This window comes from Cupressus sempervirens, chromosome 9 (assembly GCF_028749045.1).
Source record: "Cupressus sempervirens isolate cs-2001-9-10 chromosome 9, ASM2874904v1, whole genome shotgun sequence".
Taxonomy (NCBI): domain Eukaryota; kingdom Viridiplantae; phylum Streptophyta; class Pinopsida; order Cupressales; family Cupressaceae; genus Cupressus; species Cupressus sempervirens.
The window spans coordinates 296,680,986-296,825,164 of record NC_143126.1 but is presented as its reverse complement, the minus strand read 5'-3'; the positions used below and the strand labels follow the sequence as shown (position 1 = coordinate 296,825,164).

Here is a 144,179-nt window from a genome sequence, read left to right as displayed (position 1 = left end):
GTATCCATTTATAAAATCAACTTTTTAAAAAATTCCTTTGTTGAAGATTTGAAAGTAAGCATGAGCTTGATAAATGGAATCTTAGGGTGTGAGAGGTCAACTATTTTTCATTCCTTTGATGTATTGGTGATAATTCATAGCCATTTCCTAGAGCTACTCGTGTTTCTAGCACGAGAGCTATGTAGACATTGTTGTTGATTGACGATGATGAATCAATGCCTTTGAAATGTCCTAAGATTCTAGGTACTTTAAGTAATAATTTTTTATATTGTAATAAGGATTTTCTTGCAAGACATAAATATGATAGAAGTGGTGAATGCAAGGGCTTTTGATGTGGAGTGATGCCTCATGACCTTCTTTAGTATGTCATATTGTGCAAGTTGTTTAATTATTTTGGAATTCCTTTTTATTAGGGGTTTGGTAGGATCATCTGAATTATCAACGACCTTTTGTCTATACCAGTAATTCTCTAGTTTAGTAATTTGGTACATTGCAATTTCATGCTTTCAGTAGAAGATACTAACCAATTTTTCTGTAGAGAACCAAAAGTGGGAGTCTTCTTTCATAATCAATGTTCAGTTTTCAATGATTTCCCACATCATTGCTATTGCCTGTTAGAGTTTTAGAGTGCTCACTTTCAGCTTCACTGTCTATTTTAGCAATATTTGTTTTCCATAATATCTCAGGTATGATCAGTGACAACATCAATTAAGAATGACAAAAAATGAAGGTCATGGCAAGTTATATGTATTATGAACTATATTTTTTTTCAAGGTATACTAATAAATATAGTCATAGTACATTTTTTAGTTTCAGAACATCAGCAACAGAACTCTGGTAGAGTTTAACTGGTTTTAGACATTTTAAATTTTTTTCCAAACCTCTTTTTTTGTTAATTTTGGTCAAGTTGATCCTCCAACCCTGAAATAGATCACTAAAAAGATGAAATGTGTCTCGTTTTATGTATTTTTTATTCACTATGAAAAGTATTCTTTGCATGATTCATTTTAATGGTTCTTACTATTAATTATACCATGAAATTTTTTGCACAAAATGATACATTTTATAGGAGGCTTTATGACCTCATGATATGAAGATTCGGGCCCACTGTATGTAAAAGGTGGAACATCATAACTGACCTAATTTTATCCCACTTTTTTTTCATATCATTAATTAGGGCAACATTTTTCCTTTCATTCAGGTCTTTTTTTATACTAGCTATATCTAACAATTTTGTGTTTTTTATTAAAAGGTGGAACTACCAAGATAAAAAATTAAAAGATGAGCTCATCAAAGATATACAGCATGAGTTTGGTTGTAATATTTTAGATCATAAGAAATCATTACAAAAAGCTTCCAGACATCTTAAGGTTGTGAGGGACACATATAGAAAGAGTCTCATCCTAAACCTGAAGTAAGAGCATCCTCCCTTTATTTCAGTGAGGGACTAGAACGAGTTCATTTTGGATGCAAAGGAGAAAGGGGAACGTCCAAAAGAAAGTACACTAGCAAATCCAAAAAGGTATGCAATAGTATTAACTACTAGTACATTAATGAGCAAATTTAGGGTTCAACTTCAGTATCAACAATTTCAACTAGCTCAATTTAATCTATCTATTAATGAAAGGTATGTAATTCATATGTTGACACAATTTCTTTCACCCTATTATGAATGCTCTCTAAAATTTGGGCATCTAATAAACTGTGGTGGTTGATTGGACATAGAATGCTCGTATACAACTGTATATATCTCAATTTGGGCATAAATCCTACATAAGATATAAATAGTGTGTTTATAACTTCACATATAGCTATATTATGTCTTGAAAATATAGTAATGCTCAACTACATGTACCATAGTTGTATGTGTTAGTAGTATAGGTGATAAATGATATTCAGTCAGTGTAATGACAAGTACAATTTTTTTGAAAAACTTTGCAAGAATTTTACTAATGGTCACTCTCCTAAAAGTAATAAGCATCACGTTCAATGCCAGAAACACAAGTTAATGAAAATTGAGCACTTCCCTAACAATATGGTGTAGTTAAGTTATAGGATGCTAAATTGGTATTGTAACTGTAGGTGTCTAAGATGTATTTTGTCCGGCTACACTGGTACTTGATATCTACTAAGATGCATACTATCTGATTGATGGTCTACCAATCATATAGTTATGTGCAAAAAAGATAAATAATGGGTGAGAGTTAATATCGAATTCATGAAGTTTCCACAGTCCTTATGATTTCAAGATTTTTTTCCCTTTTGTATTAGACCATCTAGATTTTTTGTTGCCTACATTTTCTATGATTCATCATCAGGGCAGATGGCAAGAGAAGAACTAACATTGTTTGTAATCCATATGGTGGCAAAAATGCTATCAAAAAATAACTGAATATGATTTTGGGATGAATGTTTTGGTTCACTTTTTGTGATCTATCAGATTCATTATCAAGATGAGAAATGATATGTAGATGGTAGTTGTTAATTTTCTATTTATATGTTTGTTTTGTTTTGTTTATGTTCTCATAAACCATACTATAAAAACCCTTTGATGAATATTCCTTAATTCAATCAAAATATGTTTTACTCCCCAAACTGTTAGCCCAATTATTTCTTGGAAAAATGTACCACATACAAACATCTGCATGTGGCACTAGCATCTCACAAAAAATCCACAACTGGGTTGAATGTTGAAACATTCCATTTTCAAGTGTTTTGGCAGTGTAACACCTCTGTCAACCCTCCCAGGCATCACAAACGAATCCAAACCTGCTATATTGATGGTAAAACCTCTATTTTTTTGCTATTTAATCATTGATTGAGACTCTTTGAAGCTCCTTCACAATTTCTCTAGCATTTATCTACATTTTTGTTCCTCTCCCACATGTAGCAGCATATCAAAATTCTTATTGCCACATTGAGATTATTGTTGAAGTTTTGAGATCACCCTTTCTTTCTTGCAACATTTCTATGAAGGAAACTCTGTCCTTGGACACTTGGTTTTCCTCTTCTAGAGGATTAGTAATTTTCACATTTGAAGCTTTCTTAGGTGATAATACCTTGCCTTTTATTTGGTATCTCCATCTATCCTCGTTGTCCATGGAGGTGAGAACACCAAAGTGGTGATTTGACTATGGAAATATCCTATTCAATCATCACAATACAAATAGAAACCTCCAATACTTCCTAAATTAAACCAAAATCTTATAATTAATTGAAATCCAACGATTGTGTTTCTAAGTGTATTGTAGGATTTGAGCTCTCAAAAGATACTTATCCTTTGTAGTGGTTCACTTCCCACAATCTACAAGTCATGCAATTGCAAGAGATTGGATCAATTTTTTTAATTTGTTTATTATAGATTGTTCCAAAAATTATCCCCTATACATCACAAACTCGATCTTTCATGACCATACCACTTTTTTTGTCCAATATCTATATTGTAGATAAATAGTGTTACATACATGGGAGATGCTATCCACTCATTGAATATCTCACTCAAAACTAAACAAGCTCCAACAAAAAGCAACTTCAATTTTCTAAACATAGATAACCATACTCTCATGCATTACAAAATGTTATTTAGTTATAGAATGACTCATTCTCTCTAACTAAATAAACTAAACTAAATGTGTAAAATAATACTCCCGATCCAATTGAATATATTTTAAAATCTAGAATAAAACTATGAACATTCCAATATTTTCACAACTTAATAATAAATGTACTATAATAAAAAAAGTAACTCTAATATTTTAAGACTTAAAGCTTAATATAGTAATGTTTTATCTAATTTATATAATAATATTATTAAGATCTTTTTAACTTTTTAAATTGACAACTATGAATAAATATTTTATTAATTTTTTTTAAAAAATGAATAGATCCAAAATCACACCCTAAAGTCAAACCCCATCAATCCAACCCCCAACATTACACCCTAAACTAAAATCCCATTAATCCAACCCCAATTCAAACAAGAATTGGGAATAAGGGACCATTTGTGATCTAAATTTCAGCGTTATTATTCACTTTTCCATGTTTTCTTTTCTGTGAAAATTTGGGAGGATAAGAGTCCAAGCCCAGCCTCTTAGAAAGCCATTCTGCTAGTGATTGAAGAGGAGAAGAAGAGCCATCTTGAACAAACCCACAATGAGAGTAGTGAAGATTTATCATTACTTGCCATCCCTTCTGAGTAGGATGGTACCAATCAAAAAAGAAAAATTCTTCTTGAGACTTGCACAGATGAAAAAGAGCTCTTCCTTGTTCATCATAATCAGCACACCCAACAATGGAGCTCCTCATGTTTCCATCTCTACAATAGCATGATCTACTAATCTCATGGATTCCTACTCAATACACAATACAGAAATAAGTCAGTTAGTATCCTCATGTATTTATGTAATCCTATAATTATGGCTCTTAAATAGATACACTATTTAGAAGGAAAACCTAAAAAAGATAATCTTGAAATGCTTAACTACACTATAATCAATGTCTTTACCATATGCAAATGGGTTGAAGATAATATGAGAGAAGGCTGCAAAGAAATCAAGGATGAGGAATTTGGCATCTTCAAGCTCCCTCAGCTCTAAAATGGCTTGTGATAAATATTTGTTGTGGGTGGAAACTAAGTCCATTGTTGTGTTCAAACATACTACTCCAGACTATAAGTAACCTGATTGGTAGTCAAATGGCATGTTATTTGATACCAAAAAATTCCTTAGCCCAAGATTATATAGCTCTATGAGTTGCAGTTTCATCTCTACTACAACACTCTTCACAAACTTCTCTATTCCCTATAAACATAACCCTCAGTCACATATTTTTTAAAATCACATTTGAATCATTCTAGTATAACATGACAATTAATAATATTAGCTTTTCACAATCTATTTCAAAAAAATCTTTTTGTTTCTGGATTTGATTGTGTAAGTTTTTTTAGTATCAATGGATCACACTATATGATCCATCATCAAAATGAGAAAAGGATGTAAGATATGATCCATCGTCAGAATGAGAGAAGGATGTAAGATAATTATTTCATCCTGATGATAGATCATAGAGTGGATCCAAAACATTGATACTTAAAAAACTTCCACAATAAAATCTAGAAACAAAAAAATCATTAGAACATAGCAAGTTTGGTGATATTTATTCTTACCACTGTGGTAACATTTGTAGTAGCATAATCATTTCCATTCAGAATGAGAAGTGCTATTGAGTGCTTCAGATGATGAGAACCATATTTTTGAGATATAATGGAATCCTTGAAATTCCCAACTTGGACACTCAAATTTGGAACTCCAAAAGTATCAAATACCCCATTGTATGCTACTACAAAGTTTATGCATTTCCTTGCTTGTATATGATGGCTTGAAATTTTCAGAATCCTATAGGTCACTGGAAATGGAAGACCTAAGATTTGGGCTACATAAATTTAATAAAAAACACAAACTCTGGTAAATGCATTCACTTGTATATTTAAAACCATGGCAATATAATCATAAAGAAAAGAAGTATTTTAATCAATGAGAACAAATTTTTACAATCTATGACAATTATTTGCAAGAGCTTCTGGATTTGATTTTGTATAGTATTTTTAGCATCGACATTTTGAACCATCATTAGGATGAAATCAAGCATAAGAGAGATGAAACCAAGCATAAGAGGCCACAAGAAAAAAGATACACAATCATAGAGCATAAATTTTGATTTGAAACATCCATGCTTAAAAAACTATACACAATCAAATCTAGAAGCTCTTGTAGATAAGCATTTTAATGTTAATAGATTAAGGAAATAGGATTGTTCTGGTCCATGGCTCAGAGTATACAAGAGAAGCACCACTGGAGAGAACTTGTCATAGTTATCAAGACTTTAAAATTGAAAATTGCTTGTTCAATTTTAATATAATTGTATCCTGAAGAGGGCATCAATTATGAGGAGTTATATGGATGGATTGAAAAAGGATTTCCAAAGGATCCTATAGTACAATCCTAAAGGGTCACAGTTTTTCTATTTCATATGATTACTTTGAAAATTTTTGGCTTGCCTTCCAAATGCAATTTCAATAAGATTTTTTTGATAGGATTTTTATATCTTATAAAATTTGGGGGAATTTCTAGGTTCACAGTACAAAATATAAATATACAAAATTGCAGATGAAACCCTTAAGCATTATTATACTTAGAAAATCTGAAGTCAATACGATGATCTATAATCATTATATAATTAGAGAGAAGTCAAACATATACCTATATTAGCTGATGGTGTAAAACACTTGGAAACCCTAGTACATAGCAATGGAAAAGTTTGAGGCAAATTGACTTCTATTTATATTGCCTATCCAAATATTTTGGGCTAAAATATGCAACAACAATTCCTGATATGAACAACAATTTCTGATATGGACCTTTGAGATCATTAGAAATTGATTTTGAGAAAGATTACCTAAATAATCAATAAGAATTCTGCCAGATGATACCCTGCCTGATGGTGCCCAGACCATGTGATACCATATGTATATTTCCATGCTGAAACAATGCTATTTTTCATACCAGGATAGTAATTTCTAGTGTCTTAATATGATAAGCAATTCTTAGTCATTGCCAATTACAAAGAGTACCAAGAATATTGATGACATGTGGGCAACCATATTTGATGACCTTCTAGATCTATCATGGATAAATAGCATGATTACACATGTCAATTAAAGGTATGATGCTATAATTTCTTCCCTTTTTTCATATTTTTGGTGGAACATGCTACTTTATGCTTAAACCTTCATACCAATATATAATAATTGACTAATTAGTACTGATCTTTATATCTATATCATCTAACATATTTCAAACTTTTCATAGGTTGTAAGACACATCAAAGGCAACAAAGGCGAGGCTGGAAAAGGTTGGGCAGCAGAGACTTGGCTCTGAAGGATATACGAAAATCAAAGCACGCATTGTAAGTAGCAATAAATGAATTGCAAATAAATATTATTTATAAAATGAAAATAATTTTTTTAATTAATAAAAAAATGTAGGGCCCTAATTTTAATTTGGAGGCCATGGAAGAACACAAAAAAATTGCCTTCAAGCAAGGCTATGCAGCAGTGGCTGAATGCCTACGGCAAGCTTCCATTGCCCCAACCAAACAGTCTTTTTCATCATAGGTAAATATGCCAAAAAAAATTAGAAATTGAATACTTGAGCAAAAATTTATTTGATAATAATGTGCATGACATTGCAATGCAGCCTGTTAATCGTGACACAGATCATACACAACATCATGAAGCCCCTGATGTGCATCGTACTATCGATGGAGGTGCTCATTTGTTATTTAAAACTAATTATGTAATTATTAATACAATTTAACATCTTTAATTGAACTTGGTGTAACCTTTTTGTGTTGAGGATATAGAATCATGTCATGTTGAATGAGTGCCAGAGGATGTTTAGACTGATCAATAGGTAGATAATGTCGCACATTCAGGTAAAGAAAATCTATTTTTTGTTCTTTTAAATTAATTTTTTGATTTATAGTTCTTTTACTTAAATAAAAACTCATAATTCACTAATATAAAATGGTGTGAATTTAACTCATGAAGTACTTGTTATTGTAGCAGACCCCCCTTTGGTGCAGCGGCCTTATGATGTTCCTGAATGGATGAGAAGGAGACATGTATTAGAACTAGTAGAGGAGGGGGATGATGAGGACATTAATATTCCTCTTAGAAATTTTATGAAAAAAAGAAAAGGCAAGAAACCAAAAAAGATATGATTATTCATGAATGACTTACTCTTGAATATTGTTAATGAATATTATTCATTAATGTTGGGTGCTAATGAATATTGTGTTAATGAATTATTCATGAATGACTTACTCTTGAATTTTGCGTGTTAATGAATTTTGTGTTAATGAATTATTCATGAATGTTGTCTGTTTATGAATTTTATGTGTTAATGAATTTTATCATGTGATTATAATGATTGAATGTTATATTTAAAAAATAGATGAATTGAATGTTATTAAATGTTAATGGGGAATTTAGAGTGATGTTGGTGGGGGGGGGGGGGGGGGAAGGGGCCAAATGAGCTTCCACCTTCACATGTTTGGCCCTGCTAAGTAGAGAATATTTAACTATTCTCAAAACCATGTGAAGCTCAAACTTTAAAGATAAGCTTATAGTTAATAGTGACAACCAATTAGCAAGTTGAAATGAAGTTCTTCATTACAGGTACCTTTTTAGTTTTTAAAGCACGATGTCATGTTTTAATATTGTATAGTTTTTCTTCTTAAGTTAAAGTATTCTTTTACTATAACAACATAATTTATGACCATTTTAGTAACTATTCTAAGATCACTTTAAGACAAATCTTGTTTTGGCAAAGATGGCAATAAGTGGTGATGTTTATTCCTTGGGAGATTGGATTGCACAGGTTTGTATCTCAACATCATTTGCATGTGGTAAAAATGCATACTTACAACCATTCCATTCTACATTTAAAAACATTGATGATAATATTGCTTGTTTTAATTTATATTTTTGTCTATAGTCATTATAAACGCGGCAACCTTAGTCAGCTTTTATAGGCTATGAAGAACATAGTTGAATACTACAATAATTTTGTGGATAGGCAATGATAGTGATTCTTCTAAGCCAAAAGATGAGGCAACTATGTTTCATCTTAAGATGGCAGCAGAATTATTCATGTATGATTCCTTTCTTTGATGGTGATTTGGATGTTTGACTAGTTCTAAATATGTTGCTATAGTGCCTATTCAACCTTGTCTATGTATACTAATTTTTTGTAGTGTAAAGTATATAATCAACATCTTTTTGTAGCTCAAATGTTTAGACAAGTTGTGAAATACTCTATCCACATGCATATTCCATAGTAGACTACCTTAGCTTGTCTTTAGTAACCTTGGTTTCTTGGGCTTTTTGCTTTGGTCACGATCCTTCAAACTATTTGGTTATAAAAATATCTTGTGCCAAGATAAGTATTGCAAATCTGAAGGTAGTTTGACAATAACTCATAGCCATTGTTTTTGAATAGGATTATTTGATTTTGATTTTAACTAAATAAATAACCATCTCTAGCAGTTTTGGTCTGAAGCATGCTAACGGTTGTTTCTTTTATGTCCTATATTTTTAGTTTAGAAATGCTTGTTGGTCCTGATGGTGAGCTTCTTGATAAGCTGCATAATTTGGAACCACGTCTGATAGAGCATGTTAGCAATGAGATAATGGACTAGGATCCAAATGTTTGGTGGAATGATATTGGTAAATTTAATATGGCTAAATGAATTGATGATAATATTATTCATGTTTATTTCTATGTACCCATTAACATTAATATTTATTTTTCCAAAATTATACTGAAGCTGGGCTAGAGCATGCCAAAAAGTATGTGATGGAAATGGTCATATGGCCTCTATTATGACCTGACTTCTTTCAAGGCTATCACTCTCTAGGCAAAGGGCTCCTCTTATTTGGCCCTCCTATAAGTCAGTCTGATTTATTCTCTATTCTTTATATGTTGGAAATTCATTTTTGTTTACAATAAAGTACATTTAATTTGCTCTTAGGGTACTGGGAAAATGATGATTGGATAAGCTGTGGCAGGAGAAGCCAAAGCTACTTTCTTTTATATTTTTTCCAGTTCATTGATGAGTAAGTGGCTAAGTTCATAATAAAATCATGCTTTGAAGTTCTTTTATTTTTTTGATTCTTGAATGCAGAAAGCCTTGTATAATTGTTTTTCTAGGGAAGCACTTGTGCTTAACGGAAGTCTTACATAATAAAGATAACATCAAAAAATATAACAACTGGTTTCTATTTGTGAGAAATTAGACACATATGAGGATTGCATGTGCAGGTGCAATTTCTAAAGCATATACCATGGCAGGAGTTAATGACCAACAAATTTCAATAACAAAAAAAACATTTTCCTATGATTGATTGCTGGAATTAAATATTGATTTAAGGGAAGAGTGCAAATTGAAAGAGGGTATTGGGCATCTATTATCATTTTCTTTTCTATTTTCGGTGACAATACAATACTGTTAGATTAGGGTATTGGGCATCTATTATCATCGTATTAGAACATGGAAAATAGTGTGAAATTGCACTTTCCTTAGTCATGGTTGCATACCTACTGCACTCTTTTGTTTGAAAAATGAATAGAAATACCATATCTATAAGTAGCTTCTCTATGTTGTATTCATTTATTGGTAATGATTCAACGTCATGCCATTTGATGGTAGCTTCTAGAGTTTCATTTAGTTGTAAGGTGTGTCTTATCTTTTCAAGTTTGTATACTCCATTTGGTAGTTTGGTATTAATTGATGATGTCTGGGATCTTCTACCATCATTGTAGTCTTCATCATCATCCAACTTCTTGTTTGGTATTTTCCATGTTATCCTCTATTTCCATGGTCTTCATCATTGTTGTGTATTTTATCTATCTAGTTCAAAGACTCTATGCACCTAAGGTGGAAGCCATTTAGAACTAACAATTGGAGAGATCATGTTTCCCCCCATAAAACTAGAAAATGTCATGATTTTAAGGTCACGAAAGAAGAAGTCATAACATTTTGAGTACAAAATTATGCTTAAAGATACATATTTAGTTGATTCTTTGGTGAAGTTTCTTATTTCAATTCAATTGATTTTGGTTGTCAACCAAATTCCTAACTCCAATGTATATTGTATTTTAGTGCTACATTTTCATAGGGATCTAAGTAAAATGATAGTTGACTACTTTAGTTTTATTGATGCAGCTGAACTACGAGTGTCTTTTGTGTTCTTGACAAATCGTAAGCTTTCAACTTTTGTGAAGCCATTACGAATGCGAATGAACAACTGGTGAGGTGTTAATTTTAAGGCAATTTTTTGTTTCTATAATGTACAGTTCAATTGCTAGAAATATTTCATCTAGATTGTTAATTGATAGATTGTTAACTTTTCATGTCATTTACTACTTTGGTTGGGTAGTTCTCCTTGCATTTGTAAATCGTAAATCTTGTTGCAGTCTTTAGCCTAATGACAGTTTAGTATTACATCTAGGGCGATAACATAGTTGACTTAAAACTTTGCATTAATGAAAACATCAAGGGATAATATTTAAATTGTGGATATTTGTAAATTATGTTGGTTTTAGACATAGTTATAGTTATAGTTATATATGCGCTCTTATGATGATGTGATTGGGACTATAATTTTTTTTGTCACATTTATTTGTTTGAAAAATAGATGAAATTATTGGCTTTCATTCCTGATAAATAATTCTTTCCTAATTTTATTCTTCCCTGCAGGAACCAAATTTTAGACGTGCTATGCCAATTATTGCAAAGGCTTTGCTCTCATAGAAGCCTTTTAAACTGCACAAAATTTGAGTTGTAAAGCATAATTGCTCAGTGGAGACTAAGGATATCATGCACATTTCTTCCTCCTTCCCATTGTTTTGTATGAAATAAATCATGTGATGAACGAAACAATGGTGTGGAGGTAAAAATGTGCATGATACCCTGACTCTCATGCACTGGGCAATTACGCTTTAGAATCAAGTTTTGTGCAGTTTAGAAGGCTCCTATGAGAGCAAAGCTTTTACAATAATTGGGATAGCTCGTCAAAATTTCTACATATCTTGTTCTCAATTTCAACGCAAATGCGTAGAAAGGGAAGGTGTTTTGGTCACAATTTTGACACCAAATTGGTCACCTTTGACGTCACTTGTATGGCACCGGCATAGAAAAGTAAGGGGTTTTCATTGCAATTTAGATGCCAAATTGGTGTAGGTTTACGTCAAAATTTTGACCAGTGGCATCCGCAAATGAGGAAATAATAGTTTAGGTTGGACTAGGGAAGTCGACAAAATTTGCATCGGTGAGTCCACCTTTATGAAGTCAGAATTTTGACACAGAATGTATGTGGTGAAAAATTGACCAAAAAAGATCGACAGCAAGCTTGGTCACCTTATCGACCTACTCTTGTCAAAATTTTGACCTTTTCGCATCAAAATTTAGGCCTAAATTTACTAGTGCAACCATCAACATACTCAACTGGAAACACTAACTGAGCTAGTGGCATAACCACGCTTGCCTACTCTCACAAGAGAGAAAAGGATACAGAAATGGGCCAAAGTCAACATCCAAAAGGGAGAATCTAGACTCATAAAAGAATTGAGTCACTCCCAAATGACAAAGCAACATCAACCTTGAGCAAGGCATACTTACAGGCTACACTACACCTCACAAAGGTGGATCAGTGCAATAGGAAGCATACAAACCCAAGCACAAACCCCAAAAAGTACCTAGTAGATTATGAAGACTAGATAACTCTTCCATTAAGAATAACATGAAGAGTTAAACTTCTCCAATGGCCATAAATATGATAAGTCAGGATAGAATTGGCCTATACTTGATAAAAGGGTACTCGAAACATCGATCAACAACTCTAGAAGTGCAAAGAGATGCTTGTTGTTCCCCAGGTGAAACTTTGCATTAGCACAGTCTCAGGCAAGTTGCTTAGCCAACCAGGTGAGAAAATGCAATGAACCATGCAAGAAAGTGCATGACCACTAGATTCTCATGTAAAAATTTCAAATCAGCACAAAAATTGCCTTCACTCCAAAGACCATAACTTTGACGTCTAGGCTTGGATAGACTCCAATTGAAAAATGTCAGAAAGATAACGATGAGGACTACAATATGATAGATCTTAGAGAGTACTAAGATCTAATATTTTGAGTCACCACTCAAGACAAAACCACATAGGCACAAATAATAGTCTTGACAACCAAGACAAGCAATAGATAAAACGTCCAATACCACTCAAGAACACACATGCCCAAAACAACATAAGACATGGAATGCAAGGTAGTTCACACACTAAAGCCATCATTACTTATCTTTCACACTTTCATTAGTGAAATATAATATAAGCACTAATGCAAAATGAAACTGAAAGGTTTTCAAAGCAAGGGTTCAAGAGTCACCATAAACAAGTACATATCTTTCAATTTCTTTAAAGAATAACACTACGTTTACGCATGTTTTAAGCCATCCAATTACATTAACAACTTTAAATCTATCAAAGACACACTAGCATGTTCTCCATGATATTATCCCTTATACGTACCACCAGAGGTTCGAGATGAACATGGTAGAGTCACAATACACAACTAGGCAGTAGTTAAAACACATTTTGAATAGTCATCATGAACCAAAACAAAAATCCCAAATGGGGAATTGTCAATTCCAAAAATAAATCACAAAAGAGCTCATTTCAACAATAATTCAAGTGTGACAATAGCCACAAAAGAGAGTGATAAAAAAAATTTCATGACTACTTCAAGAGAAGAAAATACTGAAAACCAATGCTAGCCCAACAACATGAGGAAAATACCTCCAGCCAAATAAAATAAGGCATCAATCAAATCACATTATAGGTGATGACTGAGGATAGTCACATAAGAGGGATAAATCATCGCACAATGCTAAGGAATACATCATCCTAGCAATGTTAGAGAACATGCTCACACACATCAAGCAATATACCATCAATAACCTCATGGATGTGCAAACAACAATAATTTCCATGCAATACAACATTTAGATATCCATCAAACTAATACAATTTTCCACAAGCTTATGAAGCAATCAAATTGGGGACTTAAGTCATTAACCCAAGGATATAATGCAAACCTACTTCTTTGCAATGATTCATAATAACACTCATTTCTCAATGAAAAGAACCATTTCATTAGTATAATGACATAACACAGAATCACAAATAAGATTCATCTATTTACTTACAATAAGGAGAAAACAAGAAAACAATGCACCTTTCTCCACAAGGAGAAACAAAGAGGCACTCAAAGCAAACACATGGACACCAATCAGTGGTTCCATCCAAAAAAGTCACACACGCAACCAACCAAACAAAGGCACACTGATACCATCAATAGAACTAGGAAGACTCACTTCCTTCTCCTCACACTGATCTAGTTGTGTCTATTGGACAAGCAAGTCCATCATAAGGAGATACCAAAGCAACAAATATCACAAGCTCTTCACCAAGACATCACACTCACACAATGCAACACCTACCATATGGGCAACATATACAAAGAGATCCCAATGTTTGAACATGGGCTCTAATACCAAATGTAATGCCCCACCTAGAGATCCTTGGAACAAGGATGAAATACAAGCCAAGATATATATTTTTTACAAGTATGAATGCATATGAAAACATCATACAGGGATCACAAAGATCACAATGGAAGACTTTACCACAATCCCAACAACCAACAAACCTCTGAATGCCAGTACCAAACTAACACACACAAACAGAGCCAATAATGACCATGCACATAATGAGGGCTTGAAGAAATGACAACTTATCAAAAAAACACCAAGTTGTGGTAAAATACAAAATCCTAAAATTTGGGTAAGTCTAAAATTCTGAAGCCCTGAAAATTGGCTAAGTCTAGATTTCTGAAGCCTTGAAATTTCTTAGAATCTTTATCTTATCTCAGAGAGGTTTGAAACCTATCTCAAAAGATTCGTCACATATATTAAAATATATCTTAAGTATAATTAAAATTATACTTAAAAAATATATTTTAAACCCCCTAGAAAGACTATTTTGAACTAGAAAGGTGCAAAATCCAAAAGGGTGTTCAAAACCAACTTTCAAAATTTCTTCGGCCAAGCCTAACTGCCCCCTATTTCTTGCACGAGAAAGTGCATTGGTCTCAGGTTTCATGTGATACCTTGCATCACTTTGCATGAGGAAGTGCATGGCTCCGCACAAAGATTTACTGCACATGGTGCGAGGACTTGCATCCCTATGTGAAGAAATACATTCTCGCATGAAGGAATACATTCTCGCTCAAGGAAGTACATTCTCGTTCGAGGAACAATCTTTCCAAGTAAGAAAACACATCAGTACGACAGTAGAACAAGACTAAAAATCATAAAAACATAAAAATCTCCACATCGGGAGTACTAGATGCACGTAAATTGAGGAATGAACACTCGAGTGCATAAACAACAAGGAAAGAGGAACATCTATGCATCTAAACCATAGTAGTAAGAACATATTGAATGCAACATCATAGTGAACAGAAGTAACATCACAATGTACAAAAATAACATCACAATAACTAAACAACTAGACTAAGTACATGATTCCTCCCAACCGTCAATAGCATCATAAGACCATCGTGGGTCCTAGCCATCCCCCATGCATAACATCCCAAGCCACTGATCAAATCATCGGTACTATTGTAATAGGGATGTCACTACTAAAACATGCTACAATATAAGCATAAGAAAATCTAACATGCTAGCAATAAAGCATAAGTTAATCCTTCAAGTAGATAACATCACCTATCACATGCTAAACATCGTAATAAGGAAATCTAACATCCTAACCAATAAGCAATAGATAATCCAATACAGCAATTTACATCATCTAGTCATATGCTAAACATCATAATATGAGAATGCATCAAATAAACTAACATCATCTAAAAATGATATCCAAGCATTCCAATGAAAGCATAAATCGCAAGAAAGCATACTCTGGAACCCGAAGCATCAAGTGAAAATATTTAGCAATGGTCCCACTAGAACAAAGACCGTTGCTATACACCGGTCCCTACCAGTGGTATAGGTAGCTGCACCTCCCAACCATGTCACACCCGTAGGTCCACACCCACCATGCTAATGGAGATAATGATCCAACCACAAACACACAAAACAATATCCATGGCTAACACTCACACCAGACAGTATGATGGCTATAACCAAGAACCTAAGACAATGTATGGAGTACAGGTCCTAGTTAGACACTCAATAGGCTACTAAGTAGGGGTTGACATCATGGATAGTCACTTGGCATCAAAAATCCCAAGCTTGGATCATGTGTCCTCAAACTTAAACGGGTGCGCACACATTGTGTCCTCGAACTTAATCGGGTGCTCACACATTTTATTATGTTAAATTTTATTACCATTCACACATTTTATTTAGTTATCACTTATATAAAGCTCCCTCTGCCAAACCATGGTGCCATGATCATTGAGCTGTGAGACAGAAGCCCCCTCCATATGGTACCCTACCCTACCCATGCTCATCCTACGAAAAGTGCTCGTGGGCATGCATACTCCCATCCCAACCCCAGTGATCATAACTTCTGGAAGTACCATGAAAGATCGGGCCTTGCAAGTCACTCGACAAATGTATGTGCACATACTCATGTGTGGCACACCACCATCACAAAGATCAAAACACAACAATAGGATGAGAACATAATGCAAAACAAAACACCCAACTGAAAGCAACTCGGGAAGATGGATTCTACACGAATCCCAAAGCCAAATAAAATCATACATCATGAAATCACTCTACCGGCCTCAATCTGGGAGTATGGATTCTACATGAATCCCAATGATGCAACAAGACCAAAAATCATGAACTCACTCAACCAGACTCAATCTGAGAGTATGGATTCTACATGAATCCTAGTGTCCACAAAACAATAACAAAGGTCCAAAAGAAACCATAACAATAGGTATAAAATCACTCAACTGAACACAACATTGGGAGTACAAATGCAACATGCATCCCAATGCAACATAAAAGTGCAATAGTGGTTTGACTGATATCCAAATAGATCATTCAAGTCCATGACCCACCTTGTGCCAAGAAAACTCGAGAAAATAGGGCGGCACGTAAAATGAGATAAAAACCCCAAATTTTGGAAAAGCTTTGAAATTAAAACCCATTTGGCCTTTGGGTACAAAAAATCCAAAAATCCAAAAATAAACAAGTTTGAACACTGTATGCAAAAATGGTCAGCATAAGGGTGCAAAACCCTAAACCCTCATCCTGAAAAATAGGGAAATGTTCATACCCGACCAACTAGGCAGAACCAACTAACAAAAATGGAGGGGAACATTAGTTCTTAGCCTCCTAACAAATGGCTACCAAAAAAAGAAGCTGAAATGAAGCTGAAAACATAAAATAGGAAAGCCCTACCTCACAACCAAAAGGGCAAAATGGGAATTTGAACCATAAAATAAATAGCCCATAGAAGTAGCTGAAAATTGCGGCAATCCAAGTTTTCCTCAAGCTAGATCCAATGAGCTCAACTTCATGATGATCCCACACCCGTAGCTCCCACAAGGAACAAAACAGTAAATCCTCATGAAGAGGATTTTGATTTTTACTCCCCAACTTTCTAATTCAAAAGTGAGAAGTGAGGAATTAAATTTCTTTTCGGATATTTATTCACTTTTCGAGTGAATAATCGATTAGGGAAAATAACTAGCTAACCTAGTTAAACCCAAAATTGATCCAAACAAAAATAGGCTATTCCTATAAATAGGAATTCATCTATGGAAAAGCTAGAAAAAATTAAAATAAATCAATTAAAAAGCTCGAAAACCCAAAAACACAAAAATTTCCTTAACAACTTTCATGACAATGTGAAACTCTAAATGCATAGACACACCCACTGGTCTAATCACATAATGCAAATGAGTTCGGATTTAATAATCACCGACAGGTTTAATTAAAGAATTAAAATAAGGATATGTCGACCATATAGGGACGACATTAGTAAAATATGAATAGCTGAATCACTAACTCCATGTGCCACTACTAGGGATATAAATCTTGTACACTAAACAACGCAATCAAGTGAAATTGCATATAATAATATAGCTGAAACAATAAATGCATTAAATCACCTAATTTAATCATTTATTTAATTGTATTGAAATAATCTATTTACATCACTCACATTCACATAAGGCATAACAATACAGGAATGAAGTAAATAACCATAGCATTAAATCCATCACATAACATAATTAGAGGTATGTCCAAATACCAGATAACCAGATATCATCATAAAACACACTATCATCTCAAAATGGCATCATCATGCAAAATGATCAATTAAACAACATAGTAGTCTAAAATCTATGATACTGAAATCAAAGTATAACATCTGACCCTTAGGTCCTCTCAAATGTAAAATATAACATAAGTAACACATATCTCTCAGATCAAGATATAACAAGGTAAATGTCCATAGGACAAAACCAATGAATCCAACATGGACAATCCATTTCTAATCATTTAAGCATTTAATAAAGGTTGATTAAAGAACAAAAAAAAGGCACTTAAAACACATAAGAAAACATAGTCATAAACATGACTAACCATTGCTACAGAAACCTAGTTCAGTGTAGTATGGTAATAGTGCATAGTGCAATCTCTGCACACATCTCAAGATAATCATGGAACAACCTCATGATACCACATCGATCCTAGTAACCATTGGTAAAAACCTCAGTGAACCATAAATCAAATCATAATCTCATAAATCAGTCAAAGCATAATCAAAGCAACTAATATAGAAACATACATCAAATCACCTCTACGGTGTAGACCACTCATGGTCACAATCATGATCCCATCTCAAGGAGAGATCAACAAGGTTGCATCCATTAGGATGACTCATAGAAGTCAAATGGGAGGGGCACTACAAGTTGCTATGGAACAGAGGGAGGAACATGAAAGACAAAAACAACTAGCTAGGGATACAGCTGAGGCCCTAATACAAATAAAGGATTTGGGAGAAGAGGAGGCATCATAACCAACAAGAATGAGCATTGATGCTCTATCTACTCAGCAAGGAGGTGATATAAGGATAGTTGTCCTTAGGAATATGATGAGCCACAGGATTGAAGTGTTGAAGAACTTGTCATAGCAGGCTCACATTTTTTATGTTACTTTACAAAGTGTTGAGCAATTTTGCAATGAGGCACTTTCATGGCTATCACTCACATTTAATCTTTGGGGGCCATATATTCAATTTTTGGAGAGGCTAATTGTACTAATGGCTAAAAAGCCATATTTTCCTAATAAAATAATTACAGTGAAGGAAGGCCTAGAAATAGTTAAAGAATTGATGGGTTTCTTCACTGAAAGATTGCAAACTATACAAGGGAAGTTGAAGGTTCTATCTCAGGGAATATGACCTTGCATACCATCAATTTTGGATGATGCTAGTATAGTGATAGACTAGCAAGAATGATCTACTTCTTTTGATAATATTTTGACTCAGGAGGCTATAGTATCAATTTTTGAAGACACTTTTGATATCCTATATAATAAACTAATTGATTTCATATTTAAGGCATAAATAGATTTAAATAAGTTTATTGTTGAATGAAAAATAGCCATGGATGCGAGGTGGACCAAAGCCACTCAGGATTTGCAAGAAGTAAAAATTATAGAGTGGCCCACCAAAAGGGAAATTTATGTCTGGGAGGCAGTAGGAGAGATTAAAGCTTTGTCAATAGGAAGTAGTTGAGATATTTTGCATACAGGTCAGTGAAGGACAAGGAGAAGAAAAATCAAAGGTCCGATATAAATGTTCTCTTACTATTTCAACTACTTATCCTTTTTCTGATCGATATTTTGGAAGAATGTTATGTATACCTTTTTGTTCCCATCTTCCAAATTTTTGTATCCATTGATATTTTGACATGTGTCCTCCTCTCATCTGTAGCTTGTTGCAATCCTATTTATGAATTTTCCAGATGAATAGTAGAGGTCAGTTGTCTATATAATTTTCTCATGTGTCATGTATTATTTTGTAGTCCATCCATTTCTTTTGTATTTATATGAATGAGTTTGGTTATTTGCATACTTGAATACAAAGAGGTGAACGTTTGGTACCTATGTTTTGTCTCTGTGTTATATCATGAGTTTCTATTAGTAGTATTAAGATCAGAATAAGAAGGTTTTTTTTCTTAATTATCATTATCTTTGAGTTTTGTCTCCTTTCTCATATATCCATAATCTTGGGACTGAATGAACAAGTTTTGTTCAATTTAATGCAATTTAAATAGTTGTATATCTCTTATTGATTGCTGCTAATTTAAAGAATTAGGTAATTGCTTTCTATAATCGATAAGGTTTAGGGTTTGTGAAAAGGATGAAGAATCAAAATGAAACTTAAAGTTTAATGTTGACATATTTAATCACAAGTTGATTAAAAGGTCCAAACCTACTAATTTTTGACTCTATATCCCATTGGATAAGATATTGATCCATTTAAAAGTTCAAGAATGCATTGATGATTCACTTAATTGCTAAACATTCACAACAAAAAATCAATTTACCATTTAATGTATCAAGAACTTAAGTGTTGGTCATCACCTATTTGTATCTACTTTTTGGTTATAGTTAACTACTATGCTCAAAGAGTTTATCAGAAAATTATAGAAGAATATTGACCATTTTTGTTGTAGGGAATAATCTTATTAGTAGTATTATGCTTCTTTTGTTGGACATTGCTAATAGTATTGGTTTTGTTAGCCTTCTTCTTAGTTTCTTCTTTATGGATCATGTTAGACTTAAGGGCTTCAACCCTGTTGGTTGTGATAACACTTTATTAAAAAAAATCTCATAGATACTTTATGTTATTTTTGATAGATGATTATTTTTTCTATACTGAAAATAGCAGTATTACGATCATGTTAAATGCTGATGTAAATATTCTCTTGATATTTTTTATTGATTCTAAGTAGTGTACATTTTGGGAGATTTTGACTGCAATAGCCCGAAACCAAGGTTCTAGTGATGTTTCATTGTATTTGATATATTATGAGATCAAGGATCATTCACTACTTAATATTAAAAAAAGTAGATTTCAAGGTTCTACTAGATGATGATGATGATGATGATGATGATGATGATGCCAAAATTACAATGTTAAATAGTTTGATTACAAAATACAATAATGATATCTTTACATTTAGTCACACAATTTCTCAAAACACACAAAATATGTTTTCAACTCTTTGAGAAGAAAAATAGATAACAAATGAAAGTTAGATATGGAATTTGATTCTCAACATGAGAATGTATTGTACAAGCATAAATAAATAATAGAAGATGTGATTAAATAATGTGGAGAAATTAGATTCTATTATTGTAAGAAAAATGGACATATAATTTGAACTTATAGAACTTTATTTAAGTACATTCTTAAATAAAACATTGAGGATGAAGATCTAATAAGATCATATTTTTGTTGATAATTACTCTCCTGAAGATAAATACTTAATTTGATAAGCTACAATGGTTTACATCATCTCAATCTAGCATTTCACTTAGAGATGCCACTTTCTTATAGGATCACATGACTTAGGCTTAAATAGAACTTGAGCTAATTATATTCTTAAATGTAATTTCAAAAATAAATCAAATGAAGTTAACTTAGTTTGTATTGAGGATAAGGATCCAGTAGATGATATTTTTGCTGAAAATTATTCTTGTGAAGGAAAGTGGATGCATACTTATTTTAAGAGGCTAGTGACATTAAATTTTGAAAGGTTTGCCCCATCTCAAGCCAATTTTTTACTCAGAGATGATGCTTTCTCATAGGTTCACACTACTTGGACTTATAGAAATTGAGTGAATTATGATCTAAAGAAAAATAAAATGAAATTAACTTAGTTTGTATTGAGACCAAGGATCTATTATATGACATATTTAGGCTAGTGACATTTAATGTCAACCCACCAATGCCTCTATTCTACCTCCACCAATTATATTTCCTAGAACTTGTTAGGGTTTTCATAATCTCAATTCAATTTTTTTCTTAGAGATTCAATGGTTTTGTACATGGTCACACAACTTGGATTTAAAGAACTTGATTCAATTATGTTCTTAAAAAAAAAGTTTAAAAATGAATCACATGAATCTAACTTAGTTTCTATTGAGGATAAGGATCCAAGGGTAAAAGCACAAACCTCTGTCACCCTTTTGTAGATGAAAAGGCTAACAAAAGTATAACTATTCACCTTCAATGACATAAATATGGTATTATTATTTAGAATTTGAAAATGAAGTAAACTAATGAAATGTGTAGAAATAGATGAAGTTTAAGATTATAATTTTTAATAATTATTTGGAATAAGAATTGATATATTTTCCTAAATGTTATAGATAATTTTTTAGTTGTTGAAAAATGCTGAAAATTAGGGGTCTAGTTCCCACCAAAAAAATATCAAAATAAACTTATTTCTCTTTGAACTCATACTATGTTATAGATAACATATATAGCTAGAACAATAAAAAAACAAAATTTGGCTTTCGACCTATATTTTCTCTTTTATAATGATTCAAATTTTAACTCACCTAAAATTGATAGTTTTCATCTCCCACCACATTGTTCAAAACAAATCTATTCTAACTAGAATAAAAATTATACATTCTAGAAGAGGACTCTCTCCTCAAGAACATCATATAATTTTTTTTGATATGACTTAATATTTTTTTCCTTTTCAAAATCGACATCTTTTTTACTGTTAAAACATGTTCTTGTAGAATTTATGAATTATAATATACTATCTAATTAAAACACTATAAACTATATACGAGAATATTGTTGAGTTTGAACTCTATAAAATAATGCTTATATGTTATTAAAAAAATATCATAAAAAATATTAAGAGTTATTGAAACATCAATTTTTTGAAATAATTTTATTTCTTTAGTAATTGGATACGAACTAGTATAAAACATATGCATTTAATAGACATTTTTAATTGGAAAAATGTGAGACCATATATATCTTATCTAGAATGAATCTATAAAGATCATATGTTTGAAAAAAAAAAAAAATAGATAGAAATACTCAAATTTAGGTCAGATAAGTCATCTTGAAAGGTGACACAACATTTTACTTTTACCGCCAATAGATGATATTTTTGTTGAAAATTATTGTTTGAAATACATTAGGGATGTATTCTTATTTTGGTCTAGGTTAGTAGCATTGAATTTTGAATTTTGAAGGGTTTTCCATATCTCAAGCTGGTTTTTGACTTAGAGATGATGCTTTCTCAAGGGATCACACAACTTATATTTATAACTTTTGAGTTAATTAAGTTCTTAAGGAAAGAAAATAAATTGAATGAGGTTAACTTAGTTTTTATTGAGGATGATGGTCTAATATATGTGTGTGTGTGTGTGTGTGTGTGTGTGTGTGTGTGTGTGTGTGTGTGTGTGTGTGTGTGTGTGTGTTCAAAATTATTGTTATGAAGTCATTGGGGATCTATACTTATTTTGAGAGGCAAGTGGCATTGAATGTTGAAAGGTTTTGATAATCTAAAGACAACATTTTATTTAGAAATAATGGTTTCTAATAGGCTCACATGACTTGGACTTATAGAGCTTGAGTTAATTATATTCTTAGAGAAAATGTAACACCCTGCTTGGGAACCCAAGAGAAATAAACCTAATATGTTACAATGTTTATTGTACTATTTTTTTTTTTTTAAAGTTTAAACAACAGCAAGATAACATTAATGCGGAAGCAACATGAACATACACATCAAATACACATAATCAATTACAGATATAGTTTCAATTCCTCAAGGGTTCCTTTACGTTGAGTCACATTTAATAATTTTAAATTAATTAGTTTAAGTTTCAAGTACAACACCTCATGATCGTAAAGAAATAACAGATACATAATCGCATAAGCAAGCATAAGTAAAACTAATACAATGAAAGTACATCCAATTAATAACATCCACTGCACATGTCGTAGGGTATGTGAAAATAGATACAATACATCAGAATACATGCTAACATATATACATCATCTAAAAAGAAGTCTCTAAGATAAGAAATAAGAATGATAAAGGTACATCTTCTGCAACGAACATCCAATAGTGAGCAATGTGAGGGGACCCAAATGGTAAGAAGACACTACCTCTCGACCGCGTGGTTACCTAGTCAGGCTTCCACTCCCACCGTGCAGGGAAGATAATGAATGATCTCCATATGGCTAATCAAACATAAAACATTCCTAGGCATGGAATTTCTAATAGCCACAACTACCTCAAAGGTAACACATGCTACTCAAGAAGATAAGATAATACAAAAAGAAAGAATACTCAATCCAATACCAACAACACATAACCAAACATCATACACAAACCAAGTATAAATTGAATACCAAGATCATAAGATAAAGTCAACAAAAGATATCCACCTCAAGTCAAGAACCACATGTCTAAAGTACATCATCCATGAATCATCAATCATCATTAATGAAAGTAATAACCACAATAAACACATCCAATAATAAGTACACCGCCAGAGGTACACAAAATCTATAGAGGAGACTCAAGCTACATACTAGGGAGTGTCATCACATGACTGCTTGAGTTACCCTGGACTGGTCTCTCAATAGACCCTGAACCCTCAAGCATTGAGTTACCCTGGACTGGTTACTCTGAACCTCGGACCCTCAACTCTCTAACTTTATCTTTTTAGTGTGTTTTCCCTCCAAAATATTTATTACTAAATTATCACTTATTACATAACTTGCATTAGGTTACCCTGGCACTGACCACTTTGGGTCCCGGACCCCTATTGCAAGCCACTCCCAAAGATATGTACCTAGACAACCTCTCCTAAGAACATAAAACACAGTTGTGTCCCATACCACAACACCCATAATGATCAAACTCGGTTCCTTAACAAGCAACCTGAAAACAAGTTGGTTCTCCAAACCCAAGTACACATAAATGCTCCATAAAGTAAACCTTATAAATATAATTTCCAATCTGAATCACAAGACATATCATGACATCCAACCACAAAATAGTATCAAAGAAATTCCATAAAACCTTTGGTGTATGTCCTAGACTGGTCAACATCTAATCAACACCAAAATCCCAAAGCATAGACAGTGCATAGAAAACATAATAGTCTAATAGTTGGTTTGATTTGGAAATACAAAGTCAAGTAGAACAATAAAGTTTAAGTTTTAATTTGTGTTTCAATGTATAAATTTTAAGTAAATAAGTCTCAAAGATCACCCATACAAATTATCTTGTTATTATTTTGAATTTTACGCTTATTGATTTTTAGTTAGTTCCTTACAAATAATTCAAGGGTAATTATCTAAATGATAAAATAATACTTGTTGTCTTCCAAAGAAAATAATTTATGATTTCATAAAAAAAAAATCAATATTACAATAATTAGATGAAACTATAACTTAATTAAACTACTTTCATTATTAATTAATTCTAATTAAATTATATTTAATTAAATTAATTAATATATAAAATATGCACATCAATTCTAATTTTGTCACTAATTAAATTAAGACTTAAATTAAATATTATCATAATTTAAATCAATTGATTAAATTAATTAATAATTTATTAAAACATAATAATAATAATAATAATTTCATTTAAAACATAATTTAAATTATTAAATATAATAATTCATTATTATTTTATAAATTAAAACTGAATATTTAATGCATAACATATAATATTTATTAAATAATAAATATTAATTAAAATCTAATAATAATACTTCATAACACTAAAACTTTAATATATATAGAAAAACACAAATTAAATTGTTTGAGCTATTTAAAAATCACTAGAGGGCTTTGAAAGCTACCAGCCATAAATACAGAGTCGTGTGGCTGCCTGAGCGACTGCAGGCTTGGCTGCTGCCGCCGGCAGTAGTATTAACTGCTGCCACGTGTAGCAGTCAGCCTACGCACACACGATAGACAGGTGAGGTGGTAGGGTGGTCAAACCACCCCCCCCCCCCCACATATTATTATTATTATTATAATTTTTTATTTTAATATATCGTTTTAAATAAAATTCATTTTTTTTTAATATAAAACAAATATACCCAAGACCCCCCCTCCAATAAATTCCAAATATATTTAATTTTATATTTTTACACAACACCCCCTTCCATGATCACATTATATATATATATATATATATATATATATATATATATATATATATATATATATATGATTGGAATTTTAGTCTAATAAGAAAAATAAGTTGAACCAATCGGATTTTCATTTCCAAAATCAAACTCTTTCCAATTTTAAAAATTTCACTTCCATTTTAATTCAAACCCAAACCTTGATTTAATACTAATTACTTTCAAATGTAGGATGAGGTTTTCTAAATGGTTGTTTCAATCCAGATTCACAGATGAAATCTAATAGAAAAAGATCCAGAACGAAGGGTGGCAAGATTCATACAACAAAATTTGAGAAACAATTTTCAACAAGCATGAAGAAAACAGAGATCCAAAAGTATATTTTTTTACAATGTTTCACAAACCCTACCTTGATCTGATGCTAACAATTTGGTGAAACCCTTGCTAATCCAAACCCTTCAAACCTTCCAAAGATTTCTTTGCTCCCCTTCCAAAAGTGTGTTCCCTAAAACCTGTGTGTGCAATAATGACCCTAAAACGCTCTAATCTAAACTTTAATTACCTTTTAGGGTTTCTCTCTCCACAACTCTAAAATTATAATTATTTTATTTAATTAATTCTTTCATGCACAATTAATTTTCTTTTAATTAATTTATTAACTTTAATCTCATGTGCAATTTATTAAAATATCCTTATTAAGTTCACATATTTTATCTTTTTAATTAATTTCCTATATTTTAATCCCATACACGCATCATGCGAAATTAAATCTTTTTCATAAATTAATATCTTTTCACTTGTTAATTTATTTTTGAACGTTTAATTTGATAAATATTTATTAACTTAAATAACAATAATATTTAGCATTTATTTAAAAATGAACTTTAAATATATATTATTATTAAATTAAATAAATATTATCACTTTCTAAATTTATTCTTATAACTTTTATCTTTGAATTCAATTCTTTTTATTTACTTAATTTTTCAATTAATTAAATATAATTAAATATTAAAATGTCATAATAATTTTTCATTAAATTAAATCATTAAGTTAATCCTTTAATTAGACTTAAATTAATAGAAAATTCATCAAAGACTCACAAAACAACATACGCACAAAAGACTCATAGGTTTTGAAAAGTGTAGATAGTATGTTACGAGTCCTCCTTGTAGGACAAGTATTATAGGCTATGGCTAGGATTGGACCTAATCATTATCTTCCCATTCTCACCATTTGAATATATTTAATTGGGCATGCTCATCCTGGCAATTTAGGGAAGTCGATGCTCGGTACCTGCATCCTGCATAAAAGACGAGGATGTACATGTATATAATATATATCTAAACTAAATAGGCAATGGCGGGGAGTGGTTCATTGTGTAGATCCTAACTAGCAGGTGACTACGACTCCCTCCCTTAACCACATCAAACATGTCAGACAGAAAGATAAAACAAACACGCACACCATACACATGTGAGTATGGGGTAAGTATCATAAAAATCACAAGTCAACATCAAATGCTCAGGTATGATAATGCATCTCTATCAATACAAAAATAATCATCATTAAAGACATCACGTTACATTGTTACGAAAGGAACCACATTTACTAACTAGGAATCATCAAAACATCATTAACAATGTGTGAAATGAAATCAACTAAGCAATTATAACTGATATATTTGTAATCCAAGTCATGAAATAATATCATAATAGTGTAAATCTAGTATCTCTAAACTAATCAATGCATATAATCGACCTAAAAGAATTTGACAATGATAACATAAATGCGATCTAGGGGCAGGCACTACAAGAAAAATAAAATGAAGTTAATGTAGTTTTTATTAAGAGTGAGAATCCAGTTTATTATGTTTTTGTTGAAGATTATTGCTTTGAAGATACTAGGGATGTATACTTATTTGAGATGCTAGTGGCATTGAATTTGTTGAAAGTTTTTCATCATCTCAAGTCAACATTTCACTTAGACATAAGAATTTGTTGTAGGGCCACACAACTTGGACTCAAATAGCTTGAGCCAATTACATGATATTAAAGGAAACATTCAAGCACTAATTTAGTTTCGATTGAGGATGAGGATCATGTATGATATTTTTGTTGAAAATTATTGTTTTGAAGACACTAGATATACATACTTCTTTTAAGAGGCCAGTGACAACAGATGTTGAAAGATTTTCATTATCTCAAGGCAACATTTCACTTAGATATGATGCTCTCTCATAGGGTCACACAACATGGACTTTTAAAACTTTAGTCAATTATGTACTTAAGGGAAATTAAAAAAAGAAAGATTATATGAGGTTTTAAGTTTAGTTTGTATTGAGGATGAGGATTTAATAGATGATGATTTTGTTGAAACTTGTTTCTCTCAAGAAACTAGGGACATATACTTGTTTTGAGATGCTAGTGGCTTTGAATGTTGAAGATTATTCATCATCAAAAGTCAACATTTCACTTAGAAAGGATACTTTCTCATAAGGTCACACAAGTTGAACTTATAGAACTTGAGTCAACTATGAACTTAGAGGAAATATCAAAAACAGATTAAATAAAATTAACTTAGTTTGTATTGACGATGTGGATCCAATACATGATGTTTGTTTTGAAAATTCTAACTCCAAAGACACTAGGGATGTATTCATAATTTGAGATATTATTGGCATTGAATATTGAAGTATTTTGATCATCTCAAGATAACATTTCACGTAGAGATGATGATTTCCAATAGGGCCACACAACTTGGAATTATATAAATTGAGTCAATTAAGTTTTTAAAGGAAATATCAAGAACAAATCGCATGAAGTTTGCTTAGTGTGGATCAAAGATGAGAATTTTGAAGATGAGAATTAAGTTTAATAGGATTCGACTGCATAATTTTTGAGTCAAACTCATTGATCTATGGATGTTTTGCTAAAAAAAAATATTTTGAAGATAGAAGAAATTATTTAGTATTATTAGCTAGTTGCTTTAAATGTTAAAGAGCTTTTGTCATTTGAAAGCAACATTTCACTTTTTTTTAAAATGAATATGACTTGTAGGTAGTTGTTCATTTGTTGACTAAGCAACACTTTGAGTATCTAGTTGACAGTTGCTTTTGATTGTCAACAAAATTTTCAATTAAGTGCTTCCCTGTTTCCTTCACTCATATCCCTAGGCAATGGAATGAAGTTGCTGAATGTTTTGTCGAATGAACTTCCAATCAAATGCAAATTAGAACATTGTGAATAGGTGAAAATTACATTTGGATTTGTCTCAACAATAAAACGAATTAGTAAATCTTGACATAGTTGTTTGATACCAGTATTTTGTTTTTCTTCTTGCTTTAAAATATTCCAACCCTTCTTTTGTTCAAATTTGAAAATTTATTTTTAAAGTTAAGAAGTTAACATGAATTGTTATCTAGACAATTTCAAGGATCCATAGGTCTAACTCTTCCAAAAACCAAATGAAACAAAAAATATTGTTGTCAAATAATCCGAAAGATGTATGATTGTAACAGTATGGTTGCATATATATTTCATATCTAAACAATAAAATAAGAAAGCCCAGAAGAGTGCTCACTTGGGCGTTATGGGCAGACTTAAAAACTGTGTGAAATATGGTACGAGAGAATATATATCCCATAATGATAAACTATTTCACCAACTTTTGAAACTATTTTGTTTGATAGATTGTCCACACTAACTTGGTCAGTCATGTTTAAATTTATGTTTGTTCCTCACTTGTTTTAATGCCTGTTTGTACATGATCGCTTGTTTTCAAAACTTTGATGTCAAAATGGAATTACAAAGATGTTTTAGTTCTGCTTTCACCTCTGCAAATAATGTATCACGTGCGTTACTTCATAATTTCCTTTGTTTCTTTCTCTGAATTGGCAAATATAACAAAGAATTGCTTTTAATTGTGTAAGCTTTTTGTATATAATTTTATCATAATATAATATAATAATAATACTAACAAGAGTCAAATAGTGACTTAGTACCTGTCTTTACCTTTTATATAAATCAAGATTTAATTTAATAAATTTATTATAATGTATAATATATTTTAATTAATAAAAGTATTATCTAGTTATAATTTTCTATAATGACAATTGTAGTAAAAAAGAGTTTATTATTATAATTATATAAATAATTACTACTTGTTAATTATAAAGTATAATGAATTGAAATTTTATTTATAAATATAATGACTGATATATGTTCTCTTGCATATATATCATGTTATACTATTATATTGTAAATAAATTATAAGATGAATTTTTTAAATTTTTTTTTAACAATTAAAATGAATGACAAAAATTATATTAGAAAATAATACAATATTAAAATTATAAAAATCTAAACCAATGATTAGTAAAAAATATTTTTTTTAAAGTATTAGTTTTACACTCATGAAATCCTCCTGCCAATATAAGACCTAAATGGATTCATCCAATTAAATCATAGAAAAATATTTTCTAAAAATTAAAGAGTTAAAAATCGTTAGATGCATGAGTATTAATTTGATAATAAAAATTAAAAATGTTAATTCTAACTCGTAGAAATAAGAAGTTTTAATCGCTCGTTAAAGTGTGAAATCCAAAAATCATCACAATAGTACTTAGCCTACCAAGTACTAATAAAAGTGTAATGGGTATGTAAAAGAGATGTGAAAGTGTAATTATACAATAAATTAGTTCATTTATAAGAATCTAATTTCACAACTCCCTAATGTAATCAATAGTACTCAAAATGACTTTGTCAAAGGAAGATATATTTTAGAGAATCTTATAACTTGCTAGGAGGCCATGAATTGGGCAAAGATGTCAGGTCAAAAGAGTGCTATACTCCTTATAGATTATGGAAAGGCATATGACAGAATTGAGTGGGGATTCGTCATGATGATGTTGGAGGCCCTTGGATTCCCACCCCACTATTGTAAAATGGTTTCAATACTGATGTTTGGGGCCATGGCTATTGTGGAAATAAATGGGGTTAGATCTGAATTTTTTAGTCTTTCCAGATCTATCAGATAGGGATGCTCATTGGCCCCATCCCTATTTTTGATTGCTCGTGACTCCCTCCACTATCTCCTTAGACATAACTTTCTTTCTCCTTGTGTTAGGGGAATCCTTCTTCCTAACAATCAAGAAGTTGCCAATGTACAATTTGCAAATGATACATCCATTTTTCTTCATTTGGAAGAAACTAATATGACCCACCTTATGGACAAGCTTGACACATTTTGCCTAACCTCTGGAAGTAAAGTATCCATCTCTAAATCTATCATGCTGGGTTGGGATAAACGCCCACCTGATTGGTGGAATAACTTTGATTTTGCATGGGGGGGACCTGATCACCTTGTCAGATACTTGGGCATTCCTTTCTCTATGGATCCCAATCTCAATTTGATGTGGAATTGGGTGTTTGAAATAATTAGTAGAAAAATAGAAAAATGGAATAGAAATCTGCTTTCTTTCCCTGACATATTTCAAGTCTATCAGAAGATCCTTTCCTCCTATCCCATTTATTTCTCCTCTATGTGGCTCTTCAACCAAATGCAGATTAACTTTGTTCAGAAGATAATTAGAAATTTTTTTTGGTCAGATGGTAGAGGGGTGAAAAAAATGCATTCTTTTTCTTGGGAGTGATGCACTAGGATCAAGGCTTGGGGTGGATTGGGTCTCAAGAACCTCAAATATCAAGGAGTGGCCCTGGCTATCAAATGGATAGCTACATCAGGAGAAGGAGAGGAGCCCTAGAAGGTGTTAATTAGGGATAATATGAGGTTGTCTCATTGTAGTAGGCCTAAGGGTGGAAGTACTTTTGTTTCACAGACTCTCTTACATTGATGCTCCCCTAGTAGTTCAAGGCTCCAATGTTTTTAGAAGTATTTGGAAGGCTTGAAAAATTGTTAAAAATTTTCTAATCAATAATGTTCTAGTTCAAAAATCTGGTCTCTTATGCAGGAAAAAATCTATTTGGTGGAATTTGAGTCATGGGGGAAAAAAGCTTGCCCTCCTCCAAGGGTGCTTAGCAAAGAAATGGTCTGAACTAGGTATTTTTGTGTTTTGCGATATCATTCTGGAGGATAGTATTGTGGAGTCAGAATGGCTAGAAGATAAATATAATTTTCCCAAATCCCAGTGGAGAACATAATCTATCCTTAGAAGAGCCTTGCTAAATCTTGGTCCTATTAAAGGCTATTGTGATGTCTCATGTTGTAGCTTTCAATTGCTTTGGCCTAATAATACCCCCCTGTACCTTGGGAAGTCTAAATACCTATATCTGTTGTTAACTAATAAAAATGATATTTTTGTTCATGAAAACTATAAATGGGGAGTAGAAATTGAAAATTTGGAATGGATGAAGTATTTTACCCAGTTGTGGACAAGACATGTAGAACCCAAAGTCTCTTGTTTTCTGTGGAAACTTTTTTGGCACAAACTCCCATTCAAAAATCCTAGGGGGAACCTAATATTTGCACTGTGTGTAAACAAACAGAATCTGTTATCCATGTTTTCTTTTAATGCTTATTTTCCTCTAAAATATGGAATATATTTGGTATATCATTCAAAACACATTTTAATGTCATAAATATAATCTCTAGAACTATCAATAGCAGAAAATTTTGCAACTCTTTCTGGTCTTTGCTTTCTTCTATCATTTTATGGTTCATCTAGAAATATCAGAATAATGATGTACTTTTAGGGAAGAACATAAATATTATTGAGTCTCATAAAAGGTTCATATATTTTGATATTGCTATGTAGGTCACAGTGATCTTGAAGGTGAAGTAAAGCAATTTTTTGCAGGTCCTAAGGGATGGGAGATATACCATGGATAGATCAAAAATTGCTTATGGGTACACAACAATGAAGGCAAAGGATGAATTTGAATACACCCTAAAAGGGTTCATCCAACAGATCAAACTTGATAACATATAGAAAGAGCTAAGGAAAAATGTTGAATATGATTACAGGGTTCTGGGCTATAATTTTGTTTCTCCTGATACTAATGATGAAGAAGAAGAAGAGGAGGATGATCCTCCTTTAAGCATTTATTATATACTTTGTTATCATTTTTTGATATAGCCGAGCTACTGTTTTGGTTTTAGTTAGTTGATACTCTTACTTTGTAATGCTGTATTTTGTGTTACTATAAACATTGATCTAATACTGTGATGTAGTTGTTTATGATTACTTGATATGCAATAGAAAACAAATCTAATTTCACAATAAAGATAGGAAGAGATGTAGATAGAAAATAACACAATAAAAATTGTGTGTGTTTGTGATAGACAGAGAGAGAGAGCTCTTTCACGCACACAACATTTTGGTTTATCTTTTTATGTTCCTTTCACTAATATTATAAAAAAATTATTCCAAAAAGACCTAAAATTTCCATATTTAATAATAAGAAGATTCATAAAAAACTATTGTATATAGACAATCCCAATTTCATAATATTATGATGAAACATTTTCTCAAAATAATTCTATATGATCATATCATTACTAGTGGACATTTATGCACATTTAGATATCTAATTGAACATAATAAATAGTATATTCATTTATACTTTGGTTTGCATGAACTTACCTCTCCAAGTGGTGTTCACAAAGGTTGATACCATGTTTCAAATCTACCTAAAAGTTGTGGATGTTATTTGAAAGATATTAACTTGAACACCTAAGTATGTTCATTTTTTGGTTTATCAATGTATAAAATATATTCATGCTCAAAATAAAATTATATTTGAGTGTGTGGATAACTTTCATTACATATGAAGAATCTGAAAGTAAGTTGCAAAACTAAAAGTAGAACAAATGAATCATTCTTAATGGCCTCCTAAAATATCTAAAGAAAAGGAAACAAGTTACAATCTGTGTCCACTACAAGAAAGAAACAAACAAAATGTTTCTCATCTTCCATATGCACTAAAGGAGGGAAAATTTCATCTCTATCCACCCAAAAAGGATAAGAATGCAAGTTTTGCTAATTATATCATTTCAGCTTCCAAAGATACTTTCTCTATATGAACTCTAAAGATAAGAAATACAAATATTATCATTCACTAATAGATTATGACACATAAATATAAATTATAGATTGAAAAAGGTATCACACCAATTTCTTTTGTCATAAAAAAATTTATTTCCTTGAAAATAATTATTATCTATAAAATTGAAATGAATTTGATTTTATTCTCCCTTTCAAATATGTAATAGTTCCTTTTGGGCTCTACCATTTCTCCTACTCGTGACATTTTCCAGACCCACATCCCATTTGAATATGGTCATTTAATATTTTCAAAAATTATTTAAATTTTTTTTCTAATAATATAACTATTATTATCAAAATTTTAGAGGGAAAATTACATGAAACTTAGGTGAGTGATGTAGTGCAAAATCCATCTGATGTTTTCTTGAGGTCTTAAAATGACACTTTTTATGATTATCTACAATAATGTTGACTTTACACAAATTCTCAATTTTAATGACTTCTATCTTAATAAATTAGATATTTATATTTTTTATTTCATTTCAATTGTCATGTTTGATATATTGCATATGAAGATTCTTACCAAAATTTAAATCATCTCTAATTTGTGTCATAGTCAAGGCATCATTGACAAAGAACAAGAACAAATTAGTCCTCATATTGAAGTCGATACTAGTATTATACATAGAAGTACCAAAGAAGAAGGGAAAAAGAAAAAAAATCATTTCTAGATTATGTTATAAGTTCAGTAAAAAAATTATGTGAAGTGCCTTAAAAAGTAATGAGCTAAACAGGTTTACTCTATTAAAAAAATGTTTAATGGTTATAAAAATAGGCAATCTAGGGACTATACTAACAAAATAGTATTTGACAGGATAGCAACATTGGGATGCATTTCCTCATAGTGATGTAAGAGAAAAACCAATCAACCCTACATCCATTGATTGAAAACAATCTTGAAATGGGAAAATAAAGGTAGAAATAATGAACATACTAGATCTATTATATCATCTTTCCATTACATACGAGCACAAGAATACAAGTTCAAATTCACTCTAATATTAAAAAAAACAACACAATGATTAACATTTTATATTATTATTTTTAATTTATAGTCACTTTCAATTAGAATGTGTCATTTTGTTATGTTTCTTGTTTCAACAAATTCACTACATTATCTTATTTATCACTTATGTAGTCCGAATTTCAATGTTTTGTATTTAGATTTTTTGAAACAAGAACATGAAATTCAGTTATCACAAGGTTGTAGAGTATGGATGTGGGCCAAAAACATTGTTAGTTTTGCAGAGGAGGGTTGAAGAAGGATTTCTTTAGTTGCTACTTAAACATTGGTAAACTCTTTCATCATATATATATATATAGATGTAGGTCATCCACAAAGATGTTTAAGGTACCCAATACGAGCCCATGTGTGCCTGAAACCTCTTCAGCTAAGAGCCAAGGACTGAGGAGCATCCACGCTGCCAAATTCGCCTGGGGCACCATCCCGACCTCATCCCTTTTTGATGTCTTTGGACCTTGCACTTAGCAAGACTTGATCCCAAGTGGGCTCTTTGTGAGCCATTCAACTTCATCAAACCAAGGGCCCACTAGGGCTCTTATTTTGTGTAATGGCCGGCCTAGAGATCCTTGGAACAAGGATAAATATAAGCCAAGATAATAAAAAATTTAAACAAGTATGGATGCACACAACATACAACATATTAGGATTACAAAGATTGCAATGGAAGACTAACAAACATCAAAACACCAACAGATCTCCAAATGTGACTACTAACCAAAATGACTAACCACGAAAGGATATAAATAATTTTGAATCTAAAACATTATGAAATAAAACTCAGGAGGATGGATGTGACACACATCCCATGCAATAGAAAAGTGCAACAATGATCTAACAAGCATCCCAACAGTGATCCAAGTCCATGATCAACATCATGCCAAGATAACCCAAGAAAATTAGGTGGCATACAAATTGAGGTTAAACACCCAAAATTGGAAAACTTCAAAATTAAAACCCATTTGATCTTATGGCACAAAAGCCTTAAAAACTTAATAAATTTGGGTTCGGACACCATATGTAAAAATAACCAGCATAATAGTGTGAAACCCCAAACCCTCATCCCAAAAATTGGGAAAACGTTCATACCCAACCAATCGGGCAGAACCAACAAACAGAAACTAAGAGGAACACTAGTTCTTAGCCTCCAAACAAATAGCTACTAGAAACAAAGTTGAAGCATGAAAATAGGAAAACCCTACCTGACAGCTAAAAGGACTAAAATAGAAAATAACTAGGTAAAATAAATAATTCATAGATATAACCAAAAATGACAACAAAGCAAGGTCTCCCTGAGTTGGATCCAATGAGTCTATCCTCACGAAGATCCCACACCTGTAGCTCTCACAACGAACAAAAATGTGATCCTTCAAAAAAGGATTTCACAAAATGCTCTCAATTTTCCAAATTTTAAAAGTGAGAAGTGAGGAAATAAATTTCTCTTTCAATGTTTATGCACTTTTTGAGTGAATAATTGATTAGGGTAAATAGCTAGTTAGACCAGCTCTAAACTTTGAATCGATGCAAACGAAAATAGGTTATTCCTAGTAATAGGAATTCTTCAATGGCAAAGTTGCCAAAAATTAAAAATCAATTAAATAAAGCCCAAAAAATTTGAAACCAAAATTAGAGAAGGCCTTAACCACTTCATGACAATGTGAAACTCTTAATGCACTGGTCTAATCACATAATACAAATGAGTCTGGATTTACAAAATCACCAGAGGGTTTAATTTAGTATTTAAAAGATATGTTGATCATATAGGGATGACATTGGTAAATATGAATAGTTGAATCACTAAGTCCATATGCCACTACCAAGGATATAATTTCTACACACTAAAACACATGATCAAGTGAAATTGCATATAATATCATAGTTGAAGCATGAATGTATTAAATACCTAATTTAGCCATTTACTCAATTATATTGATATAATCCATTTACATCACTCATGTTCGCATAAAGCATAATGAAACAAGAATGAAGTAAATCACCATAGCATAAATCTACATATATAATCATATCAAAGATATGTCCAAAATACTAGATAGCTAGATATCATCATAAAACATACTATCACCTCAAAATGGCATCAACATGCAAATATGATAAACTGAACAAAAATAGTAGTATAGCACCTATGATGCTAAGATCAAAGTATAACATCTGACCCTCATGTTATCTCAAATGAAACATAATAAGAGTATCAAGTATCTCTTGGATCAAAATAAACAAGGTACATACTAAAAAAATGAGAGGCGCTACATCCTCCCCCACTAGGTATAGGATTACTCCTAGAAGTCGACAAATAGATCAGGGTAAAATCCTCTCAATCATTAGCATATTCCCATGTTACAGAGGTCTCACTGCTCGGGTCCCACTAGACCCTTACCTTCTCTATGTCCCAACCTTTGATATTGAATAATATGTATGGGCTCTAAAGAGAGTTTCTCGTCTGCTACCTACAAAGCATCCCAATCAAGAACATGGGTCACATTAGGAATATACAGTCTCAAGACATAAACATGGAAAACATCATGGATGCACGATAGGCTAGGTGGCAATTCTAGTTGATGAGAAATGAGACCAATCCTCTTGAGGATCTCAAATAGTCTAACAAAATTTTGCACCAACTTAGATCCTTTCCCATTATAGATGGGGCTTTTCCTTGGACGCACCCTCAAAAAAACCCTATAACCAACAAAAAATTGATGATCCAACCTATGGGCATCTACATACTTCTTCTGTCTATCCTGTGCATTAACCAAATTCTCTCTATTATGAACAACTTTTTGCTCCATATCCTGAAGCATCTTTGGACCTAAAAGAACAAGATCCTCTAGACAATCCCAGCTCAAAGAGTAATGACACAGTCTACAGTACAAAGTCTAAAAAGGTGACATGCCAAGAGAGCTATGCTACTCATTGTTGTATGCAAACTCAACAAGGTACAAATAATCCTCCCACTTCACCCACCTATCCATAACATACATGTGAAGCATATCTTGCAAAGCCTGACTCACTCTCTCAATCTGACCATTGGTCTCTGTGTGATAAGTCAAACTAAAATTAAATTGCATTTCAAATGCATGCTGGAGAGATGCCCATAGTGCTCATGTAAACACTGGATCTCTATCCAAAATAATCTAAGGAGGGATCCCATTCAAACATAAAATATCCTCCAAGAAAACATGCGTTATAAAAGAAGTTGTGTAGGATGCTCTCATGGGTGAAAAATGTGCTACCTTGGATAGCTTGTCCACTGTCACCATGATACAATCATGTCATTATGATGACATAGGAAACCATATGATAAAGTCAATATATATCATATTCTATTTCCATTCTAGAATGGCATGCATGTAAAAGACCTATCAGATGTTGATGCTCTGTCTTCACTCTCTAGCACTCAAGACATCAAGTAACAAAATCAGCAACATTGTGCCTCATCCCTACCCAAAAGTACAATTATTTAATATCGCCATGCATCTTCTTGACATTAGGATGTGCAGAATATGGTGCATGATGCGCGTTTGACAAAACCAAGGTACAAAGATCACCATACACAGGTATATAGATATGCCCCAAGTGTCGTAGTAGTCCATCTAACTCAAGTACATAGCTTGAGAACTTCCCTTCAAAGGTCCATCTAGACTCAATCTCTGCACTCACCTCCTAATACCAAGTGTCAATAGGAAAAGCCTCCAAGATACGGCCTCTCAAATCTACTCCCAATGATAGCACTGATATCTCATGTTGCCTCCTACTCAAAGCATTAGCGAAAACATTATCCTTCCCTTTAATATAGTGAACATCAAAGTCATATTCACACAGGAATTCCATCCAAAAATACTATCATGCATTTAGGTTTGGCTAAGTAAAGATATACTACAAGCTCCTATGATTGCTATGCAACTCAAACCTGTATCACAAAAGGAAATGTCTCCAACAAACAAGAGCATGGACTATAGCCACAAGTTCCAAATCATGAGTGGAGTAGTTAACCTCATGGTCCTTGAGTTTCCTAGACTCATATGCAATGACTCAACCATCTTGCATCAACACCACACTCACACCTTCTAATAAAGTATATGTGCAAACCATGGAATCACCTATAGGATTAGGTACTACAAGGGCTAGTACAATGGTCAAACACTCCTTAAGAGAATTAAATATTTCCTCACACTAGTTTGACCAAACACACTTCTTCCCTTTCCACTGAATAGAAGTGATGGGATGAGCTGCACATCAGAAATCCTTCATGAAGCAATCGTAGTAGCTCACCAATCCCATGAAACTACGAACCTCTAAGACATTAGTGGGTACTGACCAATTCATGATAGCACAATTTTTTTCTAGATCCACTGCAATACCATCATCGGTGATGATATGCCCCAAATACTTTACCTCTGACTAGAAGAATTCATATTTACTCCAGTTTCCATACAACTGATGGTCTCTCAAGCACTACAACACTTGACGTAAATGGACCTCATGTTCCTCAACAATCTTCAAATAAATCAATAAGTCATCCAAAAATATAATGACACATTGATCAAGGTAAGTATGAAATACTCCATTGCACAAACTCATAAACACTGATAGGGAATTGGTTAACCCAAAGGGTACAACCATGAACTTATGATGCCCATATCATGTGTGAAAAGTGGTTCAATTAATGTCAGCCTCCTAGATCTGAAGTTGATGGTATCCCAGCTTAAGATATATCTCTAAGAACACTTGTTCTCCCTTCATCTAATTGAACAAGTCATATATCCTCAAAAAAGGATACTAGTTCTTCACTGTCACCTTGTTCAACTATCGGTAGTTAATGCACAAACTTAGTGATCCATCTTTCTTCTTCATGAAGATGACTAGTACACCCTATGATGATACACTAGGATGAATATAGCCCTTGGTCATCAATTCCTCCAACTGCAATCTGAGCTTTCTCAACTCTTGAGTACTCATGCGGTAATCAATTCATAAAATCAGCTCTACTCCTAGTACAAGATCAATCTAAAAATCAATGTCATGCTATGGTGGCATATAGGGTATCTCATCAAAAAATAGATTTGCATACTCACAAAGGAGTGGGTGATCATCAAGTGTCACCGTATGGCTCCTGACTTCTTCAAGATCACTAAGAGAAAGAAAAACCATCTGACAACCTTTCTACACACTCCACTTCAACTGATTAGCTAAGATCATTTGAAGTGGGACTAGTCTCTAAACCCCTAAAAGTTCCACCTACCCACCTATGTCATCAACACACCATACCAAGTTATAGTGGTAATCTATATTTTCCTAATGGGAGGCTAACCAATCCATGCCCAACATAATGGTGTACGATCCTAGAGGTAGGTTACAAAGATCCACTGTGGTGGTTAACATACCCAAGTTCAAGCTACAACCTCTGACCAAGGAGTCTACAACCACTTTGGATCTTGTGGCTAACTCAACCTACCACCTATCAACCTTACATATTACCACTAGCCCACATCATTGAACAAGAGATGGTGAAATAAAGGAATTTGAGGCATTGATTCAAATACTACTGAAGATGAAATACCATGCAACCTACATGTAGCCTCAACTATTGTACCTTGGTGCTTAACTTGACGATTATCAACTGCTAAAAAGACTTGACGACTCCTGCCCACATCTCCTACAGTAGGCTCTAATCTAGTTGTACCTCTACCAGATTCTACAGATGGTTTAATAGGGCATCACAAAGCCTTATGACTGAGCTGGCCACAAGAATAATAGTTTCCCCCAAAGTTAGAACCAGTTCCAAGATCACCTTGAGAAGTACTGGAATATGGTGCACTACCCTTGCTAGAATTCTACTAACTACTCTAAGGAGGCCAATCCTATTGAGAATTATGTCCTTAGCTCTGGTCATCTCCCTTCTTCCCTAAGGTACAAGGATTTTTTCCACCCCTATCCTACTGATAATGACCCTATTGCTTCTGGTCACCTTGACCCCCTTGTGAGGGTGTTGACTGAGTTTGGCTCTTTCCTAAGGACTAACTAAATTGGGCATCTTGTCTTGAATTATATGCACTATGGTTTTAAGAACCTATTTTACCACTAAACACTCTAGCTATATTATTGTCTACAATTTGTGCCCTCTCTATAGCATGGATAAGAGTCATGGGTTGATGCATAGGAACCTCTCCAATAAGTGCATCCTTAAGGCCTCAGATAAAATGGTGAGTCAGGAGTAGCTCATCATGATTGTAGCATGAGTACTACCTAAGCTCAAAGAATTTGATCTCATACTGGTCCACTAGCATATCTCCTTATCTAGTCTCGTGAAACTCATCAGCATGAGCCTCCCTAAACTGAGGAGATAAGAATCTCTCTTAGAACCTCTCCTCAAAGATCTCCTAAGTGAGATCTTCGATGTTGATCTGATGTTTCTACATATTGATATTCCACCAAATGGATGCATTGTCCCTTAGTTTCATAATTGCACAATGATCCTTCAAATTGGTTTCATATGGAAACATGGTGAAACAATGCTCCATGTCCAACAACCAAGTCTCTTCCCTGAGGCCACCTCCCTTGCCATCATAGAATGGAAGTTTGAATTGCTGAAGAGATTTCATGATATCCAAATAGATGGAATCTTCACTATCATAGTCTCTACCACCCCAATGGTGCCTTTGGCCACCTGGTGGTGTACAAGAACATTCATGCTCCTCCTCTCTATGCTTAGACATGTGAGAATCTCCATGATGAGATCCCTCTTTTTGGCCATTGTTGTGTTGGTTTTCCTCAGCACAAGGTCCCAACCAAGCTAGAATCTCTTGTAGCACCAACATTAATTCCCTAATGCCAACCTATTCATTATTACTCTATTCTCCATCCCCATCCTCCTAACATTCCTCTTCATGGTGCTCTTCTTCTTCAACAACTCATTGGTTAGCTCCCCAACCACCAGGTCTACATGCAGGAGGCATCACTATGGAAGCAACAAGATAAGGTTAGAACATACAAGTCACAAGCATAACAGCAAAAGAAAGATATCAAAATAATAACCAGTAAGATAAAAATACATATACATAAGCAATAATAGAGTGGAAGCATAATACAAATATCCCAATGTTGCAACATGGGTTTTGATACTAGATGTAATGCCCAAACCAGAGATCCTTTGAACAAGGATAAATATAAGCCAAGATAATTTTTTTTTTTTTAAACAAGTATGGATGCACATGACATACTACATACTAGGATCACAAAGATCGCAATAGAAGACTAAAAAATATTGAAACACCAATGGATCTCCAAACACCACTCCTAACCAAAATGACTAACCATAGAAGGATGCAAATGATTTCAAATCTGAAACATTTTGAAATCAAAATGGAATTTCAAAGTATTCAAGAACACCATAGAGGGTAGCCAAAACACCTCCCAAAAACATCAAATCAAACTAAAAAGTTCTTGTTGTCTACCCAGATACGTTTTTCCAAGATCCAAATGATACTTTAGTTTAGCACTATACAATACTTATAGTATTGTATGACCTTTCTAAAGAAGATGTGTGATACTTTCAGGGTTTGGGTGACCCTTTTCCTAAAGTCATGCGATACTTCATAAGTATTGTACAACCTTTCTTCAATAAGTGTGTGATACTTTAAAGTGTCACGTGATAGTTTTCCTATGGGCATGTGATACTTTCCAGTATCACACGATTCTTCTTCTTTTGGCATGTGATACTTTAAAGTATTGCCCAATGTTGACACATGGTCACCTAGGAAAAGAAAGAAATGTTCCAAGGACAAATAAAGGGATTAAAGAAGAAGTCATAATCTCCAAACCAGGGAGTATTAGATCCACAGTTGAGGCATAGACACTTGAACAATAACTATGAGAAGGAAACTGCACTTAACCATCTAACATATCAATTAAGGGAAAGAACTAAAAGCAACATCACAATGTACTAAAATAACAAGTTAAGTATGTGGTTCTTCCCAACCATAATAGCATCATGAAACCTTGAACGTCCTAGCCATCCCCCATGCATAACATCCCAAACTGCGAACTAGATAGTTAGAGTTATCTTAAAGGATGTCATTACTAAAGCATAATAACATCATAAGAACAGGAAATCTAACATGCTAAACCAAAAGCAATAGATACTCCAACTAAGAAAATAACATCATCTAATCGTATGTGAAACATCATAATAAGGGAATGCATCAATTAAACTAACATTATCAAACATGATAACCAAGCATTCTAATGAAAGCATAAATCACAAGTGTGAGGCCTCGCCCCGACCCATCGTAGCATAGTGATACATTACTATTATTTTGATACTCATGACTCGAGATGCCGAGACATTATCTGATGCTTTGAACATACCATATTATTTCATGTTGTGTGATGTTATTTTCAGATATTTGATGTTTTTCATTTAATGTTTTATGTATATGTATGTTGATGAATTAAGTAAAAGGTAGGATTAACATTTTGGTTTAAGAGATTTTAAATGGTTAAGAATTAAGTAGGATGAAAGAAACCCTAATTGATGTATGTTTCAATTTCTGTGAATTTCTAATACGTATATACATATGTACATGTGATTTTATGGGACTACTGATGTGTGCAATGAGTGTGCAAGATATTTTAGCCGAGAAACCCGACGGAGGAACAGAACTGATCCCTATGTGCTAATTGTGGAAACCTTGTTGTTTGTAATCAAATTTATTGTGAGATGTATGTATGTATCTTTCTATGATCAGTAAATGTTAATGTTTGTAACTATGTTCTTTTAGTGTCGCTTGACACTCGTGAATTATTTGTGATCTTCAGTGTGCTTATTAGGGTCAGCTGTGTAACCTTTGGACCTAAGTTGGATTAAGTTAGTTTCTTTTTTCTAATTTGGTTCTTAATCAAGTTTAGTCACCCTTAATCTAGATTAGTGCTTAACCTGCATTTTTAGATTGTTAGATGGTCCTAATTAATTCCTAGCTTTTGTTTGGTTCCAAACCTATTCCTAAGGCTTTAAAATATGAAATATTTATGCCCAAAGGGTATGGGTATGGGTTGGGGGTCTTTTCCAACCCCTAAGCCCCTTTTATTGACTTTTGAGATCACTCAAAAAGTATCTTTTTTCCTTTGTGCGAAAATTTACTATGGCTACCATGAGTTGCATCACCTGAACTCCAATTAGTGGTTAACCATAGTATGGGTTGAGTTAGGAACTTCTAGATTAGTAGGTGGGTGGGAGAAGTTATTGATCTTTTTGGTGGTTGAGTTGAGGCTTATTTAAAGGCCCTTCTTGGAGTAGTTTAGGTTGTTACCCAATCTCTACATTTAGAGAGGAGTCTTGGAAGAGTGAGAGAAGGAAGGGAAAAGCTCTACTCAAATTTGTTCATTTGCCATTACCTCCTTGTGAAGGTAGGAGTTTTCATCCCCCTTGTTCTTTTTTTCATGCTTGCTTCATGCTTATGCTATGGTGTTGTTATTTGGATGCTTGTATGTATGTTGGGTATGTTGGGAAGGATTGTGACCATGTTTTTTTTTAATGTTTTCCTTTCATGTTTATGTTTGAATTTTGATTTTTTTTGTATGGGTGTTTTGGTATTACTCACCCTTGGAGAGGGCAAAAGTGACCAATTTTGGGAAAGGTCTTTTTAGTTGGACTCCAACAAGTGTAGAGTCTCTTCTCAGGATGAGAAGAGGGAGAGAGGGTAGGGTGTTATGGGCCCCTACCTGTCAACACAAACCTCGTATGAGTTTGGTATGTTAAAATGGAAGAACGAAAGTTCTTGGTTTATAGCCCCGATTGGGCATCTATTTTGGTATTGTGTCTAACTTCTCCTATTGGAAGAATCCACCTTTCCCTAGTTTTGATTCATTGTGAATCCTATTGTGAAAACCTTGTATGAATATGCATGTTTGATTTGTCTCTTGGTCATGCTTGTTGACACCTGATCAGATTATGTTCCCTCCACGGTTCTTAGAAATGTGTTGCAAATATTGTTATGGAACCCTTGATGAGGGTCATGAAGGAAATTCAATTAAATTGTTGTAATTCAAGATTGAAATCCCTATGTAATTTATGTTTCAAACTTTGTTGTAATGGCAATGACGTTGGGTTTTCTTCCTGGTTCTCTCCCAACTGAGCCTTTGAATCAGGTTTGCCAATAAAATGGTGATTGAGTATAATTTCTTATCATGTGATTTAATCATAATTTTCAATTATATGGATGCACATCAAAAATAGGATGAAATGATGATGGTTTAAATAAGTAAAATTTTCAAGTTTCCTTACATGTTGAAAATGAAAATTATGTTAAGGAAAGAAAAAAAAAAGGATATGGTTGATATATTTCAATTTGAGTTATTTTAGGAGATCAAATAAATCTGGTGTTAATGTGACACAAACTATTGAATCTATGTTTTAAATCCATTCAAAAATATACACCTTGAAAAAAAATACATTGCTTTGTAAATCTATACTTAGAAAATAAAGACAAAAAAAGAAAAAGTTCCAAGAGAGTAAAAACTCTCTAGTTTTTGTATGGAGAGAAAATTTAATTCCCCTCATAACAACAGAGAATCTTTAAAAGATTCTTTTTTATATTTTGATTGAAAAATATAAATTTCAATTAATCAAATTATAAATAAATATATCAATGCAAAATAAACTTTTAACATTTTAAACTATCCTAATATCTTTCCTAACTCCCTTATCCTTCTACTCACCAAGAAAAATTTTTAAACTTTATGTCTCCCCCTCCTTCCTAGGCATTGATGGACAAGGTGTTAGCATGATGTGATGACATCATCCTGCCATATCCCTCACACTGGTCGATGCATGTGTTTAGCCAAGTGGTTGTTTCAACTTTGCTTTATGTCTTTACTCCTCATTTACCTTTTTCCTTGCAAGGAGGTGCTAGTTTTTTCTTGGGCTTGTCTTAGTACTACCCACGTACCTTGACCAAGTCTAATGGGACTGCATTTTGCAGACCTTGGACTACGTGGGACAGTTTAGGAATCCACCTAGGCTTGTTTGGGAAGGAAGTTTAGGGGGTGGGTGGATTTTGTAGGTGGGAAAGGAAACCCACTTGTCAAGTGGGCTAGGTTAGTAATGATGTTAGGTTAGTTTTAGATTACGGTAAAAGCAAGTTTTGAAGGGACCCCGAAACCCTTTTACAAAAAGTAGAAAGATAAAGCAATAAAGTCCAACCAGGTAATAGAAACCTTCAAAAAACTGAAGCACAGAATCAAAATCAAGTTTTACAGGGACCTAAAACCACAAGAAAATTCCAAGAACAAACTAACTAGGTTTTATAGGGACCTAGAACCACAAACAGTCAAAATGAAAGAAACCAAAAACTAGGACCAGAGACCCCAACCAGCAACCAGAATAGACAAAAACTAAACTAGGGAACCCGACCCAAAGCCACTATTGTAGCTCCAAGATCATTTTAGCAGCTTCCTTACCAATTGCAGCAATCTCTTGAATGGTGTTAGTAGTCAAAGCAGCAACAACTTTCATTGCACTCTTCCTCGAGCTCTGCCTTGTTCTTTTGCTTAGACCCTCAGCCGAAGTGATATCTTCATTAACCCTTTTGCCCAGGCTTGTAGCGGCCGCACAAATACTCGAGGTGACCTGTTCCATCTTAGTGCCACTCTCCTTGATTAGCATTCAGAGGTTTTGCTCATAGTTGTTAAGTTTATTAAGGATGTCTCCCATCTACCCTTCTAGTTGGCTAAGTTTGACATTGATAGTATCCAGGTTATGTTGAAGACTTTCAAGGTTTTTCTTCAAACCCATCATTTCATTGTAGATCCAAGAATCTACTTTGAGCATGGTATCAGCTTTATCCTTCACAGAATGTAGGAAGGAGAACATGGTATCCCTCTGCAATGAGTCACTATCATCTTCAGCAGTCCCTTGTGGGGGGGAACGAGCATTGTCATTATTTTCCTCCATTTCGATTTGATCCTCCTTAAGAACCCCGTCAAAGTCTTCTATGTGAGTAGAGTCCTTCTTTTTTTCTTCCTCTATCCCCTTGACAGGAGAAACAGTCTTAGCTGTATGGTCCTCCTTACTCTTCTCTACAGGGTTCTCAATAGTATTATCTTCCTCTTTATCACCCCCACTAGAAATAGTCTGGTTACCCTCATTAACAGAATTACTCTATTAAGAATTACCATCACTATTGGCTTCCTCTTTCCCTTTTTCATTATTACCTTCAGTCTCCAAGTACCCGTCCAGATTAGAGCTTAAATCCTCGACGTCAGTATCTTCGTGAACCTCAGGGTTAATATTCTCACAGCTTTCTAATTTCTCAATCTCAGACTCGTCATCCTCATGTTTTTGAGAAGCCAAGGGTTTCAAATTCAGGGCTTTATCTTTACCCTTAACAAAGTCACCCTTCTTACTCTTAATGGAGTCCTTCTCATTGTCCTTAGAGGGAGTGGAGGCTAAGTGTTTATTTTTACAATACCTCTCGATAAGAAGGATCAACCCTTCATGTAAAATGGGTCTGGACTCCTTCTTCTTATGAGCTTCTAAACTATGAAGTAAAGAAAACCTCAAAAAGAAGGGGAAAGATATTCTATCTTTATGTCTGAAATGATTTAAAAAAACAAAGTGGAATTTATGAACTCTTTTACTTCTTCCATCAAGTATGAAATACTCATGGATACAGCAAAGAACATCCCTCCAAATCTCCTTTATCTGATGCACATTGAAGAAATCACCACTCTTTTCCAATTGCTTCTCCTCGTCTTCCATTTTCAAAAAAATTTTGTAGGCTACATTTGAAATACTGGTTTTCTTGGTGAATTTTATGCTTGCTGTGGAGAGCCCCGTGATCTCTACTATAAAATCCTACGTGAGTTTCATAGTAACACCATGGAGAGTAACTTTTTCATTAGACCAGTTCTTAAAGAAAGTCATAGTGATGTGTGGCTTAAAACCATTAAGTCACTCCAAATAATAGGTCACATTTCCTTTCTGCAAAATTTTCCATACATTCTCACAAGCCTTCCAAGCATCATAGTTCTTTGGTTCCTGCTTGCGCAGTTCACCCCCCATCTACTTGAGAATGCACTCACACTAGAGTAGCCAGACGCAGAGAGAGAAAGGGTTAAAATGAAAACTATTTTTTGTCCCATCAAAAGAGACTCCCTTTTTCAGAGATACGTGCGAAACCCACATCGCATTCATTTGAGTGTACTTCCTTGGGGAAGAAAATCTGGCAATAATATGCTCACTCCATGAAATCATTAACTTTCTAATCTTCACAAATCTTTCCCACTTGCGCATGGATGACTTCATAATGAATAATTTCTTTGAGATCAACTTGGTTAGTTAACACATCAGTCCACCTCACCTTTTGCCCCGATAGGACAGTGTAGTTGGCAATCCAATCAGTAACATCGTTGGCCTCTCGAAAGGTATGGGATATGACAACTTTTTCAAATTTTTGAATAAGCTATTTGATCTCCTTGATTGTGGCCTCTATCGACCATGAGATAGCACTTTTATTATTTAGGATATTCACAATATTTAGAGAGTCACCTTCCAACCATAAATTCAGACATCCCAAATCCACGACAATTTTCATAGTATAAAGGGCAGCCGTTGCTTCAAAAATGTGACTATTAGTCCTACCTATGGGGATTGCTATAGCATCTTTAACATTTCCTATATGATCTCTCAACACACCCCCACAACCCGCACTACTCGGGTTGCCCTTAGCAGCACCATCAAAATTTTCTTTAATCCAACCATAAGGGGGGGAGCTCCAAGTGATGGTCAATCTTGGGTTATCAGTTTGAAGTTAAGGATTTTTGGAATGCACTGGATTGTCAACAAGAAAGGTTTTATCAAGGTTCTTCAAAGATCTGAAATTCTCCTTCAAAGCTCTAATAATATTCTGACCAAGCACCCATTTAGGAACCTCTCTATTTCTAAAAATTATATTATTTCTTTCTTTCCAAATACCCCACCAGAGATGAGGAAGAGTAATTTTCCATAGGAATTGAAAATCAAGATTCTTAGAAGGGCATTGCTAGCTTTTAAAAGAAGATTCCACATTGTTATGATGAACCCAGGTCAAATTCCAATACATAAGGATCTTAGTCCAGACTTGCTAGGTATAAGAGCAATTCAAAAATAGGTGGTCTCTATCTTCAAATCCATTCTTGCATAAAATACACCTATTCACCAAATTTATACCTCTTTTTTGCAAATTATCAAGGGTCAGAATTTTATTTTGAAGCAAGACCCAAAAAAAGATGTTAATTTTAGGAATGAGACCCTTAGTCCAAGCCTATGCCCAAAAGGGAAGATTTTCTTTCTCCTTAGAAACAAAGAAAGAAGAAACTTTGAATTGCCCAGTAGGATTAGCATACCAAATAATCTCATCCTCAAAAGAAGGATGGAGAGAAACAACATTGAGAGAAACTTGGATGTGATTGAAGCATTGATCAATGTCCTTCAAGTTCACCCAAGAGTCATTCTACCAGTAATGACTAACAAAAGTGTCATATCTCTACTTGCATAAGTCAACATGTGTCATATCTTGAACATCTTCAATTAGGGGGTGATCCTTAAGCTAGACATCTTCCCAAAATCTCACCCTAATCCCATTACCAATTTTCCAAGAGCACCCTTCTCCAAGAATTTTCTTTGTTCCCTGCACAGCTCCCCAAATGGAGGAAGGATGAGCAACATCAGAAGAAGAGAAGAAATTAGGGAGAGAAATAGAATTACAAAGGTACTTGTGTTTCCAAATGGTACTCCACTCTTTGTTTTCATGAAAGACACACCATCCTTGTTTAGCTAGAAGAGCTTTATTCATGCTTCTGATCTTCCTGATACCCAATCCTCCTTCCCTGACCGGTTTACAAACTTGGTCCCAAGTAATTAAAGGCATTCTCTTTTTTTCCTCTACACCAGTATATAAAAAATTCCTTTGAATTTTGTCAATAGCCTCAGCAAATTTAGTGGGAATTTTAAAAAGACTTAAAGCATAAGTAGGTATACTTTGGAGAGAAGCTTTAAGAAGAGTTAATTTTCCAGCCTGGCTTAAAAGGTTCCCTTTCCAACCAGCCAACTTCTTGCTGAATTTGTTAATAAGGTCTTCCCAAAAGGAATCCAAAGCCTTCAAGTCTAAAGGAAGACCCAAATAGGAAGAAGGTAAAGACCCTATAGAACAACCAAGGATTTTGGCAATTTTATGTTGTCTAAGAATAGGGGTATTGAGAAAAAACACAACACTTTTATTCTAGTTAACCAGTTGGCTTGAGGCAGAAGAATAAAGATTAATTGCTTGCTTCAAATTTCTAGCTTCCCTAACTTCAAATTACCCCAAAAATATGGTATCATCAACAAATTGGCCATGAGAACATATAAGAGGATGGGAAGAGGGTTGTAATCCCTTAATAACTCCTTTATGCACCAGATCCCCAATGTACCTCCCCAAACAATCAGCCATAATAACAAAGAGGATGGGGGATAAAGGGTCCCCTTGTCTCAATCTCCGAGAGGGATTAAAAAAATGAGAGGAACTACCATTAACCAGAACAACAATAGAAGAAGTAGAGATCAACAGATGAATTAGTCCCACAACCTTGTTGTCAAAGTCAAAGGTAAGAAAAATGTTTGAGAGAAAAGACCAATCAACTCTATCATAAGCCTTAGCAACATCCACTTTCATTACAAAACTTTGATTGTTAGAACAAGATAAGGAATGAATATTCTCATGAGCAGAAATCACAGAATTGAGGATTTGTCTACCTAGAGTGAAGCCATTTTTTTGGTCAGCAATGATCAATGGGGTCATCAGAAGCAATCTAGAAGTAAGCACTTTGGATATAATTTTATAGAAAGAATTATAAAGGCTGATCAGCCTGAACTGATCAGGTGAATCAGCTCCAATTTTCTTAGGAATCAGGCAGAGGAAGGTGGAATTGACTTCCTTAAGCATTTTTTTTGCACCAAAGAATTCCTTTACCGCATCACAAACATCTTTTCCAACAAGTTTCCAAAGTTTCTGAAAGAAAAACATGGGAAAGCAATTAGGACCAGGGGCTTTTTCTCCTCCTAGAGAGCTAACAACTTTGAAAATTTTATCATTCTTAGGAATTGAGCTTAACAATTTGTTCTGATCCTTTGAAACCAGAGTGGGGATCACTCTAAGGAATTCTGCCTGGTGTTCCATATTGATGTTGGGGTCCGCTATCATAAGACCAAAGAAAAAAGTCACCATCTCATCCATGATGTCCTTATCCTCCTCAATCTTCAAATCTCCCTTAGTAAGATGTGAAATATGAGATTTGGCTCTATGCTTCAGAGTGGATAGATGGAAAAATTTGGTATTTTTATCTCCTTCAATCAGCCATATCAATCTTGATCTTCTCCTCCAGTAGATCTCTTCTTTAGTAATGATGTCATGGTATTGAGTCAGCTTTTCATTTTCTTCTAAAAGAAGGTCTGGGGAATATCCCTCCTTCTGAATTATATCCTGAATTTTTTGGATATCCTCTTTCAAAATAGATTTATCCTCAAAAATGTTTCCAAAGCATCTTTTGTTCCAAATTTTGACTTTCTTTTTGACATTTTTAAGTTTAGAGGTCACTCTGAAGAGAGCAGTACCATCAATTTTGATGTTCCACCATTCTTCCATTTTTCTTTCAAACTGAGGGTGCTGCATCCACATCTTCTCAAATCTAAAAAGAAAATTCATCTTAGGACTAATCTTATTAGCAGTGAAAATAAGAGGAAAGTGATCAGAACCAATTTTCTAGTGGGCTTCCAACTTGCAGATGAAATATTTTGTCCAATCAGGAGAGATAAGAGCACGATCAAGCCTTGCCTGAATACAATCATTACCAACTCTCTTATTACTCCAAGTGAACTGAATTCCTTGAAGATCCATGTCCATTAGGCCCTCTTTGTTTATAAACTCCCTAAGGTCCATTCTTCCTTCGAGCTAGGTTGCATTACCTCCCATTTTTTCATGGTCATAAAGAGGGACATTGAAGTCTCCCATGATAATCCACCTACCAGAGTAATCCATACTTTTAAAATTGGATATAGAGTCCCAAACCTTCTTCCTTTTGCTTTTCATGTTGGGAGCATATATATTCACAATATACCAGTCCTCTTTTTTATCAGCACTAGTAATTTTAGCAATCATAAAGTATTTACTAGCCCTCAAAATAGTCCCAGCAAAGCAATTTTTTTCCATAGCATTAGGGTTCCCCCTGAAGCACCTTCTGAACTACTAGCATTAATAGAATAATTTTTAAAAGCTTTTATCTGCTCTGCTTTCTCTTTGTTCATCTTAGTTTCCTAAAGCAGAAGAAAATTAGGTTTCTGTTCTCTAACAAAATTCCTAACAACATCTAGTTTATGGTAAGTATTCAACCCCCTAATATTCTAGGTGATCATTTTCATTTCCATGTTTTAGGGGTATAATCTAGAATAGTTGCTCGACAACCATCAGCAATATTCTACAAGCTTTCTAACTCCCTAGTTTTCTTAGAAGATTTCCTTCCACGTCCATGCGGAGACCCAACATCTGGTTTCACCTTGGACTGCTAATCTATTTTTCTCCCAGGTTTTACCGAGGTTGAAGCTTTGGGATTCACTTTAGTATGCAATTCTAATTTACTGCTTCGAGTCTCGACCCCCTTTATGTTATTCTTATTTTCAGACCTTTTCCTTGAATTTAATTTAAGCTTTGAGATTACTCCATCTTCTTTGACAGCTTCTAGGACAGGAGGGTCCTTAAAAAGGGCATCCTGGGAAAGTAAAGGTGCAAAAACCTCCATCTCCCTGGGCTGAGTTACATCATCCTCTCTATGAGCTCCATATTCAGCCAAGACTTCTCCTTCCTCAAGCTCTATCATCTCATCAAGATTACTCCATTTATCCTCCATCTTTTGATAAAGAATTTTTTGCTTTGATAAATCCGGCAGGTTATCTATACCTCGTTCAGGTAAGATGGGATCAAGTTGAGATCCATTCACTTATTTTTCAGAGTTTATGTTCTCTGTCTCAAGCATGAGCCTAGCCCCATCCTTGAGAAGAAGCTCAAAGACAATATCCATAACAGCTGGTGGAGCTATTGAGTTCTCAATCTCTTTCTTCTCTTTGAGATGAACGTCTTTAGGTTTCCAAACCTTCTTTTGCTGAACCTTAGTCTTTTTCACTTCCTTCTCACTACTCAAGTGGGTTTTACTCTTGGAGGGGTAGTTTTTAACCAAATGACCCTATTTCTTACAAGCATAACAAGCATTAGGAAGATCTTCAAAAATGATTACTTGAGTTTTCTTACCAAGCTTAGAGATTAAATCCACCTTTTCAAGGAGATGATTTAGATCTGCCACCTTCACATTCAGTCTAGCACTATGGAGTTTGGATCTGGTCACAGTAGCATTATCCAAAGCCACCAGTTCACCAAAGGAACTAGATATACCCTTAAAAATATCCTCATGCCAGAATTCAAGAGGGAGTCTAAGAAGTCTGGCCCAAATCGGGGTAGAAAGGAAAAAGGAATCTGATAAAACCATATTAGGCTCCCATTTTTTGATTGTAAGAGAACATTTTCCAAAAGACCAGGGACCTCCACAGAGAACCAGATTCATATCTTCCTTAAAGTTAAAAATAAACAGAAAGAAACCATTCAGCATGGGAGCAATGTCCACCTCCCTGCGAATAGCCCATTTCCTCTTAACCATTTTCCTTAGAGAATCAAGATCTGGTCTTGGCCCCAAAAATTTACCCACTAGCATGAAATCCATGGAGGAAATAGAGAAATCCACTAAGGGGTCAGGGATAAAGACCTGGAACTAACCTTTCTCCCAACTAGTCCTAGAAGTCACTGGCGGGAAAGAAGATTTGCCAGTTGGTTTCCTACCAAAAAGTGAAGACCAGGTCTTCTGTTCTAAGGACCCTACCTTTTCTCCAATAGAGGAATTAACTTTATTAGATTCTACATAATCTTTCTTTTCCTCTTTGTCTTGACCCAACACACAAGAAGCAAAGGCGAAATCCAAGGGCGGGTCACAGACCCCACAAAAAGTGTCTGAAACATGTCTAGACTTACCATTATCCCCAACCTCCATGAAACTCAATCCAACATTCTTCCTAGGTCCCCCCATAGTTCCTCCAGGGTCTGTACCTCCTGCCAGGTTCTCCCCAACCAGTTTCCCACCTGCAAGTGAGCTTGCTAATTCAAAAATTGTTAGAGCGCCCATCTTTTTTATGTTAGGTTAGTTTTTTATTAGTGATTAGTTTAATTTATTAAAGTTTTAAGTTAGTTATTCATTATGTTTTTTAATAGTTATTTGTTTTAAATGTTAATGTATATTTAGTAGTATTAGTTTTTTTTTTAGCATGTTTTAGATTTAGTTAGTTTTAAATTAAATTAGTTAGTTGTTAGTTAATTAAATTTATGTCTAGTTTAAGTTTCACATTAATAACATTTAATTTAAATATTGGTATTAGTGTTTTATTTTTAATTATTATAATTGTTTTAGTTCATCCTAAATTAAATAAAGTATGGAAAGGTTAATTAAATTTTGTTATTAGTGCTTAGATTGTAAGAGGAAGTTAGAGATTAGTTCTATTTTAGTAGAATCTTTTTATCAATTTATTTAGATAATGTTAGTTAGTTTTGTTTAGTTAAAATCTAAGTGCAGGTTGCATTGGCAATCAATTAATCTCTATATATTGTGATAATTTTAATCTAATAACTATTGTTGATGTCAATTTAATAACGAGCATATTAATTTAACAAAAAAAAACTTTCCCCCTCAAGATATGTAACTTAAGTTGACATGTAGAGAAACTCTTCTTTAAATTTGGTCGCAAACTTATCAAACTTAGAGCATTTTAATTATTAATTTCAAAAAAAAAAATTGTGTGTTTTTCCCTCGCATGACAACAAGAAAGCATACTCTGAAACCTAAAATATCAAGTGAAAATATCCAGCAATAGTCGCATGAGAATAATAGACCATATCTATACACTAGTCCCCAACAATTGTATACATAAGTATGCCTCCCAACCACATGAAACCCATAGGTCTACTCCTGTCATGTTGATGGAGATAATGATCCAACCATAAACACACATAAAAAAAACATCCATGGCTATCACTCATACCAGACAGTAATGATGAATGAAACAAAGAACATTAGACAATGCAAGTACAATAAGTCCTAGTCAAACACTCTATGGGTAACTATGTAGGACTCACTTGGAGGGGAAATAACATGGCATCAAGAAGCCCAAGCTAGTGGGGTGCTAATCTCTCTTCCTAATAGAAAGCTCATGCATTGTGTCCTCAAACTTAATCGGGTACTCACACATTTTAATTATTTTAAGTTTTATTCTACCATTATTTTATTTAGTTATCACTAATTAAGCCTTCTACCTATTAACCTAGGAAAGTTCACCAATTTTGTGGTAGAAGCCCCTCCATGAAGCTACCCGAGCCTACCCATACTCATCCAACAATGAGCACCCATTGACATACATTTTCCCAACCCAACCCAAAAGATATAATGTGTGACATTACCATGAAGAGTTTGGGCCTCATAAGTCACCCAAAAAATGCACACACATGTGCTCGTGAGTGGGCACACCATGATCACAAATATCAAAGTACAAGGGTTTGATAAGAATACAAGTAATAAAATACTTGACTAAAAATAGACTCAGGAGGACAGATGTGGCATACATCCCAATGTAATAGAAAAATGAAACAATGATCTAACTGGCATCCCAAACAATGATTGAGGTCCATGATCAACATCATACAAATAAATACATAAATCGAGGTAAAAATCCCAAAATTGGAAAAGTTCAAAATTAAAACCCATTTGATCTTAGGGCACAAAAGCCTCAAAAATCCAATAAAATTTTGGTTTGGACATCATATGCAAAAATGACCAACATAATGGTACAAAAACCCAAACCCTCATCCTAAAAACTAGGAAAACATTCATACTTGACCAACCAAGCAGAACTAACAAACATAAACATAGGGGAACACTAGTTCTCAGCCCCCAAAATAAATAGCTATCAGAAACGAAGCTGAAATATGAAAATGGGAAAGTCCTACCTGAGAGCCAAAATGGCCAAAATGGAAAACAACCAGGTAAAATAAATAATCCACAGATACAACCAAAAATCATAGCAAAGCAAGGTCTCCCCAAGATGGATCCAATGAGTCCATCCTCGCAAAGATTCCATGCCCGTAACTCTCACAACGAACAAAAATGTGATCTTTCATAAAAGGATTTTAGAAAAATCTCTCAATTTTCCAAATTGCAAAAGTGAGAAGTGAGGAATTAAACTTCTCTTTCAATACTTATTTACTTTTTGAGTGAATAATTGACTAGGGTAAATAGCCAATTAAACTAGCTAGACTCTGAATTGACCCAATTGAAAATAAGTTATTCCAAGTAATAGGAATTCATCTATGGAAAAGCTACCAAAAATTCAAAATCAATTAAATAAAATCAAAAAACCTTGAAACCAAAATCACAAAAGGCCTTAACAACTTTGCAACAATCTAAAAATCTAAATGCACAAACACACTCACTGGTCTAATCAAATAATGCAAATGAGTCTAGATTTAACAAATCACTAGAGGGTTTAATTTATCATTTAAAAGATACGTCCACCATACATGGACAACATTGGTAAATATGAATAATTGAATCACTAACTCCATGTGCCACTGCTAGGGATATAAATTCTGCACACTAAAACACATGATCAAGTGCAACTACATATAATATCATAGCCGAAGCAATAAATGCATTAAATACCTAATTTAGCTATTTACTCAATTAGACTAATATAATCCATTTACATCACTCATGTTTGCATAAAGCATAATTAAAAAAGAATGAATTAAATTACCATAGCATAAGTCCACATATAACCAAATAAGAGATATGTCCAAAATGCCAGACAACTAGATATCATCATAAAACATACTATCATCTTAAAATGGCACCAACATGCAAATATGATAAACAGAACAACATACTAGTATAGCATCAATGATATTGAAATCAAAGTATAACATCTAACCCTCAAGTCATCTCAAATGAAACATTACAAGAGTATCAAGTATCTCTCAGATCAAAATAAACAAGTTATAGACTACAAACATGAGGGGCACTACATCCTCCCCTACTAGGCACAAGCTTAATCCTAGAAGCCAACAAATAGATAGGGGTATAATCCTCTCAATTGTGTAGCATCTTCTCAAGTCATAGAGGTCTCATCACATGGGTCCCATTGAACCCTTACCTACTTTATGTCCTGACCTCTCAAAATAAACCTCCAATGCTGAAGGACATGTGGGATCTAAAGAAAGTTGTATGTCCACTACCTACAAAGCATCCCAATTAAGAACATAGGTCACATTGGAGATATACTGTATCAAAATAGAAACATGGTAAATATCATGGATTCGCAATAGGCTAGGTGGCAATGCTAGTCAATAAGAAACATGACCAATCCTCTTGAGGATCTCAAATGATTTCACAAAATGTGGCACCAACTTAGAACCTTTCTGATGTAGGAGCATCCTGGGTGTAAGAGCAATCTTGCATCACCCCAAAAATATTTGTACTTTAGTCTTTTCTATTTTAATAAGGACTAGTAGGCAAGGTTGTTACTATTTATGGGAATTTACTAATTTTAGTAAGTTTTTCATATGAGCTCAAAATGTTCTCATTTTATACAAGAAGGTTTGTTTTAGAGTTGTAAGCCTACCATAAAAATCTCATTGCTCAAGCATAAGTATCAGATAAGTTATTGCAAGTTTTTCGTAGAAATATTTGAAAAAAAATCTCCAGACTCACCGTTGGAGGCCTTAGAGTGCCAAAATGAGGTCCAAAAACTTGACGAAAAGGTGCTAGCACAATTTCAAGTCTATAGATTAGGCACTGATATTTATGAAAAGTGGTTATAATAGCCAATCAGAGCAATGGTTCATGAGTTGTGGCTTTTCAAAGTTGGGCTACTTGAAATATCTAAAATAATTGTCATTGATGTATTTGGTCAACTCTATATGTATTATTTGGGTCTATCAGCTCTAGGTATTAAGTTTTAATGTCTAGAACCTTCCTTGGTTGTGTAAAATTGCCTATTTAAGAAAGGCTCAAACATTGTCTAGGACAGCTCTGGGTGATAGTTGTATGCATGAATATGTGGCCTCTACTAACACACACACTTCAACATGGTCATTGTATGCGGATTCATCTCGGAATGAACATTGGATTGTTCATCCGAAAATTAGCCGGCAAAGCGACATGTTGCCTTATATCTAAAGGGAATTGCTTGTCAGATTTCCTCAAATTTGAGGTGTTTAAGCAACCAGACCCTATAAGAATGAAGGATTTAAGAAATGAAATTAATCTATATGATTATGCAGATTAATCTAGAATGAGAAATGCATTCTAATCTAAGAACAAGTAAAGGAAAATAGATTAATCATATGAATATTATGCTAAATGAAATTAAGCTAGAAAATGAATATGAAAGTAGGGAGCTCAAATGAATGCACAATCTAGCAGCAATTCGATGCAAATTCTCATTCAACCTACTCTCAAAATGAAGAGATGAGCGTCTCTTAAATAGACTTTTCTGGAATCCATCAATGGTTGAGATCGATTTAAATCAACGGTCAGGATTAAAGGTGAAGTTCAATCATAAAGGAAGATTTCCAAATTAAAGGGAGTTAACTAATTTAATTTGAGTAAAATAAGGAGTTAACTGATTCAATTTGAGTAGAAAAAGGAGTTAACTGATTTAGCTCATTTTTTATCAATAGTGAACTGGAAATTTCCCTTTTTGAACTGAAGAGAGATTTTGGTGAAATATTTAATTTAATAAAATGAGATATGCTCTCATAATTACCTTTTCTATTTAATTAAATAATCTTTTAATTAATTAGAGATACTTTTCTTATTTAATTAAATAACTTTGTTTAATTAATTAGAAGTAAGTACTCCATTTAATTAAATAATCTCGTTTAATTAATTAAAAATGCCTTTCCTATTTAATTAAATAATTACATTTAATTAATCAAGATAGGCGTATTTATTAAATTAAATAAATTTAATTTCATAGTACATTAGCCTTAGGATATAATTTAATTTAATTAAAGTATAAATACTTAATAATTAAATTATAATTAAATCAAGTAGGTTTAATGCGACTAATATGAGTACGTACTATAGGAATTAAATAACAAATATGATGAATGCAGATTAGGGTTTTTTGCATCTGACATTTAAGTCAAGTAGCAAGTAGCAGAATGAGAATTGCCTATTAGAATAGGTCTTAGGATTGATCAAAAATAGACCAGAATTGGTATCATGGCAATGAGCCAATTTTGGGGTATTACATTTTGCCCCTTTTTGAATGAATGTGCGAGCAGCGTGTTCAATTCAAAGAAAATCAGAAAGCATTATGTAAAGATGAGATTGGTTCCAAAGTTGATGACACGAAGACCAATTGATAAGCTTTTAAGGACTATCTCTAGAACAGAGCTTAATCCTAAGGAATCCAAGTAGAGCACTTAGATACCTAAGATTGATAGCATTTAAAAGATTATCTCCAGAATGAAGCATAATCTTTAAGGATCTAGACAGAACATCTAGATACCTGAAATTGATAGCATTTAGAAGATTATCTCCAGAATAGAGGTTAACCTTCAAGGATCCAAATAGAACACCTAGATACCTAAGATCGATAGCATTTAGAAGACTATCTCCAGAACGGAGCTTAACCTTCAAGGATCCAGATAGAACACCTAGATACCTAAAATTGATAAAAGATAACAGGTCCAATCATGAGTCATAGAATCATCCCCAGAACAAGGCTTGATCCTCAGGAGTCAGGGTTTAGACTATCCCAATACCTATCTATCAAACTCTGAGAAGAGTTGTTATAAGGTTGATCAATTGATGAAAAGATAAGATAGATGGCAAAGATGCCAGATAGAAGGGAACAAAATGCCCCAAGTGATAAGGACATAAGATGGGAACCAGATGCCCCAAGCAATAGGTCTTCAATGATGTAATCATCCTGCCCCCTCGGGAGTGAAATCGAAAGATGACACACCAAAAATAAACGTGAAGCAATATAGCAATAGATATAGAAGAGATCTAAGATTCAACGGAATGTAGAAGAGATCAAAATGATCTAAACAATAAAGAAGAGATCATAACGATCAGAAGAAATATGAAGAGATCAGAATGATCTGAAGAAATATGAAGAGATCAAAATGATCTGAAGAAATATGAAGAGATCAGAATGATCTGAAGAAATATGAAGAGATCAAAATGATCGAGTTTAAGTTGAAAAGATTCCAAGAATTGCAAAGTATCAGAAAGATTTGGATTGCACAAAAAATATATATATATTTAAAATGCATTTTGAGCCACTTAAGTGTGTTAGATTTCGAATTCGATCCTGAAAAATGGGTTCAGAGAAACCAAAGTAGCCAAGAGGGTGATTAATCAATCATTGCGTAGTTCATGAAAGAACATGATACTTTGAAGAGATCAGCAATCCCTCATTAGAGAAGGTGAAAGTAGATTTGCAATTTAATTGCATGCTTATGCAAGTGAAGTATGTAATGCAAGACTATGTTAAATGCAACCCTAGGTCTGGTTACCAAGCCTTGATGATTTATCATCATTGGATATAAAATAAAGCTCGTTTGTTATACAATTCCCACTGACATTGCAATCATGAAAATATGAATATAAAATACATTATTGGGGTGTCAGGATTAAATGTAAGCATTTGAGGTACAAGAAGCTAGAATGACTAGAACATTTGTCCCGTTTAATGTAGCAAGTTAACATAAGCATCAAAGTATAAACGCTAGGATGACCTGAATGTTGCTTTCATGACAGGCACACCAAACACACGAGAGATTCCTCTTATGCTAAGTATTCAGTATTCCTTCTATCCACAATGACCCTTGCGTTTGTAACCTAAGACAGAAGTGTGCTAGATATACTCGCAGTGACCTGTACGCTCACTTAATAGGACAAGTATCAGTACGTACTATAGCATGAAGATTTCACTCCAACAAACAAGGAGAAGAACCAATGTCATTGACATATCTGTATAAAAGGAGTCGAGGTACACACGGCCATCCAATACAAGATGGAGGCTCTTATAGTGGACACCCCTCTTATAGGAATATATCAACTTATTGGAACTAAACTGCAAACAGAAAGCAAAGAAAAAGATCGTGCCCCCAATCATTACTTCTCTAGTCAAAGATGACATCATCGACTTGCTCGAGGAGATATGATAATGCAAAACAAAGCAAACAAAAAAAATGCTCAGCATATCCAAACAAGTATATCATTTTTTTTTTGAGTTCAATGTTTAAGGGATTGATGTCAAGTGCTAATGTCCAAAACATGTAAGAAATAAATCTCTTTAGTAGGGTGACAACAGTAGGCAGACGCAGTCAGAACAACTAGTGACTGAGGTCAAAGAGGAATCTTGACGATGAAGAACCTAAGAAGGACTAAGAAACAGTAGACAGACACAGCCAGGATGACTGGTGACTGACACAAAAGAGATCTTCCATAAAGGAATCTTGAGACATGACCCAAGCAACAGTAGGCAGACACAGTGGAAACAACTGGTGACCGTTGTGAAAGAGATTCTATGAGGAGAATCTCGAAAAGAGTGACACTAGTGACAATAGGCAGACATAGTCAGAACGATTGGTGACTAACGCAAAAGAGATCTTCCATAAAGGAATCTTGAGACATGACTCGAGAAATGGTAGGCAGACACAGTGGAAACAACTGGTGACTATTGCGAAAGAGATTCTATGAGGAGAATCTCGAAAAGAGTGACACTAGCGATAGTAGGCAGATGCAGTCAGAACGAATGGTGATTGTCGTGAAGGAGATTCTATGATGAAAATCTCAAAAAGAGAGTGACACTGGCGACAGTAGGCAGACACAGTGAGGACCACTGGTGACTATCGCGTAGGAGATTCTATGAGGAGAATCTCAAAAAGAGTGACACTGGCGACAGTAGGCAGACGCAGTTAGAATGACTGGTGACTGTCGTATAGAAGATTCTATGAGGAGAATCTCGAAAAGAGTGACACTGGCGACAGTAGGCAGATATAGTCAGAACGATTGGTGACTGTCGCATAGGAGATTCTATGAGGAGAATCTCGAAAATAGTGACACTAAGGGGGAATGCCCCCGAGCTGTGACAAGACTCAATCCATGGATACATGAGCAAAAAGCAAGAAAAGCAGGAAAGAGAAAGCATGAAAGCCACTATACAGAATAGCCAGAAGATGCGTTGCAAGATGGAGCATTGGGATCAAAAGGCACCTGTTTACCAAGTTTTCACCTTCTTGGAAAGATTCTCTTTTTTTGCTACCATGATGCCTATTTCTAGGTTTTCACCAATGGCACTATTTTTGTTTTTTCAATTTTTTTGCATTTTTTTCATTTTTTATTTTTTTGGCATTTTTTGGAATTTTCAACTTTTTTGGTGTTACCAAGGAGCCTTTTGCTAGGTTTTCACTAGGGTAACAATTTTTTTAGAACTTTTTTTAATTTTTAGGATTTTTTTCAAAGATTACTAGCTCGCAAGAAGGATCACCTTGATTTTGTTCCAGTGTCTAGCAACGTGTAGGATGAGATGTAGTAGCAAGCAAGTGAATAAGTAGAGATGGAAAGACAAGGAGTATGAAGCAGTGAATGTTACCCTCAAGGAAAGTCTTCATAAGATTACCCAAGCTAGGGAAAAAGATATAACAATATAAGCTCATGGTGTAATGAAGGGTATCGTGTAAGTAATCCAAGAAAATGACCATGTCAAGAGATTGCTAAGAATTGATTTTTCTTCTTTCTTTCATCGATCAAAACCAAAGGGTTAACTGAATAGGACATCAAAGTTTGTTATGGAGGTTATGAGTGAATGACTTCAAGAATGAGGACATTTGAAGGATAAGCAAGATCATGATAGGATGTCATGGATGGAAGAATTATGCATGACGCCTGTTTACCAGGTTTTCATCATGGTACTTATCCAAGGTGCCACAAGAAGTGGTTTTCACCATAGGACAGATTTATTTATCTTTACTTTTGCTACCAAGGTGCTTGTTTATGGGTTTTCACCGAGGCACATTTTTTTTTCTTTTTTTCTTTTTTTTCTTTTTTTTTGAATTTTTAGAGTTTTTGGAAAGAATTCAAGCCTTTCTCAAGTTATATAGCATGCCTATAAGAAAGATAAGTTATGATAAGCCAAGGCCATAGCAAGGTACACTCAAAGATTTTGATAAGGTAATGGAAAGGAGATAGGAAAATGAGAGGTAGATGGAGGATAAGGTTATTGGTTTTGAAAGACTAAAACAAGCAAGGATGGAAAGTAGGCATAAGATTTAGACGATCTCATGAGGGTGGATGAGATATTAGGCAAGATCAACATTGATACACACCTTGACAGGTAGTGGAATGATGGAGGAAATATGGATGAAATAGATTGAGGCTTAGATATATGAGGTAGAAAAGCCATTTTGGAGAGGGGTGGAGTAGAAGGTTTTGAAACCTTTTTAGGAAGTTGTTGGGAAGAAGATGGAGTGGAAGCCTTTGGAAGCTTGAATGTCAACTTTGATTTGTTTTCAACATCCAAGTCCTTCAAAAGAGACTTGGGAATCCATATAGCTTTTGATTTTTCATTAGATGCTTTGGAATGCATTTCTTCAATAACAAATTTAAGAACCCATACTTTATTTGGTTGAGCTCTTTGAATAGTGGACCTTTGTGGTCTCTTTTGTGTATTTTCCTTGTTAACATTCACATGTCGATTAGAGGAGACATAGTGAACTTTTGAGGATGGATTCATGCACTTGTGTTTGAGTTGATCATCCAAATTTCTTCCAAAGGACTTGGGACTTGTGGATGAATGAGGCCAATATGACTGGTTTAGATGGAAAGGTGAATGTGAAGAGTTCAAGTATGTGCATCTTTGTTGATCTTGGGGTAGGGTAGGAGGAATGTATAATGAGCTAAGAGTGGAAGTAGGAGATAGAGGAACATAAGGTCCCAATATGGATGGAAGACTTGAAGGTTCTAGCTTAGATGGGTAGGGACCAAGGATAGATTTAGAATATGTGAACGGACCATGAGTATGGATATCAGCATCTTTAGAGTGAGCAATATGACCAAAGTCATCAATAGATTTATGGGTAACTATTATAGGAGCAATACCTTTGATAGGAGTATTTAAAGCTTGAGCATAGTTTGGAAGTGAATGTAGCAAGGTAGAATAAGAGAGCGAGGGAACACTTTTCTCTTCAAAAGGAAATTTGGGTAACATAGGAAAAGTATCCTTCTCTTGATCTTTTGTAATCTCCTTAAGGATGGTGGAAGGAATATCTTGATCTTGCTTAGTAGAGGTGCATGACATGGGAGATGGAGGACTATGTGGCTCTTGAGATGGAGGCACGAGATCTTGGAAGATTTGAAAGGGGACGAATGAATCTTGGTCTTGATCAACACTTGTTTCTTCATCATTTAAGTGGTCCTCTTGACATGAAACCAAATCCAAGGATGAGGAAGTATCTGAATCTATATTCAAATATATTCCTAGAGTCTCCATAACAGGCTCTTAAAGGAACAATGGAGGAATAGTTGGATTAGGGATAATAGGAGGAGAAACACATGGAGGTTTTGGATCTTTGCTTTGTGTAGTATGGGAGAGGTTTGCAGCTAAGTCAATATTAGCTTGAGTTTCTTTTAAAGGTAGTCCTTGAGGGTACACATAGTCAATTGGGAGAGTAGTGAGTTCTTTTGGTGAATATGTGTTGGAAAGATGGGACAATTTAGAAGGTGGATGTATGTTGGAAGAAGTAGAAGTTGCATTTGAACCATTGCTAGACATGGTTTCGTGATGTTGATCCTTCTTGAGAGTAGAACCTTTAGTAGCTGAGAGCTTAGATCTTTGAATTATGCCTTTGTCAAAGAGATCTTGGATCTTGTTTTTCAGCTCCTTACAATGTGAAGTTTTATGTAAATTATGTCTGTGATAGGCACAATAGTTACTCATAAAGGAAACTCCCGCAAAAGTGACCTTAGGTAACACAATGAGTTTCTTTTGAAGAAGTTCTTCCAAAGTTGATTCATAAGATCTTCCCAAAGGGGTGAAATTATGCTTTGGTTTAGGTTCCCAAGGTTTTTCTTCAAAAATATTTCTAGATTTCTTGGGTATTTGCATAATGTTTTGAGATGGCTTGGACTCAACATTATAGGAAGGTAAATAATCTCGCAAGGAGAATTTGTTCGATGATGTGTCATCTTCCTCTTTTAGTCTTTGAAGTTGAGTGCTCATTGATTGAATTTGTTGCTTCATGTTTGCAATAAGTAGCTTTTCTTCCTCACTAGGAATATTGGATTTAGCACATTTGTTGTTAGCCATTTTGATGTACTATGTTTCAAGTAGTGACAGCCAAGTTTTAGAACATAAGTCAAGTTGCCATAGTCATAGACCATGACAAAAAGCAGTAGCTTAGACAAGGACCACACTAGAACGTAGTCTCAGAAGAGCAAGATAAGGGTGCAGTATACTAAGGTATGAATAGTCTAATTTGAAGGCTAGAACAGCCAAAGATTATGACTATCATGACACAGAGTACAACAAGCACTAAAGGACAAGAGCAAGATAACTGAGAGACAAGACTAGTTAAAGTATGGATTGCAAGTCATTAGCTAAGCAGGATGCCACTGTTTGAGGAATGTTTGCAAATAGAAAGTGACAAACAGACGCAGAAAAGGGCAGCGTGCAGATCGTAGATAGCTAGATCAAACCAAAAGTGGAAATGCTGACGCAAGATCTCGTGCAAGAAACTTTTATGGGTCGCGCGAAGAAGTTTTTGTCTCATGTGAAGTTCAGTGAAAATTTTTAATTTTGCACGAGAAAGATCTCAAGCCACGCGAAGACTCATGACAGAATTTTAATTTTGCGCGAGGACAAAATGATTTTGCGCGAGGACCAAATAATTTCGCGCGAGACTAAAAAAGTTTTCATGCAAGAAAGTAGATCAGTTTCAGAACAGTGACTAATTTTGGCAAGATTTCTTGACTTTTTAGATTGTTTTAGTAAGCAAGCAGATAAACAGGCATGTAGAACAGCAAGTAGGTGATATCAAGCATATCTGAAAATAATGAGCAAGGGCAAAAGCAACCTTGCGCATGAACAATCAAGTGACTTAGTTTTGTGCTAATCCCTAGGAGAGCTATTTGTGTACGTTTTCAAAGAGTTTTGCAATCACGCATACATCTCTAGAAAATAAAAGTTGGCCTCTCTAAGGTATTTAGTAATGGTTTGACTCTGCAACTCTTATGACTCACAGGGGTGACCTCCAATCCTGATGCACCGAGGTTTTGACACAGTCTGAGAACTTAATCTTCAAGAGCTGCTAGAGAGATCTGACAACCCACAATGAACCACACCCGTGGAGATTTCTTCCACAAGGACATTTATATAGCGATTGTCACTACCATGGTGAAAATGGCTATTACCGCTTGAGGTTTCATCAACATAGTTTTCCCTGTAGAGGGATTGTCTGCTACGGTTAACCCTCTCTAAAGGTGACTGACTCACAACAGTGTACCACAAGGGGACTTAATTTCCAGATTCAAGGTTTTGACACCTTTTCACCTTTAGCCCAATCAAAACTGATAGATTAATTCGACATGCTAAACTAAGATTATCTCTTAAAGATCTATGATATCATCTCCCAGTGATCTATCAACCTCTCCAAAGAAAGGATGCCTCAATCAACAAGTTGAAGATTCATCTATCTATGAGATGCTCAAAGTATCCTCCCCACCTACAAAGAATTTGTCTTAGAGAGGAGTTTCACTAGGAACCCACTCCCTCAAGATCCACGAATAGTGTTCATGGGGGCCTAACTACTATGTGTGTACAGATGTTAATTTCCAAAAGAAAATCTATCCAAAAGAAATCAAAAAGCACAAGGTGGTACATTTAACGCTTTAACTAATGCGAGGTGAGTCCAAAGATGTGGAACATTTAACCCCTCACATAAGCCAAAATGAGTCCACAACTCAGAAACTAGTGAGTTCTAGAAAGCACAAAAGGGTTGCCTCGTAGAGAATTTAATGCTTCTTTCCTATAGACCCCTCCCCTTTAACGTGGTGTTGATCTTGCAACCACAGGGTGGAACGAGGGGCCGGCAGATTAGTGAGTCCAATAACCCAAGATAGCTAATTAGATCTATCACTAGTAACTAAGCCTACTAGATGAAAACTAATGGAGATCACAACCTGTTATCAAATTATGTATGTGTTGTAAAATGAGAACATGGAAGGAAACACACACAAGCTTGACATGAGAGATGTTCGTTTTAGATCCAAATGAAGTGTTATCAATCAAAGAGAATTACCTGGTAATCCTTGCAACGCACTTAATAGATGTTTTACCTGTTTTTAGCAACTTTATCATGCTTTTCCAATTTTCCTACAAACCGCTATTATGCTGCAAAAAAATCAAAAAAATAGAAATAAAGATGCTTAGGAGAAAACATGTTAGTGAAAACTGAAGCTTAACTATGGGAAAATAAAATTTAACTTTTTTTGTTCATTTTTATACCCATAAAAAAGCTTTAAAAATGCTAAAACCTATGAAAATATAAAACATGAAAAAACCAGAAACAAAAAACATGAAAAAACCAGAAACAGTGAGCAGTTAGCAGAAAACCAGAAACCACGAAAATCAATGCAAAAATAGCAGAGTTTCGTGCAAAATTTCTGATAGAGCCGCACAAAGTTATTTCTATCTCGTGCGAAATTGTTTGAAGCTTGCGTGAAGAAACAAGTGTCGTGAAAAATTTTTGACAGAGCCGTGGGAAGTTATTTATGTCTCGCACGAAATTGTTTAGAGCCTGCGTGAAACTGTTTTTGGCCTGCGCGAAGAAACAAGTGCCATGCAAGATATCGCGCACTCAGGAACTTTCTCGCAAACCCGGAGAGAATCTTTGCGCGAAGATTTTGGATCTTTGAGTGAAAATGAACAGTCTCGCGCGAAGATTCCCAAATCTGTATGGAACAGTATGGACAGAGAACAAAAAATGATAAAAAAATAAAGAAAGAGGCCAGAAAAATTGATTTTCATGCCCCACAGTGGGCACCAAAAATGTATGCATGAATATGTGGCCTCTGCTAGCACACACACTTCAACATGGTCATTATATGCGGATTCATCCCGAAATGAACATTGGATTGTTCATCCGAAAATCAGCTGGCAAAGAGACCTATTGCCTTCTATCTAAAGGGATTTTGCCTGTTAATATCCTCAGAATCAAGGTGCAGGCAACCAGACCTTGTAAGAACGAAAGATTTGAATGCAATTTAAGCTATATGAATGTGCAAGTAATCTAAATGAAGTATAAGCAATTAATCTAAGAAATAAAAGACATTAAACTAAAAATGTATGCATTATTAAGCTAGATGAATCTAAACTAAGAATGCAAGATGTATGTCAAAATATGAGCAAATGTGAGTATGAATTCCAGCAGCGATTCGATGCAAATTCTCCAAATTCATCCTCTAAAATGAAGAGATGAGGGTCTCTTAAATAGACTTTCTTGAAATCCATCAACGGTTGAGATCGATTTAAATCAATGGTCAGGATTAAAGGTGAAGTTCAGTCATAAAGGAAGATTCCCAAATTAAAGGGAGTTAACTGATTTAATTTGAGTAAAATAAGGAGTTAACTGATTCAATTTGAGTAGAAAAAGGAGTTAACTGATTTAACTCATTTTTTATCAATAGTGAACTAGAAATTTCCTTTTTTGAACTGAAGAGAGATTTTGGTGAAATATTTAATTTAATAAAATGAGATATGCTCTCATAATTACCTTTTCTATTTAATTAAATAATCTTTTAATTAATTAGAGATACTTTTCTTATTTAATTAAATAACTTTATTTAATTAATTAGGAATGGCTTCCCATTTAATTAAATAACTTTGTTTAATTAATTAGAAGTAAGTACTCCATTTAATTAAATAATTTCATTTAATTAATTAGAAATACCTTTTCCATTTAATTATTCAAGATAGGCGTATTTATTAAATTAAATAAATTTAATTCCATAGTACATTAGCCTTAGGATATAATTTAATTTAATTAAAGTATAAATACTTAATAGTTAAATTATAATTAAATCAAGTAGGTTTAATGCGACTAATATGAGTACATACTATAGGAATTAAATAAGAAATATGATGAATGCAGATTAGGGTTTTCTGCATCTGACATTTAAGTCAAGAAGCGAGTAGCAGAATGAGAATTGCCTATTAGAATAGGTCTTAGGATTGATCAGAAATAGACCAGAATTGGTATCATGGCAATGAGCCAATTTTGGGGTATTACAATAGTTCACAACTTGTCTTGCAGATAATTGTAATGAAGGTGCTCATGTGGGTTAACATATTGTTCTTGACAATTTTATAATTCCATATTTGCGGCACAAATAAGAAGTCCATATTTTGTTATCACATTGGTTATTGTTTCTTTGTTTTTGTTATGAGTTTATGGTTTTAAGGGGAACACCCTTTATCAAGTGCTTTTAGAGCTAGAGTTCTTGAGTGTGGGATAGATTACCGATTGTGAGGTAGTTTACACTAGGATTGTGGTTTGGGATGAGTGTGTAGATAGATCGACAATTGTGAGGTAATTTGCGCTAGGGTTTCAGTGCAAGCACAAAAATGCCTCCTCAAAGAGAGCATGGTAGAAGAGCTATAGATGTTACACCTGAGGGTTTCTAAGCCATCTAAAGGTAATTGCAAGCATTGGAAGAACAAATGTGAAGAGGAATAAATCTTCCTATGAGAGATGAAAGTGAGGATGAGGATGAAGTAGAAGAAAATGTTGGAGCAGAGCCAGTTCTAAATCCAAAGGAAGAGAGGCTTTTTAGGGCCATCTCCAAGATTGGAAAAAGACCTAAATTTGAGGTTCCCACATTTTTAGGAAATCTTAACCCAAAAAAGTTGATCGTTTGGATCAATGAACTAGAGGAGTATTTTGAATATGTAGATATTGAGGATCTAGATAGGGTCAAGTTTGCAAAAGCAAAACTGAAGGGACATGCAAAGATCTAGTGGCAAGAGGTTCAATTGGAGAGAAATATAAAGGGAAAGAACAAAATCACCAGATGGGGTCAGGTGATAGCTAAAATAAAGAGACAATTTATTCCTATGGATTATGAGATTGATCTATTGAAGAAGATGCAAGGAATGAAGTAAGTGGGAAAATCTGTTCAAGAGTATATCGAAGAGTTCTACCAAGTTCTCATTAGAACCAAAAATGCAAAAGTTGATAAGGAGAAAGTCGCCTGTTATCTTAATGGGTTAAGGCCAAGTATTCAAGATGAGCTGAGTCTGGTTTGAATGAATATTATTAAGGAGTCATACTAGTTTACCCTAAGAGTTGAGGAGAAACTAAGAAAGAAGTTTGACAATAAGAATAGTGGAAGAGGTTATGGTGGAAGACCTGGCAAACGATCTTATGGAGGCTGTAATGATGATCAAAAGAACAAGGATGAGGCTAGAAGTAGCAATTAGAATCAAAGGGGAAACAATTTCAATCATTTCCATGATTAGAATAATAGAGATTAGAGAGGAAGAGGTAGAGGACAAGGATCTAGAAGAGGAGCTTCTATAGAAAATCTTTTCACTTCGGAGAAGAAGGGGATAGAGGATTTGAATGTACTTAGCACCAAGGAAGGATGGATCAAAGAACCAAAGGCCTAACTAGAGTTGCACATGTTGATGAAGATGCCAGATCCTCACATTCTAAAGATGTTGAATGATGAGAATTCGTAGTTAACAACAGAGTCATGCTGAGTGGTGAGAATGAACCTGATCAAAGAAGGAGTTCATTTTGCACAAGGTGCAGATGTGAAGATAAATGTTGTGATGTGATCATTGATGGTTGAAGTACTAATAATCTAGTGTTAGAAACAATGGTCACCAAGTTGAAGTTGAAGTGATAGAAACACCTGCATCCATACTGTATTACTTAGGTGCAAGATGACCACAAGGTTATGGTCAATGAGTAGTGCTTAGTGAAGTTCAAGATTGGAAGCTACTAGGATGAGGTACTATGTGATATCATACCTATGGACATATGTCATATATTTCTGGGTAGGTTGTGGTACTTTGATAGGCATGTTGTACATGATGGGTTAGCAAATACCTACACTCTAACCAAGGATGGAGTGAAACATAAGTTGAAACCATTGAAGGATAAAGAAGAAATGGTATGCAGTTCTGCCAAAATATATTTTGTTGATGGAAAAAAGTTTCTCAAAGGTATGAAGCGTGAGCATGTGTGTTTTGCTATAATTCTAAAAGATAGTAAAGAAGAAGTAGATGAGGTACCTATAGAAGTTGCAGATATGTTGGGAGAATTTTCTAATATTGTATCAGATAATGTACCTGATGGATTACCCCCAATGAGGAAGATTAGTCACTAGATGGATTTGGTTCCAGGAGCTAGTTTTCCAAACAAAGCAATGCACAGAACGACACCAGCAGAAAGTAAAGAGTTGAACAAACAAGTTCATGAGTTGTTGCAAAAGGGGTTGATTTGAGAGAGTCTAAGTCCATCTGTTGTACCAGCAATATTGGCACCAAAAAAAATGGAGAATGGAGGATGTGCACAAATTCTTGTGCTATCAACAAGATCACAATCAAGTATAGATTTCCTTTGCCAAGGATGGATGATATTATGGATTGTTTGAGTGGAGCTAAGTATTTCACAAAGATAGATCTGAAGAGTGGATACCATCAAATTCATATCAAAGAAGGTGATGAGTGGAAGACTACTTTCAGGACAAGGGAAGGATTATATGAGTGGTTACTCATGCCTTTTGGCTAACCAATGCACCGAGCACTTTCATGAGGCTCATGAATGAGGTACTAAAGGAATTTTTGGGTATGTTTGTCATTATTTACCTAGATGATATATTGATATTTAGTAAGACATTGGAGGAGCATTTGATCCATATTCACAAGGTGTTTGATAAGTTGAGGGAAGAAAAGTTGCTAATAAACCTGAACAAGTGTATTTTTGTAAAGAAGGAGTTGGTGTACCTGGGATTTGTTGTCTTAGCAGAAGGTTTGAAAATGGATTTAGAGAAAGTGAAGGCTATCCTTGAATGGCTTACTCCAAGAAGTGCGATAGAGGTAAGATATTTTCATGGACTGGCTACATTTTACAAAAAGTTCATAAGAAGTTTTAGCAGTATTTGTGGACCCTTGACTGAAACAATGAGAGGGGATAGGAAAGAGTTTAAGTGCACTATAGGAGCAAATAAGAGTTTTAATCTATTGAAACAAAAAGTTACTGAGTAACCTATTTTAGCACTTCCTAATTTTAACAAGGTGTTTCAAGTAGACTATGATGCTATTGGTATTGTAATAGGAGCTATTTTGAGCTGAGAAGGTAGGCCTATTGCTTATTTCAGTGAGAAGTTGAATGATGCAAAAAGAAAATATTTTGTTTATAATCAAGAATTTTATGCTATAGTTCAAGCATTGAAGAAGTGGTGACACTATCTTCTTCCTAAGGAGTTTGTTTTATATACTGATCGTCAAGATTTGTAATATTTGAATACTTAAGAAAAATTGAACCAAAGGCATTTAAAGTGGGTTGATTTTTTGGAGAGTTATACATTTAATTTGAAACACATAAGTGGTAAGTCTAACAAAGTTGTAGATGCTCTTAATAGAAGACAACTTTTGCTGACAAAAATGCAGATAGAGGTGGTTGGGTTCAAGGAACTCAGAACTTTGTATCTAGATGATCTTGATTTTGGTGAAGCATGGAAGGCTTATACAAAACCTGTTACACTTGATAGGACAAGGTGGTTGGATTTCATGATCCAAGATAGTATGTTGTTTAAAGGAAGCCAATTGTGCATTCCTAGAAGTTCAATGAGAGAGAATCTCATCAAGGAGAAGCATAGTGAAGGATTGGCTGGACATTTTGGTAGGGATAAAACCATAGCTTTGGTTGCTAAGAATTATTACTGGCCACAGTTGCAACAAGATGTGAAGAAGTTTTTACAGTGTTGTAGAGTATGTCAAATGACAAAAGGAGTGAAGTAGAATACATGACTATTTTAGACATTATCTATACTAGAGAAGTCATTGGAGGATGTCAACATGAATTTTGTTCTTGGATTACTCAGGACTAGGCATGGGCATGATTCTATTTTTGTGGTGGTTGACAGGTTTTCAAAGATGGCACATTGTATTCCTTGCAAGAAGACTAGTGATGTTGTTCATGTAGTAGAATTGTTTTTCAAAGAAGTGGTGTGAGTACATGGCCTGCCAAAGAGTATAGTTTTAGATTGAGATACCAAATTTGTTGGGTATTTTTGTCATACATTGTGGAAGAAGTTGAAGACATATTTGAAGTTTAGTTCATCACATCATCAACAGATTGATGGACAGACAGAAGTTGTGAATCACAGTTTGGGAAACTTGCTGAGATGTTTGGTTGGAGACAAGCCAAAAGGATAGGGTCTAATTTAACCATAGGCAAAATTTGCATATAATAATTATATCAACAGGAAAATGGTAAATCACTATTCTATATTGTATATGGGATTAGTTCCAAAAATTCTTCCAAATTGAGGCAGTTGGATAAAGGAGAGATAAGTAGGGCTGAAGTAGAACATTTTGCTAGACATTTGAAGAAAATCCATGAGGAGGTGAAGAAGCACATCATAAAGATGAATACATCTTATAAGGGTAAGGCAGATGTGAAAAGGAGGTATATAGAATTTTAGATTGGAGATGAAGTCATGGTTCATTTGAGGAAGGAACATTTTCCAGTGGGTACATATAATAAACTGAAGATGAAGAAGTTTGGCCCATGCAAGATAGTGAAGATGCATGATTCTGGAAATGCTTATGAAGTGGAGTTGCTTGCTGAATTGAATATTTCACTAGCATTTAATATTTTAGATTTGATAGATTACTATGAAGGAGGTGATGAAGATGAAGTTGCACAAGTGCAGTCGAGTATTCCATTAACTAATTTGGCTACAAAGGAGATCAAGGAGATACTAGACAATCATGTTAGAAAAAGTACAAGGGATAAAACTTATGAATAATTCTTGGTCAAATGGAAAAGGAGGCTAGTAGAGTATTCATCATGGCTAGCAAAGGAGGAGGTTAACCATCTTGGTTTTCCTCTTAACACTTGAGATGTTATGGAGTCACTTCTCAAATTATTCTAGGTGTCTGATGCACCAGCATCCTAGGTGTAAGAGCAATCTTGCATCACCCCAAAAACATTTGTGTTTTAGTCTTTTCTATTTTAATAAGGACTAGTAGACATGGTGGTTACTATTTATGGGAACTTTCTATTTTTAGTAAGTTTGTCAAATGAGCCTGGAATGTTCTCATTTTCTATAGTCAAGATCATTTTAGAGTTGTAAGCCTACCATAAAAATCTCATTGCTCAAGCATAAGTATCAGAGAAGTTATTGCAAATTTTTGGTGGAAAAATCTACAAAAAAATCTTCAGGCTCATCATTGGAGGCCTTAGAGTGCCTAGATGAGGTCTGAAAACTCAATGGAAGGGTGCTAGCGCAATTCCAAGCCTATAGATCAAGAGCTAGCATTTTCAAAAAGTGGTTATAATAGCCAATCAAAGTAACAGTTTGTGAGTTATGGCCTTTCAAAATTGGGATACCCAAAATATCTAAAATAATTTTCAAAGATGTATTTGGTTGACTCTATATGTATTGTTAGGGTTTTTTGGCCGTAGATATTAAGTTTCAATGTCTAGAACCTTCTCGGGTAGCATAAAATTGCCTATTTAAGAAAGGCACCAACATTGTCTAGGACAGTGCTGGGTGATAGTTTGTAGCTTGTCTTGCAGATTATTGTAATGAAGGCACCCATGTGGGTTAGCATATTGTACTTGAAAATTATGTAATTCCACATTTGTGGCTCAAATAAGAAGTCCATATTTTGTTCTCGTGTTGGTTGTTCTTTCTTTGTTTCTATTATGAGTTTATGGTTTTAAGGGGAGCACCCTTTATCACTTTCCCATAATGGATGGGGCTCTTCCTCGGATGCACCCTCAAAAACACCCTATCACCAATAGAAAAGTGATGATCCAACCTATGGGCATCTGCATACTTGTTCTACTTGTCTTGAGCATTAACCAAATGACCTCTAATATGAACAAATTGTTGCTCCATATCTTGAAGCATCTCTGGACCTAAAAGAACAAGGTCCTCCAAATGATCCCAACTCAAAGGGGTACGACATGGTCTATTGTACAACACTTGAAAAGGTGACATTCCAAGAGAACTATGATACCCATTTTTGTATGCAAACTCAACAAGGTATAAATAATCCTCCCACTTCACCTACCTATCCATAACATACATGTAAAGCATATCTTTCATAACCTGATTCAATATCTTAGTCTAACCATCAGTCTCTAGGTGATAAGCCAAACTAAAATTGAGCTATGCACCCAACTCATGCTAGAGAGACATCCATAATGCTAAAGTAAACATTGGATCTCTATCTAAAATAATCTAATGAGGGATCCCATGCAAACACACTATATCCTCCAAGAAAACATGTGCTACAAAAGAAGTTGTGTAGGATGCTCTCATGGGTGAAAAATGTGCTACCTTGGACAACTTATCCACTGTCACCATGATACAATCATGTCATCATGATGACATAGGCAACACTATGATAAAGTCAATATATATTGTATCCCATTTCTATCCTAGAATGGCATGCAATTGCAAAAGACATGGAAGATGTTGATGCTTTGCCTTCTCTATCTAGAACTTGAGACATCAAGCAACAAAATAAAAAACATTATGCCTCATCTCTACCCAAAAGTACAATTGTTTAAGATCGGCATGCATCTTCTTGACATTGCAATGTATGGCATATGGTGCACGATGTGCTTTTTACAAAACTAAGGTATGAAGATCACCAGAAAAAGGTACATAGATACCTCCCAAGTGTCATAGTAGTCCATTGGACTCAAGTAGGTAGCCTAAAAACCTCCCCTCAAGGGTAGGTCTAGACTTGATCTCCACATGAGGAAAATCCTCCAAGATACGGCCTCATAAATCCACTCCAAATGACAACACTGATATCTCATGTCACCTTCTGCTTAAAGCATCAGTGATAACTTTCTCCTTCCCTTTAATGTAGTGAACATTAGATTTATATTCACATAGGAATTCCATCTAGTGACACTGTTGTGCATTCAAGTTTGGCTGAGTAAAGATATATTGCAAGCTCCTATGATCGCTATGCCACTCGAACCTATTTCCCAAAAGGAAATGTCTCCAATGAATAAGAGTATGCACTAGGGCTGCAAGTTCCAAATCATGAGTGGGGTGGTTAAGCTCATGGTCCTTGAGTTTCCTAGACTCGTGAAATCACTCAACCATCTTGCATCAACACCGCACCCACGCCTTCCAACAAAGCATTTGTGCAAACCATGAAATCACCTACAGGATTAGGCACTGCAAGGACTGGTGCACTAATCAAAAACTCCTTAAGAGCATTAAATGCTACCTTATACTAGTTTGACTAAACATGTTTGTTCCCTTTTCACTGAAGAGAATTGATGGGATGAGCTACATGTGAGAAATCCTTCACAGAGCAACAATAGTAGCCTGCCAATCTCATGAAACTATGAAACTTCGAGACATTAGTGGATACTGGCCAATCCATGATAGCATGAGTTTTCTCTAGATCCACTACAATACCATTGTTGGTGATGATATGCCCCAAATACTTTACCTCTAACTAGAAGAATCCATATTTTCTCAAGTTTCCATACAACTAATGGTCTCTCAAGCACTGTAACACTTGATATAAATAAACCTCATGTTCCTCAACTATCTTTGAATAGATCAATATGTCATCAAAGAATACAATGACACATTGATGGAGGTAAGTGTGAAATATTCCATTCATCAAAATCATAAATACTGATGGCACATTGGTTAACCCAAAGGGTACAACCATGAAATCATAATGCCCATATCATGTATAAAAATTTGTTTGATGAATGTCAACCTCCTGGATCCAAAATTGATGGTATCCCAACTTAAGATCAATCTTTGAGAACACTCATTCTTCCTTCATCTGATCAAATAAATCATCTATCCTTGGCAAAGAATACTGGTTCTTCACCATCACCTTATTCTACTATCGATAGTCAATGCACAAATGCAATGATCCATCTTTCTTCTTCATGAAGATGACTAGTGCACCTCATGGGGATATACTATGATGAATATGGCCCTTGGCCAATAGTTCCTCCAACTATAATTTGAGCTCACTCAATTCCTAAGTAGTCATCTGGTAAGGCACTTGTGAAATTGGCTCTGCTCTTGGTACAGGATCAAACCAAAAATCAATGTCACGTTGTCATGGAATATCGGGTATCTCATCAGGAAACATATCTGAATACTCACGAAGGAGTGAGCGATCATCAAGTGTCACCAAATGGCTCTCAACTTCCTCAAGAGCACTAACAGAAACAAGAACCATTTGAAAACCTTTCGTACACTCCACTTCATCTGATTAGTTAAGATCATCTAAAGTGAGACTAGTCTCTGAGCCCCTAAAAGTTCCACTTTCCCACCTATGTCATCAACATATTGTATTGACTTATAGTGGCAATCTATATTTGTCTAATGAGTAGCTAACCAATCCATTCCCAACACAATGTTGTATGATCCTAGAGGTAGGATACTAAGATCCACTATGGTGGTGAAGGTACCAAAGTTTAAACTATAACCTCTGACCAAGGAGTCTACAATCACTTTGTGTCCCATGGCTAACTCAACCTACCACCTCTCAACCTAACATGCTACCACTAGCCCATTTTGTTGAACAAAAGATGATGAAATAAAGGAATATGAGGCACCTAGGTCAAATAATACTGAAGAGGAAATACCATACAACATACTTGTAGCCTTGAATATTGTACCTTGGTGCTTAGCTTGATAGTTATCAAATGCTACAAATACTCAATGAATCCTTCCTCCATCTCCCACAATAGGTTCTAATCTGGCTACACCTCTACTAGATCCTATAGATGGTTTAATAGGATATCCCAAAGCCTTATGATTGGGTTGGCCAAAAGAATAACAATTTCTCCCAAAGTTAGAACCAGTTTCATAGCCATTCACAGAAGTATTGGAATATGGTACACTACCCTTGCTAGAATTCTGTTGACTACTCTAAGGAGAGAGATCTTGTTGAGAATTATGTCCTTGACTCTAGTGATCTCCTTTCTTCTCTAAGGTACAAGAATTTTTTCCTCCCTCATCCCACCGATAATGACCCTATCTCTTCTAGTTTCCCTTACCACCTTGTGAGGGTGCTAACTAAGTCTGGCCTTTTCCTAAGGATTGAATAAATTGGGCATCTTGTCCTAAATTATGTGCACTATGGTTCTAAGAACCTATTTTACCACTGAACCCTCTAGCCAAATTATTCTATGCAATTTGTTCCTTCTCTATAGTATGGATAAGAGTCATGGGTTGATGCATATGAACCTCTCCAATAAGGGCATCCTTAAGGCCTTAAATAAAATGATGAGTCGAGAGTAGCTCATTATGATTGTAACATGAGTACTACCTAAGCTCAAAGAATTTGATATCATACTAGTCCACTGACATACTGCCTTGTGTAATCTTATGGAACTCATTAGCATGAGCCTCCCTAAACTGAGGAGATAATAATCTCTTTTGAAACCTCTCCTCAAAGATCTCCCAGGTGAGATCTACGATGTTGATCTAAAGTTTTTGCACCTCAATATTCCACCAAATGGATGTGCGGTCCCTTAGTTGCATAATTGTACGATGAGCCTTCATATTGCTTGCATATGGATACATGGTGAAACAACACTCCATGTTTAATAACCAAGTCTCCGCCCTGAGGCCACCTCCCTTTCCATCATAGAATGGTAGTAATTTGGATTGCTAAAGAGATTTTATGATATCCAAATGGATGGAATTTCACTATCACAATCCCTACCACCCTAATGGTGCCTTCAGCCGCTTGATGGTGTATGGGAATGCTAACAACCCTCCTCTCTATGCTCGGACATGTGGGAATCTCTGTGATGAGATCCCTCTTCCTGACCATTGTCATTTTGGTTTTCCTTAGCATAAGGTCCCAACCGAGCTAGAATCTCTTGTAGCACCTACATCAATGTTGCAATGCCAAACTGTTCATTTTTACCCTATTCTCCCTCCCCCTCCAGATGTTCCACTTCATGATGCTCTTCTTCTTGAATAATTCATCGATTATCATGCTGACCACTAGGTCTATGTATAGGAGGCATCACTATAGAAGCAACAAGATAAGGTTAGAACATACGAGTCATGAGCATTATAGTCAAATCTAGCTATCAAAATAATAACCAGTAATATAATAATAAGCATACATAACCAATAACATAGTAGAAGCATAACACAGAGACCCCAATATTGCAACATGGGCTCTGATACTAGATGTAATGCCCCACCTGGAGATCCTTGGAACAAGGATAAATATAAGCCAAGATTAAAAAAAATTTAAACGAGTATGGATTCACATGACATACAACATACTAGGATCACACAAATCCCAATGGAAGACTAACAAACATCAAAACACCAACGGGTCTCCAAACACCACTTCTAACCAAAATGACTAACCATGGAAGGATGGAAATAATTTCAAATCTAAAACATTTTGAAGTCAAAATGCAATTCCAAGATATTCAAGAACACCATAGAGGTAGCCAAAACACCTCCCAAAAACTTTTCGTCAAACTAAAAAGTGTCTATTGTCCACCTAGATAAGTTTTTTCAAGATCCAGATGATACTTTAGTTTAGCACCATGTGATAATTTCTACTATCGTATGACATTTCTAAAGAAGGTGTGCAATACTTTCAGGGCATGGACGACACTTCTCCTGAAGCTGTGCAATACTTCATAAGTATTGTATGACCTTTATTCAATGCACTAGTACAAAAACAACAATATATTACTAAATAAACTATTAAGAATTGTAGATATGTGACTAATTTTGATCATGTGACCAATGGTAGTTAATTGCCAAACATTTATCTCCCAACCAAATTTATGACTAAACTATTTTAATCATTGATTAGGTCATTGATTTAGTCATTTATTGTTGTTATTTGGTAGTTTATATGATAGTTTATTTGGTAGTTTTTTGGGTAGTATATTTGGTAGTTTTTTGGGTAGTATATTTGGTAGTTTATTTGGTATTATATTTGGTAGTATATATGGTAGTATATTTGGTAATATTTGGTAGTTTATTTGCTAGTTTATTTAATTATTAATTTAGTCATATTAGGGCATGATGGAATTGAACCACCATCCTCCTACTTATAAAGCAGGTGCTCTTCCATTGAGCTAGTACCCTTTAAAGAATCAATACAAAAGTTTGACAAAGTTGTCTTCCCAAGATTAGATCTACCATGACCATGGTTATTGTAACACGATATACTCTTCTCAAAAAACACAAATTTTAGTTATTATGGAAAATAATAATCTAATTTGGATCACTTTGTCCACACACAAGTGTTATTTCTTGTGTTAATTTCTCAAAAAAATGCAAATGATTATATAATTTATGTCAAGAAAATAGACCTTTGCATTAAATAAAAACATCAAACCCCATTAAAAAATCACATCAAACTAGCTATTTTTTCTTTTCATAGTCTCTGCAATAATTGAAACTAGCTTGTGTTCATTGCAAAAATAGAGTCATTTGCTATAATGACGAATGTAATCACCATAATAATACCAATGTCGAGCATGCAAAAGCCACCTATGGTGGATGTACAGAGGACAGTTGAACTGTGCCAATTCCTGCCATGATCTAAGAGACTATTTTTTGGGAGGACATTTTCGTGAGGAAAAAACAAAAGACTACCAGAAAAATTGATCCAACATCCTTCAACTCCAAGAATGACAATGCAGCCAAATTTCTTGTCCTTGTAATTCTATTGTTAGACAAGTCCAAACCCATTACAACAGTCGAGACGTGAATGTGTTGAATAATATCTATTGACCCTTTGGTTCAATTAATTTTGTTGAAGACATTAGAACTATATATGGAAAAATAGCAAATATAATCAAGAAAATAAAATATTAACATCATATTTACACTCTGTATGAACAAAATCTTCAATTCTATTCAACACAATTAGAAGGTGTAAATAGGGTTCATTAAAAAATAAAATAAAATAAAGGTTCAAGAAATGTAAGCTTTGCCAAGACAAGATTTAGATATTCCTTGGTTAAATCATTATTATCCTAATAAGAATATTTAAAAAAGTCTTAGCATGAACATATTATATGACCAAAAACTCCTTATCCCTCCATGCTACCACAACTAAACAATCCAGAGAAACAAAAACAATAGGACTAATTTGTTAGAAAACATGGGAATCTTGAGGCATGAAAATTGACAAGAAATACAGATTTCAGAATGAAAGATGATAACTTACCTTTGCAAGCGATGAGTTTAGTAGGAGTTTCTGCAAGAGATAGAGGAACACTGCCATCTCTACTTTGAAAATTCTTGTTGAAAGAATCAATTTCTATTCCACATGGAAAGGTGCAATCAAGGAAAAGCAATAGGTAACTCAAGCATGAGCCCTTACAACTATAGAAGAAATCATTTCAAAGACTAAAATTATATTTTAAAAATTATCAAGATAAATAACTGACTGGCACACCTAATTCAACATTTGATATTCCTTTTAGGTAAGTTGATGTGACATATGCTACCTCTTCATAGGGGACTTCAACAAAATGACCAAAAAATAGCAATGTGTGATGTAGATCCAAAATTAAATAGACTTCTTTTTTTTGTAGTAACTTCTTCAGATCATTATCATGTAACCGTGCAACTTCTCTATCTGTGAGCTTAAAATCCTAAAAAATATTTACATATGAAATGGTTTCAATTATAGAAACATATAATTGAATTTTATTTTCTGAAAGATCAATGCAAGGAATTATACAAGGAAAATCTAAGACTAGTTTTATTGTCTACAAACAGTTAGTTTGTAAAAACATTTAAGAAAATGCTCTTTATTATTATAATTGAGTCACAATTCAAAGAAATCGAACAAATAATTAAATAATGCAATTGGATTTCATAAAATATATACCTTATGAATATATTTAAGAGCAACTCTAATTTGATCATCTGAATCTGAAATTGGTTTCATCACACTAAATCGGATGCAAACTCCCCACATAAATCCTAGATGGGGAGGGCATGTTGGTCTGCTGCTAGATTTTGCATATTGATTGTAAGAATTTTTGAAAAAATGAAAATGTCGCTCCTTCCCAATGTTTATTGCTATATCTACTAAGTTACATACATGAAACAATGAAAATGTCGCTCCTTCCCAATGTTTACTGCTATATCTACTAAGTTACATACATGAAACAATAATAAAGATGGAAATGTGTACCAATTATAGGAGTAAAATATATCATTATTAAATTATTGGTTCATGAATTTATTGCTGAGAAAAAGACTAGAGATGATTAGCCTAGGATTACAATTTATCCGACTATCCCATACTACTTTTCTTGATGATGCACAACATATTAAAGGACCTGATGGTTGCTAAAAGTAACATAGTTGTCAACCATCTGACACATAACTACCCGAGAGTGGCAACCAACTTAATATGCACAATTAATACATCGTTGAATCACCAATGTTGTCAAACATAACAATAGGCATTATATGTTGACAATATCCAAAAATTGAAAGGATTTCTTTCCTATGAAGACTTGCTAGATATGACTATAAAAAATGCCAAACATGGCTATATTTCACATGCCTTGTCTCTAATCTTTCACTGCAACTTTTCCTTCTTCTTTTTTATTTTAACTTTGCTTTTTGTTGCCTGATTTGATTTGTTTGCATTTGCAGTATGAGACTGCATCTACTCTTCATTTATTTATCATGTGAGTAAATATAATAAACTTGGTTTAACTGTAGCTTTTCAACTCAAAATCAAAGTGAAAAGGAAATTTTTCTCATGACGATAAATAAAAATAGTCCTCTTACAAAATATCAATACCTTAGCAGAAAACAAATCATATTAAAGTTTACTAAGTACAAATGTTGATTCCCATGATATCAGCTATAAAATTAAGCATAAAAGTAGTGAGAAAAGAAAATACTTTAAATTAGATAACGATGGTTTCTAGCACACATTTTCCTTAAAGAAAAATAAAACATGCATATAAAATGCAAAACATGACCAAGGCACAATTATCTACCATGACGGAGCTTCTGCAGATATTTTCCAACTTACCATACAATACTTGTTTGGAATGAACAAACATTCCCTACCCAAGGTTTTAAGTATTGGCTATAAAAATAGTAAGAAAGTTGGCTTTCAATGAAACAATTGTTAAATATATTAGCTTTATATGTAATTCTATAAATTATGATTCAATAATTATTTAACATTAAATTTGATGTAATGTTTGGATGGAGATATTTGTTTGTGTCTTATATAGATTCAGGATATATTACATGTCAAACTTGGCTATATTCTGGGTCCCACACACCTTGCTAGAATTGGTCGTCATCACTCAGCAGTTACGTGTTGCCTTGAAAGATATCAATGAAGGCCATCTATTATTAGTTACATTATATTGCTGTCAACGTGCCTTTATTCCTTCTTGCATCACTAGTCTCTTTAAACGGTAGCAGTTATGATATTAGTTAATATCATCTCATGGCAACAGCTATAATGTTAAAATATCCTCTCACGACTTTTCCCAACACCCTATTGGCAAATTAGAGAGCACTCTTGAAAAAAATGGTTTGGTCCATTATTTCCTTCATGCGGATATTGGTGTCTTCAGATATATATTTGTTAGTGTTCTTTTTCAATGGTTGTTCTGTTTTCTCATATATTGTAATTGATGTTTTGCTGATGTGCTCAGAATCACCAAGTCTTATCTGCCATTGATCAAATGTGATCGATTCCCTCTCATGATTTATATGATCATAGAGCAGCAGCTCTGCAAAATGTTATGAAAGCTTTTTCATATCAATAAAGGATTCATCTTTGAGGCTGGGTTGTTTCCCTCAGTGAAGAGGGTTTTTACCAAGATAAATGTAGATGTCTTTTGTATAAGTTTCTAGTCTAGTTTCAACAACAATGATCTAAAGATAGTAAATCCATCTAGCTAATTTCTCAATCCAAAAGGAAAATTGCTAGACTAAATCAACTGTACATAAATTCTCCAAGTAGATAATAATTTTTTATTATGACTAGTGCTTATGTTTATGGTGAACCCAAATGGAGTTTTGATCTCATTACACAAATAGAAATGGTTGGCTTTTAATTAATTTAGACAAAAAGAGTAGGAAGTAAAGAAAAAACAACAAAATGTAACAACTACTTGCAATGAGAAAAAGTATTTATCTAGCAAAAAACTGTGGAACATACCTTAGAAGGTGAATATGATCCTTGTTTTCCATTTCTCTTTCCTTCTCCCCTCTGATCTTGGTCACCAACAAAAGAATCCATCCAACAAAAATTGATTTGCCCTACTCCTACAAGGCCTTTTCTACAAACCCATATTGTACATATCTTGTAACCATTTCCATAAGATGACATCTCTTTGGGACATTTTTCCAAATAATCTATCTTATCTATGCCTCCAAAATGTCTACCAAAGTAGTTGCAACATTTGGCAAATATCCTCTATCCTTTATACTCTAATGGATGTCCATTCACTACTCCAAGCCTCCCATTTCAATGCAAGCAAGGAGGATTCAAGAAAATGATGTGAAATCTAGCATTACACCTATCTATTTCTTTTTCTTGAATGTTTATAAATACTTTTCATCAAACCCATTTCATTCTTAGGTCTACACTATACTCCTGATCCAACCAACATAAAGCAGATTGACATAGCTCTAAACATTTTGATCCAAAATAGAACTAGATTGAACATGGAGTTCATTGAATTCAATGTCAAAATGTTTACAAGCCTGAGAAAATATGCATCCAATCATGTAAGAATCACATCTCACTTCATGCTTTATAAAAGAATGAGCATCTATGTATCTCTGCAGTTCAGCTGGAACCACGACTTTGACTGTAGAATTCAAAAATTATCTGACACCTTCTGAAGTACCAGCAATTGGTTTGCACATGTGAGTAAATGTACAGGAAAAAATTATGCTTTTATTTTTCATCATATTTTGCAACATTGGCTTTGTTCTGAGGAGGTACTTAGTATCAATTATATATGCAAAATGCTTGTGAAGAGATCTTTCAAATTCAACCATTATTTCTACAAGAGGGGCAACAAACTTGCTATGGATATGAGTAAAATCTTAAAGGAAGTTATGACCTGCAAAAAGCTTAAATCAGTGACTTACTAAAATCCTATTTCTTGTTGCACTTTGGACTCCAATATTGTGTATCTGTCTTCATCAATATGTTTCATTAATTGCCTCCTGTCCTATTCAAAATACATAAATACTACTTGCTTTTTGAGAGCTACCAATTTATCCAGTGCTACTTTGTATACAATATCCTTAAAGTACCTTCTTAATGTCTTCTTGAATAATATTCTTTGGTGAGAATTCAATCCATTCAGCAGAAGATCTATGGACGTTTAATGTAAAAGTTGGTCTCTGATTCACATCCTTGCTTATGAAATTCAACGTTTCCAACAACTTTAACACAATGAATATTGTTTTAGTCTCGTAGAGAATTATCATACAACTAACCAAATTTAATCTTCACCCCTTTAGAAAAGATAGCATCAACAATACTAATCTTGAAGGTAATTCTTTTACTTGATTTATGCTATTCTCAAAATTGCCTTTCTAGTTTTCATCAGCATCTGGCGAACCCAGTTTATGTCTAACTTCACCTTCCTGATGTTATTCTAAGTCAGGAACTCAATAGATATTGTCTAGCAGAGAAAATCAAATGAAATGACCAGGACCAAAATTGAAAATGAAATTACTAGGACCAAAATTGAAAATTTGATGAATGGTAGTCTCAAAATTGCCTTTCTTTTACTATTCAAAGAAATGGCCAGGGCCAAAATATAAAATTTTATGATCTTATAATGCAGATATCCTACCTCCATAACATTGTAGACATAGTTTTAGGGCGTAGGCAAGGATCTTCCCCCAACGTGAACGTCAACTTCAACATTCAAGTTTTTGAAATGCACTTCAACCTCAGGCAATTTTATCCCCACTGTAAACTCGAATTATACGCATCTTAGAAATGTCAACAATATGGAAAACAATCAAATAGCCTTGTCCATCTTGAAAAAATGAAAAATAGAGGAAAAGACAAAGACCATTCTGGAAATTCCAAACCTGTCAAATTGGCAAAGCGTTTGTAGAAGGTGTTCATTGTCCTAATCTGCAACTTTGAGAAGTTTGTCCATCAGTAGTTGTTGAGTCTCTAGCTCCATATTCCTTGCATCTATCTCATCCAGACCACGAATTTTACCATTGTTCTGACTCACATTATTCAGAATGGAAGTTCTGAGGTGATCATAGGTTGTTATGGTCATTGTTGATAAGAATTGACAGCCTCTATTCTATATCTGCAATTTACTGTTGCTGAAAATTTATAATGAATTTTCAACCCATTTTACTTGTTATGATTTGCATCATTTGTGTTTCTCCAGATGCAAGAACAACTTTCAAAAGGATTTTGAAGACGCCAATAGGTGCGGACATTTTAGCAAACACTTGCCATGAATTCCAAATGTTATAATTGGTGTCAGTATCTCCTAGCTCGTTATTGCTTGCACAGGCGATAAAGGATATGGAATTTAGTGCGACTAACATTAAACTTGCGCATGGTCTGTTATTTTATTACACACTTACATTCACATTCCATATATTCCACTAAGAATGTCAACAATATGTGCCATACATCTCTGCCAAGAAATACTTATGATCTACTTCACAGTCTATAGTATAAAAAGGGGGATGAAGTGCGAGATGTGATGTTGAGTTGGTATTGAATGGACCTCGATCAATATGTGTCTCCTTCCCAATGAACTGCACGGGTTTCCTATGCTTTCACGATTATGAATGTTCCATCTTGCAAGGTATATTGCACACATAATCAATAGGCAACTTAGCCAATTTCTCTGTGTATCATATTTTGATGAATGTTCGATCCATTATTTCAAAGCTTCCAATTTTACATGGGCAGATAAGATTATAGCGGTGACGGTTACAATGATTATATGATTTGGCTATCTACTAACCCATGATTGCATAATTTTTTTGAAGCTCCCCACCCTTTTTTTAAACAAACTCCTTTAGGCGCACAATGTAACCATTTAGATTTATTTGTAAAATGACATCTCAGTTAATGCACATTCGCAGTCTGTTCTTTTCATTTACATTTACAATCGATTAAAAAAAAGTAAAGGAATACACATAGGGAGAATGTACTTGATGATTACAGCAAGACGCTTCACCCATAGTTTAGTGCTGCCCTGTTGCAGGTTGCTTGTATGTGGCGTGACTTGCCTCCATCTAATCTAATCAACAAATTTAAGAAGTATGTCATGGGTTCGATCCCAATTTAGCACCCAACTTTCAGAGCAAATTCAAATCCAATCAATTTTTTTATTTTGGCCCTAGCCATTTCAGAGAGTCCAAACCCAAATGATGTAATATTAGCCGAATATTACCTGATGAAGTCGAATTCAAAACTATCGTGCCATGTTGCGCTGACTAAGGTACTAGGGTTTCAAATGAAACCTCGGAAGGCTTTGAATTCACATTGTTATCTCATCTTTCCCTGTGATTATTGTTTCCTATGGTTATTCAATTAAAAATATAATTGTTGAGATCATTATAACAACTGGAAAAATAATGGAATACCGTATCAAATGCTTAGTGATTTTTACATTTTGATTTCTTAGATAATTTTAAATTTTAATTATTTTCTTATATAGAAATAAAAGTTAATTATCCGGAGACTTATATATATATATATATATATATATATATATATATATATATATATATATATATATATATATATATATATATATATATAATTAATGGTACAATTTAACTCGTGTTAACATTGTCATAATATTGTATATTGTTTTCTTGCATTTACTTGGATATGTGGTAATTATTTAAAAATTTGATTATGTATACTTATTTTTAGTTTACAAATGATGATCTACAATGTGCATTAAAAAGGTCTAATGATTTGAAATAAATGTTTCTATTATTTTTCCATATTTGATTGATGGCATTGTTTGTCTATATGATAATGAAAGAAATTCTTGAGCAATGTAACATGAAATTTAGACTTGTTCTATTGATGAACCGTAAGTACTTTTGACATATGAAAATATTGTGATATTGTTGTCAAGATTTAACTGTGTATTTTTTGAGTCCCATGTTTCATGAGTACAGGGTCACATGAACCCATCTCTCATGAGTAGAGAGTCACATGAACCCATCTCTCATGAGAATCAATAAAAAAATTAGCACTCATTGGATCTAGGAGATGCTCATCGCTGCTAAGTGTTTCATTCATTCTCATGAGAGATGAGCTCATGTGAACCATTACTCATTAAACTTTGGTGAATGTGTTTGACTCAAAAACTATATAGTTTAATCCTAGTAGAAATATGCTATAGTTATATCCTACTTATCATATGTAAATCTTGTCAATGTTAATGAATACACCAAGTCTAACGAAAAGGCTAATGAATTCTTTGTCATAACTATATTGGGCACCCAAATGTTGATTTCCCATCACAAAATATTCAACAAAAAAATTATAATCAACTACTCTCCATATGCAAGATGCCATAAAATTATCGAAGATCTACTAATAATATGTTACCACGTGATCTTGGAAGTTACAAGTTCCCTCATAAAAGTCTCATATTCTATTTTGGAATGTCAATATAAAATAAATATTTCAATATATAACTAATAGTGCCAAATCATGTAGTGGATAATAGTGATGCGACAATCTAATGAAAGTTTTCATGAATCAAACTTTAGTTATGATAAACATGACAATAATTTAATATTTTTTATCTATCAAATTTGTTTGTATCTTCAATCTATTATTTCTTATTTGATTTTTTCATTATTAAATCAAGATCTATATGTATGGCAATTTATTTTTATTTTTTATTATTTCTTATAATGATTCTTTACTAAATATTAATTAATAATTATAAATTAATGATAAGAATCATTATAATATAATATTTTCTATTCATTTGTACAACATAAATAATACATATTTAAGTAAAAATAAGATTAATAAATATAATTTACATTGATTTATATGGAGATATTAAAAAATCAAAGAACGACTAACACAACAATAAAATCTCATTGACAAACGCAATGATAAAATGGATGATGAAGAAATTTTCATTGGTGAATTGGTTGAACACTAATATGATCTAAAATAGAAATGCAAATTAAATATTAGATTTGAAAATAAAATATTAAAAAGCAAAAAACCACAACTCTAACTTATGTAGGTAATGTTAGGTTCAAATAAATAAACCTAAGGAAAATAAAAATATCATCTTACATAAATAATAGATTTAATATTTGACTTTATGCAAAAACGTGACTTACAAAAATTTATAGGCTTAATTCTTTAAACCTACCTTAAAAGTTGGTTATGTTGCAAGGAATTTGAGGAATAAATGATGTCATGTAATCGTGTAATAAAACCTAAGATGTTAATGGTAATAAATAATATATTAATATATGTTAATGTTCAAGTGAAATGTTTGAGACTTTAATTTGATGCATGATATGAAGTGGCCAAAACAAGCATGTCTAAAATTGAATTTGAAAATGAAAGTTTAAGTCTCATTCTCAAAAAATTTAAGTTAGTTTACTTTAACACATTATTACAATACACTCTTGAGAAAAAAGAAGATAAAAAGGTAAAACTAAAAGATAGAATTAGATCTTGCAAATATTTATGAAAATGAAAGTATGACACTCATTAGATAAAGTTATCCCAATCTATAAATTTTTGTCTTTGCAGCTATATTTATTGTTGTGTGTCAATGAAATAATTTTTTTTTGTCGAAACCAAAACTTATAGTATTGAAATATTAAAATACGAAATTTTAAAAATGCTAATTTTTAAATGTCAAAGTTGAAACTTATATTACTAAAAATTTTAAATAAATTCAAGAATAACTACATTATATTCCAACCATCTTAATATATGTACCTTTATGAAGTAAAACCTAATAAAAATTTACACAAAATTTACAAATATTTGTAAACTGCTTTACTTTAACAAAAAAAAAATTGAAGTATGAGTGCAATTTATGGTAATTTAGCGGTCATATCTAGTTCAATATCTATTGAGGACATTTGAGAAAGTTAACTAATAATGATGTATCGATAGGACAAAAACTGCATTGGTGAAAAATAAAAGTTAAAGAATGTATTTATATGATAAAAAAATCCATCCATCACTTATTTAGGCATTTGTTTGGCTGATTAATTATTAGTCACCAATAATTTAATCATTTATTTGATCATTTATTTAATCATGTATCTTTGTCTAACCTTGTGATTTTACTTGATGACCAAATTAGTCATTTATTTAGTTACTTGTACTTATTAATTGCAAAGAAATACTAGTATTTTATCAATTTTAGTTATGTGACTAAAAATTTTAGCCTTGTGACTAAAACTTTTGGTCATATAGTCATTTATTTGCCAAAATTCTACTAGTGATATATGGCAAATAAATTGCTAGAGGAAATCCACCATGCATGGAATTCTGTGTATATTTCATATCTTACAAGCATTGAGAATTGTAAATGAAATATAAAAAGAAACATGAGAAAAAGGGGAAAACCTAATGATTTGGAACCTTCCTAATATTGCTCAAATCCTACAAGCCAACAATAAAATACGATGCTTCTATTAGCCATTTGCATTCCATCAGCATCCAAATATAAGAGCATAATTATGACTTCATTTTCTTATAGTTAAGGTAATATTATTTATAACTCTAGTCTATAATTGTATTTTAAAAGTGACCTTCCCAAAAGTTTGCTACCTATAAATTGGTCTTCAACTATTAGAAAAAACTAGATAGTGATTTAGTTTGAAGATAAACCTTGATAGTTATTTATTGAATAAATCATAGAAAACACTTAGTTGGAAATTCTTAGGTAAGAGTAATTTATTCCAGTGTTTTGTACAGTAATCAATCTATTGTCTATCTTGGTTGGAAACTATTTTACTTCTCATAAGTAGATTTAACATCTTTACCATTAGGATGCCAAGAAATGTTGTAAAAATTTAGTAAGTGATAAGAAGAGATGAAGGAAACATGTAGAGGGCTTATATGGCCCATACCCTGACCCCCTACTATTCTAAGAGCTCATTTTGACAATGAAAGCCCATTACACATTTTGAGGACATAGATAAACCCCTAGTTGGGAACTTTAAAGAAGATGACTCTCTTATGAATTGGAAGGTGTGACAAGACCCAAGAACCAGTAAAGAGAAAATTTGAATAGAGAAGGTATTGGGAATTATCGACAACTTATTGCTAAGGGCAAAAAATAAAATATCAAGAATTTTTGAGAATAAGTCAGAAACTTCTCAAGAAAATATCAGGAACTTAAAACTTATTTTTCCAATCCTAATGGAACATTCTTTTTCATATCTGACCTTCCTCTCCTCTCCATATATATTTTTCCAATCAAAAATATGTTTTTTTGGGTGGTCCCTACTTATAACAGGCCTATGGAGGATAATTTTTCTATTTATTATGATAAAACAGAGAAATAACACGAATATTTTACCAAATTCTCTGTGATATTTTGAAACTTCTCTTTAGCAACTTAGATAAGTTAACGTTAGAATCCAAAATTTATCCCCCAAGTAGACTTATTGCAAATATATATGAGATATTTTTAACTATGGTGAGAAGTACTAGAGAGATAGCTGACATATCCTATTAACTATTGTTGTGACAGACACATCACCTCATTGCAAATGGAGACCCCAAGTTTTCACTTTTTAGGATTTTATTCGAGTGTTTCTATTTTAGCCTCTAGTCTTTTGTCTATGTGAAGTTTAGAATTTTTCCAAGTTCAAGAATGCCATTGAAAGGTAAAAGAGAGGAAGCATGACCAGACAAATATTTTGATGCCACAGGGATGTTCAAAAGGTCCAAAGGAATTTTAACTACATTTCCTAAATATTATATATTTTTTAATACAGTTTTTGTTTATGTGTGAATAAGATGAATAATTGAAAGATTTTAGTGACTTCCATGAGAAAAATTAGTTTTGAGAAATCAAGAACCACAACCTTGAATTATATATTTATCTCTCAAATTTAGTTCAATCCATGGAAAGTTCTCAATAACAGATACCTATAATCTTTAAAGCCTTTTAGCTATTTTTTCTCTTTTTTGAATAATTCAAATAAGCTTTAAGCTATTTTTTACATCATACTATAATCAATATGTGGAACAACATATTATATTTGTAGGTTACACTTAAATTATCTTGAATCTCTTTTCAATTTCAGATTTTCTAAATTTATTTAACACATCATGTCAACCTTAACATTGATCTCTAGAAAGTTCTCCATCACAATTGTTTGAAGTATTCAAAGTATTTTAGATTTTCTTAAGAAGTTTTTATATAAGAATTTAAATGAAATGAACAAATAAAAGATTTTAATTATGTTCATAAGAATCTTAAGAAATCAAGAATCACAACCTTAAATTATCCATCAAATCTCCCAAACTTAGTTAACATTCATATATCAAAACTTCTCCATAACAACTATCTAAAATCTTTAAAGCATCAACCTAGTTTTTCCTTTTTTTTGTAATTTATATATCTTATCTTTTGAGCATTTCAAATAAACTTTACTACTTTTTTTAATGTTAAACTGTAATGAACAAATGAAAAAACAATTTATAGTTGTGAAATATGTTTGAACAATACATTCTAAGTTTTTATTTTTTCAGATGGCTCATCTAAAATCACACACTAATAGATGGGTTCTATTGAAGAAGAAACTGGTTTCAATTGAACCATTTAAAAGCAAGTTAAAACTTAGAATATATTTGTACATGGATTAAAACAAGATAATGTAGACTAACATATGCAAAGTCATCTGAATTATTCAGTTGAAGGACATAGTTTACATTATAAATGTGGGAAAAGCAAGAGAGAAGAACATCTTAAATGGGATAATAGAAATGGTTTTCCCTGATGAACTTTCATCAATGTTGGGACACTTTGGTAGTGGTAAAACCAGTCTGCTAAATGTACTCGGAGGAAGAGTGGATGCCAAATTTAAAGGGTGGTGAGAATCAATGGAAAGCCCTTCATTAAATCAATGAAAAGAATGATTGGGATTGTTTCTTAAGATGATGTCCTTTATCCTTCTCTATACTAAGAGAGACTCTGTTATATGTTTCCTTGTTTAGGCTGCCAAAAACAATGACCAAGCATGAGAAGTAGCAGTAGGCAGATTCCATCATACATCAACTCAAGCTAAGAAAATGCAAAAACATAATGATTGGAGAGGGAATGAGTAGTGGAGAGAGGAAAAGGTGAACATTGGGAATGATTGAAGGAAGTACACGATAGTGGAGGGAAGAACAAGAATCAAACCCTAGCCACATGAATAGAAAAGACTAATGAAGAAAGAGAGGAACATATAAACAAGAATGTTGTCCAAAAATGAGCTATCAAATACCAAATCAAGCTATAAGAAAACAAAAACACAGAGGTTATCTATGGAGTGCATAACTATTTTGGGGCCAAATGCAATGGAAGAATGTGTCAAAATGTCAAAGGAAGAACTTGCACACAAATGTGTTGAGGCAAACATCAAGAAAAATGTGCAGCAAATGTGGCATTCACATCTTCAAATACACACTCACTTCAACAAGCTCCCATGTGCAAACCTCCAAACCTCCCACCCACAATACCCAAATAGTGTTAATGAAGGTTTAGTGTGATCTCATGCCTTTTTCTTCTTCTTTTTGTTTATGCACCCAATTTGGCTGAAATTTTGACCAAATCAAGCTTATAAACTAATTTGGTCAAAATTTTAAAAAAATCAGGCTCATAAACAAAACAAAAATTGAATTGAACAAGAAAAAGGCCTTAGGTCAAAAATTGACCTCAAATATACTACTATTAAAACAAGTAGTAAAACTTCCCCTAGTAATCTATTTGTGGAGTCTACTTTGTTAAGGTTGATGTGAGAAAATAATCCCCTTGTAAGGTCAAAGAGAAAAATTGCAAATGTCTTTGAGAGTACTTTGACTAAGTTTGTAATGACTTTGAATCCCCACCCTCCCCCTATCTGGATGCCTTGGATGTTGATGAGTTTCAGGCCCTCTTAAGAATCTATTGTTGGCCCTTGTTGTTCCTTAGAATTTGAGTGCTTCTTTGGGTTCCATGCTCTAGCCAAAAGTATTTTTAGTTTATTTTCATTGTTACTTGTTTCTCCCTTTCTGAGTTCAATTTTGTTTGTCATTTAGGCTGTTGTGTTCCAGCTTTTAGGTTTAGTTGTTCTTTGTTTATGGTCCTAGGATTTTCCTATGTTTTTTATTAGGATTTTCCTATGTTAATCTTAATCAAAATTTTGTAATTAGTTGGACTTGGCTCTAGGCAGCTACATAATAGACATGACCCCCAAATGGAAAAGAAAATAGCAGCCAAGATCGGGAAAATAGGGACATGTTCAATGTCACTCTTAATCCATAATTTCATGAGATAAATAATGCCTTAGTAGATGACCAGATCAATAAGGGATGGTCATGCTTATAGTACTTTTCTCATTCCTATAACACACAAGGCATTAGGCACATGCAAAATATGTTGTAGAAGAAAGAGGGTTGCAAATACTTTTCTGACAAACTCGCAGTATGATGAAGATTTTAAGGCAGCCAAGATATTTATAACAGGAAAATATTTTGAGAAAAGAAAATAAGAAATACACAAAATACAAGCAAAAAAGAAGATTATGCAAATGCAAGGAGTTAATATCTCTTGAAAAACACAATCTTAAGAATTTCTGGAAGGAACTTCAAAAGAGGAGAAAACAAACTGAGAACAATATTACAGTTACCCAATTGTTAGAATATGAAAAACTACTTTTTGAGTGGATAAATGAGGAAAAATATCCTCCCATAGTGAACACACTAGTAGAGCTCTTCATGATGGATGATGTAAAAAAGGAAATAAATAAATTATCAAGTGGTAAGTCTAGTGACTCTTATATTCTATGGAATTGATTAGTCATGAGGAATCTTGTACACAGTTGAAACTGTTGGTTTTTTTACATGAGGATCAACAATGATGGTGTGGACATTAGGAAAGAACACATAAACAAATCCTAAAGTTGTTGGTTTTGTCACTCTTGTTGTTTTCTACTATTGCTCATAGTTTATATACAGCATTGCCTTTTTCTATGCTCTATGCATGGATGGGGATTTTTTTCCCTTAATTTTGCATTAAGTAAAGTTATAAATAAACTTATAGTAACAAATGATGGGATTACCACTAGTGAAACAAGGAGTAGAACTTCTAGCCTGATGATCACTAGTACACAAACAACAATATATGATTAAATATACTACTAAATATTGTAGATGTATGACTAATTTTGATCATGTTACTAGTGGTACTTTATTGTCAAAAATTTGTCTCCCAACCAAATTTATGACTAAACTATTTCAATCATTGATTTGGTCATTTATTGTTGGTAAATAGTACTTTATTTGGTTGTTTGTTGTTGTTATTTGGTGGTTTATTTGGTCATTGATTATTGATAACTAGTGGTTTATTTAATCATTTATTTAGTAGTTGACCATTATTAATTGGTTATTTAATTGATAGTTGATCTAGTCATTTATTTAATAGTTTGTTTGGTAATTTATTTGGTAGTTTAGTTGGTAATATATTTGATAGTATATTTGGTATTTGATTTGGTAGTATATTTGGTAGTATATTTGGTAGCATATTTGGTAGTTTATTTACTAATTAATTTAATCATATTAGGGCATGATGGAATTGAACCACCATCCTCCTACTTGTAAAGTAGGTGCTCTTCCATTGAGCTAGTACCCTTTAAAGAATAGTGATATTATTAAATGCATAATAGAAAGATGAAGACATTTTTTTCATTGTCAATTCATTATATGTGACTTGTTCCCCATATTATAATAAAGTTGTGGAACAAAAATAGAAATAACTATATTTGTATAAATAATGGAGAAAACTAAGTCTAAAATATTTGAATGATAATTTACTGTTGTTCCAAGTTTTTTATTTTTATTTTTCTTAGAGGAATTGGTTTGTCTAGCTTCATCCAGTATATAACATTAATTGTACTTAGCACTAGGAGAGAAAAAATATTTATGACTATACAACTATTTATCTCATTTATCACTATTAATTTATTTACAATATATTTGTACACTAGTGCACCTAGGAGATAAATAAATCACTAGATATATTAATTCTAACAAGTCAAACTTGTTACAAACAAGCTAGTAAATCTCGTGGTTTAGTTTGTTATTTAATTAGCCTACACTTCTTGTTCAAAAGTTTGAAAAAATATAATCTTGATATACTTCATACCTGACAATTATTCCCAACCAATTTTGTTACCCTTCATGCAAAATGATAATATATAAGAAGTTCATTGGGAGCCTAATATGATAATTCAAGAATGTATTTGCTTGTGTACACAAAGAGACGATAGCTAATCAATTCTTTTCAAGGAAAGAGTTCTAAATTGCTATATAAAGAAAAAATTTACAAGAAACTCTACCCATGATGAAGATCAATATTCTATTCATTTTACACACATCTATGATCATGTCACAAGAAAAATGTCACTCATGAATTTGTATGTAGACTAAGTGCAACACTAACAAGTTACAATGGTGTCTTAGTGACTAGGAGGGAGCCTCAAGCCTCCTTGAAGCTACACTCTACATGGTATTAGTCACTAAAAATGATATTAATCTAATTAGTCGTCCATATCTCATTGCCATTGAAAAAGATGGCATATTTTATCTAATATGAAATAATGTAGTGAAGCAAGTTTCAAAATATATTTTCAAATTTTCATCATGTGAGATCACTATCCTTCACTATGTAATTGGCTTTGAAGATAATGGAGAGTTTATGAATGCATTTGCTGAATTTACTTATACTGAGGAGAACTAAGTTTTTTCTATTCACCAATATGTTATTTTCAACCCATAATTCTCATAAAGTTTCTAAGTTTCTATTTTCAAACACTCATTAATGCACATGATAAAATCTAATAAAATTTCCTTGTCCAAACCTTTGATGTCATAAGCTTTATCTCTTCTCCAAAGGCTCTTACTATGGGATTTTACTAGGTTAGGATGAAGAGTGCTCTAGTTGTGTCACTAATTGTAGAGTTTGGGTGTTGTAGGAGGAGATGGCAATGTACTTTGTTATCATAGGATCTAGAGCCATTACTAAACCCAAGGTTGAATAGAATTCAAATGGTAATAGTAACAACCATCTAAAGAAAACTAAAGAAAATGTTAAAGTAGTCAAGCCACCAAAATATCACATTCATGTGAGAGCAAGAAAATGACAAGATATTGATAGTCGTAGTCTTGTGGATATTGATAGTCATAGTCTTGTGGAATGAGTAAGCACTTGGCTAGCCATTCCATCCTAAAGGATTTTGTTTAACCTTTTTTTCTTTTCAAAGTTTATTTTATGATCCCTAATTCTTACACCTATAATTACAAGAAAATTGACACTTGAAGTCAAATAAATTTAATGTATAGCAGATGAGAAGAGAAAAAATTAGTGAATGCATGCTTTTGCAAAGAGTAAGGTATAAAATGGTTCTAGATTTTTTTAATTCTCTTGTTTCTTTGGTCTAATTTTAGAATTAATTAATGTAAGTTTTCTAGACTAATACCAAATTAATGAATGTACTATGCCTATAGGTAACCGAGAAAGCAACAATGCTTAATGGGATGATAAATCATGTGCAATCCGTAAAGTGAAAAGTTAAGGTAAAATTACAGATTCTTTTTACTTGAATTTTATCCCCTTCTTTTGTCTATTTTTATCCTATGCAATGATTTAAATTGCTTCTCATTTTTGTTGTACAGTTTGTATCTATGAAACTTGAAACTGTCAACAATGGACCGGGTTTCCATATAAATATCTTTTTCCCATTGACTTCCATGTTAACTATTTCTTTTATTAGAGATATCAAATTTCCACAATGCATCATAATTATTTTCAAAGATTTCTAGATTCAATTGTGTGTGTTTTTTTAGCATCGACATTTCCGATCACACTCTGTGATCCATCATTTGGATAAAGCAAAGAAATAGATGCATAATAGAAAAAATGGAGTGTGATCTGAAATGTTGATGCTAAAAAACACACACATAATCAAATCCAAAAATATCTAAAAATAATTACTTCTTTTATTTTAACATGCATGGTTCATAGTAGCTCGTATATGCACATCAAAGTGACTGAAAAATATGAAGGCAAAAATTACATTCCTAACAGATTTTCCCACTCATTTTAAACTTGATCTAGCTTTTATATGATAGTATAGTGACATTGAATTTGAATATATAATATAGGATATCATAATGATAATCATCATTTGCCTACATTCAACCAAAATATAATTCCCTAGTATGTTTATAATTAACTTAAGGATAACTATTTAGTTTTAGTCTGGAAAGATATTTCTACACTAAAACTAAATAGTTATCCTTAAGTTGTTTATAAACATTATGATTAATATTTTTGAGCCAAGTTTGTGGTAAATACTTTCATTCTATTTATTGGAAGAATGTGATACTAGACCATATACAATTTTTATATCATAAAAGGCAAACCAAATATGTTTGTTCTACTATTTGGCATCTTTCCAATCACAAAGTAAGTTATGCTCTATCCTTTTTCACTAATGCTTTAGCCAAACCTATGTATATCACTTTGGCATTTAATAAAATTAGGGCCAAATTAATACCAATCTTATGAGGGAAAAATATATATTCATCTCATATAAGATATTCTAACTATAGGTAGATAAAACATTTACTATTCCAGCTTTTATTTTTTTCCTACACATAAAATAATGTAAGTAATTCGGAGAAACCAACAACAAATAAAAGTAAAAATATGAAAAATTCATGAACATGTGAAGAGGAAGTTGGAAACATGAATAAATTTGAATAGGAGTATTTATATGCTATAAAGAAAATGTTGAAGACAATATAAAACTTTTCTAACAAAAGAGTGAAGAATAACAATAATTATAATGGAAGACTTATAAGTATTTGAGCACTTTATAGAAAAATTTGATGTGTTTGAAATTTACAACCAAATTTAAAGAAAATGAATTTGAAATAATCAACATACCTATTTTTTTCATGTATATTTTGATATGTTGCCTTGGACTATATACAAATATTTGTCAAAGGTAATCCAAACATCTACTGCATTAGACCACCTCCCAGTTGCAAAATAGATGTTTGTGAGAAACACATGTTGCACCGTTCTATGGATCCAACACTAAAGAATGTTTGGCTTCATTTTTTCCCAGCTCCATCTTATTATGGATTATATAGGAAACATGTAAACTCTTCCACACAACAACCCCAGGTTTCAGTGGTATTCTTTCTATAAAGTCCTCTGCTTCATCAAGATGTACCAATCAGCCAAAAAGGTTTACCATATAGGTATGGTGTGATCCACTCTTGGGGGTATATAGTAATGTTGAATCATGGAATCAAAATAGTAGCATCCCTCATCCACTAAACATGCACAACTACAAGCAGACAAAACACCAATAAAGGTAATATGGTATGGCTTTAAACTAGCCACTTTCATAGTTTTCAAAGAGTTGGATGAATTTTCCACCATGTTCGTGGTATCAATATCATGCACTCATTGCATTACATGAAACTACATCATGATAGAGGATTTCCTCAAAAAAAATTAGTGCACCTTTTGTACTCCCACATTTGGCATACATGTCAACAAGTGCATTTTTCATAGAAAAATTAAATTAAAATGCAATTTTAAAGATATAAGAATGCAATTGCAAGCCATGTTGTAAAACTGCTACACTAGAATAGGGTTGAAGAATACTTATGAGAAGAACTTGGTTTGGATTCATTATGTTCTCACACATTTTACCAAACAACTTTAATGTCAATTCACTATACCCAAGTTGCACAAACCTAATAATCAATGTATTGCAAGAGACTTCATTTCAGTTTCACATTTCATGAAAAAATTTCAAAGAATCTTCTATACTTGTGTGCTTGGCATACAAGTCAATAAGGGCACTTCTAGAAAAACAATCCAACTCCCATCCAATTTTGATCATGCGGGTGTTTCTTTCCTTGTTATAGGGTTACTTCCAAAGTGAAATACTTTTCAAGGGGCACATATTTTCAAGTGCACAATAGTGGCAAATTTGCATATTTAGAATTAGAGGCCATTTTAAGTCACAGGGAGCATTTAGGTGAGTAGTAGTTAGGGGAAAACTATAAACCAAAACAGAGAGTTGACTCAAATACTTTTAGTTGAAACATTCAAGCCCATAAGAGAAAAATGTACATTTTGTCAACGATGAGGAGAAAAGATGATTTTCATTTTTGGAATTAGTTTTCTTGTGTAGGGGGAAGAAAGAAGACTATTTCAAAATAGAGACTTTGATGAAGAGACATATATCAATCTTAGAAACTTCGTGGTCTTACTCCTATTTATTCTCCTCCTCAAGTCAAAATGATTTTTATTTTTTTAAGGTGTCTTAAATTCAAATCAAAGCATTTACTTAGTTTCTTTAGTTTGTTGAAAAAAAGAAGATAAAAGAATGTCATATAATCACCATAAAGATAATATTTTATAAAAATACACATAAGAGATCATAAAATATCCCTAAATCTCTATTCAAAAATCAAATGTACAATTAAAGTTAGTAAATTATCTATGTATAGAAAACATTTTGAAACCTTGCCATCAATAAGTGCAATGGGTGAATAGGAAGAAGTGAGGGCATAGAAAATAATTTCCTACCATTTTTGGGACTCGTCGATTTCATCCAAATGACTTGAGAAACCTAACCAACTCAAAAGGGCATCATCTAAAATCCATTGGAAAAAAATCCTTACTACCCATGATTATGCATGAAAGAAGATCTCCTCCAACAAGAGAAATGCATCACCAATATTTTCCTACAATTCGATATTTGAACAAACATTTTCGATAACCCTATTTATTTTTCATGTATCATTCTTTTCTAGTGGAACATTTCTAAATGTTTGAGATGAAATAGCTATTAAGTCTTAAGAATATCTTAAATGAGAAAAATAGCATCACGCTTGACATACATCGATGTGTTAGGCTTTTTTGTTTAATATTTTTTTTTTAAATTGTTTATGACAAATTTGTCTTTTTTGCATAGAATTTATTTTCTAAAAGAAATATTATTCCTCTCGAAATAACTCTAATTTTTACAATTTGATTCTTTTTTAATAAAACTAATAATTATTGTTATTTATTATTCTATATTGTTCTTTGGAGAAAAATTGACGTCTCCTTCAAAAGACATGTTGCTTTCTTATATTGTCTTTATTTTGGCTTGATATAACTTCAAAGAATATATGTAGATATGGTTTGGACTATTTTCCTAGCTCCTGTAATTATTTATTTTTGTATCAACACTTAAGGTCACATTCCATGATCTATCATCACAATGAAAGATAGTATAAGAGAAAACATGGAGAAAAATATTACAAAATAACTATAAGTTAAATATCACCAATAAAAAATTATACCAAGAGAAAAGTGTTTGAAAGATCATAATGCACTAAATCTCCCAAATAAAATTTAACATCTTCATAAGTTGATTGTTTGACCAATGAAATTGACTTGTCTTTTTTAACCAAAATTATTGTTGTGAGTGTGACAACAATTTAAGTATAAATTGTTGTGAGTTTGACAATATTTATAATTGATCAATGTCACTATTTCCATGATTTTAAATGCTTATGAAATGAATGATGCCTCAACTGAAAAAATGCCCCTTTTATACCTAAACCTTGTAAAAAAAAATTCCTTCGAAATGAACATACCCAAAATATTAAAAAGTGTTGGATTCTTTCACTTAGACATTGGGTGGGCAACAATGTAAATAATGTTAAGGATGCATGAAATAATTTTTTCAAACTCCTTGTCTAGAATTTACAACACAAACTCCTCCTCCAAAGAAATCACAATCTCAATAGTATCCAAACTACCAAGCCCTATATCCTTCTGAAAATTCACAATCAAAGTCACCTTTCATGCAAAATGCAAGAAGCAATCAATCACAAGTATAATAAATTATGGAATTTATCAACTTTGAAATGCTTGAAATGACAACTCCTATAGTATAATTCAAGAAACAAAACTCTAAAACAAATTCAATTCTTTTGTATTGATAAAAGATTTTTTTATGTAGATTTTAATCACAGATCTCATTTTAAAATTAACAAGCAATTTCAAGTTCAAAACTGAATGTATGTGTTAAAATTTTAAGTTTAGAGAATTTGGGTTTGAATTTTCATACCCTATAAAAAAAAACTTTCAAATAGATAAAAAATATTATATATAATGTATATTCTCCTTATATGGATTCCAATAAATGAGTGTTTCAAGATTTAGTGTCTATGAACTAGAATACCCTTGGACCAATAACACTCTACATTTCTTATGCATTTTGACATGTGAGAACTAAGGAGTCAAACTTACCTTAGAAGGATCAACCTTGGGGAAGCTCTTAATGATGAATACTACTCTTTCAATGACCTCATCTTTGTCCAAGAATGTCTTCATTGACATCTAATGTATGGCATTGATCCATTGTTACCATTCAAAGTTTATAAATTAACAAAGGAAATAGGGTTAAATATAACCCTCATGTGTTAAATCATAATATTTCTCATATCCATTTCCCTAATTGCATAGCAACTACCCCTCTCTCTTCATTGCAATTATTTCCTTTGAGGGAAAACAATGTTAGGGATTCTCTAATAAATTCCCATATAATAATATTGCTCCTTCATCAATGAAGGATTCCTCTTAGAACTTTATTTGGATTTTTCTCTAATTTTAGGTGATATACCCTTTTACTGTTAATTGTAACCCCTCAATATTACTATACTAAGAAACCTCTAATGGAATATAAGATATACTTCATTTTTTAATAACCTCTAATGAGATATAAGATTCAAATGATATCTGAAATCCCCTAGATTCACATTGCTTGACAAATCACTTTTTGGTTTAGTTTATGAAGTATCTTTGGTAGGAGGATAAAAATTCTTTGTAGGAAAAATTAGATTTTCTCTTTTTTATTTATGTCAAAAGGGGAACAATGGTGAAATTTCTTGGATGATAGACCTTATTCAAGTGTTTTACTCTTAGGGGAGAAAGTTATTGTTTTTATTGGTTTTCCATCAATGAAAAATGGAGATATTTTTTAGAAAATAGTATTATCGATGTTAAAGGCATTAGTTAGATTTTTCATTGATGTCAATGTATCTAGAGGAATGCAATTAGTGTCATATCTATGTTTGAGAATTTATCTTTTGAAGTATACTAAAAAGGTAAGTTGGCATGATCAATTAAAGATATTTTTAATATCATCTTTCATCCATTTTTTTCGTTGAGAAAAATCTAAAATTATTGTGGTAAGTTTTTGATAAGATAAATAGGTTTTACAAGGACCCTAAAACCCAAAAGTTACTACAAAAACAAGGCTAATAATAAGCAATTAAAGCCCAGCCAAAAAAAAAGGCCAAAAAAACTAATAGTCAAAAAACCAGTACAAGTAAAAGCCAGCAAGACAAAAATAGCAAAAGATAGTACAAGATAAAACAAGATTACTTCTCTATTTTTCACTCAAGCTTCTGCATTGTCTAAGCAGCTTCATAGGCTTTGTGAGTCTCCTCTACCATCTACTCTTGGGTCTTCTAAGCATCCTGATCCATACTGGTGGTATCAGTTACCACATCCTCCTCTATTCTGGCTCTTCCTCTATCCTTTTCCTCATTCGCATCCAGCAAGCCTTTGGCTTTTAACACACCAGTCAGGGATAGAATGTTGTCATTGATAGTTTTGAGAATGGAGATCATTTGATTTGCTAGGTTATGATTATAATTTTCTAGGTTTTTGATTCTCTTCTCAACCAAGCTAAATCTATCCTCCTGATCCTTTTGGTTCTCCTAACCTGGCTCTTTCTTTTTACTTTCAATTTGTCCAATTTTCTCCTTGAACTCCTCCAGCTCATGATAAAGCCACCTAATAGATCTGAATTTATCTATCATGTTGTTATAATCATTATTCAACAAATTCATACTCGACTCCCTTGCATTGTCTGTTATTGTTGTCATAGCAGGATTGATAAGGTCTTCAAACTAGAACTGGCCCTACTTTTCTTCCAAGATCTGGGGGTTCATTATCTCTCTTACAATTCCCATTTTGGTAGTTCTAATATTGAAATTTCTCCATGCCATCTACCTTTCCTTAATAACCACTTCTCCACCCTCACCCCCTATATCCTCCTTTTCCTATTCGTGGTGCTAAATCTAGGGATGGATAGGGGTAAGAGGAATAGTGGGAACATCTGACCCTTGGCTCATAACCCCCTCATCTTCTATATCTTTGTCCCTCTTCCAATTTTTTGTAGCTAAATTCTTCCTTGTTGTTTTCCTTCATCTCCTTTTCCTCTTCATTGGAGGCCATGTCTTCCCCTTCCTCATTATAATCCTCATCAGCCTAGCCTAGAATTTTATGCTCATGTCCTCTAGGACTCTTCCTTCTAGGGGTAATGGAGGAAGGATTTTTCTTTTCCATGCCTTTGATTTTCTTTTTTGAGGATGTCTTTTCCTCCCCATCTGAGCTGATACTCTGATTATCTTTAGAATCAAAGGAAAAACTAGAACTGCTAGTGTTCTTAGATGCATCCACATCATGTGAAGGATTATTGCTAATTGTCTGAGCTTTGAAATACTCATGAATTAACAACAATAATCCCTCATATAGAGCAGGATTCACTGAGGGTTTCTTCTTAAAACTAGAAATAACCTTACTCATAGAAGTCAATAAATAAAATGGAAAGGAGATTTTAATGCCATGGTAGAAATGGTTAAGAAGAACAAAATGATGAGTTTTCACTCGATCAAATCTGGTGTCTAGTGTAATGTACTCCATAACAGCATGTAAAACATACCTCCAAAGTTTTTTGATGGACTCCATATCATAGTACATCTCACATTTTACCATATCGTTCCTCTCGTCTGAGCTCTTTTCAAAATCCTTAACCGCATTCATCAACAACTTCTTGTCTCTAAAGAATTTGGAACCCTCCGCCAAAATTTCAAACATGATAGCAACAACTTCCTTAGTTTCCTAAAAAGAAACAACAATTATTGTGGTAAGTTACTCAAATAATGAGCTTTATTTATAACTTGTTATGTTTTGCATTTTTTTGTAATTGAGTGTCAAGTCCCTACATAGGAGATTATATCTACACATGTTTTATTAGGCTCTAGAGTCTTAGTAGTTGACCCTTAACCATAAAAAATATAAGTAATAGTTTCTCATACACATTTGAATTGATGTTCCAAATTGATGCATTAAAGGATTTTAACATGTGCTCTCCAAAGGTAGTGTTTGGATGATTGTTGGGACTAGTTGGGTATACATTGGGTAATGCATATTGTATCCCCCTTTTCCTTTAGACCCAACCTCTTATAGATTAGGTTAAGGATTATTCACGTAGCCAAGTTATAGATGGATTAAGGTTACTCAAAGGTAACATCAGAATCTTGGTATCATTCATTTAGTCATTTGTTTAGGTGAATAATTATTAGTGAGCATCTATTTAGTCATTTATTTGATCATTTATTTAGTTACTTATCTTTGTCTAACCTTGTAATTTTTCTTGATGACCAAATTAGTCATTTATTTAATTACTTATACTTATATATTATAAAATTTTACTAAAATTTGATCACTTTTAGTTGCATGAATAAAAAATTTAGTCTTGCGACTAAATTTTTTAGTCACAGTGTCATTTATTTGCCAAAATTCTACTAGTGGATGGATATCAACATAAAATTATTATGAAAGTAGTTTCTAATCAGGTGCAGAGTACGAGTGTAGTTGAATTGGTGAAGGAATGATGTAGAGTATCCTCTCTTGACACTCCACACCTTAAAACAAACTAAAAGATCATATTCAATAAGGATAAACTTCTTCATTTTAAATTATTCATAACTAAATTCTATGACTATGGATACAAACTCATTCTTCCACTACGAAAACAAAAATCATTTTCTAAATCACTCTATATTTTCTACATTCCCATCCAACTACTCAAATATTCCATATACAGTGCTCTCCAATTGCCACACTCTTGATTGGGCTAAGTACTACTTCCAACTTCATTATCTACTAATTCTATTCACTAGAATCATGCCATCTTTATGACCACACCAGTTAGTCTTTAAGTGAATTAGGATCTTAAACTCCCAGAAATCCTATCAAATCGCATGTTGAACCTTGGCCATGTTATTCTTAAGAGAACATATTCTCTGACAATGTCATCCATTTATGCCTTTTACTGTCACTTCTTGATAATCCTTTTCACTAAACTTATCACCAAACTATTCCTCCCCAATCTCTATGGTCATTCAGTCTCCAATAGATCATCTCCTATTCATGATACTCTAGACAAACTCCCACTCTTTGTATGGGAAAATATCCAAAACTTATCCTATAACCTTTATAATTAAATACCAATTTTCTTTTGTAAATGGACAAAGCTTTAACTTTACTATCTCTATTATCTATTACCTTTTACAAAGACATCCATCCTTCTCTTTATCAACCCAATCTTGCTTCCTTATCTATCTCTATATTGCAATTACATAGATGAATCATGATCATTTCTTCTTATTTAATTTATTCCTACCCTTGCATGGTTGCCTATAGACTTAAAGAAGAGCAAGGTTTTTTTTTTCCATCTTGTTTTAGCTTCGAGGTCTAAATTAACACAAACTTGTCACATTTTTTTATCCCCAAACATTGGATTATGAGTTCACAAATGCATTATATCTCTACAAAATAGATGAGATATACAATGAGTGCCTAGGATCTATTGTAGCAGCCTAGGGAAATTTGATAGTTGTATCCTATGGGATAGAATTTGAGAAATTAGTGTTCCAAAGACTAAATTAACTATGACTTGTTGCCCAATCAATTACAACAAATGAAACTGGAAAAGTGTGATATTAACACCATACATTAATGCTTGAGCATAATCGTGACAATCAAGAACATATAATAATGTGCATAAACCATTCTTCCATTGATATCAATATGTCATACACTAACTCCCCCTCATGATCAAGCTGCCCAAAACACTTAATGATATGCAAAAACTATTTATTATAACAACTTTTCCTACATCAAATCTTTCACACCTGGTTACATCTACCATACCCCATCAATGTCTATTTCCTATTAGGATACACATATTGACTTGCCTCTACAAAGATTCACACTTGACTCACACTCTATTTAGTAGATTGGGCCCTTTCACATATAAAAGACCATTACCAATTGAATCTCATATTTTAATGGACAAACCTTATGTTTAGAACTCCAAATTCTCTAACAAAAGTTGAAGCAGTAAAAATTTCCCTTCACAACTTCTTACAAATATACTTAGAACTTAAAACTTTGCTCTTTTGATTTTATCCAATGTCATCTACATTAGTCTCAATTTATTTAGAAGCTTGCACAAGATCAATTTTGAAAAATTAATAAGACTGACGAATTACCCAAACAGTGGACACCGGTGGTATATTTGAAGTGTTCACACATGATGATCATGTGTAATAGTTATACCTCTTGCTCTCACAAGATATTTTTTCATAACCAATAATGCTACTATATTCTCTATAAAGTGGAGTTGTAAATAAAAAATATACTTGAATTGTAAAACAGGGAGTGTTAGAGTTCCATAAGGAGATACCCTTCTCATCTACCATATTTGTTCAAGGAAGGGAACAAATATTGACTCCATTTTTATTTAATGTTGAAGCAAACTAATAAATTGGTAATTACCAAAGCTTCTTTTACTTTTGTTTGTTGGATGTTGTGTATCTAAGAAGAACTTGTTATGAACTTAGTTTTCATATTTCAACATGTAGTCCTATCCCTAGGCTATAATTGCTACTCAAGTAATGTTTTCTCCATCTAGGGCATATGAAAAGATAGGTTACAAGTTAATTATGATTTATTTTCAACTAAGAAAATGGTAATCCATAAATCATGTATATCTTATCTTTATTAACTACTTGTGTGAGGGTAATACCAAGTGCCAGCATTGAGTGCATGTTTTTTTGTTGCACTAAGGTTTGCAAGTAAAGACCAGCTTGGGCAAACATGTGCTCTACAAATTGTTAAAAATATTGTTGAAATCCTTTTCTTCACTGGATTATTTGGGAAAGAAACATAGGCTAATTCATATAACATGAATAATCATATTCAAAAGATACCTAAGATAAAATTTAAAACCTAACTAATAAATTATTTAGTATCTCACAATGGCACATTCTCTAATCAAGCAAAAACAGACAACTATAGAAAACTCCTTCTTATAGGAGAAATCATTTAAGCATGACATCAACATTTTTTGTAGTTAAAAATACCTATATTATTCCACAAAAATAAAATATAAGGGAAGAGCTATACTTGAATTTTTTGCAGATAGAATTAAATAACTATACAAACCCTTAGATCATCTGGAATTGTCCACTTGGAATATTTTGTAACCTTGTTGTAATAATACCTATAAATTAAACACTAATCCAAATAATTAGATATATGATAATAGTAGAGCTCAAGGCAATTGAAATTGTCCAAAAATTGAGAGCATTTTATAAAAGGATGAGATTACTACTCTCTTCCTTCTAGGGTCATGAATTCTTTCCAAACAATGGATGCATCTACACAGTGTTATACAGTGAAGAACAATAACTAATTATTGTTAAAAGGGCAAATGATATTTAAAAAATTAAAAAGTTCCAATTGCATCTCAATAAAGCTACCAAACCATAATTTCACTCTTCTGATATGTCTTAGTTTCTAATTTGCATATATATAAAATGTTTGAGAAATAAGATAAACAACTACCAAGAAACTAAATGTCACTTGAATGTAATACAAAGAGAATATTGAGGAAAACTAGAACCAAGTGGCAAGAAATCCATAAATAATCCCATCACTAAAAAATCAAACTCTTAATTAGGACATCAACTTTAACAAATAACTTAACTCTTAGTAACAATATTTGAAAATTATCTAGATTGATGTCTAAAGGTTATAGAGACAACTATTAAGTTATCTTAATCCAAGCAATATAGCTAGGTTGACATAGAAAAATGAGAAGAATAAGGCACTACTAGTATTAATAAACAAAATATTGTACTTATTAATTTTCAATAATTTCCAATATAAATTTAGCAATAAAATTAATTAATGAAAAGATATTTACTCAGACCATTACATAGAGTTGTGTGGACAAGGTTCACCTTCTCCTTTAGATTGGGAAGATTTATGAGAAGTATTATAGGATCCACACTCTTGATAAGATCAAATTCCTCATATGCTTCATCTCCTTGAAGAGTAATAGCCAAGTGGGTACCTCCATCAATGAGAAAATGACTCTCAAAGTATTATAGACTATTTGAAACTATTGTCACAAATAAGAAGCATTAGCCCTAACATACGCATTTATAATCATACCTTCTAGTAAAAGATTATAGGCACAAGCTAAGAGTTCCTACAAGTTTACAAGGACTATAGCATGTGCCAAAGGTTTGGTAAGTTTTTTTGACAAAGTTATTAAAACTCCCATACTTATATCCATTGGTCTTTTAATTGCTAGCCTCTACACCCACACAAGTATTGAACATAAGTAAAGAATCCATAAATAGGTTTCTTCATTTAACTTTTCCAAATTTTCATGAAAAGTAAAATCCATAGAATCTAATAAGTTACAAAAACATGACAGCAAAAATATTACTGAAATAGAATCAATATGCATCTCTGTCATTTTTGTACATGAATGAAAAAGACTAAAAAGTTGAAAGGACAAACCGCTTCACTATCATCCACTGGAGGAAGCTCCCTCAATAGGATTGAGTCCATTGTTGCAATATCCTAGAAGACATAAATTTATATATCAATGTTAGAATATTATATTATAATAGTAATGGCATCGTGACATAGAACATGGACAATGACTATTAGTTCCATACCTTAAAAGGCATGCCAACGATGAGCTTTGTTGCAAGTGACTTGTACAAGAGCTCGGGAGTCTGCAATAGAAGATAAATAGACAAAAAATCTTATTTATTAAACAAAACATGCCATCATAACAAAGAGTCAAAGCTAAGAACTTCACATTTCATGCACTAGGAAGTTAAGAATAATCAAATGAAATATTACACCTCAACAACTATTTGGGGACACAAAGACATTAGAGAAACTATCATTGAATAGAATTAAAATTATATCCAAAATTTCACCTTTAACTAATCATGAGTGGAAAACATTAAAAACTAAACCATCTTGATCTAGAACACCCCTGTAATCTACCTCATCACCCTGTACATGTGAAAGGAATTCAACTAATGATAAGCATGAAAATCATCTGTAGAAAGAGATATAGAAATTAAATGTAATTTTTAAAAAAAAGTATTGACATCAAGACCAACTCACTTTTACAATTTGAGCCTCCTAGATCAAGTGTCAATATTTTAAATGAATATAAATAAGAATGATAGAATTTAATAAATTCAAACAAAACAAAATTGAATTCCTTCAGTCAAGACATTGGCTGAGTAGAAGTACAAAAAGAAATAATTGAACAAGACTTCCACAATGGAAAAATAAATACTGATATAATTTGAAATGGAGAATATCAAACAAATGGGAAAAGGGAAGTATAAAGATTCTAGAAAAAGAAAGCCTACAAGAATAAAGTGTAAAACACCTCCTTTTGTATGGGAAGTTAATTGGTTCTCCTTTGGAAATCAAATAGTCTCAACCTTCTTCTCCTTAAAAGGAGCCTATCAAAAGAATAGCTTCTAAAATATCAATCCTAAATTCAAAAGTAAAATGATGATTAAAAACAATTTCAACACCATACATGTGCAAAGAAGCTAGTTTCAATCTTACCACTCCTTTGTCAAGCTTGGCAGCTTGTATTCCAAAATTTGGTAGTCTTCTACACAAGTCTATCTCCTCTTCTTGAGCTTTCGTAAAGGAAACCTGAATTGTATCACCCAAACCATCATGCATATAAAATTGAGAAGTGTCAGCATATATCATGATAAGGTATAGAAAAATGTGATATCTTGACAAAAAAAAAAGGAAGAGAATCATTAGAAGAAACCAGTAAAAGTTTCAATGCCAATTGCAAATTTCATTCACCCATCTTCACCTTCACCAGCTTTAGTAACTACCAAATGCACAATGTGGATCACGCTTCCATATTTCTTACATTTCTCTACTAGAGGAACAAAAACCTACAGCAAATTGCAATAAATATAAAAAGTTCAAAGTTCAAACATTTTAATCCATATCAAGAAAACCTCTCAAACTACACATGTTACTCATTGTTGTAAAAATAATACAAGATGTGTGTGTGTGTGTGTGTGTGTGTGTGTGTGTGTGTGTGTGTGTGTGTGTGTGTGTGTGTGTGTGTGTGTGTGTGTGTGTGTGTGTGTGTGTGTGTGTGTGTGTGTGTGTGTGTGTGTGAAATACAAATATTTCTCTTACCTTCTTGATGTGTTCAAGCTCCTTCTGATAGTCTTCTTCAATGTATTTTAGCTTCTCAAATTGTGTGTGTCTGTCAGTTGCAATAAAGACAAAATAGGTCATAGGATATCCCCACCAAAGAAAAATGTTTACTCTAATATTTTTAATACCAACAAATAATTTTATCCAAGATATTACATGTTCATTTCATATATTTTGAACACGTCACTCGTGAAAATTAGAAGCATCCACAAACAAGTTATTCTTTCATGTCATAGCATTATAGGGAAAGGTAATAGAATATTTTAGTTCCAAAGATTGATCTCCCAATATGCAACTACATTGGATAGGATATGGGGAAAATAACTCTCAATTAATTTCTTCAGAATCAGTCAAAAACCATCTTACAAAAAACTCCTAATAATTGTGAAGTCCATTATATTTTAGTTTATGAAAGCCTTGGACAAGTAAATGCAAAAAATCTATATAAAATATTATTTATTCAAACGATAACCCTTTTTAATTTTGAAGGGATAATTTAGTGATTCATTCAAACATTGATGATAATGTCCATTGGAGTTGATAGCCCCATGGATTTATAAAGATACTTTGATGAGGGTTTGAAGATAAATTTTGGCTTAACTGATACAAGTAATATCTCCTATAGTGGATATGTTTCATAATTAGAAAATCTAGCACGTGTTTCCATTTTCCAAAAAAAGGCACAATTTAGGGTAATTTAGAAATTTTTTAATATCCTTCTATAGGGAGAGGACCAAAAACTTTGACAGGATTTGAAGATAAATCTAGCTTATCTGGTATAAGTAGATGTTTATTTAATATCTCTTGTAGTGTCTCTATTGCATAAACATAAAACCTAGGATGTGTTTTCATTTTCCAATAGAAAGGTACAATTCAAGGTTGTTCAGAAAGTTTTGAATATCCCTATACTAGACAACCAAAACTAATTATTTGGGGAGTTTCCAAATTGGATATTGAAACCTCCTTGGAAAAATTAGATATTTCACATGAAATTAAAAATATACTGAGATAATAAAAGAGTTCTTCACTCTAGAAAAAGAAAAGAAAAAAGTTGAACATATTTTTCACAAGAATTTTACAAGGCTTTGAAGATAAAATTTGGCTTAGCTAGTATAGGCAGATGTATATGCAACATCCCCTATAGTGTCTGTAATGCATAAACTAAAATCCTAGGATGGATTTCCACACACTAATAGAAAGGCACAGTTCAAGGTTTTTCACAAAATTTTGAGGATCCATGTACAAGGAGAGGACTGAAAATTGACTATTTAGGGAGTTTCCTAACTAGCCTTTGAAGCATCATTGGAAAGTAAAATATTGCACATGAAATTAGATCTATACTAAGCTTACTCATAATTAATATTAAAAGAGTTCCTTCACTCTAGAAAAAAGAAATGAAAACTATTGAAAAGATTTTTCAGATCTCATCTTACCAAAATTGCCAGGATTAACTCAAATCTTATCAAAACATTCTGGAACTGGCAATGCAATTGAAGAAGCAAAATGAATGTCTGAAACAAGGGGACTATCATATCTATATGCCAAAGAATGTAGAAAGAATTAGGTGAAAAACATGCAGGAAAAAAACCATATGGATATCTAAAGACAAACAACCAAAATAAATGTATGGGAACTTCGTATTTTTAGGCCTACCCTTTCTGAACAAGAGTAATTTTATGTCATAGCATGAATTTTCTTCTCTCTTTCCTTGGGCAGTGATTTGAACAAGATCTTCTCCCTTATCATCTATTCTCATAACCTACAATATAATAAGATCCATATTTTAGGTGACAATTGATGGAGATAATTTGTTTTGATCAGTTGCAAGTAGCTACTACTTATATGTGGTTACAAAGATCATGTTCAAAAATAAGGGATCCTTTTGCATGATTGACTTGAATGATATGTTGTTTGATGGATTTGAATTCATTTCCTCACCTTCAACATCAGAACCCCCTTTTTCTTTGAATTTTTGTCTGATGATCTGATCCTTGATTTTCCTAAAAAAGAATTGGTGTCTGAAGATCTGATTTATGACTACCCTAATAGAGGTGAAGATCTGATGGTATATGATGAGATGTTTTATGATTTCAGTTTAGCTCCCTTTGATTTTGAATCATCATGTTCCACAACAGTTGAGCTTTGTTCAATGGAAGAGGATTTAATGGATACTATGCTTAATGAATGTGAAGGGGTGGGGATGAAGTCTTCTAATGAGGATGGCAAAGATGGTGTGAGTATGGAATCTTAGCAGTTTTTTGATGAGTTGTCCCAAGATTGGAGTGAAGGGAATAAGAGTGTGAATACATCAATGTTGTTCAGGAATATGGATCAGTGATAGAGAAAATGGCCTCTTTTTATTTCAATGTCTATTGTCCTTTATGTCACAGACTTGTATATTTTATGTTTGTTTGAATCATCTTAGTTGAGTATACAATAATAATATGAACTCAAATATATTCATAACCAAGTTTGTTACATTTGATTACAAACTTATATGTATATATATACTGAATCTGTATTATATATATCTTTAAATGCTGATGAAGATTATTGTTGAAGACTAAGAATCAAATGCTTGCTACTTGATAGAATGACTACTATTTCCTATGATATCGGGTGCTTGTTGTAGATATATAATTTCCATTATTATTGATTATTATCCAATAAACACTAAGATCATTCTATATATATATATATATATATATATATATATATATATATATATATATATATATATATATATATATATATATATATATATATATATATATATATATATATATATATATATATATATATATATATATATATATATATATATATATATATATATATATATATATATATATATAAGATTGAGAAGAGGTTATGATTACATAAGGGCATGACTCCTACATGGCATAAGCCATGTAGGGTCATGACCCTAGTGTAATCATAATCATTAGTTTATGTTAACAACCATGGTTATTAGCACCTATTATGCTCTTGCAATATTATATAGTATTGAACATGACTTGAATTCATATCTTGATACTATTGGGTGTCTCAATACCCGAACATAGTATAATATGTAATAACAAATAGATATGTTATTGGTCTAACAGTAATATATTGATAATAAATTCATTCAATGGTATATATATATATAAAATTTCCATTCTACCATATATGTGTGTGTATCAATTTACTTATAATATATTAGTTGCTTCAATCCAAATGAAGCTATCTCTTAACAAGTGTGTGTTGGCTTTGATTGGGAAAGCTTACTTCTATGTAGCAATGGTAATGGTATTTATTTAGAAGATTACATGGGACTAAAGATTGTACATCTTCTCACTGCATGTGTTGATGCAATCTCAAAGGGAGCACACGATGTTGTTGAGATCATTCTTGCAATATTGAGAGAATTGGTTTCTCCAACTAGGTCTACCATGGAGAGAGTGGCCTACTATCTCTCTCAATCCTTGCATCAGTACCACCACCATAAAAATTTGGGGAGTTCTAACAACATTACTAAAGACTCCAATTACATGGTATCTTTGAGTTTGCTAAACCAAGCTTATCCTTACATCAGGATTGCTCATTTCACACTAAAGTTTATTAACAATTGTGCAACAGTAACAAACATTATTAGTTGGAATTCCTAGTTAATAAATGGTTTGAAACATGTTATTGGGGCTCCATATCTAGGCTATCTTAAATTTCAAAATAAATTGGATTTTCTATGGATTCTAATTTTGGATAACACCAGTAATATATGAATTGAATCAACAAACACTTTCAAAATGTTGGAGCAAGCAATAAACTCCTAAATTTGAGTGGACTACTCTCTGTGTTACACTTGGAAAATATTCAAGGGAGGAAATTTCTCATAAGTCAATAAATTTGTGGCCATTTATAGATCAAACAAATTGCTCAGGGTTTAGAGAAGTTGATACTAGAAAATGTGAATGATGTAAATGAAGATGGGGGTTTTAGCCTTGAACCTTGAGCTAGTGGATTTTACTCCAACAAGTAAGTGTGTGTTGGTTTAGAGAATAATTTTGACAGCTGAGTATCAATACACTTAACCATTTTTCACTATACATGTCGAGCAAAGAGTAGGAGTCGAGTGATATCAAGTGCCGAGTGATCCAAAATGATCAAGTGCTAAGTGATATCAAGTGCCGAGTGATATCAGGTGCCAAGTGATACAGTTTTGTTTAGGTGCCAAGCTATCCAGGAAATAGCATGTACCGAGCATTAGTAATGCTTTATGAGCCGAGTAACTCAGAATATCAGCATAAGAATTTTTAATTGCACAAACTATGATGTAAACCATTTTTGTAGCCGACACAAGGTAAATCTTGAAAGATCTAGAGATAAGAATGAATCTTTTTACATTTCCTATGCAATCTGCATGCAGCCAATTGGAAAATTGGAAAGGGATGCAACCAATCAACAAAAGGGAAGTATTGAGTGAGAAATTGAGATTCAATGTTTATCATAGATCCATACCTAACCCTAAGTCTTCAAAGTCTTTTTAAGGAAGACAAAAGTCTCACTGTAACAAGGATGAGGGAGAGAACAGTGTTAAAGGGAAAAACATAGTGGAATTCAGTGAAAGGAGACATAGAGGGTAAGAGCAGGAATTTGATATTTAGTTGATCAGAACAAAGCAAAGGAGACTAATAGAAATTAGATCTCAGAGGATTGAAATCAGAGAGAGAGCCAGAACAAGTGCCTGCATTCAGCAATCAAGGATTGCAAACTATCAGGTTTATAATACCTAATACTCTCTTACCATTGTATTAGAAAGGAAGCCCTATGTAGATAGGTTGGCTTAACAGCTATTTGTAGATCCTTATCAAAAGGTGATTAAATCCTTTAACAGGGTAACACTTCATGTAAAGTGTTTGTAAATCCTTTAACCAGGTCACTATTGACACAGTGTAAAGCCTCTAATAGGGCAGGCCTTTAACAGCGCAAACCATCAGAAGTGGTTGAACAATATTGCTACAATGATTTTGTGGGTATCATCCCCACCCTAGTTTTACCTTCTTATTTTTGGAGGGTTTTTGGGTTACCAAATTCCAGTGTTATGTGTTGTTGATGCATGTATTAGTTTCATGTTTATTTGATGTGTTTACATGCATGCAATTTACTTTCAGATAAAAGTTTTATTGGATAAAATGTGATACTTCTGATTCACCCCCCCTCCCCCCCCACCCCTCTCATAAGTATTCTTTCCATATTTGGATATTCCAACAATTGGTATCATAGCATCAAGGTTCTCACAAGAAGAAGTCTAACAACTTGAAGAAAAAAGATCTAAAGATGGAAGTCTTCAAACTTGGGAAAATTATTAACAATCAAGTGATTGATGTGCAACTGGCTCTACACAAAGTAGAGGAAGCAAGGGAGGAACTGAGAAGATCCTTGTAAAGAAGGAAGGATTTAGCCATAGCTAAAAATGAGATAAACTACAAGGAGATTGATACCACAAATATATTTGCCAATGGAGATACTAAAGAGTTTGATGCAGCAATCGCAGAACTGATGGAGAAAAACAAAGTTCAAGCAAATGAGATAAGATCTCCCAAGATGGAACATGAATCACAAGCCATAATGTTATGTGAAATCACTGAACAAAAGAAAAGAGTAGTTGAGGACAAAGTCATGATGGAAGATGACAAAAGAAATCTTGCAAACAAACTGGAAGAAAAAAGTACTGAATTAAAAAGGATCTCAAACATGCAGATGGATACACTTTCCCAAATGATGAACCTTCATCATGAACTCAATGTGAAAGACATTGAGATCTCTACACTGAAGATGTAGAATGAACAATTGCAGAATGACTTGAGGAGAGAAAAGGAAATTTCAGAGAGCTTCAACAAACCCAATGAAGCCATCAAGTATTTTGAGCAATTGCTGAAATCCCCAAGATCAACCCATGATACATCAGGACTTGGATACAATAGCACTAAAGTTGGAGAATCATCAAAGAGTGCTGAACAAAGAAGTGAAAAAGGTAAGGATTCAAAACCCACTTGTCATTACTATAAAGGGCATACTGGTAATGTTTGCAGGAGTAGGAGAATCAATCAGCCAAACACACATAAGAGCAAGAATTACTATCACAAGTACAAAATGCAAGGACATATGACACAAGATTGTAGATCCAATATCACAAGGACACAAAGATTTGATGGACATTGTAATAATTGCAAGAAATATGGACATAGGGCATTTGAATACAGATCAAAGCCTATGTGGACATCAAATTAGCTAGCAAAAATAAAACAGAATGAAAGTCATTGGGATTACAACACCAGGTACAGTTGTCACTATTGTCAGGAATATGGACATATACCCCAGAATTGCATAAGAGCACATTTCAAGAGAAACTATAAAAGATGGTTGAGTCAAACCACATGTTTCAGTTGCTTGAAAACTGGTCATATCAGCAGGAATTGCCCAACAAGGTCAAAGGCACCAAGTTCTAATTTCAACAATGGAAAGGCAAAGATAGATGTTGAACACATTAGAAGTGAGATGAATAAGACATGGAAGAAGAAAGATGAGTGCAGCACATCAAGTGCAGAGATCACTTCACCTAATGGGTCAAGTGATCACACTTCATCTAATTAACCAAGTATGGGTGTGTGGGACTGATATACTAAGTTATATCATACATCAGTCCCAAGACATAGAAGAATTGCAAAGAAGAAATCAGCATAAGCAAAGATGCTAAGTCAAAATTGAGAGTCTTGCAAAATCTACCAAAGTTTTTTTCAGGTGTCAAGTTGCTAACAGTGACTGAGTTGATAGTTGATGCCGATCTGTGAAATATCAATGGGAGCCGAGCGAAGTGAAACATAATGAGTGTCGAGTCATGTTGAAATCCTTCAGGTGCTGAGCAGACAGTTGCCAGCACACTAAGCATTAATTGCTCTATTTTGAAGGGTACATAGGTCAATTTTTGATCATTTCTCACCATTCAAGCAAAGATGAAAAGAGGGCAGAAGATCAAGGGCAGCTTAAAAGCCATTTGAAAGGATTTCCACAGTGATTCAGCATGAGTTTCATCAATTTGAGGTATTTTACTTGTGTGCCGAGCTACGCAGTGTTTATAAACTTGTTTAAATTGTAAACCCTAGTATGGCAAACAATGGCATCTGGGTCTGGAATCACTAAGGGCAAAGAGAGTCATGAAATACAGTTGGTTAGTAATGAAGTCAAGCAACCAGAGTTCAAGCCCATTCTAGAAGTTGCATACAAGAATGATCCCGCAGGTGCATTATTCGTTATTTTTGATAAAGTTGTCATGGTCCAAGATGTTCGTAGATGTTATAACTACAAAACTGGAGCCATAGGAGATCTAGAAATTTATAATGCATATGACAAGCTATGTGAGAACAAAATACTGAAATATGAGTTCTCAATAATCCAGAGAAAGGGATTGACCAAAATCCTAGAGTTTCCAATTGTTTTCAAAGTTGAATGGGTGCACATAGTTTTGAGCAAAATACATGATGGAGCCTTTTGGTTAGAAACAGAGCCAATGAAATTTACCAAGAAAACTGTTCATAGGGTTACTGGTATTCCAACACTAGATCGACCAAAGACCCTGCAAAGTGACAAAAAGGAAGTAATAGAGAGAAACACGGGTCCTAAATGGAACAACAGGGGAATGACTATTGATACATTCACAAAACCCCTACTAGATTTTGTTGTGAGAATCATTTCACACAAATTCTATCAGTCAAGCAGGTTAAACAGTGTGCCTTGTATAGCAATTGATGTTGCATAAAAATTGGTTAAAAAGGATCATACCTATGATCTAGCAGAGCTCATGTTTCAACAGATTAATGAGAATCTAGGAGCTATAAGGAAGAGCAAGGGAGCTCATTGCAAATTTGGATCAGTTTTGGTGTGCATGTTTTTCTATCTGATGAAAGAATTCCCTTCTGTGGGTAAGGTGAAATGGAATCCAGATAAAACAATTGTTGAACAGATCAATGGATATATTGAATAGATGGGTGATAATTTTGATGCCCAAATGACTAACTACTCTGAGGACTTCAAATAGTCCATGAAAAAAAGAATGAGGATTCCACTCTCATTGACTGAGAAATATGAAAAAGACATTTTTTTTCTTGTAGATATTGATTATACTTATATGCAGGCAGTCATACCTAGAGTGAGATGGCTTAGGCCACTAGGTTATGAACTCGATATTGATCAAGCCTCTGCAGCAGTAACAACTCTCCTTACAGAGGAAGTTGACAAGAATGCAAAAGCCTTTGGAACTTATGATGTTGTAAAATCAAGGGTGGTAACAGATTTGAAGACTGCCTCAGTAGTAAAGAAGAAAGAAAAATTGGTAAGGAAAATCAAGAGAAAATTTGGTGTTGAAGGAGAAGGAACAGCAAAAGAGGAAGAAGAAGACATTGAAGATGAGGGAGATGAAACTCAAGGTCTGACTCAAGGGTTAGGAGAAGATAAAGAGGAAAGTGCTAAGGAAGAAGAAGCTGAGGAAGCACAAGTTAGAACCAAGGTCACAAAAAGAAAGGCACAACTCCTCCTACTCCTCAACCCAAGGCAAAGAAAGTAGCTGCTCCTACACTAAAGAGACCTACTACAAGGGCTGCAACACAAAAAGCCCAAGAGGAGGCAAAAGAGAAGAACAAAGCTTCAAAGAAGACTGTTGCCGAGCCAAAGAAGAAAAGAAAATTTGTTGCCCAATCTCAAATAGATGAAGAGAAGACTGAGTTAGAGGACAATAGCCAATTTCAAGTGGTAAGTCACAAACCTCAGACTGTTATTGATAAATTATGCTCAAAGATTAAGAATGATGATTTGAAAGGTTTAAAGAACCTAAATTTTTCTAACCTCACCAAGGAGGAACAAAATAAATTAGAGGAATCAATGTATGCTATGATGGCTAATTATAAGCACACACCTCTAGAGTTAGATGAATCAATGCCTAAGGAATTGTACAAAATTGTAGAGGATAAATGGCATTTTTGTTTGCAAATGGAAAGGGAGATAAGGGAATCAAAATTAGCCTGATTGTTGCCTGATTTGACTAAGGATCAAATTAAAAATGTAGTTAAAAGGCATAACAATAGATTCACTCCCAAACATAGAGCTTTTAGCATTTTGCAGAACAAAATTGAGGATGTAGTTACGAAGTCCACAAGATTGTGGAAGATAGTTTACAAGAAAACAGAAGATGTTTACAATGAATAATATAAGTTAGAGGCAAGTACCAAGAAAAAGGAGATGAAGGCATCAGGAATTAAAGAAAAAGAAAAGGAACCAGTGGAGAAGAAGGTTGAAGAAGAAAAGGAAGATGAAGAGGCACATACAGAGGAGAAAGAGGAGGAGAAAGATATAGCTGAGCAACAAGATCAAAGTGTGCAAGACACACAGCTATCACCTCCTAGTCCTCCTCATACCATCATCACACTTGCAGAGATTGTCAAAATCAAGGATGTTACAGAAACTTCTAGTCCAAACATCAATCCATTAGCTGCAGAGGATTTAGCAAAAATCCTTGACCATATAACCTACTGGTATTCTATTCCTTCCTCCACCACCTCTACCAAGTGTAGTCACTGATACACTTCAGATGTTGAGTGCAACAGTAGGGGAAGTCAAAGAAACATCTGAATAGCCAGTAAGTTCAACCCCACCTATTGATCACCAAAAGGATAAACAAGCTGAAGAAAAAGATGAGACAAGTAAGAAGGAGGAGTCTGCAATACAAATATTGGTTGCATTACCCAAATCTGGTACTCCAACACAGACTCTTCAGCAGCCGAACACTAATAGGTTACCATTACAAATCAGCACACTAGGCTCAAGCTCATCAAGGGCAGTCAGGAAACTTCACTATGGAGTTCTTGAGCTTGATGAAGAAATAAAGATTCCACATTATGAATCCAGCACTCTCACTGAAGAGGAGATCAATGAAATTTAGAGTGCATTGGATAGAAGAAGGAGACAAGAAGCACTAAGAAGAGAACACAAGAAAAAACATACCTTGAATGAAATCAAAGACATATTCATAGAAGCTTTTAGCTTAAAGTCTCTAGGTGAGTCAAGGCCAATCATAGAGCAACTATCTGATATAGTTGACCAGGTGACTAGTGAAGACCAGGATACAGACGCCAAATTACTGGAATGATCAAAAAGAAAGTTCCAAGGCAAGGTAAATAAGTAAATATCCAGTGATATAGCACTATCATAAGTGGAGCTGGCTAAGAAAATTGAAATAGTCAAAACTGTACTCGGAAACATATTTTCCCTGTACAACAAGTTGTGTGATTTTTCCACATTCACACAGGACACTAGCTAGAGAATACTGAGCTTGGAGAGAAATCTGAAGATTTCTAGCATGCAACTCCCTACAAATCCAGCTCAGAGTGAGAAGCATTTTGTCCAATCGCTTCACACACAAAAAGAGTTAGCTATCTTAACAACAGAGGAGGCAACCACCAAAGCCAAATTGATACAAATTCAATCCTCAATCACTCCTCATTTGGAAGTACTTCATAAGGAGCAGATGTATGCAGAGACAGTCCTCAAGAAAGACCCCAATCTTTCTACATCTAATGGACTTGTACACCTAGCAGCAGAGATTGCCATCCAGTATAAGTCATTGGATATTGCACTAGCAAATTGGGATGTAGCTCTGAAGGTACTCCTTGATGTAAACAATACATTTTTGGCCAAGTATGGCATTTCCCTATCGAACCCTTGACATAAGTGTCAAAAAGGGGGAGATTAAGTATGGGGGAGTAAAGTAGAGATTAAGTATGGGGGAGATATAAGCTGAGAAGGAGATACAAAATGTAGTAGGAGATACAGAATGAAATGGTAAGTATGATGAAAGGAGGAGAATTTTGAAAAAATTTGATATAACATATTGGTCAGAATGTAGAAACAGGACAGAAGTCATTGAGTATGATGAAAGGGGGAGAATTTTGAAAAATTTTGATATAACATATTGGTCAGAATGTAGAAACAAGACAGAAGTCACTGAGTGTACAAAGCATAATCAACTCACAGGGAGTCATAAGGTATATTTTTATTTGTTCTTAAATTTTTTTTGATTAAATAAGAGGATGCATGAAATAATGTCAAGATCACAGGATCTTAGTTAAGTGTTTTTGCCACTCATGTCAAAGGGGGAGATTGTTGGTTTAAAGAATAATTTTGACAGTTGAGTGTCAATACACTTAACCATTTTTCACTATACATGCCGAGCAAAGAGTAGGAGCCAAGTGATATCAAGTGCCGAGTGATATCAGGTGTTGAGTGATACAGTTTTGTCTAGGTGCCGAGCTATCCAGGAAATAGCATGTGCCGAGCATCAGTAATGCTTCATGAGTCGAGTAACTCAGAATATCAGCATAAGAGTTTGTAATTGCACAAACTATGATGTAAACTATTTTTGTAGTCGAAACAAGGTAAATCTTGAAAGATCTAGAGATAAGAATGAATCTTTTTACATTTCCTATGCAATCTGCATGCAGCCAATTGGAAAATTGGAAAGGCATGCAACCAATCAGCAAAAGGGAAGTATTGAGCGGGAAATTGAGATTCAATGTGGATCATAGATCCATACCTAACCCTAAGTCTTCAAAGTCTTTTTAAGGAAGACAAAAGTCTCACTGTAACAAGGATGAGGGAGAGAACAGTGTTAAAGGGAAAAACATAGTGGAATTCAGTGAAAGGAGACATAGAGGGTAAGAGCAAGAATTTGATATTCAGTTGATCATAACAAAGCAAAGGAGATGAACAGAAATTAGATCTCAGAGGATCAAAATCAGAGAGAGAGCCAAAACAAGTGCTTGCATTCATCAATCAAGGATTGCAAACTATCAAGTTTATAATACCTAATACTCTCTTACCATTGTATTAGAAAGGAAACCCTACGTAGATAGGTTGGCTTAACAACTATTTGTAGATCCTTATCAAAAGGTGATTAAATCCTTTAATAGGGTAACACTTCATGTAAAGTGTTTGTAAATCCTTTAACCAGGTCACTATTGACATAGTGTAAAGCCTCTAATAGGGCAGGCTTTTAACAAGGTAGACCATCAGAAGTGGTTGAACAATATTACTACAGTGATTTTGTGGGTATCATCCCCACCCCAGTTTTACCTTCTTATTTCTGGAGGGTTTCTGGGTTACCAAATTCCAGTGTTATGTGTTGTTGATGCATGTATTAGTTTCATGTTTATTTGATGTGTTTACATGCATGCAATTTACTTTCAGATAAAAGTTTTATTGTATAAAATGTGATACTTCTGATTCACCCCCCCACCCCTCTCACAAGTATTCTTTCCATATTTGAATATTCCAATAGTGTGATGTAATCGGTGACCATTTAATAGCGAGAACTTTTATTTCATCTATAGGCATTTCAAAAAAAAAACATCATTATATTTAGAATGAGATAAATCCCAGAGGAAGGTTTTTGTTATAAAACATGATTCCACTGCAAAAACCAATGGCTTTGGTTTCTTTTTCCTAGTTGAATCACTAGTCCTAAAATGGGAAAGATTTATCTAATGATGGCAATAACTTCATTAATTCTTTCTAGTAGCCTCAACTCAATTCTGCAAGCAGTCGCAATGGAAACCAAGGGAATTCTGAACTGGTGTAGGGTAAAGTGAGTCTAATGCTTTTGCTTTGTTAATAGCCACTTATAAATCCTCACCAAAGTTATCCTAGATTTAGAACTTGACAAAGGGCTTTGTGATCTCTTCCTCATAGGTGAGCATGAAGATATTGGCAATGAAGGTGGATGAGATACTGGCATTCACTCAGTGTTGAGTTGCACCCTTGATGAATTGGGTGCCTAGAGAATCTTGAATTGCTTCCAATATGTCTCTACCACTTGATAAGACATATGTTGAAGATCACTAACCTAGATAAGTGGCTCCATGAGTTTTTGAGATTGGAGAGTTATTAGGAAATATCCCAAGTTGAGAGGATTGTTGTAACAATACTGGTTAATATCAATGTAAGGAATAATCTTGAATGTATGCATTGAGAGAGTTACTTTGGTGGCTTGATGACATTGAAAATATTTGAGGTAAAGAGCCTCGTCTTTAATCCTCTACATGATTTAATTGTAATGTTATCTAGTCCAAATATTCCTTCATCATTATCCCATCTCTCTTGTGGGCTTGGCCAACTATTAATATTTATTATGTCATTATTATTATGTATGCCTTGGTTCTATAGAAAATCACCAACCATATCTTCTTCTCGATATCAGTGATGCATGGTGAGGGAAGAGAGATTATCAAAAAGGTTCTGAGCTTTGTTTAATATGTTTTTGTTTATCCTTAAGTTAGTCAAATGCTTCTTTTCTTGATGCAAAGATCAATTATCATCAAGTCACCCTTTATAAATATTTTTAAAATATTGCATGAATGAATTTTAGTACCTTGGAGTTTTCTTTAACCAATTTATCCAAGGATACTTGGATCATACATCTATTACTTTAAGATTTTTTCTAGAGGTGCTACCAAAATTCATTTTTCAAATATTGATGAGAGGAGGATTCCTTTTGATTTGGGATCATTGCATGGTTGAGTTGTTTGACCTAGTACCATGAATGTGAGGAACAATTAGCTTTCCCATATTTTAAACACAGTTTACCCCATGCGATGAATACATATTTCTTTAGTGATTTAGGTTTGCTCAACTCATGACTAATTCTGAAATGTTCGCTTCCAAGCTAGATAGAAAGGTATTCCAACTAAGAAATAAACATGTCAAATAAAAAATGATGGGATAGTCATCTATAGGCTATAAATTATGGCCTTTAGTTGAGTGATTGGATACACTTTGAAATGTTGTAGCAAGGCTTAGGGAGGATTGAAGGCCCTAGATGGTCACAACCATTTCCACCACTTGTCAAAGAAGGGTCAGTTGACAAACTAGTCTTCATTAGTCTCTTCATCTTATTTACAAAGAAATCTCATTAGACTCTTCAACCTTTTTATAGTTTAAATGGGCCCAAGAATCCCATTTTTTAAGTCCTAGTACTAGGAAACACCTTTATGTTTATTAATTCCCATACAAAAGTGTGTGCTTTTTGTATGCAGACTTTGTAGTCATATTTGATCATCTGGCACACTTGACCCTGTAGGGGCTTCTTAAGGGAGACATAATGTAGTTTGCTGCAATAGGACTCATTGAATAAATACATAATCCTAGCTCATCCAACTTTTCATAGATATTGATCTTTTGAGTTTGAAGGACAAATATAAAAGTATCTATTTGTGGTTGTGAGATGCATGGTTGAGGAGTCTGTCCACTTACAATGCTTGATTTGTTCCCCACCTATTCCATGACTTATCTTTCAAAATTTCAAGGTCTATCCTTTCCAACAAAGTGTACCATCCCAGCTCGTCCATCTTTTCATAGATATTAATCTTTTAAGTTTGAAGGATAAATATGAGTGTATCTATTTGTGATTGTGACGTGCATTATTGAGAAGTCTCTCCACTTGCATTGCTTGATTTTTTCCCCACCTATTGCATGAATTTTCTTTCATTTTTTCAAGGTCTATCCTTTCCTACAATGAGTTGTGTCCATTCCATAAATTCTATTAGAATTTTTCTTTTTACAATTATTAATCTCCCATGAAAGGTGGTCAAAATAATCAATAACGTGTATACATTTTATGATTAAATTCAAAATTTTAATCTCTTTGGGAGGATTCTAAGTAGAATGATTTTGGAATCATTATTCAAATCTTATTTCTTTCTCATTAATTGACTCAATGTTGAATATTCATCAACAAAAATGTTTCATCTGTGTTTCCCTTCAGAAGCAAGATGGTGCAAGAGGACCTAGGCGTAAGGTAAAACTTGAAGTCAAATTTTGGTTTATAAATGGTATAACCAACCATTGAGTAAATAAGGACTAAAAATAAAGTCCCAAGTTAATCTTAGGAGGTGTAGTTAGGTAAGTGTGGAGTGTGAGTCAAATACGACAATTAGGTCCTGATAGCCAAAAATTGCTCAAAATTGCTCTATAAGGAAAAACATGGAAAAATGCCTAAAAGGGGGAAAGAAGTGTTCAAAATAGGTCCTTAGGTTTTATAGGTCCATTTTATGAAGTTTTAATTCAAACTGGTCATTTTGGAGGCTTGGATTGCAAAATTGCAAAAGTTGTCAAAAAGTTGCTCATTAACAACTTTGCAATTTTTGCAAAATTATAATAGCAATTTTTGCACAGTTTGGAAGAAAGAGAAACATGGGTGTTTATGGCTTGAACCAAAGGATGAGGTGGTTAGGAAATCCTATAATAATACATTCCAACTCATTTCTAGGGGTTGGACATATAGTTGTACAGACAACGTATGCAAGAAGGAGAGTTTTTGCTTGACAAAAAATGTGATTTGAAGGATTGAACAAAGAAACTTCATTGAATAGCTTATTGTTTTTATTGGAGTCGTATCTTAGGATCATGTGTTAATACTGTGCATGGTATTTTTGGTCTTAAGCATTCATTTTATAACATTTGCAAAATTAGTTCAGATTTGTGTTCCTATTGTCCAGTTTTGGATAACCAGTATTCAAATGGCTATGGATTGAACTTCCATGGCCAAAAAACCATGGCCTTTATAAATAAAGAAATAGCCCTTGTATACTATGTAAATAATGAATTTGGGGTTTGTGGAAGTCAAGTAGCTAGTTTTACAAGCGATCCTTAGGCAAGAAAGAAAGGCTTGGTGAGGTGCAATGAAAACTTAAAGTGAGTGAAGTTTAAATTGTACATTAATCTATTTGTTATAATTTTTTTCATTATAGGATTGGTTTGTTCTCCTTCCATCAAAACTAAGAATCTTGTCTTACTTGAACTATTATGATTTTCTTCAAATCCTATAAGATCTCCTAGGGATTGCCCTATTCTTCTTATTATGTTAATCTCATTTAACTTTGGAGAAAAAATTGCACATTCCATCCATTTTGCTATTTGTAATTTCTTATTTCTATTATCATTAAAATTGGGTTCCGATGCTATGAATTTGATTGGTTGACCTTTATAAAAACATTTAGATATTTGTCATATCCTTCCTTTAGTGCTTTTCCCAAAGAAGATTCATTTTATAAAAATCTCTGTATATTTTGGATAACATTAAGTGGTGTGGGAAGAAATGGAATATGCCAAGAATTCTAAGAAATTTTCTATTTTTCTCAAGATTGATTTTTCTAAGGCTTACAATCATATAGAGTGGCCTTTCATTTTAGCCATGCTTCAAGCTCTTGACTTTGGTTCCAATTTTATCCATTCAATTCAGATGATCTTTGGGGATGCCTCCACTTGCATTATAATTAATGGACACAAGTCCCAAGATTTTTTCCTTTTCAAGTCTATCTACCAAGGATATCCCTTGGCTCCAACCTTGTATGCTCTTGGAGCTGAAGGACCACGTTTGGTTACTTACTTGCTAATGCAATCTCATTAAGCATTGTCATAGGAATTTACTTGACCAAGTTTCCTTCCCAACTTGTCAATGGGAATTTTGTGGATGATTCTTCTCTCACCTTTATTAAGGAGGAATCTAATGTTAAATATTCTCTCTAATGTTTGGATACTTTATGCCTTGCTTTTTGTTCTTCTAGTCAGTGACACATAACTCTCTATTATAGAATAGTCCTTTCTTCCAGCTCCTTTGTGGTTACTTTAATATGGATGGAAGTGAATCCAACATGGGGAAATATTTTCTTTTTGGGTATTCCCTTTTCCTTTTAAGCCTCTCTAATGGACCCTTGGAATATTTTCCTAGCAAAGATTGAAAAAGGTTAGACTATTGGATCACTAAGACTATCTCTCTTGTAGAAAAAATTCAAATTTGGTCCAAAGTTCTTGTTGCAACTCATGTTTACTATTCCTCATTTTGGGGCACTTCAAAAGATTCCTATATGAAGCTAGAGAGTCTTCTCAAATATTTTCTCTGGGTTTAAGGGGTTAGCCATTACAAAATTCACATAATTGCTTGGGAGTTCTACTACCTTCCTAAGGAATTGAGAAGCCTTGGCCTCTTGTCTAGCCACAATCAAGGACTATCTTTATGTGCAAAATAGGTCATTCATTCTTTAACTAGTGATGAGGCTTGTAAAACTCTCCTTCACCATTGCATTTCTTCAGGCTTCCGTATTAATAGGCCTGGCTAGAAGAGGATTGACTTTCAAAATCCCTCTTGTTATGAAAGAATTAGTTTATATTTAGGGTACTTTTGTTGTTAAAAGCATCTAGAGAGACTAAGAGGTTGTTGAGTGTGCTTTAATGGGCTAGTGATGGATTTTGCGATGGGCTTTCTATAAACCAAGAGAATCTCTGGTGGTTTTCTCTTTTTTCTTGTCTAGGATTTTCCTCTTGCTAATACTCAAGGGGTTAGTGCTCTTTACTTTCATAAATGTGAAATTTAGATGCTTGAGAATTTTTTTTCAAGAGTCACCATGAATCTTTTCTCTTAGGAAGATCTGCAGGTTTGGTTTCATTTATCTCACCCATATTGACATACTTTTGACTTTTTGGTTAATTCTTAGCCTCTTCATTTACCTCACAAGTTGGGCATTGCTTTTGGTAAGCCCCAGTGGAAGGACTAGAAATGGTATCCTTGTAATCCTCTTTCCAACTATAAACCCAAGATGGGTAATCATTGGTTAGTTACTCAATTGATCATGGTCAATATTCTCAATCAATGCTGACACTTACAATCTATTCAAAAGACTCGATGTCTTTGGTTCCTTTCTCTATGATCTACACCATGAAATCTAAAAATTACTAATGTTTCCTAGTAGATGGTCTACTAGTGCTTGCCCTTGGGCTCGAGGTTTAGACATTTGGAGGTTCTTGAACCTAGATGCCCTTTTAGTGGCCAACTTGAGACATTTTTGCACCTTTTTTGGTTTTGTTGGAGAGCTCAACATTTTTAGAGTTGGTTGCACAAATTTTTTGGGCCTTTCAAACTAGAGCCTTTTTCTTGGCATATGACTTTGTTGGGGGATTTTCCATGACTCCTTCATTAATATTTCTAGATTTGGCATGCTTTTAGGATGTAAATCCTTTTAATGCTTTAGAAAGATAAACATGTTGTTCTTTTCACTCATAACTTTCTTGATATTAATGTTTCAATGTACACTAAAGATTAGATTTGTAATAAATGTTCTAATGTAGATTCAAGTAAAAAAAGGTGATTCTTAAGGTGACCCACCCTCAAGAGTTGTTACAACATTGGGGTAACAACCTGTGTATGGTGGCTAGAGTGCTACTAGAGTCACAATCTACTAATTGTACTCCTCCCCATGGATGTTTTTGCTTCCACAACTCCTTTTTCCACCACTCTTAGACCCTAAGGTCCCATACCCTCATTTTTCTTTATCTAGAGGTCAAGATGGGTAGTAGTGTTGCTCCACCTCTCCTCCTGGACATGACTCTGGTTGGTCCCCTAGTGCTCTTGTTGTTCCTGCTGCTTCTACTTCTAGGTGACCCTCTACCACCAATGACAAGTGGTTTCCTTTCTTGGCATTTACAAGTTTGCCTCCTAGGAGAGAGGAGGGAGAAAAAGAAAATGAGAACAATGAAGCTCTACCAAACCTTGCTAATTTATGAGGTTTTAAGGATTGCTAAGATTCGCCTCCATTGGTTGGAACTACACTTGTTGCCTAAGGTTTCTTGTGTGTGTGTGTGTGTGTGTGTGTGTGTGTGAATAGTTATAGTTTTCAACCTTAAGGTCACGTGGACTCTTGCGAGGTGATCTTGTATCCCCCCCTTTTTTTGTGAATATGTACTTTTATATTAATAATTAATAGAAAGGGACTATTCATCAATTATTTTATTTTATTTTTTATTCTATATTCTAATTTTTTGTCTTCCTCCATCCCACCCTCCCTCCAAGTTATATATCTCTTTCTATCTCTTTCTACACCTTGTTACTTCTCTCTTCACTTTGTTTCTCCCCCCCACACCCACCACCCAACCCCCCACCCCCCTCTCCCTCTTTTTTTGAAAACATCTATCCAACCTTCACAGTGCACATTTGACAATATTTAGTAATCAATTAAAAAATGCATTTTGCATTTACTATTAAATGATAAACATGTGTATGTGTATGTGTCTTATACATGCTACTCTATATTTGTTTATGTCATTATTTTTGTCTCTATTTATATATCTCTCTCGCTTTGCCCCCAATCTTTATATCTCCTTATATCTATATATACCTCTATCATTATGATCATATGTATCTCTCTCCATCTCTCCCTCTCTCTTTTAGACTTATAGCTCCCTCTCTACCTCTCCCTCTTCCTCCATATCTATAACTTCCTCAATCTCTTCATCTCTATATTTATATCTCTCCCTCTCCCTATCATTTTCTATTCTCTTCCTCTCTACCTATATCTTCTCCCTCTCTCCCTCTCCCCCTCCATTTGCCCTCCATCTCTAGACATGTCTCTCCCTATCTAACTCTTGATATTTCTTCTTCTATATCTACATAAAAGGTCTATGGAGAAAACTAACTAAAATATTTCCACCACTTTGCATTTTGAGAGCACACCAAAATAGAATTCATAGTATAACTTCCAAATTAATTGAAGTTGGCGAGTTTAAACGCATATGACTAGCAGTTGTACATTTTTGTGTGTGCAATGATAAGTTGATAGGAGTGATATGTTTGATATGGAATAAAAGTGGAGTATTATGTGTGAATGCAACATATATTAGTTACATAGTGTCAAAGACTATAGTTCAATCAGATAGGGTTGGGACTATAGTTCAATTAGGGCTAGAATTAGTTAATTATATGAGGGTCGGTATTTAATCAAGATTAGTCTTTCAACGTGGTTACATTTTTACCTCATATTGAAATATGATCATGGTTTAATTATATTTAGATTAGGTTTTGATTTTGAGGTAAGGTTTAGTTATATTTAAGGTACTTAAAATTAATTATATAATATAGGATTAGATTAATTTGTTTAGATTTTATATAGATTAAGCTTCAATTTTAGGGCTAGGTTTTAGGATTCATTTATCAAGTAATCCTAATATTTCATCGAAGATAGGAATAGATTTTGGAAGGTGCTTAAAGCTCAATTATTGTTTACTAACAAAATTAGAAATATGAGATTTCATATAGAATTAGTATTAGAGTTAGGGTTGGATTTTAGATTATAATTTTAATTATAAATATTTTGTTGATTTTATGTAAGATTACAGTTAGAATTACTATTTACAGATAGAAAGATATTTATAGGATTTAGATTACACATTGGTTATGGTATTTGTTATTTAATTTGCAAATTTTTCAATTTACTAGTTGATTTTTTTTACACTTTATTAATGTTGATAGGCATTCTACAATGGAAAAAAGGGTGGAGTAGGATGGTGTGAGTGTGTTAATGTTAACTTTTGTCTTTCTAGGTTAAATTTGACAACCATCTAGACCTCAAAATTTAAAATTTAATTATAAAAAAAATAATTCAATAAACACCACATTAAATATTTGTTAAAATTCTAATGTTTCAAAGATAAAAAGAAATATAAATAGTTTTGGGTGTAGTAAATTAAATTTTAATCATTATCTATATCAAATAGAAAAAAAGAAATTAATCTATAAATTAACAACACTTCTAATCTTTATTTTCCTTTTTACATATGAATTGTTTAAATCCTAAAATTACACTAAACTAGCTTTTATACACACACACACACAGAGTAATCGTTCTTGAGGCACCTATTTTTATTTAATCCCAAGGTTATTGTAATCATTGTTGGGATTTATGAAAATAGGCACCTTGAGAACGATTACTCTCGGCATTATATATGTATGTATGTATGCATGTATGTATATCTATAAGCTAGTGGAAGTTGTGACACAATAGGAAAAATATTTACTTGTTATTTATATTTTGATAAGGTTATTATAAAAAATTTAATTGATTTTTAATTAGAGTTGTATAAAGTTACTATAAAATTATGCTTCAAAACATTTTTTTTAAATTTAATAGATGGAGTTTAATTTAAATAATAATAAAAATATTTTTTTTTTTGGATATTGTAATGTAAAATGTTATAGTCAAATGTAGATATATGGTTACAGACAAAGTTAATGTTACAGTTAATGTTAACCTCAGGGATAGAATTAGGGTTAGGGTTAGCATTAGAGTGAGCGTTGGAGTTAGGGTTAGGGTTTGAGTTATGGTTAAGGTTAAGGTTAGAGTTATGGTTAAGGTTCACATTACAGTTATGTTTATGGTCAAGGTTAAGGTTAGGGTTAGAGTTATGGTCATGGTTAAGGTTAGGGTTAGAGTTATGGTTATGTTTAGGGTTATAGTAAGGCTAGGGTTAGGGTTAGGGCTAAGGTTTGAGTCAGGGTTAAGGTTACAGTTAGGGTTAGGCTTTGAGTAAGGATTAAAGTTAGGGTTAGGGTTAGAGTTAGAGTCTAATTATGATAGAGTTAGATTTAAGGTTAGAGTTAGGGGTGGAGTCATGTTTAAGGTTATGGTTAGGGTTAGAGTTATGCTCATGGTTAAGGTTAGGGTTAGAGTTATGGTTAGGGTTATAGTTAGGTTTAGGGTTATTTTAGGGTTAGGGTTAGGGTTAGGGTTAGGGTTAGGGTTAGGGTTAAGGTTAGAGTTAGGATTAGGGTAAGGGTTTGAGGCAAGATTAAAGTTAGGGTTAGGGTTAAGGTTAGAGTCCAATTATGGTAGAGTTAGATTTAGGGTTAGAGTTAGAGGTAGAGTTATGTTTATGGTTAAGGTTAGGGTTAGAGTTATGCTCATGGTTAAGGTTAGGGTTAGAGTTATGCTCATGGTTAAGGTTATGGTTAGAGTTATGGTTATAGTAGGGCTAGGATTAGGGTTAGGGTTTGAGTCAGGGTTAAGGTTAGAGTTACAGTTAGGGTTAGGATTAAAGTTAGGGTTAGGGTTATGGTTAGAGTCTAATTATGGTAGAGTTGGATTTAGGGTTAGAGTTAGGGGTAGAGTTATGTTTATGGTTAAGGTTAGTGTTAAGGTTAGGGTTAGGGTTAGAATTAAGGTTAGGGTTAAGGTTAGAATTAGGGTTAGGGTTAGTGTTAAGGTTAGGGTTAGGGTTAGGGTTAGAGCTAGAGTTAGTGTTAGATTATGGTGACTGATCAGGAAAGTACTAACATGGTAGCTGACATATTATGGCCGACATGTTGTAACCCTAAAATGAATAAAATACTTGTATAAAAGTGTTTAGGGTTAGGTATTTTCATTATGTTGAGATGCAAAATTGGTTCTTGCGACGGTATTGAGCTGTAAGGGATTACAGATTGTAATCAGGTTGTAATCACTGGATTGTAATAAGATCGAACTTGTTGTTTGGTGGATGTAGCCCAAGGATTGGGTGAACCACGTTAAATCTTGGTGCCTTGTGTTCATTTCTGTGTGATCTATTATTTTCAGTTATTAGTTATATTTACATGTAGTTTTTATTTCTGTCTGTGGTTTATCCTAACAAGTGGTATCAGAGCGAGGTTGTCTTTTAGTTATCCTCTGCAGGAAAGTCTCACAGTTAAGTGGGAGTCTCACGGTTGAGTGGGAGCGATGGAAAATAAGGGTAAGCTAAGGGTTGACAGGTTTAATGGGCAGAACTTCCAGTTATGGAAGATGCAAATGGAAGACTATCTATATCAGAAGGATTTATTGAAGTCGTTGGAAGGCAAAGCCAAGAATCAAGGAACTATGTCAGAGGCTAAATGGGATCTTTTGGATAGAAAGGCACTCGAAAGCATTTGGTTATGCTTGGCACCATCGGTGGCATTTAATATTACAAAAGCAAAGATGACAGAAGATTTGATGAAAACCCTAGCGACATTGTATGAAAAGCCCTCCGCTTCAAACAAGGTATTTCTCATGAAGCGTTTATTTAATATGAAAATGGAAGAAGGTGGATCTGTTGCAGATTATTTAAATGAGTTTAATACTATTACTAGTCATTTATCTTCTGTGGGTATCAATTTTGATGAATAAATTAGGGCTCTCTTGATTTTGTGTTCTTTGCCTAAAAGTTGGAATGGCTTGGTAATGGTGGTGAGTAATTCTGTTCTTGGATCTAGTACCCTAAAATATGATGATGTGATTGGTGTTATTTTAAGTGAGGAAACTCATAGAAAATCCTCAAGTGAATCTACATCAGGAAGTGCTTTGAATGCACAAAGCAGGGGCAGAACAACTGAGAGAGGAAATAACTCTGGAAATCGTGGGAAATCAAGAGGAAAGTCAAAGGGGAAGAGGTCTCAATCAAGAGGACCGAACGACTGTTGGTACTGTGGCAAACCAGGTCATAAAAAGAAAGATTGTTGGAATCGAAAGAAAAATGAAGGAGATAAATCAGATGGAGACAAGGAGGCAAATGTGGTAAGTAAAAAATCTGAAGAGGATGCTTTGCTTCTATCTTTAGAAAGTGTTGATGATTCATGGGTTTTAGATTTTGGTGCTTCATTTCATGCTACACCTCATAGGGGTTATTTCATTGATTATGTCCAAGGGGATTTTGGGCTTGTTTATTTGGGGGATAATGAACCCTATCAAATTGTTGGAAAGGGAAAAATTAAGATTAAGTTGCAGAATGGGAATCATTGGCTACTACATGAGGTAAGACATGTTCCAAAACTAAGTAGGAATTTAATTTCAGTAGGGAAACTCGGTGATGAGGGTTGTGTAGTTACTTTTAATGATAAAAATTGGAAGGTTTCAAAAGGTTCCCTTGTAGTAGCAAAATGTGTGAAAGTAGGCACCTTATATCTTTGTACAGGTCATATTGTTCCTTCTACTTTGATTGTTTTAGAGAAAAATGAATGTTCAGGAACAATTGCTATAGTTGAGCAAGGAGAACAAATAGCTACTGTAGATTCTGATATAGCGTTGTGGCACAATAGACTTGGGCACATGAGTGAGAAAGGTATGAAAGTACTTCATTCAAAGAAAGTTTTACCAGGTCTGAAATGTGTGAATATGGATTTCTATGAAATTTGTGTGTATGGAAAACAAAAGAGAGTGAGTTTTGTAAATACTGGGAAGGAAAACAAAAAGGAGAAATTAGAGCTTGTGCATACAGATGTATGGGGACCAGCTTAGGTATCTTCCCTTGGTGGCTCTCATTATTATGTTACATTTATTGATGACGCAACTAGAAAAGTATGGGTTTATTTCCTTAGACAGAAATCTGATGTATTTCAAACTTTTAAGAAATGGAAATGTTTGGTTGAAAATGAGACTGGTAAGAAATTAAAATGTCTCAGATCTAATAATGGTGGTGAGTATTGCAGTCATGAATTTGAAGATTATTGCTTCACTAATGGTATTCATAGACATAAAACTGTTCCAAGGACTCCACAGGAAAATGGAGTGCCTGAACACATGAACAAGACTATAATGGAGTGCGCAAGGAACATGAGGTTGCATGCTGGATTGCCCTTACACATGTGGGCGGAAGCTATCAATACTGCAGTATATTTGATTAATAGAGGCCCCTCTACTCCTTTGGGTTGTGGTATTCCAGAGGAAGCATGGATTGGTAAGAGGGTGAGTTATTCTTTTCTCAAGACCTTCGGTTGTGAAGCTTTTTCTCATATAGACTCTGAAAATAGAACCAAGCTAGAAGCTAAATCAAAGAAATGTGTCTTTGTTGGATATGGCATTAATGAATTTGGTTATAGGCTTTGGGATTTTGAAAATCTTAAAATTGTTAGAAGTCGGGATGTAATATTCAATGAGAAAGTGTTGTACAAAGATCTGTTGCAGCAACATGAGAAGAAAGAAGATGATTATGTAGTGCTGGATGATACTCCAAAAGTTGATGTTCCAACCATTCCTCATGATGTGCAACAACTGCAACAACAAATACCACACATGCCAATAATTGTTAGATGGTCAACGAGGCAAATTAGACCTCCACAAAGGTTTTCTCCTTCTTTGTATTCTATTTTACTTATTGACACTGGTGAACCTGAAAGTTATGATGAAGCTATGCAGGTGGATACTAAGATTCAGTGGGAGTCTGCAATGAAAGATGAAATGGACTCTTTGCTGAAAAATAAGACATGGGATTTGTGCAAGTTGCCTGCAGGTAAAAAGGCTTTACAAAATAAGTGGGTTTACAAGTTGAAAGAAGAGGAAGGAGGTAAGAAAAGATTTAAGGCCAGGTTAGTTGTAAAAGGACTTGCACAGAAAAAGGGAATTGATTTTGATGAGATATTTTCTCCTGTTGTTAAAATGACTTCTATTCGTACTGTTTTAAGTCTTGTGGATACTGAAGATTTGCATCTAGAGCAGTTGGATGTTAAAACAACCTTTCTTCATGGTGATTTGGATGAAGAAATATATATGGCTCATCCATAGGGTTTTGAGGTCAAAGGTAAGGAGAACTTAGTGTGCAAATTGAAGAAAAGTTTATATGGCTTAAAGCAAGCACCTTGGCAATGGTATCTGAAATTTGACAATTTTATGCATGAGCATGGATATAACAGGTGTCATTCAGATTACTATGTTTATTTTAAGAGGTTGGATGATGATAGCTACATTATTTTATGTTTATATGTTAATGATATGCTTGTAGTTGGGTCTAATGTGGATCATATTAAGGGGCTAAAACACCAGTTAGCACATGTATTTGCTATGAAGGATTTGGGGCAGCAAAACAAATCCTTGGTATGAAGATTTGCAGAGATAGGAAGAATAGAACCTTGACGCTATCTCAAGTTGATTATGTTGAGAAGGTGTTGCAACTTTTCTCTACGGAGAATGCTAAAGCTGTCAACACACCTTTACCTGGTCATTTGAAATTGACTAAGGAGGTGTGCCCCAAGAAACAGGAAGAGGAGGATAAGATGTCCAAGGTACCCTATGCTTCAGCTATAGGAAGATTGATGTATGATATGGTATGCATTAGGCCAGATATTGCACATGCAGTGGGAGTCGTTAGCAGGTATATGAGTCATCCAAGATTTGACCATTGGAATGTTGTTAAGTGGATTCTTCGATATTTGAGAGGAACATCCAATAAGTGTTTACACTTTGGGGGCTCTACTACTGATTTACAGGGCTATGTTGACTCAGATTTAGCAGGGGATATTGATACTAGGCGGAGTACTATAGGTTATGTCTTTACTGTTGGTGGGGCAGCTGTGAGCTGGGTTTCTAGGTTACAAAAGATTAATGCTCTATCCACTATAGAGGCAGAGTATGTTGCTACTATCGAGGCAGCCAAGGAGATGATATGGCTTCAGTTCTTCTTGGAAGAATTGGGACATCCTCAGAAGGATAATTATTTGTTCATAGATAGTCAGAGTGCCATTCATCTTGCTAGGAATTCAGCTCTGCATTCTAAGACCAAACACTTATATTTGCGATACCATTTCATTCAGTCAGTTTTGGAGGATGGACAGTTAAAGCTGGAGAAGACACATACCAATGACAATCTAGCAGATATGTTGACAAAGGTTGTAACAAGGGAGAAGTTGAACTCCTCTTCAGCTTCGGTTGGTCTTTTAGACTGAACATGAATAAAAGAACAACAAAGTCCAAGGTGGTTTGATCCAGTGGGAGCCCCATGTGGTAGTGGTTTGGTACAGGATCAGTCTCCAAGTGGGAGATTGTTGTTTAGTGTGGAGCCTAATCAGTCCCCAAGTGGGAGATTGTTAGATTATGGTGACTGATCAAGAAAGTACTGACATGGTAGCTGACATATTATGGCCAACATATGCCGACATGTTGTAACCCTAAAATGAATAAAATACTTGTATAAAAGGGTTTAGGGTTAGGTATTTTCATTATGTTGAGATGCAAAATTGGTTCTTGCAGCGGTATTGAGCTATAAGGCATTACAAATTGTAATCAAGTTGTAATCATTGGATTGTAATAAGATCGGACTTGCTGTTTGGTGGACGTAGCCCAGGGATTGGGTGAACCACATTAAATCTTGGTGCCTTGTGTTCATTTCTATGTGATCTATTATTTTCTATTATTGGTTATATTTGCATGTAGTTTTTATTTCTGTCCGTGGTTTATCCCAACAAGTTAGGGTTAGCATTAGGATTAAAATTAGGGTGAGGGATAGGGTTCGAATTAGAGTTAGGGTTAGATTTATGGTTATTGTTAGGGCTAGGGTTACAATTAGAGCTAGAATTAGGTTCATATTTAGATTTACAATTAGGGTTAGAGTTAAGATTAGGGTTAGGATTAGGTTTAGAATTAGAGTGAGAGTTAGGATTAGGGTTAGGGTTAGAATTAGGGTTACAAATATAGTTAGGATTAGAGTTAGAGTTAGGGTTAGGTAAGGGTAAGAATTAGGGCGAGGGTTAGAATTAGGGTTATAAATATAATTAGGGTTAGGGCTAGGGTTAGAATAAGTGTTAGGGTTAGATTTAGAGTTAGAGTTAGAGTTAGAGTTAGAGTTAGAATAAGGGTTAGAGTTAGAGTTAGAGTTAGGATTAGGGTTATATTTAGGGTTAGAATCAAGGTTAGGGTTAGAATTTAGGTTAGAGTTAGGGTTAGGGTTAGGGTTAGTGTTAGGGATATGGTTAGGGTTAGGGTTAGCATTAGGGTTAGGGTTACAATTAGAATTAGAGTTAAAATTAGAGGTAGTGTTAGTGTTAGTGTTAGTGTTAGTATAAGAGTTAGAGTTAGGGTTAGAATTGGGGATAGGGTTAGGGTTAGTGTTAGGGTTAGGGTTGGAATTAGAGTTAGAGTTAGGGTTCAAGTTAGAGTTAGAGTTAAAGTTAGAGATAGAATTGGGGTTATGGCTAGATTTAGGGTTAGAGTTACCTAGTTCGATTTAGGGTTAGGGATAGGGTTAGGGTTAGGGATAGGGTTAGGGTCGGGATTAGGATTAGAATTAGGGTTAGGGTTACAATTAGAGTTATATATAGTGTTATGTGGTTACCTGATTAGGGGTAGGTTTAGAGTTAGAGTTAGGGTTAGGGTTAATGTTAGGGTTAGGGTTACAATTAGAGTTAGAGTTAGAGTTAGGGTTACAATTAGGGGTAGGGTTAGAATTAGAGATAAAGTTAGAGTTAGAGTTAGAGTTAGAGTTAGGGTTAAAGTTAAAATTAGGGTTAGAATTAGGGTTAGGATTAGAATTAGCATTAGAGTTAGAGTTAGGGTTAGAATTAGTGTTAGGGTTAAGGTTAGGGTGAGAATTAGAGTTAGAGTTATAGTTAGGGTTAGAGTTAGCATTAAAGTTATAATTAGGGTTAGAATTAGGTCAAGGATAGGGCTAGAATTGGGGTTAGGGTTATAATTAGGATTAGAGCTAGGGTTAGGGTTAGGTGTAGAATTAGAGTTTTAGTTAGAGTTAGAGTTAGAATTAGGATTAGAGTTAAAGTTAGAATTAGGGTTATAAATATAATTAGTTTTAAAGATTGAGTTAGAGTTAGGGTTAGGGTAAGGGTAAGAATTAGGGTTAGGGCAAGAATTAGGGTTACAAATACAGTTAGGGTTAGAATCAAGGTCAAGGTTAGTGATAGATTTAGAGTTAGGGTTTGAGCTAGAGTTAGAGGTAGAGTTAAAACTAGAGTTAGAACAAGAGTTAGAGTTAGAGTTAGGGTTATAACTAGGGTTAGAGTTAGGGTTAGCACAAGGATTATGGTTAGAGTTAAGGTTAGCATTCAACTTAGGGTTACAATTAGTGTTAGTGTCAGTGTTAGAGTTATAGTTAGGGTTAGATTTAGGATTAGAATTTAGGCTAGAATTGAGGCTAGGGTTAGGGTTAGGGTTAGGGTTAGAATTATAGTTAGAGTTAGGGGTCAAGTTAGAGTTAGAGTTAAATTTGGAGATAAAGTTGGGGTTAGATTTAGGGTTAGGGTTGGAGTTAGGGTTAGATTTAGGGTTAGAGTTAGAGTGAGATTTAGGGTTAGAGTTAGAGTTAGGGTTAGAATTAGGGTTGGGGTCAGGATTAGAATTAGGGTTAGGGTTAGAGTTAGAGTTACATATAGTGCTAGGGTTAGGATAGGGGTAGGGTTAGGATTAGAGTTGGGGTTAGGGTTACGGTTATGGCTAGTATTAGGGTTAGGGTTGTAATTAGAGTTAGAGTTAGAGTTAGGGTTAGAGTTAAAGTAAGAGTTAGGGTTAAGGTTAGGGTTAGGGTTAGAGATAGAGTTAGAATTAGAGTTAGGGTTAGAGTTAGAATATGGGTTAAAATTAGAGTTAGGTTTAGGGTTAAAATTAGCATTAGAGTTAGAACTAGAGTTAGGATTAGAGTTATAGTAAGGCTTAAGCTTAGGGCTAGAATTAGGGTTAGGGTTAGAATTAGGATTAGAGTTAGGATTATCAAGGATTAAGTTAGGGTTAGGGGTAGAATTAGAGTTAGAGTTAGAGTTAGAATTAGGGTTAAGGTTAAGATTAGGGTTAGGGTTAGAATTAGAATTAGGATTTGAAGGTAAAAGATAAACCTATGTCACCCTTTTACAAAGGAAAAGGCTAACAAAAGTGTAGTTGTTCACGTTCAATGACATAAAACTGGTATTATTATTTAGAATTTTAAAATCAAGTAAACTAATAAAATGTGTAGAAATGGATGAATTTTAGGATTATAATTTTATAATAATTATTTGAATAAGAAATTATAGATTTTCCTATTTTTTAAAGATAAATTTTAGTTGCTGAAAAATGCTAGAAATTAGGGGTCTAGTTCCCACCACAAAATTATATGGAAATAAACTTATTTCTATTTGATCTTAGATTATGTTATTAATAATGTACATAGCTAGAACAATAAAAAATAAAAAATGGGCTTTAGACCTATATTTTCTCTTTTATAATGATTCAAATTTCAACTTATTGAAATTGATAGTTTTCATCTCCCACCACATTTTTCAAAATAAATCTATTCTAACCAAAAGAAAAATTATAGATTCTAGAAAAGGACACTCTCCTCCAGAATGTCATATAATTTTTAATTCTTTTTGATATTATTTAATATTTTTTCTTTCTCAAAATCAACATCTTCTCAAGTGTTAAAATATGCACTTGTAGAATTTTTTAATTACAATATACTATATCTAATTAAAACACTATGAACTCTATATGAGAATATTCTTGACTTTGAGCCCTATAAAATGGTGTCTATATGTATCTTAGTATTATCTTAATACTCTACCCTGTAAAATGGAAAAAAAAGAAATTTTTTGAATCAATACAATCTACCCCAACTCGAGAGCACACGCGTACCAACAACAACTAAAGCCCTTTTCCCCTCTGCAAACCAATAATAGGTATGATGCCCTCTCATCACAGGAAGCTAATCAAAACAATCCCCGTAGCAATGGCGAAAGTAATTTCGAAACCTTGGTCAGGCAACATTCTAAACGGAATTAAGAAATCCTAAAGAGGTAAAACCCTAAAGTCGAAGAAGGATGGCAGCTAGTAATAAACAGCAAAAAATGAAGCCAAGACCAGCCAGAACAAGTTGAAAAAGTAATAAGAATCTAGAGGCAAAATAATTTTTTTCAGTAAAACTAAGTATGCTTTGGTTACGGAGCTAAACTCTAACCCTAAGAAGTGCAATGCTCCCCACAAGGAGAAGCAAGCAGAATGACCTAAAATCATATCAGAAGCAAATTATGTCCCCTTAGGGCCGGTAGCAAAGATTTTATCCAAAGCTATAAGCACACCTGATCAACAAAAGTATAAACGTGACCACAATCCGCAAACAGCATTGACAATTAAAAGGAAAGCAACTTATATTTCGCTGCATCGAAAGAATAATCAAGATACAACTAAGGAGAAAGTAGCGAGAAACAATTGGCAAAGATTCTCAACAAATAGAGATTGTAAAGAAATCATTATCAAAAACCCACATAATGAAGGGAAATGGAAGGATTGTGAAGAAAAGGGCATCTACATGTATTGGAATAGACCATTAAGGAAAAGCTCCAAGCTGGTATGCATCATAGCCAAAAAAGGGGGTGATAAGGTAAATAGCATTACTTTTTTTGTCGATCATTACTGGTTCATTCTATGTAGAAATGCTAAGATAAAGAGGAAATTCTAACATCTGATAACTATTTTTACAAAGGTCATTATATCAATTTTCTAACATGGAAACCAAATTTTAATAAAAATAAAATTAAAGACATAAAATCGATCAAATGGGTGGAAAGCTCAAAAATTTCATCAAAATTAATGGAGGAAAACACTATCAAGAAAATTGGTAACTCTCTAGGAATAGTTATAGGGTTTGACGATAATATAAATAAAACAAATACAATTAGGGTCTTGATAAAATCATATCTTAATCAGCCAATATGTAAAAAGATAATAACAAACAGATCCATTTATTACTTGACTTTTAAAGAATACTCGAGAAAAATAGACAAAATTCTAGATATAAACTTATTTAAATCACATATCAAAAATAACATTAAAGATAGATTAACGATTAAAAGATCGAAAAGTAAATAGAAAACACAGGAAGAGGAAGTTAATACAGTAATGGAAGAACTCAGAGTTCAGAGGAATGTAGAGCACAAAGCCAACAATTCAAAAAAAAGGCAGCCAAAAAATAATAAAGGACATCTGCAAGAAGAGATGGGTAAGAATGAAACCAAAGGGGAAGATTGGACAGATAACATCAACTACAAACATTCACTGAACAAATTTAAGAAATGTAAGGACTGTCAATTGGAAAAAGAAATGATAGAAGAAATGGAATCGAATATCAAGAAATTAATTCAGCTCATGCATGAAACACTTCTGATACAAAATGATCTAATCAATCAAAGTATACTAGCGGAAGAAATCCACAAGGAGCATAAAGGGAAAAGAATAAGAATCACAGAAATAGGGGAAACCTCAGGAAGTAATAAGGAACAAATAAAGGAATGGTTGGAGGATCAAACAAAGAATATAATAGAAAAAGAAAACAATGTGCACTTGGATCAAAGATCAAATAAAGAAGATGGCCAGATTTTGAACATTTCACAAGAAAGAGTAGAGCAGAAGGAAACAAATGAGCAAGAAATCAACATCCCACCAGCAGATTCTGCCCTTTGGAGCAATGTAACAATAAGAAAAAAAGGGAAAAAGAAAAGTTACAAATTTTGGCAAACTCCGAG

At 33.6% G+C, this 144,179-nt stretch overlaps 2 pseudogenes; both read right to left on the bottom strand.

Moving 5' to 3' along the window:
• Positions 1-4,008: 4,008 nt before the first annotated feature.
• LOC149538579 (GDSL esterase/lipase At2g36325-like) lies at positions 4,009-6,609 on the bottom strand (annotated as a pseudogene).
• A 61,281-nt stretch (positions 6,610-67,890) lies between these two features.
• LOC149538578 (4-hydroxy-3-methylbut-2-en-1-yl diphosphate synthase (ferredoxin), chloroplastic-like) lies at positions 67,891-142,781 on the bottom strand (annotated as a pseudogene).
• Positions 142,782-144,179: the final 1,398 nt, after the last annotated feature.